At 49.5% G+C, this 143,824-nt stretch overlaps 4 protein-coding genes and 1 pseudogene across 5 annotated transcripts; 4 read left to right on the forward strand and 1 right to left on the reverse strand.

The window, feature by feature from the left end:
• Window positions 1-3,932: 3,932 nt before the first annotated feature.
• LOC122385964 lies at window positions 3,933-16,822 on the forward strand. The gene is made up of 5 exons (XM_043374695.1): window positions 3,933-4,004; window positions 9,289-9,406; window positions 10,494-10,595; window positions 14,476-14,684; window positions 16,051-16,822. Exons 2-4 carry the CDS (start codon window positions 9,291-9,293, stop codon window positions 14,639-14,641), a joined length of 384 nt encoding a protein of 127 aa, XP_043230630.1. The 5' UTR covers window positions 3,933-4,004; window positions 9,289-9,290; the 3' UTR covers window positions 14,642-14,684; window positions 16,051-16,822.
• Window positions 16,823-23,076: 6,254 nt separating this feature from the next.
• LOC122385994 (heavy metal-associated isoprenylated plant protein 7-like) lies at window positions 23,077-24,210 on the forward strand. The gene is made up of 3 exons (XM_043374754.1): window positions 23,077-23,209; window positions 23,318-23,502; window positions 23,808-24,210. The coding sequence occupies exons 1-3, from the start codon at window positions 23,187-23,189 to the stop codon at window positions 23,927-23,929; spliced, it is 330 nt and encodes a 109-aa protein (XP_043230689.1). The 5' UTR covers window positions 23,077-23,186; the 3' UTR covers window positions 23,930-24,210.
• A 7,681-nt stretch (window positions 24,211-31,891) lies between these two features.
• On the forward strand, window positions 31,892-59,506 carry LOC122385971 (lysosomal aspartic protease-like). The gene is made up of 9 exons (XM_043374727.1): window positions 31,892-32,205; window positions 33,239-33,365; window positions 33,510-33,633; window positions 34,218-34,336; window positions 34,756-34,955; window positions 35,741-35,863; window positions 55,638-55,785; window positions 56,494-56,586; window positions 58,681-59,506. The coding sequence occupies exons 1-9, from the start codon at window positions 32,135-32,137 to the stop codon at window positions 58,840-58,842; spliced, it is 1,167 nt and encodes a 388-aa protein (XP_043230662.1). The 5' UTR covers window positions 31,892-32,134; the 3' UTR covers window positions 58,843-59,506.
• On the reverse strand, window positions 40,189-71,471 carry LOC122385970. Of its 2 annotated transcripts, XM_043374725.1 has the most exons (11): window positions 71,456-71,471; window positions 47,908-47,984; window positions 47,190-47,270; window positions 46,676-46,822; window positions 46,007-46,128; window positions 45,003-45,275; window positions 43,981-44,330; window positions 43,677-43,855; window positions 42,839-43,095; window positions 41,992-42,145; window positions 40,189-41,373 (listed from the first exon to the last, which is right to left on the reverse strand). In XM_043374725.1, exons 2-11 carry the CDS (start codon window positions 47,917-47,919, stop codon window positions 40,561-40,563), a joined length of 2,388 nt encoding a protein of 795 aa, XP_043230660.1. In that variant the 5' UTR covers window positions 47,920-47,984; window positions 71,456-71,471; the 3' UTR covers window positions 40,189-40,560. The 2 variants fall into 2 exon arrangements, with proteins under 2 accessions (XP_043230660.1, XP_043230659.1); XM_043374724.1 differs by lacking the exon at window positions 71,456-71,471 and having other exon boundaries at window positions 47,908-48,114.
• A 21,332-nt stretch (window positions 71,472-92,803) lies between these two features.
• LOC122385987 lies at window positions 92,804-139,086 on the forward strand (annotated as a pseudogene).
• The last annotated feature ends 4,738 nt before the right edge of the window (window positions 139,087-143,824 follow it).

Consider the following 143,824-nt stretch of genomic DNA (forward strand, 5'->3'; position numbering starts at 1 on the left):
ATGATCGACATTAGAGCTACCAATTGGTCACATTAATGCCGTATCTGGGCACACTCCAGCGAGTGTAATGCACAAAACATGGCAATTATTTTTTCGCGGTTGTTGACTTCCTCGCTCAAGCCAGGTAAACACAATAAAACTGTTTCTCAGAAACATTACAGGGTTGAGCCGTGTCGCAGGTCGCGTGGGCTGAGCGCCGCTGCACCATTACACTCTGTACAAACTCGGCGTGTGTCATCCCGCCCACCGGGCCTGTGATTGTCGGTGCGTCCGGCGAAATCCTGCACCCTGCCGATGCCGCTATCACCCTCAGCCTCCCCGCTAATAGCGGCGGCCGGCTCAGCCCTGCACCGGCGCCATATTGGGCAGATAGCGGGATGCGGCGGCCTGGCAAAACACACACCCATCGCCGCTGATGCTGCGGCCATAAAATAGAAATCATAGCCGGCCGATCAAGTGCTAGGTCAACACGGCCGGCCACCTTATGTTCCGGTGACGTCACGCGCCAGGGACCGGTGGGCGGCGGTCCGGGCTGCTGGCGTCCCCCACTCCCCACCCCGAATATGGCCAAATGGGGGCGTCCTCGAACCGATATAGGAAAGGGATGTTGCGTAAGTGGTAAATAGGAACTGCGCAATGCGTATGGTTCATCTATTCGATTACTACCATTTGGCCGTTCCCTTCAGAGTTCAGATGGATACCGGAAGGAAGCAAGAGGGGCTTTCAGAGAAGGGAGAGTAGGGAATAGGAACACTTCGACCTTTTTAGAAGAATAGTGCAAGTGTAATAATTCATGTAGGCTGGTGCAAGAGAATCAACTCTCCAACGTTTCTCTGCGCGAAAGGAAATGACATCACGAACCGTTAGCTATCTATAGGAAGTAAGTGCTGACCTATAACCCATGATGTAATTTTCCAGGTCTGTTGCGATGTCGTGGACGGTTTGATGACGTATTTGGTTCGTTGAAGACCTGGCAGTTTGATTGAGGGCGGTCCGTTCGGTGCAGCATAGAGAGGAGGTAGCATCGTCATGTGCCATGTTGACTGTGTGGAGTGGCACTGTACGGACTATGGAGCCTCTCTCCGAGCCAGTGAGGAGCGTCTTCTGGCCGCGATACTCGTACATTCAGTAGCGGCAGAACACCTTCAATTAACCCTCGCCCATGTAGGGGGGGGTTGGTGCAACCCCCCCCCCTGAGGTTTTTCGGAAATAGTGTAAAAACGGCGGCGCGCAGCGCCGCCAAATTTTGGGTACCTTATGGGGCAAACCTTGCGCATCTTTTGATAAAAAAAATTTGACCGGGTCATGTCAGGTCACGGAGTTATGACGTCACAAAGGGAACAGCCTCCGGCCGGATTTTCACAAACTGAGCGCCAACGCCCGAGGTTTCCTGCCGGTGGTACGGACATCGGTTGATGGATCGTGATGAAACTTCCCATGCATATTGGGGCAAGTATTGGCTATCATATGGTATAAGAAACTTGACCGGGTCAGGTCAGGTCACGGAGCTATGACGTCACAAGAGGAACAGCGTCCGGTACTATTTTTGAAAAGCGCCCGAACCACTATTTTGCTAATTCTTGTCACCTCAATGGGAATATGCAGCAATATTAGCTTCTATAGGGAGCAAATGGACCTCCCAAATCAAAAAATAAAATCAGATTTCAAAAATTTAAATTTTGATTTTTCGAATTTCTGCCGCCGACTGTGACCTTGCCGACTTCCGGCGCTCCCAACGCGCCATTTTTAGAGCTAGGGAAACGAAATACATACCAAACGATAGAGAATTGATCAAGGAACACGATAGTGAAGGTTTCAAGTCGATATCTCCCACCGTTTTGCCGCAATCGCCGCCGAAAGTTGAAAAAAGTCTATTTTTCCGAAAATTTGACCTTTGACCGGTCAAAAGTAGGTCAAATGTTGACCTAGGACCAAAAAATATACCACCAATCGCGAGATCTCGGCGAGAGCAATCCGTTGGTCCTTTCCGCTAAGCTCTACGACGCTCCGTTTTCAAACGCCAAGGGGGGGGGGTCGCACCAACCCCCCCCCCCTGCATGGGCGAAGGTGGCAGATCGCCGTTTACGGGCGAGGGTTAAGAGGGGGGGGGGGGCACTGCCGGCTTTTGGTCCCATTCTTTCCATGCAACCCCATAGGGCTAATGTTAAAATGCCAAAATCAAAGGGGGCACGGTGCCCCGGTTCCCCCCCCCCCTCGTTCCACCGCCTATGCACTTGACTGTCCCTCTCAACATTTCCCCCGTATTTTAGTTAAATACCTGGCTACACTATGAGTTTGATACATTTGATGATTCGATTCATACCATCTTATCGTGTAAAATAATAACGGAGACGTTGCGGAGCAGAATTGTGACAGAACCTTCACGGGATTATCAGCTTGCAGGTTTCTCTAGTATGTACATTGTACATTCATATTTTCAGAGAACTTTCTAATGTAGCTATATTCTGACAACCATCATTTTCAGCATTTTGTCATTTAAAATTTATTTGACAAAATTACTTAACCCTCGCACGACCAGGCCATTTCTCATAACACGAACGACCAGGGGGGGGGGGGGTTGTTACGACCCCCCCCCTGGCGTTTCGAAACGGAAGGTCGTAGAGCTTAGCGAAAAAAAAACAACGGATTGCTCTCAACGAGATCTCGCGATTGGTGGTATATTTTTTGGTCCTAGGTCAACATTTGACCTACTTTTGACCGGTCAAAGGTCAAATTTTCGGAAAAATAGACTTTTTTCAACTTTCGGCGGCGATTGCGGCAAAACGGTGGGAGATATCGACTTGAAACCTTCACTATCGTGTTCCTTGATCAATTCTCTATCGTTTGGTATGTATTTCGTTTCCCTAGCTCTAAAAATGGCGCGTTGGGAGCGCCGGAAGTCGGCAAGGTCACAGTCGGCGGCAGAAATTCGAAAAATCAAAATTTAAATTTTTGAAATCTGATTGTATTTTTGGATTTGGGAGGTCCATTTGCTCCCTATAGAAGCTAATATTGCTGCATATTCCCATTGAGGTGACAAGAATTAGCAAAATAGTGGTTCGGGCGCTTTTCAAAAATAGTACCGGACGCTGTTCCTCTTGTGACGTCATAGCTCCGTGACCTGACCTGACCCGGTCAAATTTCTTATACCATATGATAGCCAATACTTGCCCCAACATGCATGGGAAGTTTCATCACGATCCATCAACCGATGTCCGTACCACCGGCAGGAAACCTCGGGCGTTGGCACTCAGTTTGTGAAAATCCGGCCGGAGGCTGTACCTCTTATGACGTCATAACTCCGTGACCTGACATGACCCGATCAATTTTTTTCGGCAAAAGATGCGCAAAGGTTGCCCCAGAGGGTATTGAAAATTTCAGCCCGCTACGACAAGCCGTTTAGCGTGCACTTCGAAAAAACCTCAGGGGGGGGGGTTGATACAACCCCCCCCCCCCTAGGCGTTCTAGGGTTAAGCAAATTACAAAATACGATATCTGAAACAACGCAGCAGCTCCTTTCAATTTAAAAAGAACGCCAAAAAATAGTAGTGTCGCGTCTCATTTGAAGTGGTAGGTCATGAAACCATGGCTTGAGCTATTGGTCAGGCAAATCCTGCCAACCAGGTAGACCTTTAGTCATTAAAGCAGCCTTTCAAATAGCTGAATTAGAAACTTCATCGTGCCTGCACGCAAGTTAATGTTGATTGACAATATCCGATGAACGGTTAACTGCCGGGGGAGTTGCTGTCACCGCTATGCAGTCTAATTGTCCCTGGTGCGTGCAGGGGTGTGTATCCTGTATCGTGTGTATCCCTGCACACCTGAGCCGCCCCGCGCAGACGCGCCCATATCCGACGCTCGGCCGGCCGGCAGCCTCGGTGGCCGCGCCACGATAACGGCCTGTATATAGTGGCGCGTGGCCGTCCGTCCGTCAGCAGTCAGCCTCGAGCGGCGCAGGTCACGGCCAGGTCAGCTCTCAGGTCACCCCGAGAGGATCACACCAGGTACGCAGCAGGTGGTGGTGGAGTGGCGCAGAGTGCGGGGACAGTGGCACAGACCGCGGCGGAAAGACATTTGCGGCATTGTATGGCAAAGTGTTACGGTTGGTAATGATGGAAAAGTGGCTCGTGTATTACTGTCACTGCATTGAGTCGTGCGTGTCTTATTTTTAAAGGACAAACAGGACAATTGCGTCAATACGCTCATTCAAAGGACGTAAAATGCCTAGTAATGAATCTGTAAAAAAATGTAACATTTACAACGGAAAACTGTGCTTCTGAGCTGATAGTTATAAGGTCATTTATGTCAAAGCATACTCATTGAACATTTTTGTAATCAACCAAAAATGATAGCAAACACTTTTTGCAAACACTGATATAACTAAGCAAATCAGTAAAGTGCAGTTCTCAAAGCTAATAAGTAACAGTTTTCCTGCAAAATGCTCACTATACTAGATGTCTTTAAGTTTTTTTTTTATTTCTTGACTGAAAACAAATCATGTTTTACATCACCGATCACATTTTTATCACACCACCGATCCGCGAAATTCATTTTAACTGCATTTGAATCACACCATCTTGCCGTAAATATTATCAACTCCATCACACCATCTTAACGTAAATATTATCAACTCCATCAAACGCTGTCCCCCAAAGAAACTTTACTCAATTCATTACGAGTACTCTGTCAAACATACAAGTCCAATTTTCATAAACGATGAATAGCATCAGCCACTCACTTATGATGCATTCAAGTCAGCTGCGTCCAATGAGCTACCAAAATCGAATTTATCTCAAGAGAGGGAGGTCTTCTGCGTAGTTAGAAGCCTGGCGTCCTCAGGGTGTCTGGTTTTTCTCATGGTGCATTATGGCCTGATAAAAGCATTGTTAGTTGTTAAACTGTCATGCTACAAAATAAACCAGAGCTAGCGTAACCTCTGTTAAATTTCGTGGACTAAAAATGTTGCTGGAAAGCGGAGGGAACGCTTAGTATCAACTCACTGAAAGCAGTAAAAAGACACATTTTGCATAACAATAAAAGTTAAAACGTTTGGCGTTGTCCAGTTGCGAAAAGAAGTGATAAATCTAAGCAAACTTTTGAGCCTATTTTTACTTTGCCTATTTTATACAATTCTGCATATTAAAAGAGTTCATTTTTATTGAAAATACCAATCTGAAGTTAATTATAGATCGAGTAAGAAGGAGCGTTGCGTCGAAGAACTCCTCGAAAGGCGGTTCCGTGCTTGCAATGGATTTTAGCATTGTCGGCAATTCTTAGCCACCTTTCACAAAATCCAACAGTGTATCACGTTATTTGGAATAATCTTATTCCGCTCCCCACCAGCAGTCTCCTTTTTTTGCCCGTCTAGCGCGTTGCCCGGCGCGGACAGCTGGGATCTCCCCTAGTTCAGACACCTGCCCCTAGATGGCTCTAGTGTCATCCGCCTGCCGTTATGCTGCACCGCAATGCACCGAAACTGAATGAGCGGCCGGCGCAGCTGGCGCCGGCGGCTCGCGTGGCGGCTGACTACATGAGCTGGTCAATGGTCACCGCTGAACTGACTGAAGGTTAGGGTGAACAAGGTATTAGTTTCACTTCTTGGTGTGCTTATTGGCCAAATTCGTAGAAGTCATGCTTACCATTTTCTCTTGAACAGTTTGTGTTCAATGCGCTTTGGCTAGCTTCTGGTCAGAAGTTTGACGATAAGGGCATGTGACGGTAAAGGCGATTTTCATGTCTTAGGCTTTACAAGTGCAAAAACAATAGAGACATCGACATGTTGGTATTCAGTGAAGCCGGAACTGAGAAAATTTAACTATCATTGCTGAATCAGTGTCCTTATTATCAGTATAATTCATTTATTAATTTCTTTTCTTTTTTGCAAGTGCGTAAGCTGATTAGAATTACTTCTAAAAGCCTTCGGTATCCACCTTATAGTAAGTTCAGTTACATGCTTTATAATTACTAAGTGCGACATTGTCCTTGTTGCTTTAGTCCTGAAATTCGTAGTTGAACACTATGTTTTAACCCACCTTGTCACTTTTAAAGAATCTCACGGCCACATTCGACACTCTTCCATTTACGTACAATTCTTATTACGTTTCTGGCGTCATGCCAATCTACTCTAACATTATGGAAGATTCGGCATCATGCAATTCTTCTCAAGTTCTCAGAGCCATATAATGTGATGGAGGATTGGTGTGCCAAAGACGTTCCAGACCTTTGAATTTTGTTCTGTCACCTTTCAGCCACACATCATGCCTGCTTATTGGGTGCACAATGCCGTGAATCTTCAATAAATTGAAACAATGTCCCAGCTGGCTTCACTGACATTTGAGTCGTGTTTCGACATGGTGCAAACAGGTGTCAATTGGTTCATTTGTTCCTTGTTGTTTGGAACGAAAAATAAGATCATTTATGCATAGACCAATCACACACACCCGGTCGAACGGGCTCCGATGTCTTATGATGCTCATGAAGGTGGTGTTTTGAGCACTAAACATCTTCCTACAAATATGGGTTATTGAATTTACCAACATTCGTTGGGCATGAAGATTGCATATGGAACGTGTTAACATGCAAACGGTGACGTTTTTGTTTATTTGCGATATATATCACAGGTATAAAATCAGACGGCCGTAAGGCCTAAATCACAAGAGAATAAACAAGTCATATCAGAATTGAGGTTCGTTGTACCTTGACGTCAATGACCGGTTCAAGTGCACCCATATGCGTGTGCTACGCTAATGCTGGCTGTGACATTGGATAAGAAGGCACGTGGCGAGAAGTTGATCGGCTAGGTAGGGGTCATCAATATTCAATTATGGTAACGAAACTGTCCTAGGGGAGCCTGGGCCGCACGCACCTAAATACGGGCGCAGTCGGCGCGCCTCGGCAGGCGCCGCCCTGCTCTCCGAGCAAAATCGAACGCGTCCGCTTTCACCCACTTGCAATCGTCGGCAACATACTGACATGCTCCAATAATTACGTTCGTCATGCCGGTCTTGTGAACAGCTAAAATGTGCAATAGATATTAATCTTGAGGTGTATTATTAATCACTAGAATTCATTTCAAATAGAGCGGTTTTATTTGTATCATGTTTTAGTGTGAATATCTGGGTCCTAGCAAAAAACAATTCCAAAATCGTTTCCTCAAAGTAGTGTCTTCTTTATGATTTAATGAAATATGATCTACAATCAAGATTTGTGAGTCGTAACTCGTGAGCGATGCACGCGAAGCATGAATGAATCTTTTGCGAGGCTCATTTGATAAAAGGCAATATCACATGATAATGTCTCATTTGACAATGAGCTCTAATTAAATTCCGATAAGGAACGTTCTTTTCACTACGCTGACTATCGTACTAAGCCGCTCGTCTCTGTTACGCAATACACAGATACCATAAATCACGTGTCATTCATGCAAGGACATACGCATACGCATGCCTGCATGCATCACCTGAGCCCCGCCTATTACTCAACGCTCTATGCTGCAGTTCTAGGACAGTCTTAGCGTTCGCTGTGATGTCAGCGCGCGGGTCAGTCACCGGTACGACACTTCGCCTCCCTCCGCTGACCGCTCTGCGCCGCGTCGCGTATACCGTGTGATCCACGCTGACGAGCGGTGCCAATTTGCAGCGTCAATACATCGGAGCTGATTACATTGCGACACGATGGCCGTCCGACGCTGCAGAGCAATGGTCGATGCCACGTGCCAGCTTTGGCGTTGGACGGTCCTCGACCTAAAACAGTCTGCTAATATGGAAATAATGCGCGGTAGATTTGCGAAAGTAAGTGTGCAATTGTGCGAAGCAGTTTGAAGTAATACAGGGTTGGCTGTATAGGTACTACATGATGTTTTTTTTTTTTTTTTAATTGCCTCGTTCAGGTCACTTATAACTTCCTCACAACTTTGCCTGAAATGCCGTAGTGTCTATAGGTTGGTGGCAGACGCGCCTAGTTTGGCTACGTTTTCTCATAACTAGACGCACTGCTAATTGCCATCCATCTAGCTTGTCATCAAATGTGGCTTCCGCTAGAAAATTTTATAATTTAAATTTTTCCTAACCGGAAATTCCTCTGTACAGTCGATGGAAACTCCATCTGAGCGACAAGGTAATCGTCCGACCCGATACACCAGTGCCCTCCCTCATCAAAGCACAATGTGCAGTCACAGCCGCCTCTCCGGACCCGTTAAAGTCGGATTGATCCCGCGCCTGAGCTGATCTATGGTGAGCGGCGGCTGATCTCTCTGAATCCCCGCAGAGATGCGCAATCTTCAGCCGAGATGGCTCAGTAGCAGCACCGACTATAATGTCATTCAGGCGCCATTTTTAGCAATGGCGTCACATCTCGACTAGATGGTTACCATGACCGGTAGTCACAGTCCGGCCGGACAGTCATGTCTGCCCATTTCCCGACACTCTCGTAGACAAAGCCCTCGTCGACATCATGACTGAACCGCTGTCCGTAATGGCACCGCCGTTCAGCGGAGTTATACTGGTCCGCAGCGATGCGCACTTGCGCTCGTGCAGCCCCAAAGGCGCAGTTAGAGATGGCTAGCCTAATCTGGCTAACGTTTGACCACGTGCGTAGAAAACAAAGAAATAAATTCCGGACCAGTTGACTGGTAACCGACTCAGGTATTGCTTGGTCGATGCAAAGAGATCAGAATTCTCAGTACTCGTGTGTCTAGCGGTTGATCTGAGCTGCATATGATGCTATCAGCACATTCGTGGGCACTAGTGGTGATACGTTTGATGATATTGTGCAATGCATGGTTTGATGGAGGGAAAGAAGGGGAAGAAAAGAAGAGAAGTACATAAAAGGCATACATCGTGTTTCATGTCAATCCCTCGTCTGAAGGGTCTACCTTCACCGCCCCTACCTTCCTGACACCGTTCGTGTGTGACATCCTATCCCCTGACTTCGTTTCTGTTACAATGTTAGTGTTTGACACAGTCCCTATCGCACCTTGTCTATCTTACTATCAGTGCCCTACCCTGACCGGCCTCGTTGCTACATATGGGAGCCAGCTCGAGCCACCGTATCTACCATACTTTGTCTGACTTGGTCGTCTCCGTTAGCTATGGCAGGCTCGAGTTAGATACCATGTGTATTACACTGTCTGTGTCTGTGTCCTTGTCAGTCAGACAGACAGACAGACAGACAGACAGACAGACAGACAGACAGACAGACAGACAGACAGACAGACAGACAGACAGACAGACAGACAGACAGACAGACAGACAGACATACGTCTGACACTTCCCTGGTCTCCGCCGTCAGCAATGGCAGCCACCTCGAGTCACCGCGTGGCGATTCTCGCCGCCCTTCTGCTCACATTGTTAGCCATCCTGACCCAGGTGCGGTCAGCGCCACTCGACGGTGTCTACAGCCCCTACAGGTCAGTGAAATACCGCGTCTTCAGCCCGTACAGGTCAGTGAAATACCGTGTCTTCAGCCCCTATACATGTCAGTAAAATACGGCGTCTTCAGCCCCTTGAGGTCAGTAAAATACAGCGTCTTCAGCCCCTATACAGGTCAGTGAAATACGGCGTCTACAGATCCTATATGTCCGTTAAGTACTGCGTGTACCGCCTCTACAAGTCAGTGAAATATCGCTTCTATGTACTTCCAAGTTCCACAACACATATCAGTGACGTAGGTATGGGTACCAGCACACACGACCACTCCTCGGGAGGTTGACGGTATGCACAAAGGGCCCCGCTCCGTCGACCTGTGGGCTGTAAGTTGTAACAGATATGGACCAGAGTTAGCTGGATACAAAACAAAAAACTAAATTCTACGGACAATAAGAACTGGACTTCGGGGAGTAGGTACAGGCTGCTTCATGTAGGTGCTGATGAGGGCATGTCTGCCTGGATCTCCCAATTTACCTCAGAGAACTCACAAAAACGGCAGCACGCTAAAAACAAAAACAAAAACTATAATTGAAAAAGTATTCCTCTAGAGATGACCAATAGCGATGTTAGTGTCTATATCCCAATGCTCGTTTCCATGCATGGCTGCATTGCATAGAACGCGATACCTTTGTTTTCTTCTCTGTTATGCTATGCACGCAACTGCCTAATTGTCGCATAAGCAAACATCCCTGAACGAACGTTAGTTACATTCTTCTCTGTATTATGTACTCCAATATCTCTTGGCAATGTTGATCGAGCCCCTCCCTTGTGACCACTAAAGTGCTCATCACAGCGTAGCTCGGCGCTTCTCAGAACGCCACCTGGAAACTCCCTGTATTGGCTGAATGTAAATGCTATTTGACAATTGCTGAACGATTGTCACTTGATACTTGCGCTTTACAGCTGTCACTTGACACTCGGTCGTAGGAATTGTAATTTGACACCAAACTGTCATCCGACACTTCGTTAGTCATCATCAATGACTTAAAAGCTGCTTGTCATCTGAATCTGATCCGGCAGCTGTGTATGACTATCCCCTTTCACCCCGGTGTGGCTCGTTGTTCGCAGCGTGGCGGAGTCAGATGAGGCGCCCGAAGTGCGGAGCCCAAACGAAGCGCTGCTGCTCCGCCGGCTTCTGGAAGACATCCGCTCGGGACAGATCAAATACAGGTGCGCTCTTACATCCGTAGTACCCATCAGTGGAATTAACCCAGAGTAATTTTGAATTAATTGGTCATCTTCTCTTATTCACCAGCTTGACTCACCGTTAATCCTTACTGACGCTTGAGCAAAAACAATTATGAGAATAGGTAGGTATGCAAACATCCGTTACAGTGTCTCTTACTCGCTCGCAATTCGCATTTTTACACATCCGCCTCAGTTGATCAAATACCGTTGCGCTGAGACCAGTGACATTCCGAGTTCTCACTCATTCAAGCTCTTGTCTTTACTCGAAACATGATGAACAAAATGAACACTGACCAACTCGAATTTGAGTTCAGTCAATTCGACGATGCGATCGCTTCCAGGCACTCGAATACAGCATCAGCTAATGACACAATCACCAGTCGCTCCCAGTCTGCTGACAAGTAATCAACACCTGTAATCACAGGAGGCCAGTGTGCCAATTGGCGCATCGACCGATGCGCGTTGCATTTGCAGCGTGCACCACTGGGCCGGGGTGAAGCCCGCGTCTGGCGCTCCCTATGCAGTACGCTGGGGATGGATCGTTCCATAGACGTCTGCCAATCACCTGTGACCCGTATAGCGGAGCGATGCGCTGTGCCGTACCCGAGAGCCCCGCACCCTAAAACCTGCAGTCGATCGGGAGACCGGCTATTGACAATCGGCGACGGAAAAATACGCTCTGGCGAGCGAGGGAGTGCTCCTGCTATAGGCATTCCTCAGTTTATTTTTATTTTTGTCGATTTCATTAGCTATTAAATTACAGGACAGAAGTTATACGAGATAATTTAAATGCATTCACCATTGGGGTACACTGACGAATTCAAAAAAGATGGCAGGCGACTTCTAACGCCCACAATCGTTCGCTGGTGTTTCGTTCTCCGTCATCCCCACCTCCTTCCCCATCTCAACAATCCCGTATATATCCACCAATCTGGGAAAAAAGTGAGAGTCCGACCAGTTCCTATAGATACCAGCCAATGATCTACATATATCCCACCGCCGCGGCAACACGACGACAGTGCAGCAATGCATCGTTAGCCGTAAGCTCTAGGGTCAGCCGAGCTGGCGCAGCTTTTGGCCGGCAGCTGAGCCGCTGCTCTGAGCTGCGACAGCCGCCGACCGTGTGAGGCTAATAGCGCCCGCGGGCATCGGCGCGAGGCGTTATGAGAGCGCAGAGCGGCGCGGCCGAAAGGACAGGATACGCTATACGGTGGGGTAGGCTCACCAACTCGACGGTAATAATGAACGGAGCACTGAACCAGGCTTTACCAATCGCTATTGATTGCACAGATGGGGTCTGCTGCCTGGTACTTTTCCGAAAGGTCTATTGGGGTATAAAACTAAGCCGATAGAATTGTATCATTTAAGTGTTTGCTTTGATGATAATTTCTCATGAAAATTGGATTGCGTTGTACCCTGCTATTTACGGTATGCATCAAGGTACCCCAATTGAAGCATAGCAAATATGAAGCATGACCTGATCAAGCGGCGCTTACACGCTGCCTGCCGAAATTTTGAGTAATATCTCATATTAGAAGCTTGCCAACGCTAATTATTTTGTGGGCCTTTCTCTCTGTCCTATCCTTCTTCGCTCTCTCTCTCTCTCTCTCTCTCTCTCTCTCTCTCTCTCTCTCTCTCTCTCTCTCTCTCTCTCTCTCTCTCTCTCTCTCTCTCTCTCTCTCTCTCTCTCTCTCTCTCTCTCTCTATCCCATCTCCCTCTTTTTTCCACATTCCCACCTCACACCAGTAATAATGTTTAACATCAATACCTCCCCACGCACAAACACTACATCAACAATCCTATTACTGTTTGCCATTTCCCACAAAAACGTCCCCTTTCCTTTTGAGTGGCACACCTTGTGTACTTTGCCTCCCTGAAGCGCTGTTGGCGGACGAGTGGGCCCGACCTCCCACCACCCATTCTCAGGCAAGGTGGGACATCGCACACGCGGTGGTATTGAATTCTGTTTGTCACCGTCCGCCTACGACGCCTCATCTGCCGCTCTTGTCGGCCCTAATTTGGTGGTGACGACCACCGCTGACCGTCGAGACAGCGTCGCGTCGGTACCGTCGCGTCGCCGCTGCCGACGGAACCCGACTCCGCAGTGTCAACACAATAATGTCACGGCACGTTTGGCTGCAGCAGCCACTGTGTATCGTCGATCGCCGCCGCCGACACTAGACCAAATGGGATTGTCGTTCAACTAGTACCGGCGAGGCCAGTTGGTTTGGGTCAGCTTTGACGGAAACGAGACGTGATGCAGTAATGTGGGGCACTGCGTTTTTGGGGCCTCAAAAGCTTTAGTTGCAGCATACGCAGGGGGATAGCGTCATTTTATATGACAGCGCCTAGCAAGGCACAAGAGGCGACTAATAACTCCACATTTCGGCAATTTTATTTTAGTTACTTGGTCCATTGACCAGCGCTGAGCAATGGACGTATCCTCGGGTATAGGAGCTAAAATGCAAATTAGTTCATTTGCTTTTCCCAGACTAAAAACTAAAGTAAAATGATTCTGCTTGTTCCTGACTTTTATCTTCAATATCGATTCACATATTTTGACTTGACCACATATCATGATTTCGTTTTATGTATTTCACGTCTTACATTCCACTCCATTGAAAAATATAGCGCTTTGATAAGGTATACTATTTTAGTATGCAGTAATTCCTCCGCTTTCGCTTTCCCTCTGACATAGGAAAACTCGCGTAATTCCACTACGCAGATGACACGGCGTCTGGAAATAATGACAAGCGCCACCCTCGCATGCACGGCCTCCGAACATCACAGAGTCTCTCAGGAGGCAATGAGCATAGCCTGGCAGTTGGGGCCTCATTATTTACGCACTCACTCTTGCCTCGGCTGGCCTCAGTTGCTCGTTAGGTTGACTCAGGTCCGAGTCCGACCCCAGACCCGACCGTTTCAGATTGCTCACGACCGCCCTTACATAATGATTAAGTGCGTTTTTTTGCGTAAGAACTCCAAACGAACTAGTACTGAGAAGTGTGCGCTCCTGATTTGTTTTGTGCGATCTACTTCTGTACACGTAGAGTTTATGTTACGTGCATTGATCGCACTATCATTTTCAATTTGTTTTGCTCTTTCTCCCATTTACTTTCCTCTATAAAGTTATCTTGATTGATACTTGATACGCTATTGCATTGTCTGTTACTTGTCTATTTGGACCTATAAGATAAGTTTTCAGTGTTTTTTTTTCTACTCTTTCGGTGACGGTTGTGCTCATCAACTCAGCTGTTTTATCCCTTCCGTCTGGTGACCCCTCACTGACCTGCACCATCGCCGCAATGGCGGCAGGATGGCACGAAAGCGGGCCTGCCTGATCAACTCGCACTCCTGCGACTACAAGGACATGGTGGGCGCACGTGACGAGGCCAACTACTTTGTCTCGCGCGATTACCCCGGTAAACGGCGGAGACGCGCCGTCTGAACGACGCCGGACACGGTAGGTCGGCGACCCGCGCCGCGTCGGTCTCGACTGCACCCCGACCGCCGACCACGGCCCGACCCCCGAGACCCGAGATCGGCCTCAGGCACTGAGCTTTTGGTAACCTGATCGGCTTCTCCAGAGGCTCGTGATGTTTGTCTCTTTGGCTTACGCCTGCGAATACTGCCATTGATAACCGCCATTTTGTGTAACCTACTGAGCCAGAAGTCAGTAGCCTGAGGCGATTTTCGTGTCACGGGAAAAGAACCCTGGTCGGTGGTTTCGGAAAGCGGTCGGAGCCGTCACACTAACAGCTGAACGTTTTCTCGGTTTTCAGGTGCAGAGGCGGCGACCCTACAGCGGAGACTGCTAACACTGACGCATAACGTGTAACATGTAACGGTGTGTGTTGACAGGCCGCGCGAGCGGCGCGTGCCCTACCCTCTGGGTGTGCGACTGTACCGGCGCTCGCGCTCCTTCTGCCTCCACCTGGCGGACGCGTCCTGTAAGGACGAGCAGTTCATCAGCTCTATGGCGGACAACCTGCGATTCAGCGTTCCCGGCAGCTCGCCGGGGAAGTAGGCGGTCATGGAGGCCGCGCGGGATGACAGGGAGAGCTGCCCAGGTCAGACGACTCGGCGGCACACGGTGGAGTGACCTGCTCGACCCCGGCCGAGAGACTGGACACTTGGCACATTGCTAACGAGTAACGTAAGCTGACGATACACTCCAGCGAACAGGAGAGATTGCAAAACAATATAGTTCTTTTGCTTTTTCAAAAAAGTTTGCAAAGAAAATCATTTCATAACGAGCAATAAATTAAAAGCCTTTATTGTGCAAGCCTGTTACTTTTAATGGCACCGCACAGCGTTGCTCGAGATTGTGTCAGGTGTCCATCGTCTTCCCGGCGGGCGGGTCAGCTCTGAGCACCTCCACCGGTCTCTGAACCCCTCTCGGTGATGGAGAAGCTTCTCTCGGCCGCGACTCGAGACTCCACGCAGATCGCTTCTCACCTGAGGGCTTCTGACCAGGCTGTGGTTACTGAGACGTTCCACTTGCTGGTCGGGTGAGGTGAAGACCGTTTGTGACACGGTTCTCCTCCCTCTTTGACACGACGCTCCTCCGTCTGATCTGGTGATGGTGAAGGTCCTACGCTCCAACTCGGAGCGCTGCAGCTTCTGGTGAAAGTCTCACTTTTCAGCCTGAATCCAGCGTCCGGATTTCACGCCTCCAACGGGAGACGACACCGCTTTTAGCAAAGATGGGATTTTACTTCTGCTTACCACGCTTGGACTTTTTATGCTTTTCGGTGACGGCTTCACATTTCAACGGTGGCGGCGCAAACACTACAAACGCAAAGCCTTTTCGCACTCAAAGTGACATGATGGATTTCATGTTGCGCCGCTTTTTGTTTTCTTCACCTCTTGCTTTGTGATGTCTTTTATGTTTGGGTTTCGGTGGCGACGGTTCTTTCGGTTTCCATCACACCTAAAATGGAACCAATACTCACGTGGTGACAGGCCATCGGCTGTTGCGCTTACCGCTGCAACCCCCTAACCACGGAGGAAGCCAATTTACGACTTTGGCTGGCTTTTTATTAATCTCCTTTTCACAGAATAAGGTTTTTGTATTGCGTTGTATGCGTTACTAATGCCTTGTCTCCATTTTTCTCACAAATATCTTTTTAAAAGATGATGAATGGCGGTAGCGCCTTAAATTGTTGGTATGTGGGCACCAATTATTAAATCTGCTCAACTTCTTTCATGTTTTTTTTTAACATTAACGTTTTGCACCGTTAGCGTTTTTAACGTAAGCCTTTTTATATGTTTGCTAAGTTTAGTCCGTGACAAAAAAAGTACCTTATGATTTCATTGGTTTGTTCAGATTACTAACCCAGCATTTATTTCATGAGTTCTGTATCATATCCGTTCTCCGTACCAAACGTAGCATACGACTTTTAATTTAATGACGTCATTTTTATCGGGCGGCAGGTGGCAGCAAAGCAGGCAGTAACGGCTGATCGACATACGTCTGAACACGCTGGAGAGAACAGTGACTACCACCTCGACTGGATGAAGACGACCCGCTGACAGCGGTTCCACAGACAGCTCACGACCCCTCCCTCGGGCGACCTGACCTTTCCCAGACCCCCTTGGGTGACCTGACCCGCTCCAGACCCCCTCCTCAGAAAACCTGACCCTCCTAACCCCCCACCCCCACACCAGCGCAGCTATTCCCGACCCTTTTACCCGCCCCACTCTCCCATCAACCAGCCTGCAGTACGCTGGATGGCCCTGATCTCACGCTGATCTCATCTTATATCCCGATCTCATACTGAGCGATTCCCAGCGATAAATTATAGCGATCCACAACAATGCCGTCAACCCATGCCGCTTGTTCTATTGAAATACGACCCATAATTTGACGATCACGAACCACCCTTTCCGATTGCTGCTGATTTACAATCGCGGGATATGATCCTGCCCTCTCCGATCGCTGTATTCTGGGCTCGCCTCCCTGCGGTAGTGGACGGTGCAGCGAGCTGAGACGGTGGACGCAGGCAGTGCGCTCTCTGTACCTTCGCGTCGGTGGTTGTGTTTTGAGGTTCCGGCGGCGTTGCACGCCGTTGCATCGAACTCTGTTTTTCGATCCTCCGCGCCTGCCGATTGCCGAACGCTGGAGCGTCTATGATATATCTAAGTGACTGTTATCGATGTCAGCTACATTCGGCTATAATCAGTACACAATAAACACCATTTTTCAGCAGGCTTTCTGAGGAGTTGTTTTTGTCAATCACTTCCTGCAAGTTGCAACATCCATTCAAGACAATAGAAAAAAATTTAGCTGTGTCCTGCGACTTTTCCGGACAAAAGTCATGTTGAACACTATCAAACATCGTTGAAGAGGTTAAATGATACCGATTAAATGGTTAATGTATCGAAAAATGATACCGTAAACCTAACTTAGATTCATAATTTGGGTCATGCGGGGTCACTAGCAATTTTTCGACAGTAACTTCATGGTAGGGGTATACGAATATGATTGAGTGATAACTGCACCGTGAATGCGCTCAGTTCAACGGTACCTACGGATCAACTGATTTACAAGATGACCATTTCAAGACCTGAGCGGTATTGCATAATGACATAAGATTTACTCCACCGGAGTAGATCGTAACTTTTTTACGAAACGGCCATACTCTACGAAGCACCGTAAAACCTGTTGCATAAAGGACGTGACCTACTTCGTAAATATTTGGAAAATCTAGGTATGACGTCATACATGAATGAAAATAGTGCCGGATCTCAGCACGAAATGCAGAAGAATGGTGACAATAATGAAAGTGATTAAAGTCCCAGTGTACTGAAATGTATGAATCACGTTGTGTGGATAAGTGGTTCAAATCACCTTGAATTGATAGCGACTTTAGAAAACCTTTCGTACTTTTCAATATTCATGCGCCGTCCCACATCAAGCGGCGGTCGGCTTGGCAAACAACATCGATCGCGGCATCTTGGGAGTGTGGGATATTCTAAGATCATAAATAATTTGCCCTCGCTATGGGTTTCAGTCGATATTCTACATAAATTTGCATAGAACTGAGTGCACTGCATCCGTCTAGAACAGCGCCGTAGCTGCTACTGCCACCTTTCGCCAATTAAGTAAGCTGAGATTTGTACACTCGCCGTCCGGTGGTTGCCGGACGGCGGAACTAAACTCAGCCGTCCGGTGGACGGCTGAGGTCATGTTCGAGCAAAAATGAGCAAAAAACATGCAATCTTGAAACGCTCACCAAATGTACAGTTACCAAGTTATTTCAAAGTTATTTATATGGTCTAGTAGACAAAAAGCTGCGCTATAAAACTGTTATCTCGGATTTTCAAAATTTTGGGTTTTGACCCCCAAAAATTAAAAAAAGGAGATTTTTTAGAAAAACTCAAAAAATAAAAAAACGAATTTCGTAAAAACGGAATGCATGATAGTCTCTGCGCTCTTCTATATACATTATACATACCCAATTTCAGATCGATATCTCGTTTTTTGGTCAAGTTATAGCGAAAAAACCGTTCAAAAATGATGACGTCAACTTTTTGAACTCAATTTCTAGCAATTCTAGACCACGTAGGGCAAAACAAAGACCACCATTGAACTCCCCGTGACGAGCTGCATCGAATCAATACCCATTTTATGCAAAAATATCAACTTTGAAATTTGACCTAATTTGACCTTACCTTGACCTGACTTTGACCTGACCTTCACCAGAACATAATCTAAACTGACCCCAAATGCTGCCTGACCCACATAATCGTATTTGACATACAAAATGGACCATGATACATGCATCACATGATATTTTCTTATTGTGACCCTCAGTGACCTGACCTCTGTGACCTGACCTGGTATCAGTGACCTCAAATAGCAAAATATGTGTTTGAATAACATTTCCCCATCGATAATTTTCAATGAAATGCATTTTACTCGATTTTACAGCGCATTTCTTGAAATGCCAGTAAACAGTCCTCTCCGTGGCCGAGTGGATAAAAGCGCCGAAATTCGACGCTTAGCCGGAAGAGAGAGCCCGGTTCAAGCGTGCGGGCGGCCACATCTAGCTCCTACGTGTAATGGCGTGCGTGTCTGTGGCAGGGGCCGCACAGAAGCCAGGTAACGTGAAAGAGCGGAGGGGACCGTGTCCAGTCGTGAGGGTACGTTAAACGTTCGGACAAAATTCTGCCATACAACTGGAATTGCACGATCGGGTGGTGGGGTCAGGGTCAGCACAACAAGCTATGCTTAGTGCGGGCTCTGATTCCTCAAATCCGCCCATTCAGCCATTCGACCTTTGACCTGACCTGTGACGTTATCGGTTTGACCTAGGTCAATAAAATTGGGTCACAAGGTAGTTCCCTGATAGGTCTATCCAACACCGTTTGCCGCTTGTTGCTAGGTTGCGTGTTCTCGAGATCTTAGGGGGGAGGACGTCACGTGAGATAGAATCGCTGACCTGACGGGATGCAAGGAAGAATCAGCAGCAAGGGGGTGCGGGGAATAGGTAAGCTTGGAGAGTAAGGACATTAGTGGATAGGAGGGAACTTAAGTGGATACTATTTGAATTGTACATTGTGCTGATTGTGATACGATCTCAGCAAAATAGGCACACACATGACACAATCTGAATAAACATAATATGTTGATTTCTAAAGGCGTTGTGGCTCATGCAATATGCAGGCACTCCACACTCCCTCACTTATCCCTCATTGGGGGCTCTCAGACCTGAGGGCCTATTGCCTATCTCTAAGGAGCCCTAGACGGACTCCTTTGGGTCCTTTCAGTTCAGGGCCTCGGCTAACATGTTAACTGGTGGGCCAAATGGCCCACCAGTGACCCGAAATGGCCCACCAGCCTCAAAGATTTGGCCCACCAGTAATTTTCCGAAACATCTAAGTTTTCACATTTTTCACATTTCAAATTGAATTAGCAGATCTTATCGTACAGTTTCAGGCTGTAAAATACACATCGGTGAAACATATTCTTGTGAAAAAACTTCAACCTATTGTTTGCAATATCCTTGGGGTAAAAAGTGGACTATAGTACCCGCAACTTAAAAAAGAATGATCGTCGTTGCCCGCCTAATACCATCACCATTCCCGGTTTCTTGAGACAGCCGTAGCGTAGAATAAGCCTCAGTCACACTTCACCGGATGGCGGATTGGACCAACGAGTGGTTGCAGTCACATAAGCATCTGCCGCAGACCAGTCGGTTACAAGAAAAACTATGAATAAAGAACAGACCAGTTCAGACGGTCGGGGATAAGCCTGCGAGCGATCTCAGACGGCTCGCCGATAGACACGATACAAGCCAGAGTCAAACTAGAGGTAGTGTCGGCGACTTCCAGCCGATTGAAGTCTGCAAGCGATAATATACGTCTTCACGACCGGTATGATGCTTGCAGTCACACATCTGACCAGTCGGATGAATTTCGAACCGTTCACAGTCAGCGTTCCAAAAATTTCTCATTTGGGCTGAAGATGATACTCAAGAATAAGAATGGATAATTTTCCACTCTCACATTTTGGGTTGCTAGAATTTTCCACTCAGACACCCAAGGGAAATCTGAAGCTTGGGACACTGTTCACCAGAAGTGTACATAACTTTTTTATAGAAAATATTAGGGTTGCGCAGTGCGCTTGGGCTAATTGAGTAAATTATTTTCCATGCGACACCAATAGGCCTAATGATCATTTTCAGAGATGTTGGGGTTGCTGCTACAACCCCCCGGGGGTTCCTGCCACAACCCACTTTATATAGGTATAAAGTTGCATTCGTGCTGTTCACAATTCCTCCACAATTCCTCCCGATCCACTCGACAACGCCCGATCCCGTCCGACCGCTTTCGATTCTCCGACTCTTCGACTCTTCGACTAGTCGGCGTGCGATCCACTCAGGGCTCGATGATTTTAACATCCGATCGGCCGTAAGTTATATCCTCCAAAGTTTTATAATCTGCGTCAATATTTTGTGTATACTTGTGCGATTTTATGTGCACCCCGCTGGAGTATCACCACTGAGAGGGTTGTGGGTCCCTACTCTCTCCTCTCTCTGAAGAGTCGGGTGGGGGGGGGGGGTCGAGCCCCGTTTTTTTTTACATTTTTTGAATGCCATCCTGACGTTTTTTTGCAGGATAAAGTGGCCGAAATCTGGGGAGAAATCGAAAATTGGGGGGGGGAGGGCTATGGCTACGAAGGTCAGTCCATGTCGCTGCCCAAGTGGCCCACCAGTCAAAATTCCTTAGCCGAGGCCCTGTAATTCAGTTCACTATAGCATAAGAGGTCTCCACGCGCGAGTCCTATACATCTGAGGGCGTAGTGCGTACCCTGACGTCTGAGGTTCCCAACTGCAGCTCCAATGGTTTCTTACACTGGCGGTTAGTCCAGGGGAAAGGGGGCATTTGAGGCAATGCCCCCCCCCCCCCCCCAGGCATAAAGTGGCCCATTTGTCCCCCAAACGATAATGAAATATAATTCAATCAGTGTGTGGCCCAGGAGCCGAGTTAGACAGGGGCTGTGTTACCACCTCCCGGCCCGCAAAAGTTGCGCCAAGCACCGACCCGGAGCGGGTTAACTGGTCGACAAAAGCAATGTGAAGTGTTTGCAAAGTAATATAAAGGTATGGATCACCATATCTATTTTTATTTCTAGTTAAGAGAAAATATTCATTGTGTCAGGGCTGTGACGAAAAATAAATGGCCTAAATCCGATGAGAAAACAAGATTCGGGGGTACCCTACAGGTTTGGTCCCTGCATGAGTACCCCCCCCCCCCTCCGCCCCCCCCCGAAAACGCAAGTCTGGATAAGCCAGTGCATGGTACACGATGCAGCCAAGAAAAAAAGGACTTAGGCATAGATGAGAAACGAACCATTAATGTACATTGCAATTTTTACATGGGTACCTACTACCTAATTCACAAACCGAAGTTTCGTTTCTCATTACAATCTTAAAAGGTAAGATCGCCTATGGGTTCATTCCTCAACTTCAGAACGCTGTTGCAATTTTTTAGGAACGAACTGTGCCAACCAGTGAACCAATAGGTGATAAAAGAATTGTAGTTCCCATACCTCCCCCATCCCCCTAAAAAAAGTTGTGAGTTGATCCAATGCACTGCAGCCTGCAAGTGTAACTGTAGACCCAAACACTCATACACGGCAATCGGCTAGAGGTGGCGTCTATTGCTTCATATTATAGATGTCGCTGCATATTTTAGCGATGCACCAAGGCTACCGAAAGGTCTAAGAACCTCAGCATTGGTGGTCATCGATGTCTAGGAGACACCACAGAGCACAAACCCAGATATTACCTACAAACATCTAAGAGTTGATTTCTTCTTGGTCTGCGCGCCCATTAGGTACCATTTGCACTTTGCAGGCCTATAGGTACTTATTGAAATGGAGAATGGGAAGAGCATAGTCAGTCCAGAGTCCTGAAACTAATAAAATGCAGTCTGATCTTGCTAATCTAACCATACCTGACCCAGAAATTTTCATTATTTTTCGCTAGACCGTGCTCTTTTTATCCTCCTGGATATCAGTACCTATACACTCGGGACAAGGAGCATCGGTCGCAAAAAAATGCGGTCGCTGCTCTTTCCATCTCTTCAGACTTCAGTGTATGTATGTATCTACCACACCTATCGTTTGATTGAATAAAATGAAAGGTTAAGCCCAGTTAAGCAGCTAGGCCGTCAATATTCAGGCTAGGCTCGGAGAATGCTAACAGTAGACAAGTGATGTAGGCTATAGGCTATGGTTATAGCATAGATAAGTCATAAAATTACTATTATCAGTTATCTCACGGTATAAAGAGAATTAGTTATCTCATCCATAATAACAGGCAAGGTAACAGGCTAGTACACACTATATATGGCCTTGGGCTACACCAGCACCAAATGCATTGGACATAAAAGCTGCAGCTCTAATATCAAATAATGGAAGCTGAGGAAACTGACCAGTCACAAAAGCACATTCTGAAAAGCATTGCTCAAGGATTTTATGAAAGGAAATTAAACAACAATAGTAAAAAACACACTTAGATGTACACAAAAACCTCAATTATTTGAATCCGTTTATTTCAGCAGCGGGGTCGGTGAATATCGATAGAAAATCAAATAACAAATCTTGAATATCCGATCATTTTTCATTTATGTTTAAAGTTATAATAATTTTTATAGGCTATCCTTTTTAGACTCGTGTAATTTAAATGTAAAAGTCAAACAAAAGCAGTTTTTTCGAAATGTAACAGCCTGACATTTACAGCATCAAACAAAAACCAGAATGTGAGCAGTCAAAGTTTTTTTTAAAAGATTCCCATCTCTATCTGTTTGTCATTTTTCTCCATATTACTTTCTATCAACAGACATTATTCAACAGATTTGACCTGAATAAAGAGCAATCGCACTTATAGTAGCTATGACTGTTGTTTCGTAATTGCTAGATGACTCAGTCGATAGTATGCGCATGCGCGAACAGTCGAATTGTCACGTGATTCACTGACGACGAGCGGGAAATTCGCAGTCGACTCTCAGGTGTTCGCGCGTGTGGTTGCGTGGTCTTTGCTCTCAAAGAAACTAACAAAATGGCTGATACCACTGAGGCTAAGTGAGTACAAAAATCGAAAACCGTATGCCTTGTAGCGGATATGAATGAGTGTTTTGAGTGGATAGTGTCAGACTCGACGAGATTATCACACTGTTTCTTCGCCTCCAGGACCGTCGAGGAGACCACCAAGGTCGCGGAAGAGACCAAGCCCGAGGAGACTCCCAAGGAGGCAGAAGTGGAAGAGAAGAAGGAGGAGACCAAGGAGGGAGAGGAGGAGAAGACCGAGGAAGCTGAGAAAGTGGAGAACGGTGATGCTGTCACCGAGTCCAATGGAAAGACCGAGGAGCAGGGAGGTAGGTAAAATGTCTTGTGCCATTGCGCTTCCTGTTTTCGCTAGGTGGACTAGGAATTGCAATCTCAGGAGTTTGCTTGCCATTGTGCAATTTGGTGCCGAGTTTTCGTGTCTATGCTAAGGGTACAATTATTTGAGAAGTGGTTTCGTGAAGGTGCAAGGTGGGCTGGATTTCACATTGCTTGTGTGATATTTTCTTGACTAAAGGAAATGTAACAGCATTTGATCTTTCCAGCATTGTATAGTAGCTAGGCTGCAGTAGTTTGCAATTTGCATGAGTTCTAAATGCTTTGTTTTATTCTGCAGAGAAAAGGAAGTCAACTGGTGGAGATGGGGACACTAAGAAGGAAGACAGCCCAGTCAAAAAGCCCAAGCTTGATGAGGTGGCAACAGAAGAAAGTGAGAAGGTGGCAGAGGCGGCTGCCTAAGTTTTTTGTATCATAGGGAACATGTGTGCGATTTATTCTGGAAGGCCATTGGAAGCACCAGGAAGCTAGATGTGTAAGCACCCAATTAGAGCTGTGCAATCTGGGTGAACCGAGCTAAGTACCATCCATGATGAGTATTTATTTTGTACATTGTCATTGTTCCAGTTGTATGTTCATCCTACATGTCTTGTCATCCTGGTCCATCTGCATCTAACACACAGCTTTCATGTGGAGACTGTCATCAAGCATTCCTAACAATGAATAAAACTTGTTAAAATTTGTCCAAGTCTTGTTTGAAGGGGCGCTGGGGTGACCCATATCTGAAGTGTTCAATGTTTTCTAATCTATAGGTACTTGATTACATGGTTGAGAACCATAGGTGGTGGAATGGGGGGGGGGGGGGGGGGGCGCACCGTTTCTCGCTTTGATTTTGGCATTTTAACGTCAGCGCTTTGGACGTTGCATAGAAAGAATTAAGCCAAAAGTCGGCAGTGCTCCATCCCCCCTTTATCATTGTTATTGGAAGGTGTTACGCCGTCACTGTTTGAAACTAGGAATGAGTTAAATTGAAATACGGACATCAGCGTGCGGCACTGGGGTAAAGATACCTACTCTTTAGAAGTCGGCGTTGAAGGTACCAGGCAATTGACTGCGCTCAGCTACGGGGATTTATTCAGCGGCTCAGCCGCTACAGCTAGGGACGAGAGCACAATCTTCCCATCTGCGGGGACGTGCAATAGCTATGTCGCGGAGAATAGCATCTGGGCGAAGGGAAACCTGAACGATAATCCAAACGACGGGAGGGGCAAATATTTTAACCCTCGCCGGCCGAGGGGGGGGGGCGGGTGCCGCCCCCCCCATAGGGTTTTTTCGCGATAGCTCCCGAACACGCTGGCGATAGAGAGCTGAAACTTGGCATACCTGACCTTTGATCCAAGCCGCATCTTTTGACACCAACCGCATTTTTGGGTCAGGTCAGGTCACTGACCTATGACGTCATAAGTGAACCTCTGCACGGTCTTCAGATGTCGCAACTTTGCAACGCCCTCACTGCCAGAGGAGATGTCACAGGGAAATGAAACTTGCAGGATCTAGTATCCATTATGAGTCCCACAACTTGTATATCTCGGATTTTTCCTAAAGGTCATATGAGGTCAGGTCATTTTCGTGACCTCACCATTATAAGTCAATGGGGAAAAATGAAAACTGCTATTCTGGCGCCGGGAACGATCTCCAACTATCTCAAGCACACAGAATCGTGGTTTGATGCACTCCTTGCAAGGTTAGATGCGTCACTTTTGCAATGTTGACCTTGCGTGACGTCATTTATGACGTCATCAAGGTCATATTAGTTTTTCGTCAATAACTCTTGATCAAATTGAGCTAGCGAGTCGAGAAAGCCACCAATGGACTCAGGAAGACCTGCCGAATCGAATGATATGCGACATGACCCCTTTCGACCAACTTCGTGACCTGGGGGTGCTGACCTGACCTTGACCTGAGGTCAACACCCCAAGTTGACCTGACCCGGACAAAAAGTATACCATTCGACGCGCCTGAGCGAGGCGAACACGATGCTGCCAAAATAGCGGCTCTGCGGCCGTTTTTTGCGAAGTTATTCACCAAAAACTGAACCGTACCCTGGGGCACTTGACCTGACCTCAGAGGTCACCGGTTGACCTAGGACCTTAAAATCGGGTACCAATCTCTGCGTCTCGTAACGGCGCACACGCTCGTTTTTTCCGCGACGCGCTAGCTCCACCAGGGGCGAAACGGCGAGGGGGTCGTACCCGCCCGGCCGCCCCCCCCCCCCCTCGGCCGGCGCGTATGTAGAAAACCAATAGGTCCGGCGAGGGTTAAATCGTCGCAGTAGTTATGGAATTCAATAAACGACAAGTATTAGCTCACGCCGCGCGATATCAAATCTTGACCTTGAATCGTGCCCTGGTGGGGTCTCGTTTATATCGCGACCTGGTAGGGGGGGGGGCTATTTTTTGCCCCCCCCCCCTCGGTATCTCCGAAACTACTAAACGTATCCTCAAAATTCAAACGGTGTTCGAAATTTCTAAGACCGTTTGACTTAATTGAAGGTGTTCCGCCGCTACTGGCGGCAGGTCTAGAATTGCTAAAAATTGAGTTTGAAAATTTGACATCAGTTTTAAACAGTAGTTTCGCTTTGAAAATTTTCTCGGCGCTTCGCGCCGCCGATTCATACTGGATACACTAGTACCTAACTTTTTGACCCGCGCCGGACCGGTGCACAGTGTGGCCAAACACCAGTTTAGCGCGAATTAAACCCCAGCGCTGCTCGGATCCGTTGAAAATGGTTCCCTGGTTTCAAAATTGACACTTAAAGGGACCCTCCCACCTTCAAAAAAGTTTATGAATTGGCATGAAAGTGATGTCGCTCGGTTCAGAAAGAGCGAAAACGAATATCTACCAAATTTCACCGAAATATATTCACCAGTTTTCAAGATATTAGTCTTTTACTTTTGTTTACTTTTTTGGGATCTCCGCTGTTTCTAGCGACTTTATTTTAGAAGTGCGGCGTTTGCGGCAGATGTTGCGCGCAAATAGCATATACCACCGCATGCTACAAAACGTTTTAGTCAAACATTTAAAAATCGTTAGATAATTGCGCTGACGTCACACATTCAGAGGGGTATTCCTAAGCATTAGCCCCTCTGAATCAAAATGCTGCAATTTTAAAAATTCAATATTTCCGATTTAAGGCATTTCTCGATGTTGTGAGTGCCGAAACCGGTAATTGTGAGCCAGGGACCCCATTTTGGCTATCTCAACTCAAATCTAATGTTAAGGTGGGAGGGTCCCTTTAAACGTATGTGAGACCTTTTACGATGCATTATAAATGCTTGCTGACATATAATGGCAAAGTTCCGCCTCTAAAAGTAAGGAGAACTAGCTTACGACGGGTGATGTGCTTACCAGGCCAGGCAGGGGCGGCGCCACGAAATTTTGCTAGGGGTGGCAAGCCGAAGTAGGGGGCCTCTTCATAAGAGGGCCTCCTCTTCGCCTCTGGGGCCTCCTCAAAAGTGAAATTGTGGTCGTTTGTCAAAAACAGTACCTATATCTATTATCTGCAGTTTAGAACGTCTTCGCTTTACCAATACCAATGCCGTTTATTCGGGCAACTCCACGCAGAAGTTGGTTTTTTCTTGCCTAGAGTCAATGGAAAACAAATGATACAATGATGGGACTGCTTCACACGTTACAGACGCGGTACGAACTAACCTTGATAAAAACGATAAAAATAAACAAGAATATGATAAAAGTGACCATGGCAGTGCATTACACCTTTTTGCATTTGAATTCAACCATTCGCCATAACTGTTTGGGGAGCCATTTCGACAATCGACATTGAGCACAACTATTCCGGCATTGTGTGTCTCATTTTAGCCATTCAGCAAAACAGATTGAACACTGAAATGAGCGATGTGCAAAACAGTTTGACACTTCCCCACACTTCGGCATTGAGTGAGCCAGCTTGGCATATGACGAATATTTTCGACAATTGACGATTTGTTTTCCACAATGTTGAGCCATTCACTCAACGCCGAATTGTAGAGGAGGACCGCCGAATAGTTTTGCTCAATGGTGATTCTTTGTGACCAACCGCCCATTTGTAGCGCCACCTATATGGCGAATGTGTACAAATGTTTTGTCCAATGGTCAAAAGCTAACGCAAAAAGGTGTACTACTGCGTATTTATCACTTGCCTGATAGCATAATAAAAATGACCGATTGACATCGTACGCATTTCAGCTGGCAGTTGGTTGTATTATAGCATCGGGCCACAGTACAGAAATCGGCGCCTCCCAGTCTCCGTCCTGACAGGTGGCAATCACAGGTCGTCACCCTGGCGAGTGCTCCCAACTCGTGTCTCACGGTTTGTTTGGATAAAGGATGAAAGTGACACTGGTGTATGGTATTTGATAATTTTGTGGAGTAATGCGGGCGTATAATATTTGATTAGATCCTCTGCATCCAGCCATCCCAGCGCCCTCCGAACGTCTGCAGAATGGCTGAACTTCCTTCTATCTGAGACGACACGCGCGGCAAAGTTGATCAATGATCACCTTTTAAATCTTAGCAGCATTCTTCCCGATGCCGCTGCCGTACATAGGGAGGCAAAAGCGGACGCTTGAGAGCACCAGGGCGGTTGCGATGGCGGGCAAGATCTCGGCCGGAAGGTAATGACTATGTGCGACAGGCCAATGAGGATCCCGAAGCATTTGACGGTCACGTAGCTCAGTTGGTAGAGCATTGGACTCCGCGTGGTGAGAGTTTGTTTGTTAGTTTTGTTGGGTTAGACCCTTTCGGTCTGACGAGACCATTTCAGAGCCGGAAAGATGATAGGAATTAGGGGGAGACATTGGTCTGGGCAGACACCCTAGTGAGTCACCGGGGCTGAGCCCGTCCCGAAAGACAGGCCGACCAGCCCCAAGGTACTCATTGCACCAGGCTACGGAATGAGCTCCCTAGGGAGCAGCGGTGCCGCTCCAAGGGAGCAGCCCGCATGAGATAAAGTTGCCTATGTCCAGCCCGGAGGGGGTTGCGGCGTGGAGGATTTCAGCATCCTGAGGATAGAAGCACGGAACGGTGTGTGGTGAGAGCACGCGTTCCCGGTTATAACAGCCCGGGTTCGACGGGCGCTTGACATTTATGGGCCTCCTGACAGGTGTGGTTTCGGTTGGTGGCAGGCCGTAGCCAGGCGAAGTCAGTGAGGGAACCGGCCGTGCGCAGCTATGTGCGCACGTTAAACTTTGGACTCTAAATTCTGCCATAGAACTGGAATTGCGCGATCGGAGGGACGAGGGCAGGGTCACCGCAGCAAGCTTCGCCTAGCGGCGGCTCTGTCCTTGTGAATCCTTCCTATCAAAAGGTTCGGACTAAATTTATATATAAAAAATGCGCGTAATTTCTTGTACATGCATAGGCGTCCCAGGAAAGGTGGTGATCAAAGATCATCCCCATATTTTTTTTTTTTTAATAAATTTAGTCCGAACCTTTTTGATAGGAAGCATTCACAAGGACAAGAGCCACTGCTAAGCGAAGCTTGTTGCGGTGACCCTGCCCTCTACCCTCCGATCGCGCAATTCCAGTTCTATGGCAGAATTTAGAGTCCAAAATTTAACTTGCGCACATAGCCGCGCACGGCCGGTCCCCTCACTGACTTCGCCTGGCTACGGGCTGCCACCAACCGCAACCATACCCGTCAGGATGCCCATAAATGTCAAGCGCCCGTCGCGCTTCGAACCCGGACTGTTATAACCAGGAACGCGTGCTCTCACCACGCGGAGTCCAACGCTCTACATACCAACTGAGCTACGGGACCGGCAAATATAGTATATTTTTTATTAGAAGTAATATTTTTGATTACCCGTATTAATTATAACCCGTACCCGTTGGTTACAACCCGTATTAGAAGCAAATATTCTTGCTTATAATACGGGTTATGTTGTACGCTCGGGGAATTTCACGCCGAGAGGTGTAACCTTCCGCAATTTTTGTCTATATGTACTGCCAAGAACAATCAGGTGAGTTTTGTCGAATTTGCGCGGAACCAAAGGTCGAGAGAAAAGAGTGCCTGCTCCATGCGCTCAGTCAGATCTGACAGGGTTGTCTTGTTGCCGCAAACCATGACCTGGGTGTCGTCCGGCACCAACGGTCGCACACGAACAAGCTGAGGTCGTTTGAAAAGATAGTGTATAAGAGGGGACCTAGTGCCGAACTTTGGAAAACGCCCATGTTATTCGGAAACGCGGTTGAAATTTGCCTGTTACCAGAGACGTCAGTGAAGCTGACGCTCTGTGTGTGGTTCTGCAGAATGAAGGGATGCGGTTGCTGAAGCGCCAGGTACCCCAGATTAATGATGCAAACACCCACGTGCCACTACGCTACACCTATGAATAGGACAATACAGGCAATACATATAGTATAAGCCCCCCCCCCCTCCACATTTTTTTATCTGAACTCTCATATTATGCCGTTGCAATGAATGAAAACGGCCTGGAAAATTCGGAGCACACTCCCTTCCTTCCGCTCAACAACTTTTTAACCATACATTGGGCGGTATATGGAAAAATAGGGGTTGAAAATTGCGGAGTGCACCCCGTCCCCTCAACAACTTTTTGCCTACAGAAAGCGGCCTTGTACCAACGTTTAGCCCCCCCCCCCCTAAAAAAACGGAGTTCCGGATCCGCCAGTGGCACAGGGGCGTCCTTTATGGCCGCACAGTTGCCCCCTATTTGGGCATAGACGGACAAAGAGACCTCCTGAGCGGGCACAGGGGCCTTCTGTGCGGGCAGAGGGGCCTCCTGTGTGAGCGCAGGGGCCTTCTGTGTGGGCACAGGGGCCTCCTTTGCGCGCACAGGGGTCTCCTGTGGGCAAAGGGGCCTACTATTTGGGCAAAGGTGCCTCCTATTTGGGCAGAGGGGTCTCCTGTGGGCAAGGGGCCTCCTATTTGGGCGGAGGGGCCTCCTGTGTGGGCACAGGGGCCTCCTGAGCGGGCACAGAGGCCTCCTGTGCGGGCACAGGGGCCTCCTGTGTGGGCATAGGGGCCTCCTGAGCGGGCACAGGGGCCTCCTTACGGGCACAGGGGCCTCCTTACGGGCACAGGGGCCTCCTGTGTGGGCACAGGGGCTTTCTGTGCGGTCGTAGGGAAAGGGGTCTCCTGTGGGCAAGGGGCCTCCTATTTGGGCGGAGTCCCTGTGCGGGCACAGGGACCTCCTGAGCGGGCACAGGGGCCTCCTGTATGGACACAGGGGTATCCTGTGGGCAAAGGGGCCTCCTACTGGGGCAGAGGCGTCTCCTGTGCGAGCACAGGGGTCTCCTTTTAGGCACAGGGGCCTCCTGTGCGGGCACAGGGACCTCCTGAGCGGGCACAGGGGCCTTCTGTACGGGCATAGGGTCCTCCTGTGCGGGCAGAGGGGCCTCCTGTCCGGGCACAGGGGCCTCCTGTGTGGGCACAGGGAGTTCCTATGCGGGTACAGGGACTTCCTATGCGAGCACAGTGGTCTCCTATGGGCAAAGGGGCCTTCTATTTGGGCAGAGGGGCCTCCTGTGCGGGCCCAGGGCCCTCTGTGAGGGCGCGGGCACAGGGGCCTCCTATGCTGGCACAGGGCCTCCTGTGTAACGATAAATACCTCTTAGAAAACTTCCCACGTGTAAAAGGGCCTCCTGTATGTTGTGTAGGCTTAGAGGTCATAGGGGCCTCGAACAGTTAAGACTATGCAGTATGCGAGTCTTTTACATCGGTGACGTTTCAAATTTGTCCCATATTTCAGGGGTGGCAATGCCACCCCTGCCTCGCGGCAGGGGTGGCAGGCTGCCACCCCTGCCCCTATGGTGGCGCCGCCACTGAGGCCAGGGCTGTGAAGTCGATGGAGTTACTCCGACTCCGACTACGGCTAAAGACAGACATTTTCAGAGGTCTTCATTCCCCGCCAAAAGGGCTCCAGACGGCATTAGGTATGTACATACTCCCAAAGGGGGCATGTCCATAGGTGGAGATCCGGGGGGGGTCAGGACCCCCCCCCCCCTGAAAACGAATTACTGCTATCAGCTATGTAAGTCAATGGTACTGCATCCAGCCCGCCTCCATCTGCCCGGCCTGGACCCCCCCTGAAATTTTGACAGATCTCCACCCCTGGGCATGTCCCATCATTTGCCGATCCCTTGTACGCACTGGCCTCTACACTGCTGTGCAAGCGCAATAAAAGTTGTTTAGGCCATTTTCTAGAAAAAAACCGATTTTTATCTTTTTCGGGCGCTGTGCCCCGCCAATTCCCCTGGATTCGCTAGTGGTAGGTACCAACTACCAGCTTGTCTCTGAAATACCTACATTCAAAATAAAATAAGCGCAAAAATATGGTTGGGGAGCGAAAACCGCTGCAGTTCATTGACCTCGAGAGGACAAGCTTCCTCGCGCATGCGCATATTGAGGCTCGACAGTATCGTCAAGACTCGCGCAGCGTCCGTCGCGCGCCCAGTGACGTCATGTCATGTGACCTCTGACTCGGCGAAGCGCACTGACGAATGTAAACAAAGGAGAGAGGCGGACAGCCGAGAGGGGAGGGCGCCGATTCTCTGTATTCTTGTGATTGTGGGGCCGGAGCTAGGGCTATCCTTAACTTCTGTGGATTTGTTGTGAGTGAATCGAGCGGTCTAATCGTTAATTTCAGAATGAGAGCCATGTTGGCCCTGCAAGTCTGTTTATGCCTGGGAGTTATTCAGAGCATCAATGGATTCACAAGGTTTGTATTTCACAATTGTCACCAATTATCTCTTTCAAACTGTCCCCAAAAGATGGAATATATTTCAGCCTAGGTTGCATTCATGATTCATGTCATTAAAGTGCTCTTAACTATACTCAATTGGATGGGAAGAGGTCGTAAGCTGGAAGCGCAATTGCAATGCCTTTCATTTTCCTGTGATACTGCACATTTTATTTAATTATGCTTTTATTTGTTTGACGCCATTTATATTAAAAACAATCCACCTTGCCTTTGTACATGTCAGGCATAAAAGAGCTCAGGTTGCAATGTTGCATATTTGTTATGTTCATGAGTATTTTTGTAGGTATTTATTGGTAAATGCAAATTTGTTGAATTATGACACTACACTTAACATTCAGAACTCTGTACATGCTTTTGACATTATTGCGAGTGTTGGCAGCTTGGGGTGATATTGCTGGTGTCATTTAAAAAAAATCTTTCACATTTTTTTTTTGCTTAGGAAATGCACCAATGACAAGAAGTAGTCTATTTGTAGGCAACGATGTTGTTCATGGCCTGGAGCTGCTGTATATTGATAATATTCAGCATAGAATCAGTCATTGAAAGTGATTATGAAGAGGCACTCAACATCACTTTCAATCTGAAGTCTCAGTTTTCAGTGTTTTGAAAGAATATATGAGGAAAAATTATTTGTGAATCAATGTCTCTTTGTAACAATCATGTTTAAAAAGATTGATATTCAAGAAATTCCAGGGCTTTAGAATATGTCAATGAACAAAGCTAAGAAATTAATATGCGGAGTTTTAAGCTTGGTTTAGTGGTAACAAAAGTGGTGAATTCATTGAAGGCTCAAAGCTGTCACTCATAATCATATGCTGTTATTGTTTGAACTTGGATTACATTGTCCTGTAATGGGTTTTATTTGATGCATTCAAAGATAAGAGGAATTTTTCAGGCTCATCACTGGCTAGTAAGCAACAGGCATAACCACTCTGACTTTCTGATGCACACCTGTAACTGGTTTGTTACTTGTGTAACATTTATGTGATAGGGTACCTCTTCATCGCTTCACCTCGGCTCGCCGCTCCCTTCAAGAGGTGGGGACCTCTGTGGAAGTGATCCGCCGCCGCTGGGCGACCGCTGGACCGCACCCGGAGCCACTCTCCAATTACCTGGATGTAAGTACTTCCATTACAGATGCCATGCCTACTATTCCCTCCGATAAATTCTCTTACAGTCGTATGTTGATGAACTGGTGTGGCTAGCTCTACATAAGTGTTTGCACTTCCAAGCGGCATCACTCGGTCAAATTTGATTTGCAGGCTCAGTACTACGGACCGATCAGCATCGGCACGCCGCCGCAGAAGTTCCGCGTTGTCTTTGACACGGGCTCCTCCAACCTCTGGGTGCCGTCCAAGAAGTGCCACCTCACCAATATTGCGTGCTGTAAGTACCTGTTCGTTCCCTATTGGATCCATACTGAAATAGTGGAGTCGGAGTGTGACTTGATGAGTCGTGGCTCGGCTTCGACGCTTCGTATTGAGGGAACTCTGGCCTTGGGGTGGGGTGGGGTGCGAGTTGGATAATGTTTGGCTAATCTATCGGTTTCAGTTGTACTGTGTTTTTCGAAAAACCATACCTGCTTTCCGGACACTGGGGATACGTGTCTCACGGGAGGGGCCAGGCTCGGTATCGACGAAGAAGCCTGACAAGCGACAACTGCATCTGAGGATGGCCTCCCGGACGTTGGACCTCCATGATTGAAAAAAAAAACTACGAACTGCGCAGTGGTCACTGTTGCGGGGCGGGCGGGGTGTGTCCTTGTTTGCCCGCGATCCGTATTGGTCTGACCCCTGGGGGGCACGTTTTATGCCGGAAAAAGCTCCGTGTCGACAGCGCCAGCGGACGTGCGAGATCCTCAGTTGTGCTGATTAGCGCACTGTTTTTGCCCCCGTTTTTTTGGTGTCGGTGACCCGATTTCGAGGTCACGTGACTGGCAGACTGACGCCGGGCGTTGCTTTTGTCGGCAGTGCTCCACAACAAGTATGACAGCTCTAAGTCGAGCACATACAAGAAGAATGACACCAAGTTTGCCATCCAGTATGGCAGCGGCAGCCTCTCCGGCTTCCTCTCCGAAGATACCGTCTTTGTAAGGAGAATCAACAGTCTTTGAGCAATGAATGCAGCAATGAATGTATCAATTATCAACTACGGGTTATAGCTTCGCTAGGCTTTCAAAGGGGTAACATCAAGGGCTGAATGCTGATGCATTATTTGAGTCGTAGCTTACTCACACGTTTCGGATGGGTTAGGCTGGATATGTGGATGCTCTAACATAACGCATCAAAATTCAAGTTCAGCTTCCCGGCATCATGCCGTGTCCCGAACGGCGTCAAATGCGATGAGTGAGATTATAATTAAATCGTCAACTTTGTTTAGAACACTGGAGATGTCCGACAATTTTTACCGTTATTTTTGGAACTCTTGTGATCATTTGCTGATGTGTTCAGTGCACTTTCTTGCACGCTTTTTCCGCCAGTCACTATACGGGCGCTATTGTCTACGCAGGTCGGTGACGTGCAGGTCAAGGGCCAGACTTTCGCTGAGGCGCTGAGCGAGCCCGGCCTCGCCTTCGTAGCGGCCAAATTTGACGGCATTCTGGGCATGGCCTTCCCGCAAATCTCCGTCGACGGCGTGGTGCCCGTTTTCAACAACATGGTCACTCAACAGGCGGTCGGCGACGCCGTCTTCTCCTTCTACCTCAACAGGTGAGTCTGCGAAACTGACTGATGAATGGGGAACTGATGTTTGGTGCAGATATTCAGTTTTATTTGTAACGACTTCATATTTTGCTCGGTCGCACAACATGCATCATTTATATCGTTTGATACATTCTGTACCGTTGTTTTTATGTATAATTTGTTCTGTTAACGAGATTCGGTTGCTTTTATTCAGATTTTATTTCGTGATAAATATTCTCACATTACATCTGCTCTTTCTCACTTTCCTTGAAATTTCGAGCTATATTTTCCAAAGAAAAAGTGTAATTGTCGAAAAATGTCTGATGAGAAGCTAGCTCTCGTACCGAACATTCGACGCTGCCGCCGCTGTTTTTTGTCTAATGGATCACTGCATAGTGCATACTGAGTGCATAGGTCAGAGATCAGAGTCAATCCGTCCCGGATCTTTTCTGTCACAGCAAAAACTGGGGTCAGCACTCAGCAGCTGAATGTCATGACGCTGTGTTGCTATGGCTGGCCGCATCGACGCGTCGTCTGTGAAGGAATGCATATCTATGTTTACCAAACCACCGACATTTACATAGAGACTGCAAGCAAACCACGTCTTGCAGTTCTTTTAATGGCTGGTGATTTGAGACTAAGCTAACAAACTAATGTGAATTATGTTTCTGAGAAAATTTATCTTGACAAAAACGACAAGACGATGAAGATGATCAGCAAGACGATGTTGTTGTCCTAAGGATGAGAAGGACACTGAAGATTTCAGCATGTGCCTCAGACCTCCTAACCGAACTTGTCGCTCGTGTCCTCAGGGACCCGCACGCGGCCGAGGGAGGTGAGCTGATCCTGGGTGGCTCTGACCCGGCCAAGTACTCTGGTGACTTCACCTACATCGGCGTCGACAAGCCCGGCTACTGGCAGTTCAAGATGGATGGGTAAGTACTGACAAAGGATGCACGAACGGCATCCCTAGCCGTGATGTTACTCTGACGTGATCCGATTATGTGTGTAACTATCTCGGTGATCGTTACCTCGGGATCGTGTACGATATCTCAAGCACCAACCATGAACGGCACATCTCGTGGCGATGCTATGCTATGACCTACGGAATCCGGGAGTTACTTGGATCGTTCGTAACCGAGTTTTGAGGCCAACGGGTGATGGGTAAGCCGTCGTGAGCTGTCAGCAGTTTGGACTTTACGATTGTGACAGCATGTGTCTGAAGCATAGTTATAAACTACGTGCTGCCGCAAAATCGATCAACGACGATGGGCACACGATGGCTATGCTGTTAAAGGGACCCTCCCACCTTCAAAAAAGTTTATGAATTGGCATGAAAGTGATGTCGCTCGATTCAGAAAGAGCGAAAACGAATGTCTACCAAATTTCATCGAAAAATATTCATCGGTTTTCAAGATATTAGACTTTTACTTTTGTTTACCTTTTGGGATCTCCACTGTTCCTAGCGACTTTATTTAAAAGTGCGGCATTTGTTGCGCGCAACGCAGCATATACCACCGCGTGCTACAAAACGTTTTAGTCAAACATTTAAAAATCGTTAGATATCGGCGCTGACGTCACACATTCAGAGGGGTATTCCTAAGCATTAGCCCCTCTGAATCAAAATGCTGCAATTTTGAAATTCAATATTTCCGATTTAAGGCATTTCTCGATGTTGTGAGTGCCGAAACCGGTAATTGTGAGCCAGGGACCCCATTTTGGCTATCTCAACTCAAATCTAATGTTAAGGTGGGAGGGTCCCTTTAATGCGGACGTTCTGTTACCTTTTAATCAACCAATCGAACGCAATCGATGAATCGATCAACGGCCGACGCGCATCGCACAGTTATCAGCATTGACTTCAGTGTCGACGGTAGAATCCAAGGGCGGACTGGTTGGGACCTACCCAGTACCCATCGCAGCGGTCCAACGGTTGCGGCCGGGCTGGGTCTGTTTTTGCGGCGGTCCAGGGTCGGCGCGGACCGGCTCTGGCGCCCGGCCGGTCTCCGGGCGCATTCGCTGGGCCGGTGGGCTCTGGAATGTTAATGGAACTCCCACCAACCCTTTAGCGGATCCCAAACAGTGGTCAACGGATGGCCTTGCCGCCTTTTGAGTGGTTTGGTATTCGCTATGTTGTTGAGTGTTCTTGTGTTTCTTTCACTTTCTTTGTCGTTTTTAAAATGCATGCGAATTTTAGTTATTGTACTCTAAGCTCATCATAACTGATGTGTTTCTAGTTACTTACGTGTGAGCTTTGTCGTTCCCCGTTTCATTCCCCGTAACCAGTCTCATCTGTTGTTGTTACTGTCGGCGTCTGTGGTGGCTCTGGACCGCCGCTGTGGCCGAGGCGGGACAGAATTCCGACAGCCGCCTGTTTTACTGGGTCCCGTCCCGGCTCTCCCCACGTGGGCAGCTTTCCCCGGGTGCCCAGAGAGGCGGCTGGGGATGAGAGGGCGCTGGAAGTGCTTGGGCCCTCACAGGGTTTACACATGGCTCTTGTCACCTTTCTAGAACTCATATTGATGTGAGTTTAGGCGTCGTCCCAGCCAGCGGTAGCCCGTCTTTTCCAGAACATTCTATTCTGTCCTGTCCCCATTTGCGGTTACCCCTGCCTCCCCCTGTGGCCGCCGATATCCATTAAAGGAAATAGTTCACTTTTAACATGGGATTTTGAACTGGAATAGCAGTTTCGTAGCTTGAGCTGAGACTAGCACAAATCAGGAGCTTTTACGGCTCAACGATCACCCTAGACGAAGATATTCCATTTCTCGTTCCGAAAAGAGTGCCTTGCAGAGGAATGTGTGCCTTGCACAGGAATGCAGCCACGTCATCGTCAGCCAATCAGCATGCTGCTTACAGCTAATGCAGCATGCGTAGGTTTGAACTACGCAATATGATTGGTCAACGCGTAATAAGCTTCCGCGTCAAACATTATTTTACATAGAATATAGTTCGTCCTATATTAAAATATAGAAAATAATTGTTTTTACAAAAAGGTTTTATTTTATTTTCTGATCATTTTGAGCATAAAGAATCGTAAACTCATAGCAAAATACTAATTTCAGGAAAGTGAGCTGTTTCCTTTAACGATTGACCGCCGGGTGTGCGGTGGTCGGCTGTTGTCGGGCGCCGCTGAGCGTCCCTCGCCCCGTCCCTCCGCGCGCCCGGCCAGCCGTATTGAGCGCCGGTCGCCGCCGCCCACGTGGGTAGAGGACACGCAGCGCCGAACACGCGGCCGCGCACCGGGTCGGCCGGCAGGGGCTGCGCGGTTAGCGCTGTAAGCGGCGGTAACGGGGTAAATAGTTTCCTACTTGTTGTGGCTTGCCACAGGTGTAGCGAGTTGGCCCCATTTGGGAAGTTTCCGCTGGTAATTACCCGCCTGTTGCCCGTCCGTGGCCGCAGTCTCGGGGAAATCGATAAACACTGAGCCATCCGCTCAGGAGTTTACGCTACAATGAAGACACATTAACAGACACGACACTCGTGTGTTTGCTTGATTGTGGAAAAGTGGACGGTTGGGCTGCAAACGATATTTGTATTGCAAAAGGGGCTTCTTGAACAGTTGAGTTGCTGCAGAGGTTTAGTCTGAACCAGCGTTTGCCGTCGCACCGGCGCCTTCTCGCGACTGCCTACTCGGGTCGGTGGAGGAGAGCACGCATTGATCGCCTCAGCGTCTGCGGCAGCTGGCATGGCGGCCGTCGGCTGTGCGCTCTGGGCCGGCTCTCAGGCCTCAGCCCTTAGGTGAAGGGACGGAATCGGAAAGTGGCCGCCTACTCTGCTGCATGAAAACTCAGTCACTCCACGGCCCACGTGGAGGGGTACGTTGTCTTTTTATCCGATTTGAAACGTATCTCTCGTTCTGCAGGTGTATTGACCCCTTGGAAACCTCATGTGGAAAGGTATGCTCTCTTCACCCCATGTGGTACGAAATTCTCACTAAAATCAGGGTCCGGCTGCGGCTACGAACTCAGCGCTCCGACTACGGCTTTTACCATGACATGACTGCGGTTATGGCTGTAGCTTCACCACCAGTCGTGGTTTCAGCGCTAGTCGTGATCCTGATTACAGTTCCCGCTACGTCTGTGGCGGCGGCTTATGACCTGCCAGCGTCCCGCCCCGTTCCCAGCCGCCTTCCACCCGTTATCTGCACTCCACTCTGCCGTGCGGCGCTCCCAGCGGGCCGGTAGAACGACGGCGTGTGTGGCGCACTGTCGACGATCCCGCCGCGGCGCGGTCGATACGACCAGAGCGGTGCCGACGTCACACTGCGGGCTGACGGCGCTTCGCTTATCGTATTCTGCTTAAAAATTTTATGAGCTATAGAATGTGGTTAACGGTACACTACTCCTTCCAAGTTTTAGGATAGCCTCTTACGTGCTTCACGCCATAGTTCCGGCTGAAACGACGCCATAGCCCATAGTTGTACATTTGTATTTTCCGAGTAGTGACGTGCGAGTCGTATAAAAACATGGGCAGTTTATTTGCACTTTGCAGAGTACAGTAAAGCTTGCTCAATGAGGGGCACTCTTGAATGAGTAGCCGTAGCCGTACGCGAAATGAACTGCCAAAATGGCGGCAGGATGTGCTATTCCCCTTCTGCCGGTCCCAAAATAGCACGGGAAGGTGACCGTCAGTGGCTCCGCAGTTGGCCGGGGGGGGGGGGAGGGGGAGCGGTGGGCGCTCGCGGACGCGTATTTTGAATTCACCATAGGGCTCAGCCACTCCTAGCGGAAAATTCTGGGGAATTCTCCCCCTGGCGACAAATGTGGGGAAATGAGCATAAATGTGTAAGTCCCTAGAAACTAATTCTTCCCAAGAAGTCCCCCACTACATTAGTGATGCAAGTTTGACTGGGGTATATTAGAGATGCAAATTACATGAAAAGATGTTATATTTTATGTTAAGATTGAGAAACCGTGCTTATAGTGGAAGGTATGTTAATGATGCAAACATATTAGCGAACTGGGAGTGGTCACTGGTCACCTGCTAATTTTGCGTCATTCCGCTAACGCTAGTTGAGCCAGTTATTGCTTGAAGCGTCATAACTTCGGTATAACTATACATCATTATTTGTTGGCTATTAACTGAGATCTGATTTCTTTATCTTTTAAAGAAGACTTAATATAAGAGAGATGGTAGCATCGTCTTGGTGTCATATCTGATCAAAGCGGCCATCCTCCAATGTCCCAACTTACCCCGCGGCGGGGGGTCAGTTGGGCCAAGGCCTAAGGCAAGTTGGTACACTAGGAAAAACAGTTTATCTAAACACATTTTTATTCATGTTTCACATGAACAATCATCGCTAATCCATGCGGGCATTAACGACAAAACACAAACGTTTGCAGTACTCCTGCGGCAAACAAAAAGGCACACACAACGACACTAGAAGAGAATATTTTCACAGCAAGAAAATCACTTTTGGTACCTGAAACACATTTGTAGCGATTATTAACAGCACTTACCTCAGCACGCGCCGACACCACGTTGACAAACAGACGGCGTTACTGTTCATGTACAAAATAAGTTTGAACGCCAACTGTCGAGAAGTATTGGAAATATCCCTTCCGTCCCAACTTACCCCCCCCCCCCTGGCACCAACTTGCCCCGGTCACCCCCACTTCACCTCTATCACTCAGCGCCCCAGGGGGCGGTTCTGGTCAACACAGGTGGCCAGGCTGTGGGGCGCCGCCGACCGCCTGGCGGAGGCTGCCACGTAGCCGTGCTCCCCGGTGCGCGCGGAGCGGCACGGCCGTCCAGCGGGCCAGCGAGCGCGCCCCCGCACGTTGGTGCTGGTGCGACGGGCAGTGCTGGTCGGCTGGACCGGAATCTGGGTGGCGTTCCGCCGGCAGCCCTGCGCGCCTCCAAACTGGTGCAGAGCGGACTGGCGGCCAGCAGTGGGCAGCTGGCCCCACCTCTGCTGAAAGGCAGCGGCAGCCCTCTCCCAGGTGTCGTCCTGGACGACTGCCTCGCACATGAAGGCTGCCCACTCCTGGATGAACGCCACGGTTTGGCGTGTCCGGTCATCTGAGCGTCGCTGCTCAGCTCCACTGACAGCCGCCGCCGCAGCGGCGGGGTCCTCGAAGTCCATTGCGTCGTCGTCGTACTCCTCGGGACTCGGCGACGGCTGGGGCTGCGCGACTCCGGGGGCGCTGGCGGGCGTGGGGACAGGAGGTGACGAGGTGGACGGCTCGGCGACCAGAGGGTCGAACCAGTTGCCTGGCAGCTGCTGGCTGGTCCCCATGGCGATGTCCATCAAGGCCCTCCGCGTCTCCTTTGTCGCCGTCGCCTCCGGCACAGCGCCAGTCTGCTGCCGCACGGCTCGGAGGTGTTTGCAGCCGCCAGTCCGCCGGTTCATCCTGCAGGTGCAGGCGCCGACGTTCAGGTCCACCAGGTAGGTGATGCCGACCGACGTCAGCGACTTCACCTGATAGGTGAACTCCGTCACCTGTGGGAGGGGCAACACATAAAATCCTGTAAAATTCGTATGTACAGTCTGTCTTAAAAGTACCGCGCAAAGTGACGGTGGATCCATCAAGCCTTACTGAAGAAAGGCCTGCTTTACTTTGAAAGTCACCGAACCAATTGACCTGGGGAATGGACGAGAATATCAATTGCTTTGATGACTCAAATTGAGCAGGCCCTTCCTCGGTCAGGCTTGATGGATCCACCGTTGCTTTTTCGCGGACTTTTAAGACAGACTGTACAACATAAACTGACGGACGGTTACTTGTACGAAAATCCGAACCTGTTCATTCGCCCCAGTACTGTCAGCTTGGCCTTTTAAAACAGACCCCCAAAGGGAAAAAAGAAGAAACAAGAAAAAACGCGAAACGAGTCACGAGATGTGGCACACAGCGCCAACACCACGCGGCCCTACAGTGGCACAGCGGTACAGTGACAGACTCTTGTGTGTGAATGCACAGCAATGTGGTTTATTGGTGCTTAGGGGTGCGCCGATTGCATTGGTCACTTTGCACAGCCATGTGGCAGTACGGGTGGGACCAGCATTGGAAAACGAGCTGTCTTATGTGACCTCAATCAGTTCTCGTGTCATGCAAAATACCTGCGTCACAGTGCCCGTTTCTTGGCTGGTGCCGCCGCGGACCGGTGCCGCCCGCTGCCGGCCGTTGGCCACGTCGCACGCCCTCCTGGCGTAGTGCTTGCTGAGCTGGACCGTGACGAAATCAAACAGCTGCAGCAGGTTGAACGCCCGAGTCCTGGAAAAACAGCGCGTGTCAAGCGAATATTTCAACAATTTCTTTGCAGCTATAATTAACGGTAGACTGCCATCGTATGGACACAATAAGGCTTTCAGAAGAGCAGCCAAAAGCACAACTAACAATTTCACAACCTACCCGAAATGCGAAAGTTTGTTTTTCTTCCACATGTAGGGTTAACAGAAATGTAAAACCGTGATATTCACAAGTTAATCCGTGTTAATCCATGAAAGTCACAAGTTAGTAATTAACGTCTTTGACGAAGGGATGTATGGTCCAATTCCGTTTCGGGGGCTTCAGGCTCTGAACTTTGGCAGACACTGGGGAGAATTGCACAGTCCTAGGGATTTTGATGGTGTTTTCGAGAACATTTTACCGGCTAACTCTCAGCCCTCCGACCTATATTGAAAGGAAAACTACTCCCCTGCTTTGGCTTTTTTTCCAATTATTTGTCTTTATTAATTGGAATTTGTCTGTAACTGCAACTTTGACATTTCTTCAACATTTGCCACTTTTGGGCAACCTTACAACTTGAAATATTTTAAAATAGTAATGAATCTATCGCAATACCTCCGGTCACCGAAACAGTTTTACAATCAACTTTAGTTAAAAGACAGGTTTGTCTATGAACGCCAGGTTAACTGTTTTATTTATTGAACCGCAATTAGGTGAAACATATGAATAAAGACTGACCTGTAGAGGACAGAGTCTTTGAGGACTCTGAAGGCGGACTCTACGATGTTGTTCGTGTTGTGTCCCCGGGTGGGGACATCCGTGCGGAGACACAGCGCCCACTCTTGACGGCGGGCAGCGAAACCCTGCAGGTACTGGTCCAGCAGTGGGTAGCGCTCGCCCCACTCGGTAGCCACCAGCTCCATCGTCGTCGCTATCTCCGCCTCATTGTTGGCGTACACGAGCTGTTTGGCTAGTGCCATGATAGCCTGCCTGTGCTGGAAGAAAATGCACAATTTAACTGGTATCCGAGTGTGGGAGGCGGGAGGGGTGAAGGGTGAAGGGTGAAGGTAAATGTAAATATAGGGGGTGTTTGAGATGAAATTAATCAAACTCATTTACGTTCTTTTACAGCTTTTAGACCAGTATCACTGCATGTCTATTCCTGACTGCCAGCCTATGCCTGTCTAGTCTATGCCTGACTGCCTGCCTATGCCTGCCTCTGCCCAGCTGTCTGCCTGCCTCTCTCTCTCTCTCTCTCTCTCTCTCTCTCTCTCTCTCTCTCTCTCTCTCTCTCTCTCTCTCTCTCTCTCTCTCTCTCTCTCTCTCTCTCTCTCTCTCTCTCTCTCTCTCTCTCTCTCTCTCTCTCTCTCTCTCTCTCTCTCTCTCTCTCTCTCTCTCTCTCTCTCTCCCTCCCTCTCTCTATGTCTCTGTCTCTTTCTCTGCCTCCCTCTCTCTCCCTCTCTCTCTCTCTCTCTCTCTCTCTCTCTCTCTCTCTCTCTCTCTCTCTCTGTGTTTCTCAAAAAGGGGTAATTAGACAAAAATGAACGGAAATTCATTCCCAGTAGAAACTACTCACTTGCTTGTCGATGCCATGTTTGCCGTTGTGAAGCCATCGCCAGACGGCCTGCAGCACGTGAAACGTGCACAGCAGGAGCCGCGCCTCAGGCCACACCGCCGACAGCGCGTTCCGCTCGGCCTGACAGTCGTCCGTCATGAAGCACAGAGGGCCGCGCCTTCCACGCCCGCCAAAGGCGCCTGTCAAAGAAGCATTCTCGGTCAAACACGATATTGGATTTTATACACCAATGCACAACTGACTGGACAATTCAGAGTTTAGCCGCCAGATATGGGAATTCATGGCAAATGTAGGTATATCGTACCGTCTGGTAAAATCCCGACGAGCAGCCGGAAGGCTTTGTCCACCACGGCCTCGGTCTCCGAGGTGGAGACGATGACACCGAGAGGCAGACCACCGGCCGGGCTCCAGCACATCAGCAGGAAGACGCGCTGGCCGTGCCGGTCCATCCCTCCTGAGGCGTCGACGAAGACCACCTCTCCCGCGTCGGGGAGCGTGTGGACGCGCTCAATCAGCGGCGTCACCGCCGCGATCACCGTCTCGCCGTCCTCGACTGAGACCGCCGTGCGGACGTCCTTCATGTGGCGGATGAGGTCCATGGTCTCCTCCTGGGTCGAGGCTGGGTAACGCTCCCGACAGTGCTTGTAGTACAGGCTGAAAACACATTGCATTGTCAATTGACTTCCAGCTGCAAGTGGTGGTCAGTTTCATTTTGTGATAAAATACCGATTGCATAACAGTGTACTTATGGTTAAGCTTCAGCTGTCCCACTTGTTCCTGATTCGTCCTAATCAAAATATAGCTTACCCCTCAGCGCATTGAATTACACAAATCCAAGGTGAAAATAATGTTAACCTGCGCTGGGCCGGAAGGGGGGCGTCTAGACGCCATTCCCCTTCAGGTTTTTCACGAAAAGCAGGAAAACGGAAATGACCCTGACACATAGGCGTACGTAATATGATTATCGATAGCTTTTACTAAACCAGAGTGCATTTATCGCAGCGTAAAATGTTGCGAGTTTTTAGCACAACACAATTCATAGATAACAGTAGAACTGGATGTGACACGAAAACAGGCAGATTGCAATAGGGGACCCAAAAATTGTCAATGGCCAGATCAGTCTCGGATCGCAACCACATATCCCAGACATGCGGCCTTCTTTTCTGAGTAGCCCTATCATCTCTGCTCCGTGTAACGATCAATTGCATCTCATATATGAGAATCATGTGTAACTTTATAGGGAAAGTCTTATTATTTCAGATACTGTCCCTACAGACTTGCTAACTTGTGGCAGTGTGGCTTTGCATCAAGCTGCTAAAAACTTACTAGTAGACGGCCATCCGATCTGGGACAATGGCTCGGTCTGCGGCCACCGACGGGTAGGCGCTCCCATGCTCCTCCTGAAGCTGTAGTTTCAGGGTCTCCAGCGCCGTGGAGGGCGAGTGGTGGTGCTGGAACAGCTCCATCAGCCGGGCCTTCGTCAGCTCAGAGACGCGTCGATGTCTCAGAGCGGCAGCGTTGTCCACGGCGTGGTTGTGGGGCTTCTTGTTACATGTCACCCGTAGCTCGTAAGCCGCGCATGGGTCTGTAGACCTATTCCTGGAAAGGGAGGATTCGTCAACAAATATAAAAAAACACGAGACGATGGTGTTATTCAGAAGAAATTCCGCTCCTTCCACGCACTTTTATAGGGTACCAGCAAGAAACCTTTTGAGGCAAGGAACGAGCGAGGTGAAATGTTTCGGATTATCACCGTTTTTAGTTTTCTGAGCCAAGATTGGCACAACTAAGAAAGATAGCGACTTGAAATCTTTTCGGCAGCGAACTCCTTCATCAAATATGTAGTTTTTTTTTCAATTGCGGTTGATCGTTTGATCAACTAAGGCGTTTGTAAAAAGCAGGGCTGCGGAGTCGGAGTCGGAGTCGGTCGGAGTCAACAGTTTTGGTCGGAGTCGGAGTCGATCTTTTTTCTTGGCCAGAGTCGATAAGATTTTACCGACTCCGGCCATGTAGTCCGAAAATCGCCTTTCATCAAGTGAAATTGTTGTCTGGTGAAAGCAAAATGGCAATTATCCCGATGATCCAAAGTGGTCAGACAACAAAATCGACCTACGATTTTGATCAGCCTTTTCTTTTCTCCCGAAGTTCACGTCTCTGCACTGGTTCGGTGAACCAAAGGACCAAATAAATGCTTTCCAGAACTAATAGGTCGGAGTCGGAGTCAGAGTCGATTTTGTGAGGCCGGAGTCGGAGTCGGAGTTGGCTAAAGTTGGGTCGACTCCGCAGCCCTGGTAAAAGGTGCCAATGACAAAAGACGGTGAGAAACTTGCCGTTTTGGAATGTTGGCGACAGTCACTTTCAGGCGCAGGGGGCACCCGGTGTCCTTGGCGGATTGGTTTTTCCTCGGACGACTCGGCTTTTCTGGGACGTCGTGGTGACAACGAAGCCTGGCCTGAAAAAAAAAAATTGACAACATTAACAAAAGTGATGAAATCAATTGCCACTCATTAGTCCGTCATTTAAATGAGGATGAAAGTTTCTCGATTTAAAAACGTTACCTTTTTAACTGACCCTGATCATGGTGTTTCATTAACCCGCACCTTCCTGCGATATAAAAGAGTAAAAGTTACTGGGTGCAGTGGCGCACCCAGGGAGGAGTCAGGGGGACAAAGGGGTCAGCTGACCCTCCCGAAATCTAGCGGGCCCGCTGGTAGGTGCCCGTCCAGTCCTCCGAGACACCCGGTATGACGGCTGGATGACTGGTCCTCAGTACGCGGCATCAAGCTGGGGATTCATGCAGCCAGCCCAGGCCGCCGGGCCCTCTGTCAGTAGACCCCGACAGGCTTTCATACGGCGGGTCTTTGCTGAACCCTCAGGAGGCTCTGCACCAGCAGAATTTTCCATTGGCGGGCCCAGGTCGAGTGCTCGGGCAAAAGTACCCCCCTGCCGAGCTTTACACGGCGAGCCCAAACTGGTATTTCATAAACTAAAGCTCTCACCCAGTACACCACCCTTTGGCCATTCGACATGGAGTCGTACGTCGTCAGGGTGATGTTGGCGGCCTCTTGGTACAGCTGAATCCACTGCAGGGCCGATTCCTTTGACGCCGGACATCGGTAGGCCACAGTGGTGCCCTCCATCAACTCCTGAAACGAAATAATGCAAGGTCTCACTGGGGTATTCTTGTCTGGGACCAATGCACGATCGTATTACCGTAATAGTCAGCTATAATGCAGATGACAAATACTTAGTGACAAGACGCGTTATATTCAAATACAGATCACCGCACACACCACTCATACCAATAATATTGTCATTCACAATTGATAAAACTTTGTTACCGAAGCCTGTGGGGAAAGTTGATAGTTCCATTTTAAAAATGGAAGTTTTCATTCATGAAATGATTGCAACATGGCTCAAACCAATTACATATAATATGTGTTACTGCAAATTGAAATTGCCATCATCGGCAATTGCTATTGCTTTAAGCAAATTGCTATATTTGATGCTCACCGGTTCCAGGTCAGGAATCATATCAAGCTTCTCGCACAAGATGTACTTGGCATCAGCCTTCCAGATTACTTGGAAGTGATCCTGTTGGAAGAAGGAATGTTCCATAAAGTTAGTGGCGGACTTGTACCTATTCAATATTTAATATCAATATAGTAACAATGGTTACACGACTCATAATCTTCACTTACAGCATTTCTTAAAAATTACCTATGTAAAGATTATAATTCTGCTGGTGATACCTATAGCCATGTGGGTAAATGTCAAGTTTAAGTCCTAAGCAGATTTCATGGATAATTTTTTCATATTCTTACATTATTTGGCCGGTACACATGGAGGTCCCCGCTTCAAAATTAGTTAATTTTGAATTTAGTGTTTCCGACCATTATTTGACATCCTGAATCCAAAAATGATACTTATATGTCTCGTAACTAAAAGAAAAACATAATCAAACCTGAACTAACCTTACCTTTTCACCTATAACCTACCAATCTACTACCTACAAACCTACAATGCAACCTAAAACTTACAGCCTAACGTAACCTAAAACATAATTTTTTTGCTGTTACAGATTTGTATCAACAGCGTCACAGTTATAGTTAGGACCTAAACTTGACATATACCTGTATTTCTTGCGCCCTAACCCACAACAACAGCAACAACAACTGTATTTCTTGCAAAGAACATGCACCTAAAATGGAAATACTTATTAATCACCAACCTTTTCCAGCATCTTGAAGCATATATAGGCCTCCGCAATAAACGAGCAAACATGAGACACGAAAAAGGCGCTTTGGATTAAAAGGCGCGCCAGTGGCATCGGAAGAGCTGCCAGATCGGCTGAAATCCCTAGCGCGATTTCGCTTTTTTCCAAGGTGCCTAGAATTCCTCTAGGAATGGCTGAGCCCTATGGTGAATTCAAAATACGCCTCGCGGACGGGGAGGGGGCCGCGCGGCGCTGGCGGCGGCGCCCGGGTCCGTCAGCGCGGCGCCCATGGTCGGCGGCCGGCCGGTTCATCGCCCTCCGTCCCTGGGCGGCCGCCGACCGTAAAGACGGCCTCCCGGCCGGCGACCCGGCTCGGTTCGCGCGGCCCGGCGTGCAGGGGTCGGCTCGGGGTCGCGACCTGCGCCGCGGGGCTGACCTCGGTCCGCCAGCGCCCTCTGCTGGCCGGACAGAGGGACAGATAGGCGTGCTGCGGATGTGGCCCTCCGGAAATGGAGCTGATAAAGCTGGCTGCTGACAGGTTCGAGTGTCACGCTGTCCTTTTGAGGAATCGTTGAATGAAGAGGCTGGCTTCTTTCACGCCAGGAAAACTTGACAAACAATTTCGCTGTTCCGGCGGGGTGTCAAAGATAAGTCGGGATCAATCAGTGGGTTATAAGCTGGCGTTTCGAGTCCCGCGCGATTATGGTAATGCGGCAATGCCACCTGACGGACTCGGTGAATCCAGTGATTGCGGCTTGCATAACGGGGGGCGAACGAGCTGTCAGCTCATTGGGAAAATGCGTATGATTTTCAGCCTTGATTTCAACATACACTTATTAAAACGGAAACAAACTGGCTATTTGATTTTCATACCTCTCCGGCTCCAGTCTCCATGTTTTGTGTGATAACGGACATCGTAATTTTCTCCCCATACTCAAAACATGATCCAAAGCGTGGCAGCTTGCCACTGGCTGTCACGGTGACCGTCCGATGTTGTCTTTGCTTGTTTCGTTTCCATGGCAGTGACCCGCCGATTCTCCCGCCTTCTGGTTTTGTTACCAAGCGCCGAGCGCGCCCCCGCATGCCTTCACACGCCTTGGACTAGTGGTGTCAATCGGAACTTGAATCTTCGGAATTCCGATTTTGTCCAATGTCCAATCCGGAATTCTGTTGGACAATGACAGCAGGCTTTGGACAAATTTGGACAATCGCTTGCTATACCTCAACATTTTTATCAAGTAATCGTGTTTAACATTGATTGCCTATTAGAAAGCTCAGCCTTCGATATGATTACCACTTTTGAGCTGGTAACGATACATTAAAACCAAATTAAATAACGGTGTTGAGTGTAAACTATTGCGTAGATGTCGGATATCTTTGGACAAATGGCTGGCTTGGACATTTTGGACGGAGAGTTGACGTAAGTATTAGACATTGGACGAACATTGGACATATGTTTTCTGAAATTGACATCACTACCTTGGACGCATCTGGGGCGGATGTTAGGCGAGTCACCTCGAACCGGGAGGGAGAGGAAGAGAGAGAGGGGAGGGAGTGGGGAGAGGCGGCGGGCGCGCTCTCCCGACAGGCAGGCGGGAGAGGCCGGCTGTCAACCGTCAGCCATCTGCTCGCCGGGTGGCAGGTGGTGGCGGAACCGGCCCCCACCTGCCCCTTCCCCGCCCTCCCGGCATGTCCCCGGCCCGTGCCGTCCCGCAGCTGCCGCCCCTCCCCCTGGAGCCCGGGGGGAGGGGGTGCCGCACGAGCTGACAAGCACCAGAGCATGAGCGTGGCGGATGTCCGTTACAGGCGACCTATCAGACTGAAATCACGGTACTGGAACACTTGACTTTGGGCTTGTGAGAGACGGTATTATGGTATTGTTTGGTTTTATGCTGATTTTAGATTTTGAATAAGCTGAGTAAGAATTTCATCACATAGGGAAAAGCGCATTGGATTGACTGCTTTTGAAGCACGGTCGCAAATGAAGCTCGTTTGACAGTGGGTAGCTTTGCGGTATCAAAACTGCATGGAAGAAAAGTTTGTGTCATGTGTGGGTATCGGCATTTCTGAACGACCTTTATGACCATGACCGGGCGTTATCGCCGTCATTCTGTGAGCCTATCTAGAAACGATTTATGATTGGCTTGGCATTCATTCGTCAGGATTCACGACAAGTCACCAAGCCAGACGTTCAAACGTCCATTGGTGGATGTCACATTAGCGCTAAATTGACCTATCCAAGCGTAAAATAAGCAAACTGATTGAATAATAGATTATAGCTGATGTCGACACCTCACGATTAGTATCAGACTTCGATTGAAAAACAACACCGGTTACACAATAGGTTCTTTACGTTCAATCCTTGCATTCTTCGTAATCGTGCTTTAGCGAATGTGGAATGTAATGCAGAGATGCACCCCCCTCCCCCCACACACACGCACACACACTCACCCACGTTGAGTGTGCTCAGTGCTGTGCTCACTCGGCGACATGAAGTTGGAGACCGGCGCCACCTCACCTGTCTCCCATGTGGGCGGCACAGGCGCCGCTGGCACCGGCACCGCCGCGCCGAGACCGGTGCCAAGTGCGCTAGCGGGGAATTTTCCAGTGCACCGTCCGCCTGCGTGATCCTCGCCAGTTCCCGGATCAACTCAAATGGGACGGGCTGGCGCTATTTGGAATTTTCGTTACTCCTGTTGCAACCGACAAGGAAAATTCAGTGTTTCAATGTTATGTTTAAAGAAGCAAAGCATGACTTTTGAACACATGCAGAGTTGGCTTTCGACAACGATTCACTGTGGCAGAACCTCGACCATAGTTGAATCGCAGTTGTCGCCGCTAACAACCCGCCGTAATGGGACGTTATTTGTGTGTGAAGGCGGAAGCGTTCCATCTGCAACGGAGCGGCTCGTTTCCGGCTGCGGCGTTTCGCCGTGTGCCGGCGCACGGCTGGAGCTCGGGCTCGTCGCCGCTCGGTCCGCCGTGGTCCGCCGTGGTCCGCTCACCGCCGCGCTGGGGCGCACCCCCACGGCCGGTGAACTCACCGACTGGGGCTCAGCTCAGCGCCGTGACGTCACCATACGGGCGCGCCGTGATTCCCAGAACTGGGTGCGTGTCCGGTCACGTCTGCTCTCGGTGTGGGAGTAGATAAAAATGATGGGGTTTCGTGTATTTTTAAGGAAATTCGCTCGTTCGTAGCCATGATGTATACCATTTCTCCTATAATTTTACTTCATATGCTACGTCCATGTTCTGAAATATTTTTATTGCACACGCATGATGGAATGACTTACATAACGCAGCGCCACTAACGACCGTTTCTGCGCGGCGAGTCGGAGCCTGCCGCCCGCCGCCCCGGTTCAGTGCAGCGCAGGCGGTCGATGGCCGGCTCCCGCCATGGCGCGGAACGGCGCCGGGCGCGCGCGCGCCGGCCGGCGCCAACCACGTGGGTCGGGCCGGCCGGCCGGCGCGGCGCGCCACGCGCAATGGCCGCGCTCAAGGCTGTCGGGCCGTGCAGGTGCGAGCGGCGGCCCTCGGCCGGGGTGATGGCCGGTCCCCTCCCTCCCCCACCGGACCTGAGCCCTGTTCAAGTGCTCTGCGGCCGCCGCGGCTCCCGCGGCCGGGAGGCGGAGCCTAATTTCGGTTAGGTTGAACACCCTCGCGGCTGCGGCCGGCGACGAGAATGGCACGGTTGTTTTGAAAGGAGATGCTGATCAAAATTGTGTGCATAATTGCTTTATAATGGCTTTATTACTTCAATTAGTACCCTTTTGAAGCAATTATTCCTTAACAACATAATAAATTCAACCGAAACAAAGAGCGAAATCCGTAATGTTTTGTCTCACGCGCGCAGTTTATGTCGAAGTTTCCCTGCGGTCGCTCCCGAGCGACCGCGGGAGCCGCAGGAAGAGCTACGCATTACCCAGAATGCTGCTCTCGCCTGATTGGCCGCCAGCTAAGCTCCGCCTTTTTGGCCGCGGGAGCCGCGGCGGCCGCAGACACTTGAACAGGGCCCGGCACAGAGCGGCGCCGAAAAGCGCGCGAAGCGCAGAGCGGCCCCGAAAAGCGCGCGAAGCGTGGACGGGGCGAGAAGGGGAGGGGAAGCAGATGGCGCCACCATACAGGGCTCGCAAGTCGCAGGCGTGTTTTGCCGGGTGCTCGATAAGCTAGTGCGGCACCACGGCACTGCTGTCGATTGTTCTGGGTTTGGAGACAGCGACGACAAACCCATTTGACGTCGCTTGGACGTGGCTATCAGTTGAGGATGATTTATGGTATAAAGCTGTCCGGTATTGAGTGAAGAACTGAAAGATTGCAGATTTCAATGACGGATCACAAGAATCCGGAGGTTTGCGGGTCGCGTTCTTCGCCTCGAAATTCGTGCATTTCACCGATGATTGCAAGTTCAAGGGTTAACTAAATAATGTTTGGTGTGTCACCTTGGATCATTTCAGTTGATAAGTCATAAAGATTTTTCAAAATAAACGCATTATATTGAAGCAAACTGAATCTGCAGAGCTGTGTAGAAACCGTGCTGGTTTTACTAGGGTGACTGGTGAGCAGTCTCCACTTTCACGTGTTATTGTAAACGGCATACCGACAACCGACTGCTGCCGGCGGGCCGGCCCCTGCTTCCCCGTCCCTCCCTCACCGGCCGGCCCCACGGCGCGCACGGATCCGGTGCAGGGAGAGAGGAGAGAGCGCGGGAGGAGGAGCGGGCAGTCGCCGGCCGGCGCTGCCGCGCCGTGATTCACGACCGCGGCGCGGCGCGGCCCGCCGAGGCTCTGGCCTCTGCCGGCGGACAGTGCGCCGCGCGGGCCGCGAAATAGCAACTGCGAGCGAAATGGATTATTCTGGAGCTCGGCCCTACGGTAGACACCGGAAGCTGGGCGTGCGTAGAACACTCTTCCGTGTGGCATGATTGCTACAAAAGTCATCCGAATGTTTGAATTGCTGCGGGCACCAGTATGTTGTGAAGAATGTGAATTTTAGTTTCGTATTTAGACCGAGATGGCTAGTATCTTCTCACCATAATTTTTGAGGCAATTGTTTTCTTTGTGTTAAGTGTGAGCTCAAAAAATGAAGCAACCAGCATCAGCAGTCTGAAGAAATTGAAGTGATCCCACAATTTTTGGTTCAAGGTGTCCATAATCTTTCAGCACAAATAACGGCTATTTGCGCTCACTTTCTTTGCGAAAGTGAAACCAGAGCCTTTTTAGTGCCGATTATCTAGAACGGTGTGTATAATTTTAGTGTTCGCCCTTGGGGGCAGAGTGGGCGGTTCAGCCGGTATGTTGTTGGCCTCCCGCTGCACCGGGCCGGGCCGGGCCGATCTCTCGGCCGGCCGGTCCCCCCCTCCCGGTCGCTGGCCTTGACAGTGCAGTGCACGGCCGTCTCTGCACGGTGTGCACACTGCACGTGGGAACTCCCGCGGTTAGGCCCGGCGCCGGACTACGTCAGCTCCGCGCCCGTATCAGAGACTGTATCATAGAGCCTGGTATAAAGCCTGCCATAGGCCCGGCATGGGCTGGGCATCATACAAACACATGGCCATAGCCCTCCGCGAACCGTTCTTGCACTCAACTTGCGGTTTTGAACGCAGCTTGTTTATTTTTGTACAACGTCGAACGCAGATGCACTCGGGCTGTACGAGACATTTACGACAACATCGTACCTTATGTTCGCGTTGCACTATGTTGACCGTTAATTTGACATGCAACCACCGTACGCTCAAGGCTTTGTCCGTGGATCTGTTGAGGGCACAGATATGCAAAGTTGCGGCTTTGCACTCGGTTGGGTTAGTGCTTACCACTACCCTACGAACGGCCATGACGCTGGCGCTGGGAGTCCCACTGACGCCGCTGATTCTTTCGAGATTCGAGTCACTGGCTGTTATATTTTTAGTAGCAACTAAAGCTCAATGCCGATGTTGCCTGGTGCAGTGGTTGAGTGGTGACTAACCCTGGTTGTCACCACTCCCACCGGTCTGTGGTGCGACCGGTCTGGTCCAGTGGAGTGGTGACACGACACGGTGCTGTAGCGTCACGTGAGGCCAGAGTGTGGGCGAGTGGTGTTTGTTTGGTCGCCGCAGATGGATGAGGTGCTTATGGTGTGGCCGGGTGTGTGCTGTGCCCGGCTGTGACCGCCTTTTGGTGTCGCGGTCTGTGGATGAAATTATTTTGAACGTGGAATCAGGATGTAGTCCTCACAAAGGCGGCGCTTTTTTGCTGGTGGAGAAACGACTTCTGTGTAATTTTTGTAAGGAAGAGACTGACATTCTCCTCCGCGACGCAATCCTGTACTGTCGAGCATTGCGCTGAGATGTTAGCAACCGTCGTTGCCGCTGGCTAGTTCCCACGGCAGAAACGATATTGAGATTTCGCACAGGCGCCCGCGTAAGAGCACTTCAATATTACTCTTACTCGAACTTCATTTTTATTTAATGCAAGTAATACATGCACAGGACACGCAAACATGGTGTCATGGTACACCTATCGTCCTATGACATCGATGCATTTTCGATCCATGATTTATTTATTTATGATTCGTCGTGAATCATTAGTGGAAGCGGCAGGAAAGAACCTGTAAACGTCACGCGTTCTAACTCGAATCTACAATGATTCATGTTTAATGTGTGAATCACCCAAGGTCGAAATTATTCATGATGAACTCATAATTCATCGTGAATCACGGCGAACTGGCAACAAAAGACGTGTAGGCGCCGCTTGTTCTAACTTGAGTCTGCAATGATTCATAACTTGAATCTGCACTGATTCATCTTTGATTTTTATGAATCACTCCTAGGAAATCACTGTTTGGAAACCCCCTGAATTGATGTCACTCCCCTAGTTGAATCGTTTACCATAGCATTATACCGAGTCCTGTTTGTTGGTGTGACTCACCTAGCGGATTCACTCGCTGGTGGTGATTCATCTGACCTTTGTCAGTCGCTGACTGGCACTCGCCGTCCCCAGTCCGTCAGTGTTTGTGACGGACATCGACGGGGCCGGACTTTCATGGTATTTGATAATGAGGATAGCGGACGAACTGAGCTGCCTGCCTGAGAGCCTCCTCGGGTGTATACCTGGCTGGTATAAAGAGTCGATCTCTGCGGTTAGAATGCCCCACTCAAGCCCCACTAAAGTGACGATTAGCTGCTCCGACAAGGACGATTGATGTCGAAAAGAGTTGAAGAATCATGCCGCTCGGAGCTTGCGTTTGATGTTGAAGTTCCTTTTCCTCTAAGAAACGTGACAGGGTATTGATAAATATTTAACTTCCACACATACTTGGCATTTACATCTTCAGCTTTTTATAGGAGACACACTATTTTCACTTGCCATTCTGTTTCTTAGCCGAAAGTGCAGCGTGTGGAGATTCGATGCGCTTCGTTTCATTTCCTTCACTGTCAGGCCATAACCGGAACTTCCTGTGTTTGTCACTGTTATATAACATTTCCCCCTCCCCATCCCACCGATTTGGTGCGCTAATTAGCCGTGTGGATACTAGATAGTGTTCGTGGATTTTCCTGCCCGTGCGCATTGTGCACAGTGCAGGTTTTCGTTGTGCGGGCTCCCAGGGCGCTGTCACAGTCGTGGCGGGTATAATGATAATGGATATTACTCGACCATAATGCCGAGCCCATTATGCCCCGGTTGTGTCCGGCTCGCAGCATTGACGTCATGTCGTGCTGGATGCCCAATACTTACCTGATGCTGACATCCATTTGCGCCGGTCCGTTGCAGCCTGGAGATTGGCGGCTCCAAGTTCTGCGCCGGCGGCTGCCAGGCGATCGCCGACACGGGCACTTCGCTGATCGCCGCACCCACCAAGGAGGCCGACGCCATCAACAAGGCCATCGGAGGAGTGCTCATCGTCGGTGGGGAGTACAAGGTATGATAGGAACTTTTAATGTCACAAATTGAAAATTTTCATTGATATCAATCTAGATGCATATCCGTAAATACGTTCGGGGGCGAGGAGGGCAGGTTTCTTAGACGGAAAGCTACAATGCAGTTGGCATCTGTTTGTGCTGCAAGCGAAGGTCATTTCCCCCAATTTTAGCGCCAGTCTGGCGCCCCGCAGGTGATTATCTTCGCATCGTCAGGGCTGGCTGCACATGATAATCACCAGCTCTGTCTTCCCTGTCACGCTGCATGCTCATCCACCACCACCAAAAGCCCGGACGACTCAGTCCACAACAGCAGACTCTCCCCAGTCCTGCGATCGGCGCGATAGAGGACCGCTTACCGTCACGTCCGATTTCAGTCCGCTCTGGTGGACGGAAAACCCGTTCCGCTCCGGTCTGAAGTATGTGCTGGTCTGCTGTACTGGTCTGGCGGGACGGGGAGGAATACAGTCAATGGCCGCGGCGGAAACCAAGGGCAGCCGGTCTAGGACTCTCCCACGCCCCGCGCCCGTCTCACACGGCTCCCGACACTCTGGGAGAGGCTCAATTTATAGAGATTGATTGTACCAGCAAGACTTGTTAGTTTGTCGCTAAGGAAACATACAGTTGTGGATGCAGAAAAGAGCTGTGATCGTTTGACTCACTGTGCAAGTGATGCAGTGTGCTGTAATTTTCTCTTGTTTGTTCTTCAGGTGGACTGCAACCTGATCCCGAACCTGCCCACCATCGACTTCATCTTGGGCGGCCGCAACTTCACGCTCGAGGGCAAGGACTACATCCTCCGGGTAAGCATCCTGGTTTGCAACCATCCAAACTCCAAAGGCACAAACTTGAAGACGTTGATTCGGAACGTGAAACTTTGTAGATGCGCTGGCTTTTTATTTTTCACTGATCCCAACTTACATGTCGGTATGATTATCCTATGAAGGTATGAAAGCTGTGATTGCCAGCGCTGCCTCTCATCTTGCGGAGACGGGCGGGTGGGATCAGTTGCGCTTAGTCTCTGTTTTATCAAAAGACCGCATACTGGTGGGTTGCGGTTCCAACTTCCAGGAACCCACCTACGTCAATGAACTCTTTCACAGGCCGCTCTGGGCTTATGTCGAGGAAAATCTGCCGCGGTCTGCAAGTTTTCAGTTGTATGTGGAAGGATTGTTTTTAAAGTTTGGAAGCCATTGCCAATGCTTTCCGGCTTAGTTACTCTGAAGTCTAAAGTATTTTAGCCCGTGGCCCCAGCGTTGCTTTTCAACTCACGATTGATATGCTGGGATTTACAATTCTTTGCGCAAGTTTTAATTCCATTTAGTTTGTTAGCTTTATCCCGATGTGCTTCATATTTTTGTTTATCAGTTTGATAGCATGTGTTCGCTTCATTTCTTTTGATCCCTCTTTGTCCGGCGCCGAGTCAAAGGCGATGCGCTAGGCATACAAGATTGAATCTGTTATCTTGTCACACCGGGGACATTTTTGTCTGATTCAGTTGCTGTTTCAAATCCTTCATTTTTGCCATTTCCCCTAAACCAACGATTACTAAGTACTGACCCGCCTGCCGCTGTCATACCGTTAGTCGTGCTAGCAGTGCCCGTACCGCATTGCATGATGACCGCACAAACAACCTTTGATTGCGCAACACCGGTCGTGCGCTGACTAGCGCGCCGCAGTTGTCGCCCGTCGATCAAACTCGCCGTGCAGGATGTTTTGTATTTCTCCTTGCATTCCTGCAATGCATTGTTCGTTACGCGCGTCCGCAGTAGAATCGTCCGGTTATCGGGTGGAAAAAGTGCAGCGCTAACCGCATCAAACAATTTTTATTATGTGGATAAAGTTCAATGGATTTTTAGAAACCTTTCCGATGGACCGCCTGAGGAAGCTAGTGAGAAGGCTGGTGCAGAATGCATGACCCGGTGGGAAAAGGACCGTTTTTTAGATTTGGTCTTCACTGAATCATTCATCCACACTCAAAAAATAATCTCGAAAAATAAGGGCCTCTAGCCGCGGATGGACGTCTAGGTTACGGGGCTCCCTCTCCCTCTCTCTGTCGCTCTCTCTCTCTCTCTCTCTCTCTCTCTCTCTCTCTCTCTCTCTCTCTCTCTCTCTCTCTCTCTCTCTCTCTCTCTCTCTCTCTCTCTCTCTCTCTCTCTCTCTCTCTCTCTCTCTCTCTCGCTTTTGTTTTCTCTTACGAAAAACATTTCATGGAAATCGCGAGCAGGAGCAGAAGCCTAATAAAGCTATCCACTGTAAAGAACACATGTCGCCAGTGCTTTAAAATCTGTGTCCTTCTGGCCTACTACACAATTCCCAGCAAATCACTCTCCGTGTCGGCTCCTTTCCTCAGCTGGCCCTGTCCGTTTCCCGCCGTTTCCCCGCCGCATGGACCCACGTGGCACGCCGACCGCCGAAAGCGCGGGATCAGCGGACGCGGCTCACTCCCGTCACTTCCCCCGCGAGCCCGCCGCCACACCGCTGCCTTTGTCGGCAACCGGCCGACCCCTCTCCCCCTCCCCCTCCCCTCTCCGCCCCGCGCGCCATGCCGCGGACGGAGCGCCAGGGGCGGCGTCAGCCGCGCGGCGCGGGGAGGACAGGTCGACGACTTCACAATGGGAGATTGGCGGATATTTGTGCGGTGATTGATACGATGCGGTTTTGATATGAACCGTATATGGTTCCGAGTTGGTGGTCTGACGTCAACTACCCGGGTAGCTTATATTTAGGCATAGTTTAGTCCCATCGCGTTCGCCATTGGCCTTCCGTGGCGACTTTTGCTGTTGCAGGCTGCAGCAGGGATTTGAAACTTTCTCATGTAAGCAGCAGTTGACCTCTTGCCTTCCCCTTGTCGCAACGTATTTTATACGCTCTGACTCAAACACCGTCCGCCGCAGGTCTCGCAAGCTGGCCAGACCATGTGCCTGTCGGGCTTCATCGGTCTGGACGTGCCGGCGCCGATGGGACCCATCTGGATCCTGGGCGACGTCTTCATCGGCAAGTACTACACCGAGTTCGACATGACTCGCCAGCGCGTCGGCTTCGCGGTGGCCAAGTAGATCCGCTTACCGCCAGACTCCTCCCGCGCGAAGTGCTGCGTTGAGGCTAGCGCGCGCCGCGGCCCGCTCAGAGGCTGGCCGGCGGAGCGCGCGGCAAAAACCGCGCGAACAATGCGGCCTGGCGGGAGAGGGGGCGCCACCGCGCGGCGCGGCGCGATCCCGTCGCGCCAGCCGGTACCCACGTGGCCGCCAGTATCAGGGCATGGCCAGAGGGCTGTAATCTGTATCGATAGAGATTTATTGGCGACTATCTCAGTGATTTCACGCATGGGCGTGGTGCTGTCTCCCCGGCATGGATCGTCGCTGTGGCTGTTATCGTCTTCTTATTAGAGATCCTCGCCGCGACGAGATGTGATCCCCGCGGGCGCGCGCCGTTCAAATTTGGCGCGCCGGGCCGGTTTGAAAGGGCACCTTGTTGACGTGAGGACGCAGTAGGGGACGAGCGACCGTTATGAGCCTGGGGTCCGTGTCAATGGGGTGCCGTAGAGGGGAGAGGTAAACCCGAGGGGCCAGTTGGCGGGAGGGGAGGGACGGAAGTGGGGGAGTACTGACCCCAATCTGTGCCTATCTTGTGCTCGAACCGGTGTGATATTTAGCGAATAGCGGTGATGTAATGTTTATGACCCATGCTATCGTACGATACGCAATAAAAGAGCAGAGCTATTGTTGTTAGTTGATCGCGCTATGGCGGACAAGTGACTTGGATATTCATTACTGAATCGTTAGCACGTTCCAAAATTGTCTACAGCGCGGCGAATATCCTTCCCTTGGTAAGGTCGACCGTCAACCCTCTCATCAAAAAGGCACTTGTTAGCATCTACCTACCGTGACAGCGTGATTTATCCGCGTGCCACTAAACAGTCTACGCGAGAACCGATATTCAGTTGGCAGCTATGGTCTATGGAAGCGCCATCGCCCGTCGGACAAAAACCCGAGGTTATTCCTGAACCTCCCAAACAGGTTTTTCACCCGCACACATTGACCTCATTGGCTGCAGGCCAATGCAAACTCAGTTATGATCGAGCCTCGGCTGTGTATTCAGCGTGGGTGCTTTGCTTGCCACACGCCAATGGCCGGAGGCAGTACCCGTAGAGATACTGTGTGGCCTTGAACAGACGACACTGCACCTGGAGACGCGGGCGACTGAAGGCTGAAGGGGCTGTGGGAGGGAAAGGCGGGGGGGGGGGAGGGTGGACGACCCCTGTCGGCTCCCTGTCGGCGGTACGGTGTTCGGTACGGTGTTCCAAGAGACGCTGACTCTATCAATCAACACAGTCGCCTACGGCCGCCAAAACAAGCGGCAACAAAGATACGGGGCCGGGACTGATCCCACCGACCTAGCCACTGTCGCGCCACAGCTGATACCGGGTTTCGGAGGAATTTCTGCTAGCTGGGCAGTCTCAGGGGATGGACGGGGGTGCAGCACAGACAGGATCCAGGAATCCTGGACACAGGCATGGTAGTCGCGTGGTCTGTGGAGGATTCCCCGAAACGCTGGTAGCAAAAACAGCTCCGTGGAGGTCATTGACACCAGTGACATGAACTCGCACCGTGATTTTATAGCCTGAAAAGCCGACTTGATATAGCCCGAAGGCCGAATCGAAAAATCCCAAGTCGACCTAGAGCCGTTTTAATTCCTTGATTTACGTATTCGTCCTTTGAATCGTCAGTCTTGCGCAAATCGCAATGCAGTTGGGTATTGGCGCATGACGGCTCTCTACATAGGTGTAGCAACGTATCTCTTTGGTGAAGGATACCTTTCACCAAAGTTTTAGATTGGTGAAGGATCCTTCAACAATCTTGAGCAATGCATGTGAGGGTCTTCACCAATGCTTAGAACGACTGGGTTCGACGGTTGATCTAATGTTTAAAAAAAAAAAGAATAGTAATGCCAAATGGGATGAACAAAAAGGCTAAGACGGCAACAGGCGCCCAATTATCCCGACCTTTCAAGCGTTATGCACAACTTCTTCACAATTCACGCTACTTAATAAATAATAGGTAAAGCCGAAAACTATATTGAAGTTGGTAAACGTGTAAATGTATCTCAGTCAATGCCGTGAATACCAAAATAAATTGGCTTGTTTTAACTCGTGGGAAATTTGTAGGACTTTGGTCACGAAAAAAAGAGCAGTGGAGCATAACTTTAGGCATAAGAGCACCCGTGTGCAGCATCTAGGTCCCTCAATGGTCCAAAAAGCGGCCCCGTTTACATGACCGGTTTACGTCAATCGCGAATTAGTTCATGTTCGTAAGATAGGATTTATGCTGGTCTCTCAAGTAACTATCATACATCAAGGATTAAGCATTTCATTTTCATTGGCTCCGGCCCTCAGGCTCAGGCCACTGGGTGAGTGTGAGAGGCCCACGTGAGACAGATGGCTGAACCTGCACACATATCAGCATAAACCCTTTCAGACAATTATGTAAGCCTTGGCACCAATTCAAAGGACAATCCAGGGCCCATAGATTCCGGTGAGAACCTTCAGAGGTTTTTGTCAGCATTGCCAGCCTTTAAATGTCAGTATGGGCCTCCAGGAGAGTACAAGCACGGGGTCATCAGAGACCAGAACGAGCCCTCAGAGACCCCAGGAGTCTGGGGTCGCGGGAGCCCCTTTGGACTCGCATGGGGCCCTCACTAAGGCCAACATATTTCCGGAATCCGACCTGCGATTCTGAGCAGGCGTGAGGCTCTCAGGCTGACGTAGGCCCCAAGAGGTTGCAGACCGACGCACTGGCTGATCTAGGGGAGGGGGGGGGGCAGCATTCGGAACAAATGACCCCTTATACAGAGGGGTTTTAGATTTTCTTCAAACATTTTAGGTTTCGTATTTCTTCTGTGAAATACAAAATAGCATTCGAAGTCCGATGGGAAACAGTTTCGGGTGGGTAGGTTTAACATGCGCAGTGGAAGGGTTCCGAGAACTATGCCCAGTGGAAAGGGGTGGCGAATGTCGCCACCCCAAGATCTCAGCTCCTACGGAAGTCAAAAAGACGAAATTCGGAGGGTGGTTGGGGACGGTGTGGAATAGTGTTGCCAGTTGCAGAAAATGTATGTCCAATGTCCGTCCAACGTCCGGCAGTTAAGTCGACTCTCCTTCCAAAGATGTTCAAGCCAGCCATTTGTCCGAAAGATGTCCGAAAACTACGCAATAATTAACACTGAGCCCTGTCATTTAATTTGGTTTTAATGAACTGACTATTACATACCTTACCAGCCGAAAAGTGTTTATCATATCGAGAGCTAAGCTGAACCTTCTATTCGTCAATCAATGCTATGCACGATTACTTAACAGAAGTGCTGAGGTGTACCAAGTGATTATCCAATGTTGTCCAAAGCGTGCTGCCTTTGTCCAATCAAATTCCGAATTGGACATTGGAGGACAAAATCGGAATTCCGAAGGTCCAAGTTCCGATTGGCACCACTAGTGTGGAACTCTATTGTGTGTTAATTTCATGGCACTAGGTCAATATCCTTAGGTCAAATGAGGTCAACCGTAGTTAAATTTTCCAGATAAGCGCTTATTTTGTGTTTACACCACGTACCTCAAAAAGTTATCAGCAGATTTTCATATTTCTCTCACTAAAAGATTGCACATACCTTTTTGAGTATGCATTGAGAATCTATAGTTAATCCAGTCATAAAATGACGGCACTTAGAAGTTAAAACTCTTCTAAGAGTAAGATGTCTTCGGGCTGAGACGGGAACAGCCGACGCGGGAAGCGTTTCAGTCACAGTTTTGTGTTTGATTTGCACACACGAGACTCAAAATGATACCAGCTGATTTTCGTATTTCTTTTACTATAAAATTGCTTGTAGTCCGTACATCTTTAAGTTTGCAATGATACATTGACGCAAATCGAGCATTGGCAGCGGTAAGCAGAGCAACGCAAAGACTTAACCGTCCGGCGCCGGCAGTGAAAATCGGCCGGCACCGCCCGCGTCGCCACTCCGCAGGGATTTTTGACTTTACAACCGTTACTGAAAAAAGTTGCAGACCGATTTACTCATTGCTTTCATGGCAAGATGCACAATTCAATTTTAGACATGTACTAAAAATTTGACGTTAATTAGATGATAATGGCGCGAGATATTTGCGAGAAAAAAAAACGGGAGGGGTTGACGAAATTCGCCCCCCCCCCCCCTGCGGCAAGGTCCTGTACCTTCTCAAAAGGTTCAGGTGACATCCTTCACCAATATTTTTGGCGCTCCTACACCCATGGCTCTCTACTCGCATGCGCCGATCAATATCACCATTCTAAATTATCCAATGATAGGATAAATAATAAGTCTGCCCAGTCCGTACACGGACGTACAGTACACGGACGTACAATTGTAAATTATTCATCCAGCCTTTACCATTGCCGATTATCGCAATCCCGAGTCACACTCTTCATTTCGTCATCGGGCTGCAAACGTTTGGCGGCTTATTTGTCAGAGATCATGCCTGAATCCCGATGGCGTCGTTATCACTATCCCCTGGAGCATGGCCCCAGTTGGTCGATACGTGTCGGCATCCGGCACCGTCGCGCCGGCAAGCTGTGTGCGTTTCGTCTTGAGCTGCAAGTACAGGGTGTCTCAATAGTTCGTTTACAGGTACCAGCCATGCTTTTTTGTCAATAATTCTGAATCAACAAGAAATTAACAGTCGAAATTTTGCATGGGCATTGGTAACAACCTTCCTCAAGCAGCTTCATTGTTTTCAAGCGCATTCGACCCTTCATGAGCTCACAAAAAGGGTTCACCTCTGACCATGGATCAGGCATGAAAATGGAGGTCGCATACTCGGGTCGGCTGAGAAACTCTCTGCTTCACGAGTAATGGGAATGGTTAGGTCGGAAATGACACATGGCAAAGTGTCGGCGAGGATGAGTACAACATGATGGTCATCTAATAAAAACGGTGGCTAAAATTTTTGAAGGACAAAACCAGGGGGTACGCTCCGGCTGTTTAGCATTACAAAAAATGGTGACAGACGTTTGTGGAGGATTGTCGACGAACTCTTGTTCCGCGAGCAGTACTTACACGCTAGCGGAAAATTCACCAATCAGCGCTCGGCAGTACTCGACGCTGATTGGTCCGACGCTCGTGACGAAATTGCGGGGGACCGCAGTTATTCTCTATGGACCCGAATAGGCTTTTGGATTTCGGAGGAGTTTCTTTAAAATTATATGCTGTTTGGAGCTGTTTTCGAGTTGAAATATATTTCTTATGACTGTTAGCTATATAATGACACCATAAAATCATGATTTTAATAAATATTACCGATGTAATATCGGCCGAAAAGACATGCTGTCATGGCACGGACTGCCGTGCGGCTGATGTGGGGCCCCTAGTGCCAGCGTATGGTAATAATGGGTTGACGAAGGGTTATTGGAGAAACTTAGAGCCCCATCAGCATTCAGTATAGGGTCATCAGAGGCCGGGAATGTCCATCAGGGGTCTGAGTAGGCCTGTCATAGGGGCATACATGACACATCATGGCCCATGGGTCAATGTAGATCCATTAGGGGCCGTTGAAGGGCCATCATTGTTCAGCGTGGGCTCGCAATTACCTCTGATGGGCATATGCCGTGCCCCGATGGACTAACGCTGGCCCCTGATGAACCATCACCAGCCCCTGATAGGTCTACAAAGTCCCCTGCTGGGTCCAAATTGGTCACTGATATGCCCAAATGGGCCACTGAGAAACCCGTACAACATCCCCTGACTGCACCTGCTGGACCAATGCCGTCCCCTCATGGGCCCACCACAGCTCTTGAATGACCTTTTCAAGTCCCCTGAAGTGCCTTTATTGGCCTAAATGGCCCCTGACTGACTTATGTGGTCCCTATTGGTCCTATATGGCCTCCATGAGCCCTCAACGTCCGTAGACAGCCTTACATTATATTCCACTGGGCCCTGTTGGGTCAGCACCGGCCCCTGATAGGCTTGCACTGGACCCACCGGTCCTATACCGACCCATGAAGGGCCTATGTCGAGCCCTCATGGACCTCCGATGATCACACGCCGACATGTGTGGCCCCATCAGCAGTGGTCCGTCTATCCCATGTACTTACGGTCTTTTTGGCCGATGTGACACCGGTAGTATATAGAAATGTTATGATTAAATGTCGTTATTACACAGTCAAAGGTCACAGAAAGAATATCCAAGCTCAAAAATGGCCTCAAACCCAACAAAAACTGGTATAAATCCCCTTCAAAAGCCGTAAGTCTATTAAACGCCATAGGGGAATAGCTACAGTCCCCCGCAATTTCGTCACGAGCATCGGGCCAATCAGCGTCGAGTATTGCCGAACGCCGATTGGTCGATTTCCGCTAGCCTGTAAATGCTGCTTGCGGATATAGTTTTGAACAAGTGAGGGACGCGGCTACTAATTATCGCTTGTCACCACTTTTTCGTCGGGAACGTTCTACCTGGTTTATATAGCCTTGGACAAAACCATGCGAGACTAACAGCGCTTTGAACGACCCTTGTACCGCAGCAGACTCGTGCTCCGGAAAGCAGCTGAAAATGCAGTCCTAACTATTGAAAACTGACTAGAAGCTCACAGACAGAGGTTACCCAGTTTCAAAAATTGCAGGTCATCATAAAATAAAGACAAAATATCATTTAAAATTGTTTATAATATCTATAACGCTAAATTTTGAGGGAAAATAATGCGAAAATCGTCAATGCCGAGGACAAATGACCCTCCAAAAGTGTCAATTAATGTAAAGTTTTATCTAACGAATTTTCAAGAGGCAGATCTGGAGTAAATAGCTTTCTTTTACACACAAAATCCGGACAAAACCGCACGATGGACAGGTTTTGGCCGTTTACAAAGCAGAACCTCTCCTGAGGAAAACACTCCGGAACCCAGCGAAGGTCTTGGCATTGGGAATGACGAGCGTTCGGGATTTGCAAAAAAATTTGCAAAATGTGTCTAAGAAACAGATGGCCGACACATTCTGCTACGATATGCTGCGAAAAATTTGCCCCTGGCACTTCCCATTTGTTCAGGAATGGGGTTGTTTTGAAAAGGAAAATGGTGCTTGGGAAGTCGGCGCCAGTCATTCATGAAGGAGTTAGCGCCAGAGAAGACCTACAAAATACTCACGGATGGTGTCGATGCAAGCTGTCGGCTTTCAGGGAGAAGCGGATGTTGCCGGGGAGCTCGTCAAACCTAAATCCGACGCAGAAACTGCAGGGGATTCCCCTACAAGAGCTTGAAAACTGGTAACCTTTTATCAGCCTCCGGCAGCTGACGGAGTGACGAAAATCGGTATGGGCAAATATTTTTGGAGATACAGCAAAGGGCATAAGCGTAGGAACCATGGGTGCAAGGGTGCAGCTGCACCCACAATATTTATCCAGTGGGTGCAGACAATGTATTCTGCACCCACACTAATCTGAACCAAAAACCCCTTTTTCATCAACACTACTTCCCATTCAGCACGGCAAATTCAGGATAAGTTGCCTACTATCCATCTTTCGAAGCATTTGCTACTGTGATCAGTGATGGTCTTCAAAACTTACATTTGTGCTGAAAAAAGGGAAATGGAGCATGTGATTGAACACATACCGAACCGATGACCCACTGTCAAAAATTTTAGCCCGATATCTTCGAAAATGGCTAAGTTGGCCGCTTTTACTTTTTGCGGTAGTCAATATTGACAATATTAGCCCTCGAATGTGTGCAGCGTTTTCCAGCTTCTAATGTGTATAGGGGGAGGGGGAGGGGGGTCGGTCGGACCCCTGCCGTTCGGCCCTTGATGGAGCTAGAGCTTCGGGGAAAAAACGAGGGTGTTGCCCGTGACGAGAGGAAGCCGATGATACCCAATTTTAAGGTCCTACTTCATTGGTTGACCTTCCAGGTCAGGTCAATATTCCAAAAGTCGGGAAAATCGGGACCTGCTAGAACTGCGTAAAGTGAAGCTGTTATCGGGTTTTTCGGGGTGCTGATCACAAATATCTGATGTTAGTTTTGATCACAGATGATTTCTTCAAGCATTTAGGCCAGATCGGGTCAGGTCAGGTCAGGTCAACCATTAGGCGTCCTACCGGCTATCCATAGTAGGTGTCGTGTCAACTACCACTGACGGCGTCGTAGCATGTCACGAAAGCACTAAAACTACTTCGTAAACGTTCAAATGGATGCTAAATTCGAAATCAGCCCTATAAACTACCCTAGAAACATGTAAAACTCGAAAAAGTGAACCGAGGTCATCAAAGGTCAATGACCTGACCTGACCTTCAGGTTATCTTCACACCCACCGTGATGCATGGGAAGAACATCATTTCACATGGTTGGACGTCTACAATCACAAAAAGACTGGAAACGCGCGGATAATGTGAGCTGACATACGCCAAATCGCGATTCCGGCCGAACATGGTCTCGAGAATCAGGTCACAGGTCAAAGGTCTTTTGGGTCAGGGTCATGAAATTTTTAGAGTAGGTGTAATACTGATCAACTCGAGGGTAATAAAAGTTTCGTCGCGATCGGCCGCTCTTTTGCGCGAGTTATTTGCGAACAACCATGGGGAGGGGGGTTCATCCGACCCCCCTACACATGCGAGGGTCAATGCTTCCAAATGCACTTATCGGTTGGTACCTTTTCGACATGGTACTTACACCCTCAAAGCTCGTAACGAGCCTTCGCTCGGGTGTCGCCCCCCCCCCCCCCCGCTTCACCGGCCATGGCTGGATTTCTGCACCCATGCACCCACAATGCTCCAGCCGTTCCTACGCCCATGGCAAAGGGTTTGGTTTCCAACCTTCCGAATCAGTTGTCAAAGCATGCATATTTGTCTAGTGTACACACGGACACCAAAACCTTAGATTTTTGGCAGGTTCTTATATGCTTTATTGACATGGGAAATGTGTAAACGAACTTTTGAGACACCCTGTAGGTAATCGTCGAGGGTGGAACGATTTAACGAACATTTACGGGCAACAGGCGCGGCCATGGCCCCCCCCCCTTGGCCGATTTTTTTCAAAAATAAAATAAAAAGTTAAAAAGTTAAAAAGCTGAAAAGGGGGCCTCCTGAAAATAAAGTGGCCGAAATCCGATGAGTTTTTTTTTAACCTATCCACTTAGTTATTTCTTAGAAGACTAGCTGAGAAGACTTCTTTGTTAGAAGATTGGTAAAGCTTTTCATAACTTGGAGGTCTCTTATACTCACAGAGATGACCACTTTTCCAGGGCCTCCTAACCTGCACAGAGGGCCTCCAAGCCTGCACAGATGTTGAGATGTTGCCTGAACAGCTAGATAAGCTCAATAGACGCAGTTTTTTTTGGGGGGGGGGGGGGGCCAACAAGTGGGAAGATGGGGCCTCCAACAGGTGGGATTATGGGGGGGGGGCCTCCTGGTTTCTAATGGCCCCTCCCTTGGAGATTTTCTGGATCCGCCCCTGACGGGCAACCTAATTCGTAATAAAATATAAACAAAATATTACTCTGTGCCAATGTATTCTCTTATCTCGGATCACCGGCACGGATATGCTTGCCAGCCGTGAGCCTGCTAAAGTTGACGTCACATCCGGTTTGGGTAAATGCTGGCCGCGTGGCCGCGTTTGGTGTATGTGCTGCCACCTATGGGGAATGCTTTTCACGTCTAGTTCACGCTACGTGCCATGTGGCGCAGTGGCGCAGGGAATTAGAGCTGACGGTTTACGACATTCGTCCAGCATTACGTTTTGTTGAAATATTTTTGTTGCAGGTGCGTTGTCTTGATTGCATAGTACTGGTGATTTGAATGTTTACTGTTTAGCAAGGTGAATCTGATTACAGAGCTATAGAAACTTCAATTAACTTGCGCTCACTGCTCAGTGCGAAGATTTCGAAGTGATTGTGCCCTTGATTGTGCCTACATCGATAGTTAATTTTTGTGCCCTGATCGATAGCTGAATATCATTACAAATTCAAGTTTCTTTTACTGGCTTAAATGAAGGTGTTTCTGAGTGGGAGCTGATTTCTTATATTATGAGTAAAATTTATTCCATTAAAATCATATTCACAAATAAACTCGAGATAATTTCCTTGCGTGGATGAAAAAGCCTGAATGGTAGCGACACCTTACAGATATATTTAGTACTAACAGTTCTTCTGCCCAACTGTAAGAGTGCGGTGCGGTCGGATTGGACGGCAGGCTCTGTTCAGGCTTGGTTCAGGCTTCTTCGACCCATGTGTGATTGGGATGACCAATTTTGTTTGCCCTAAGACCAAGGTTAAACCACTACATGTATCAAATGAAAGCGCTTCTCGCATACATGTCCATTTGTGCTAACCAGTCGACTATCGTGCCGTGCCACCTTCCTTGAACGTCACAAGTCCCGTCATCCGGCGGCTGGCACCATGGGTGTTAGCCAAGGGTTCAACGCATTTTGAATGCATTCTGCTGTATTAATTGAAGGAAGCATGTGTCATGGTCGTTTATAGTTCTCTTATAACGATGCCTAAAAACTGCGTCACAAAAAGTGAAAAATATTAATCCTGGCACCGATGGCAGCCGGCAGGTGCGGGTGGTGTGATATTTTCATCAGATGGTGACGGGTGGACGGCCGGGTGGAAACGACTTTATAAAGCGATGACAGCAGGACAACCGCCCTGCCGACCCTCACCTGCGGCACCCCAGCCCCACACCACCCCTTTGGGAACCGAGAGCGTCCCCGTCCGTCTATACCCCGTTTCCACTAACCTATAGAGATAACACTGATGACCGTTTGGCACAGGTCCCTTCATGCTTGAACCCAGTCGTTCTAAGCGAATGGAATGCGGAAGCGTGTAAGTCAATGGTCAGGATTTTGTTTTGCGCACCATTCTTTGAATGTCAATAATGTCATTGACGGTAACCTTAGTAGGTGACCCTCTCTTCATGTGCATTGCAAAACATTACCTATTTTTATGATCCCAAAATAACTTGCTCGGAAGTCGGAAACGCTCCGAGGGGAGCGCTAAGTAGACGTGAATGAATGATAAATGCACATTATAAGTCACTGACGATTTAAACTAAGGCAGATCCTCGGTTCCTTTAGTTGAGCTTGTATGCTCATCGACTAATTTCACGCTTTGCAGCATGTGAATCGGCAAAGCTCGCATAATGGTCAACAAGGGAAGCATTTAGTTAGATAACATGTCACATGTGTACCGTCATAGCAGTAGCTGCTATGCACACGGCACTTTAGGCTTAGTGACTGACTTATCACATACACATTACACATACCTACGTAACGCAGACAGAAAAGGTAGACATTGTGAATACGAGTAGATGGTCGGCGTTGTGGTGTGCCTTCATCATCATAGGCGGCGGAACGGGGAGGGCACCGGGGCACCGTGCCCCCTTTGATTTTGGCATTCATTTATTTTTAACATTAGCCCTATGGGCGTTGCATGGAAAGAATGGGACCAAAAGTCGGCAGTGCCCCCTTAATTGAAGGTGTTCCGCCGCTAGTGTTCATCATGAAACAGTATAACCCTTTGCCATAGATAACATTAATCGTGTCAACTGTCATCTATGCCTTTGCTGAACGCTCATTGAGAAGAACTCGAGACCACTGAACGCTTGAGGACTGATTAGCAAAATAATAGTTTTATGTAACGCTGCCTGTCGAAAAAAAAATACTGGGTGGTGCTGCATTGTAAAATGACAGAAGCTGTATTTGTGTGAAAGATGGATTAACATCAAGAAAGAGACAGGGAGAATGTAGGTAGCAATCGTTTTGTAGTCGTTATATTCATGTGCACGTATTATTCAATTATTCCAACACCAAATTCGTGATCGACATGGAGCCTTATCGACACATCCTTGATTGCCTTGATCGACATATCACTTGGCTTCTATATATGGCCTTGCTTGGCTTCCTCGCCGCTCACCGCTCCCTCACATTGACCTAGAAAAATATTCGTTCATATTTTTAACATCACGCGCACATTTTCACGCGCCGACAAATTAATCACACTTCTATTGCGATGTAGGTATCGGTGCACGCAAGGCCCTAGGTGCATCCCATAAGATAACTTTACTTATACTTTTAGGGTGCATCCTATCTATGCGTTATCTCCTGTCTTTGGAATGGTTTATAACGATGATTACCTAAAAATAAGTATACCTACACCACCTATAATAGATAACCATGATATAGTTTATGCCTGGTGAAAAAAGCTGTGTGACGCCATACTCATCCCAACGACCATGACTCGTGGTTTTCCATCCTCTGTCCACCGGATTCTTGGCATCTGGCGTGCTCTCAGCCCGTCCCGGTTCTCACGGGCGGCAGAGCTGACGCAGCGGCGACGGTCGTGCCGCAGCACACTGACTCTGGCTGCCTGCTGCTAATTACCAAACGCAGGGGAGCGGAGAGCCGCGGCAGTTCCGGCGCACCGCCATCGTCGCCAGAGCGTCAAATCTGTCGCCGGTGGAGAGCGGCGTTAGCGCGATTTCGGCACGGTCTGGGATCACCTGCGGCCAGCCGTGCAAAGACCGACGATTGAACGGTCCAGCTTGGTTCACTAGGCGAATTCGCCTGTTTCGTTTCTTTTCTCTCTCTTTGGCTGCTGCCTGAAGGTGTAAATGAGTTGCTTATATTGCTAAAAATGTGGTTTCCAAGAAGCAAGTTAAAGTCATGAAACTTAAAGGGACCCTCCCACCTTCAAAAAAGTTTATGATATTCTTGATGGGCTTTCAAATCATTTTGAAAATTTATTCAAAAAACATGATTGTTTCTCGGAATCAGAGGTGATACATTAGGTACCTCCACAAAATTGAATGTCCAAAACTGACAAAAAATGAGGCTGAATTACTAGATAAAGATATAACGGTCGAAGAATTAGGGGAAACGCTGAAAAAACTTCAAAATAATAGAAGTCCTGGCTCTGATGGATTTCCGTATGAATTTTACAAAGTATTTTGGGGAGAAATAAAGTACTTTGTTTACAAATCGCTAAGATATGGATTATCTAAAGGATCTCTTTCAGTCAGTCAACGGGAAGGCCTAATTACTTTAGTTCCAAAACCATCAAAACCACGAAATTTAATTAGTAGTTGGCGTCCGATTACGCTCCTAAACTCAACGTACAAGATTCTCTCCGCAACCATAGCAAACCGCCTCAAACAAGTTCTAAATTCTATTATTCATGAGGATCAAGTGGCGTTCTTAAAGAAACGATTTATTGGTGAGAACACCCGAGTTGTATATGATGTATTATGGGAAAGCCAGAAAAACAATCAGGATGGCATGCTTTTGTCTGTAGACTTCAAGTCCGCTTTTGACGTAATGAGCTGGAAGTTCTTGGAATTATGTTTGTTAAAGTTTAACTTTAGTTCTACTTTTATCCAAATTTTCCAATGTCTGCACAAAGATAACATATCGCGCATAACTTACAATGGACACGCTTCAACGCGGCAGATAAATCTTGAAAGAGGTTGTCGACAGGGCGACCCAGTGTCATGCTACTTTTTTATCATAGGCGCTGAGATACTTGCAAATATAATAAGACATAGCAATATGATCAGAGGAATGAAAATACGTAATACAACAGTAAAAATAATTCAATATGCAGACGACACAACATTTTTCCTTGATGGATCTGAAGAAAGTTTGAGGAACGTTTTCAACGAGCTGGGCTGGTTCGCCAAATTCTCAGGTTTAAAGCCAAATGTAACAAAATGTCACGCAATGTGGATTGGAAAAAAGGCACTTGAAGAAAACATTATTTGCCCTGATATTGAATTAAGATGGGTAACAAAACTGAAGTTACTCGGTATTGTTTTTAACCCGTTGTGTTCAAATATCACGGAAGAAAATATACAGCTAAAAAAAGACGCGATGTTAAGAATAATCAGAACATGGCAAAGCCGCAACCTAACACTGGTTGGAAAAATTGTCATAGTTAAATCTCTTTTGCTATCACAAATAACTCATATTCTTGCCTCCCTACCAAATCCTTGTCAAAAAACAATGAAGGAAATAAATAACATCTTATTTAACTTTGTGTGGGGCTCGCAAAGAAATCCGATAAAAAGAGCACGCCTTTGTCAAACAGTAACCGAAAACGGTCTTGGAATGATTGACATTGAATCGTTTGTGAATTCACTGAAAATCAAGTGGATAAAAAGGCACATTGCTGGAAACAAAGCTACGTGGCATGAGCTTGTACCAAATAAAATAAATGACGATTTTATTTGGAATTACGGTGTCGTGGCACTGAACAAAAAACTTGAATATATCTTAAATCCTTTCTGGAAGGATGTTATAAACGCATGGATATCTTTTTCTATGAGGTTCTGCTCAGAAGACAGTCTTCTTTGCTACGAAAATATTTTCAACTCAGACCTAACAAAATTTAAAAAGAAGAGGTATGCAGGATGGGAAAGAAAGGGCGTTAAATTTATTGGTGATTTGTACGAAAATAATAGGCTGATGACATGGCACCAATTTAAAGAAAAGTTTAATATAAACTGTGTCCCATTAGAGTACCAAGGACTCTTGCATAGTTTGCCTGCCCCCTTGAAAAAACAACAGTCACCAGGATGGTACATGCAACCAGCGCTTCCAGCACGTATTCAGTGCCTATTAACCCGCGCCGTGCTGGTGGCCTGAACTTTCCGCCGAGTGCTGGGGGGGGGGGGGCGTTTTCACGCCCCCCCGTCTAACTCGGCTCCTGGGCCACGTAGCGACACGCGGTAAGCGGCAATCGAAAGAGCGTCAAAAATAAGGACGAAAACACTTCGGTCATTTTTTGGGTCAGGTCAAAGGTCAGGTCACCAGAGGTCACCAAAGGTAAAATGTTGACTATTTCAACATTTTGGAAACTGCCAACGGCTATCTCGGGAACCGATAGAGCTACAGCGCCGCGGAAAAGCGCATTCGATAGCCCTTTTACAGACCTTTCTGAGTAATGTTCTCAGATTTGACCTCAGGTCAACGGTTTAGCCTCCAGAGGGCAAAAACTCCAAAAATAGCCGTTTTTACGAAAAACGTTTTTTCGTCAATAACTTTTGACTCATAAGCGCCATGATATTACTTTTGCCAGCATCGTGTTCCTCTCGTCGAGACGCGTCGAATGAACTATTCGTTGACCTTGAAAGGTCATTTTGAAAATTTGACCTCAGGTCAAGGTCATGACCTGACCGAAAAGGGTCATGTTGCATATCAGTCGATCCGTATCGTCGAGCTGAACACATCTGACGTGTTTTCACCGCTCTAGCACGTCTCTATCAAAAGTTATAGCCAAAAAACTGCTGGCGACCGTTCATGACCTGAGATGACCTCAGGGGCACACAGAGGGGTCACAGGTGCATTTTTCCTATTCAGTGTGTCATGTTTACCTATGAACCGATGTTTGAGAGCGTTTTGAACGATATTCGTCCAAAAGAGGCGCATTTCAATTTTCTCCCATTGACTTATAATGGAGAGGTCGCAAAATTGACCTGACCTTAGGTCACAGATATCAAAAATCCGAGATATACATTTTATACATACTGTTACTCATATCAATCGCTGAAAGTTTCAAAGTGATCGTTCAGTCGGTGTAGCTATAGCGAGCCTTTGAACTTTTTCTGAGGTAAGGTCACTTGACGTGACCTGGTGACCTGACCTTGAACGGCCTAGGTCTGAAATTTTCACAACATGTGCGGAAATGATGTAGGAACACGTGTACCAAAAACGGCGGCGCTGCGCGCCGCCGTTTTTGAGATATTCGCGAAAAACCTGAGGGGGGGGGGGGGCGTAAAAACGCCCCCCCCCAGCACGGCGCGGGTTAAACAATAAAACATTTACGAGATATTTCACAAAAATTGCTGGAAGTGACACCAGAGCACAGGAAGACATCGCGAGAATAGAAAGGAAATGGATTTCTGATGTTGGCAATTTTGAAAAGTTATCAGTTTATAATATCGAAAAAGGTGTAAACGTGAGCAAATATATATCATTCCATTTTAAACTGATTATGCGTATCCTGACAACTAATGTTTTCTTAAGTATAATTAATGTTCAGGAAAATAACAAATGCACCTTTTGTGAGTCGGAACCAGAGACATTGAAACATTTATTCGTAATGTGTCCAGTAGTGGACAGGTTTTGGGATGAGGTTTCCAATTTTATGTCGAGCAACAGGTTAGGTCACCTTTCAAATAAAACTAAACTATTTGGGCACAATGAAATACCAATTATAACACACTGCGTGACGGTGGCGAAATATGTGATATACGAGGCAAGACGTGCACAGAAGTTGCCTTATTTCATTCATTTCAAGATATGCCTTTCAAGAGATTTTATTTCTGAAGAATATATAGCACGTAAAAATGGACAAACTGAGAAGTTCAGGGAAAAATGGAAATCCCTGGACACATGCTTACGCACAGATAACGAAAGAAGAATTACAGCATAGATTAATATTGTACACCCTTTTGTTCTGAGAACGAGGGGATTGTACATTGAACAAAAAAGTAAAATATCACAATAGTAAGTAAAATAATTTACACAAACATGTACGAGCATATGCAACTGGTATGCAGCATATACATATGATATATGTATATATGTTTTATGTACATGTATATGCACGCGTGAATATACATGTATATACGGGCTGTCACACGTTCGGTAGCTGACCGTGAGGTCTACAAGCGGCTTCGAAACCGAGCGAAGCTTTTACTATCACGAGCGCGCAGGTCTTACCTAACGGAGTCGTTGCACAGTGACACGGGGAGGCGCTTCTGGAGCCGCCTTAAGCAGTATGGCGCTGACTTGTCTGCGCGAGGCTCCGGAGGCGCTCAGCCACCAGATCATGGACATGACGCACTGAGCGCTGACCGGCTTAATCAGCCGGTCAGCGCTGATTAAGCCGCATGATTAAGCCGCTTAATCAGCATTTTGCCGGTGTCGGCGCGCGTGTGGCTGCAGAGGCCATGCTGGCCGCGCAGGGGGCCGTCCCCCCTGCTGCTGGCCCTCGTCCTCCCCGTGTGTGTGCGAGTGCCTTCGCCCCTGAATGTGTAACGCTGCCTGACCTGATTTTGACTGTGGGTCGGCTGAGTGCGTCGGGGGCCGTCGGGGTCGATGGCATCCCGATCACTGCGATCAGGAGCTGTCTCCCTGCAGTCGGTCCACTCATCCTTCATCTAATCAACACATCCATCTCCACCCATACCTTTCCTGACGCATGGAAAGTTGCCCATGTGACACCCATTCACAAATCTGGAGACCCTAACCAACCTGGCAACTATCGTCCTATTTCTATCCTTCCAGCTCTCTCTAAAATCCTTGAAAAGGTTGTGTGCTCTCAGCTCACCTCCTACCTCATCACTAACCACATCCTCTCCCCATCCCAGTATGCCTATCGCCCATCCCACTCCACTGAAGATGCCATACTCGACATTGTCGAATGGGCGGCTCGCAGGGTCGATGGCGGCCACGTTGCGGCGGTGACGTCAGTAGACCTGAGCAAGGCATTCGACAGTGTCGATCACTCGTTGCTTCTGAACAAGCTCGAGTGGTATGGCATCTCATCCCGCTGGTTCAGCAGCTACCTCTCTGGCCGTTCCCAACTTGTCCGCTCCTCGACGGCACTCCCACTCTCCCACGGCGTCCCCCAGGGGTCCATAGTGGGCCCCATCCTCTTCCTCACCTTCGTCAACGACCTAACCTCTTTCCTCCCCCATGGCCGCCTCATATCCTACGCGGATGACACCCAAATCCTGGACTCAGCACCCTCCAAGCCCGATGACATCCAAGTGCTGAAGTCCCGGGCTGAGGAGAACATCCAACACCTTCATAACTGGTTTAGCTTGAACAGTTTGAAAATGAATGGAGAAAAAACATGTTTCACTCTTCTTGGGACGCAAAATTCTGTTGATAAAGTGAAGGACTTTGTCCTCACAGTAAACGACGTAGATATTCGGCCAGCGAAAAATATCAAAGTGCTGGGTGTTCTCCTTGACCAAACCCTGAGCTGGGAGCCACACATATCCTCCATCATTCGGCGAACCAATGCAATCCTCGTGTCACTCTTCAAAATTCGTCACCACCTCTCTCCTGACATCCTCAAAATCCTTGTCCAAGCCCACGTCCTTCCCCACCTCCAGTACTGTTCATCAGTCTGGGGTGGTGCATCCAAAACCTGCCTGGATCGACTGCAGAAGGTGGTGCATTTTGCGGCACGGTTGGTCTCCGGCCTCCGCAAATATGACCACGTGACCCCTGCTCTCGCCGCGCTCGGCTGGCCCAGCGTGCGGGAGATGATCGCGCGTCGTGATGCGCTCAATGTGCACCGTGCTCTGTTCGCCGCCGCTGCCCCCGAGTCGTTGCGAGCTATGTTTCCCTCACGCGCTTCCGTCTCCGAGAGGGCAACGCGCGCCGTCGCCGCGGGCCCGGCGGTGATCGAGTTGCCCCGAGTTCGCCTGGCGGTGGCCAGGCGGCAGTTTCCCTACCGAGCTGCCGCAGCTTGGAACGGCTTGCCGCGGGAGGTGGCGGCGACCGCCTCAAGGCGACAGCTGATGGAGCATTTTAAAGTGCAGCATTGATTGACTTATACTCTTTTATTCTTTGCATGTTTGTGCCGATATATGTGTGTACCTATGTGTTTTTTTTAGCATAGTTTTTTTAGCAATGTGATATTTACATGTACTGACTGGGCCGTAATAGCCACTCTGTTGGAAAAGCCCTAATAAACGAATACGAATACGAATACGTCATATGCGTACATTTACAATGCTTCATAAGGACATACGTATACACTATACATGCCCACATAAAATATACCTACGTACTAATATATAAAGTAAAACATAATTCACCATAATGCAGCTTGGGGACGTCAAAGTTATTATACCCCTCTTCCCCCACCCCCCAACCACGCACCGTCGTATGCCCTTCACGTACGGTTCGTCGCTGCGCTGCGCCGGCCCGGCCGGTGGCTGCTGCCTAATGTACACGTGCAGTATAACCCGGCGGCCTCTGCCCGCGCCGCCGCTGCCGCCGCTGCTGCCTGTGCTGTCGCCGCCGCCTTGCAGCTACTGTATCGAGTGTTTGATCACTGAACGCCGGCCTGTGGCGGAGTCCTGAGTTTGCCGAGCACTGGGCCCCCGCCCCTATGACCCATCCGGGCCAACCTGGGTACCGGTCCCAATTGATAGGGACCGGTCGGCCGCCCGGGCGGGCGGGGCGCCGGCCTGTCGGGTCGGGTCGGCGCTCCCCTCGCCCGGGCGGTGGTTAGGGGGCACCCCCGGAAAAGATGATTTTCCGGGGGTGCGGGCGGGGGCCCGCGGCCCGCTAAAAAAAAAGACATTGACCTGACGGACATGTCGGTGACCTGTGAGGAGGACGAGGTGTTCCGTAGCGCCGTGCTGACGGCCGTCACAAAGCTGTATCAGTCGCTGTCGCCGGCCACGCTCAGCAGAAATGACTGAGCCGCGCTAGGGTAAAGTGGCTGGTGTGAGAGGTATTAGTGAACTGTGAGACTGAACTGAGCTGGTGAGAAGTGTGACCATGTGAATACCTAGGGAGGGAGGGGAGGGTTAAAGCTGACTGTGTTGTAGACGTGATGCGGAATGTCATGTGTCTTGTTCGGAATGTCAGGTGTCTACACGGGCTGTTGTCTATCATTGTGCGTATTTTTTCGGGTCGTTTGAGACCAGTCAAAAGCTCATCTGAAGCATCGTTCATCTGATGCATCCCCACTATATCGTCATGCAGTTCATTTGTTTTGTGAGAATATCACTGTTGTTCGTAATAAATGCCGGACTATCAAAAAAAAAAAAAAAAGTTTATGAATTGGCATGAAAGTGATGTCGCTCGGCTCAGAAAGAGCGAAAACGAATATCTACCAAATTTCACCGAAAAATATTCACCGGTTTTCAAGATATTAGACTTTTACTTTTGTTTACTTTTTTGGGATCTCCGCTGTTTCTAGCGACTTTATTTTAGAAGTGCGGCGTTTGCGGCAGATGTTGCGCGCAAATAGCATATACCACCGCGTGCTACAAAACGTTTTAGTCAAACATTTAAAAATCGTTAGATATTTGCGCTGACGTCACACATTCAGAGGGGTATTCCTTAGCATTAGCCCCTCTGAATCAAAATGCTGCAATTTTGAAATTCAATATTTCCGATTTAAGGCATTTCTCGATGTTGTGAGTGCCGAAACCGGTAATTGCGAGCCAGGGACCCCATTTTGGCTATCTCAACTCAGATCTAATGCTAAGGTGGGAGGGTCCCTTTAATCGTATACCTGTCTCAACCATGCAGATCCGCACTGCAGTCTGAATTTCGGCCCTGACTGCCAACGTCAATGTCTATACCAACCGGCTCGATTGAACCCGCTTCAAGGCGTGCAAGCCAGCTAATGGACTTCCTCAACCAACTGGTTGTAAGCTTATGCAAAGCAAATGCGTTCCCGCTAAGCCACTCCGGTACACGCATGGTGGTCTCAGTAAGGTCTGGTGACTAAGCTGGCTGAATGGCCCGTATAGTTCTCAGGGTCCTAAAGCTCTCCAAGCTCGGAGAGTTCAGGCTGTCAGGTTTTCTCCAAGGCTAGGACTGTCACTTGACATGCAGACACGACTTGTCTGTCTGTCTGTCGGCAGGGCACTGCGGCAGGGATGCGGATATATAGGTAAAACGTCTATCTATGTTCCGGCGCTTCTTGCCCCCATCAGAAGATGCTGAATGAAATAAAATCAAAGAATGCTTCATTCAGTTTTAACTTCATTCTGTTCATTCATTATTTATCCATTCATCCATTCAGCCAGTCATTCAGTCTTCATTTATTCAGTTAACGGATTTTTAGATAAAAGTACCTTTGTGCCATAGCGTTTGACGCTACCATTTGCTTGGCAGGCTCCTAAGCATACCTACTGTTACGTACGAGTATGATGCCAAAAGCCACTGGTGGGAACTTTTTGACGATTTTTCCGGACTACGCATCACGGTGGCTCGTAAACGAAGATGATGATTATTTTTCCAACCATCAGCAGGGCTTGTATTTTTTTTTTACACGGATGGCGGGCGTCTTGACAAAAGTACTGTGCATGCTGTGCAGGGAAGACCACATGTGAATGCATGCGAGGACCGTTAACCCGCGCGGGGCTGGGGGGTAAATTTTACCCCCCCCCCTCGCGAATTTTTGCAATATCTCAAAAACGGCAGCGCGTAGCGCCGCCAAACTTTCAGTACCTTTTCTTACATCAATTTGACACGTTCCCTGAAAATTTGAGCGAAATCCGTCGGAAATTTTTTGAGAAATTGACGTTTTAGTGACGTCATGTTCGCCATTTTCGCCTCAAAAACGGCAAAAGTTCAAACGCCGCTAACATCTTCATTTTTAAAGGAATCAAGACGTAACAAAAAAGGATATACGTAATTTTACTTTGTCTATCAAATGGCTATCTCGGTTTTTTGAAAATGTTGGATTTTGGCCCAAAGTTTTTCAAAAAACTGACTTTTTTGGGAAAATAGCTATAAAATCCAAAATTTTGAGTGTATCGAAAAAAACGGAATATATGTCAGAGAAGTGGTCTATGTGCACCTACATACCAAGTTTTAGAAGAATCGGTTTAAAAATGTGGGAGTTATTCAAAATTGTATGACGTCACGACACACAAAAATTTTGAAAAATGACTTTTTTGGAAGTTCTAGACCTCATACGGAAACAGAAGTAGCACCATTCGATTCTCCGTGAAAAACTGCATCAGATAGACACCTTTTTAGGCCTTAACCCTAGAACGCCTAGGGGGGGTTGTATCAACCCCCCCTGAGGTTTTTTCGAAGTGCACGCTAAACGGCTTGTCGTAGCGGGCTGAAATTTTCAATACCCTCTGGGGCAACCTTTGCGCATCTTTTGCCGAAAAAAATTGATCGGGTCATGTCAGGTCACGGAGTTATGACGTCATAAGAGGTACAGCCTCCGGCCGGATTTTCACAAACTGAGTGCCAACGCCCGAGGTTTCCTGCCGGTGGTACGGACATCGGTTGATGGATCGTGATGAAACTTCCCATGCATGTTGGGGCAAGTATTGGCTATCATATGGTATAAGAAATTTGACCGGGTCAGGTCAGGTCACGGAGCTATGACGTCACAAGAGGAACAGCGTCCGGTACTATTTTTGAAAAGCGCCCGAACCACTATTTTGCTAATTCTTGTCACCTCAATGGGAATATGCAGCAATAAGCTTCTATAGGGAGCAAATGGACCTCCCAAATCCAAAAATACAATCAGATTTCAAAAATTTGAATTTTGATTTTTCGAATTTCTGCCGCCGACTGTGACCTTGCCGACTTCCGGCGCTCCCAACGCGCCATTTTTAGAGCTAGGGAAACGAAATACATACCAAACGATAGAGAATTGATCAAGGAACACGATAGTGAAGGTTTCAAGTCGATATCTTCCACCGTTTTGCCGCAATCGCCGCCGAAAGTTGAAAAAAGTCTATTTTTCCGAAAATTTGACCTTTGACCGGTCAAAAGTAGGTCAAATGCTGACCTAGGACCAAAAAATATACCACCAATCGCGAGATCTCGTTGAGGGCAATCCGTTGGTTTTTTCCGCTAAGCTCTACGACCTTCCGTTTCGAAACGCCAGGGGGGGGTCGTAACAACCCCCCCCCCCTGGTCGTTCGTGTTATGAGAAATGGCCTGGTCGTGCGAGGGTTAATAACCAACTTCAAAATTTGACCTCACTTGACCTGACCTTGATCTGACCTTGACCTAAAATTCATCCAGAGGTTGTCCATATCACTTATTGAGTGTGCCTATTGAATTCTATGAGTAAAATGACCCATAAAACATGTGTCGCACATGCCCTTTTCTATATTTTGTTTTTGGTGACCTGACCTGACCTGATCTGACCTTGACCTTGAGCTCTGAATGATATTGTATGCAACGAATATTGTCTTGGTAGCCTAAGAACACGTTTTGGGCGATCAGTCTCAGTCCATGACTCCATTCTTCGGCAACTACGGTGCAAGGCCGATACTGTAGGAACTCGCAATTTGTACCCTTGACCTGACCTTGACCTTGACCTCAAACTTAAAATTAAGTACATGTTTTTGGTTGTTCGTGATGAGATCTTTCGATTGGCGTTTGAATTTTCCAAATCGGACCATTAGTTCGGGAGATAACAGGGGGGGGGGGGTAAAATTTACCCCCCCCCCCAGTCCCCGCGCGTTCGGCTGGAGACCCCAGCCCCGCGCGGGTTAAAGTTATACTGTATCTGCTATACATGGATTAAATATCTGGCAAAATGGAAAAAAATATATACCTAATTTTAATGTCTGAAGCAGCCAACAGATAAAATGGGCGTCTAATAGATGTCAAGATATGTTAAGTTACAGATACTCAGCATGTCAGGAATGTGTCGTTTTATCTGGTTTAGTTTTATCTGGCCATCACTCTTCCATCGTGTCCGCATATTCTGCACACATTTGACCATAGTACCTATGATTCATTTGACAAGAAGCCGGCGATTTAGTAAGGTTTAATCAAATGCCAGGCAACGATGATTTCACTGAGCCTAAAACATTCAATATTACTTACACTTATCAGATTCTGTGACACTAACTGGTGTTTGAGTGCTTGACAGTTATGTGAAACGTTGTGTCACTTGGTTATTTGCGGCTAAATAGAGAACCATTTGCTGATGCTTTCAAACTTATCAAAATCTAAAGCCGACACATGTACATACGTACCTGAAAGGTAAGGCGCTGATTTCGACCAAACAAGTTTCTAGCTCTAAAGATCGATATGCAAAATAGAAACAGGCTTTGATATTACCGTTAACTAATTGCACCTACTTAATGCAATTATCCGTAAGTACCTATACCTGCACTTTTACAGACAGATAACACATGACCTTGAAGTTTGTGCTTGTTAATCACGAATTTATCGTTTGCAAGTGTGATTTGCCATATATGTACACAATCTCATAGGAGGCAAGGTAAGCGAAAAGCCAACAAAGAGTCAAGGGTATTTTGCAAGCGAGGTTACGGTCGATTCTTAATGCAAACTTCGTTTGTAATGTTTACCAACTTGACCATGGTTCATGGATCGGCGCAACATTTCTCTGTTTTAGATAATCTTAAAGTGTTCGTTTAAAACTGAAAGTTTGTATGGCTATACATAAAGGTTTCTCACAGTAAACGCTGTGCCAAGTGCTTAGCTGTAATCACTCTTCGCCAGTATCAAGCTAGCATAACCGTATAGGCAAAACAGTGGGCACAATTGGCTCAAAATAGCTGACCCAGATGTGATCCAATTGCGAAACAATTATTTAAAGCTTCTAAATTTTCGCTGCTGGAGCGTGACCCAACCATGAAAAGAGGTCAAGTTGCGCTGTCAAACGTTAACCTCACATATCCCACCTGCTGAGAAAATGACAATGAACTGATGTGAAACAGCCAACAACATAATGACGTTCTTTGATTGCCAATGGAGCCCAGTTTTGCGAACCATTTGGAACTATGAAATGTTTGGGCTTAATTACAGTGCATTGTCGCTGAACAATAAGCCAATGTTGTATGGTATCTCTGCCCCTCCACTCCGCACGAAATAACCTCAAGCTTGTTTCAGATTGTTGAACGCTCGTGCACCTACAGAGCTGTGCGTCTCAGTCACAAGTATATAGCTCTGAGAACCAGGGACAATATCATGGGTAGACAATAACCAACTGCTAGTCATATTGAGAAAATTTGGTTGCTAATCTGGTTACCAACCATGACACCAATGTAGTTGATACATAGCTACAACTGCGCCGTAGCAAACAGAGAGACTCAGAAATAGGGCAGAACATGTGCCGCCGCCTGCTCCGTGTAACGGTGTGTCGGCTCCGGCCGCATTCCTCTGACGGGAATCACGTTACGCCTGTCCGGCAAAATCAGCTCTCACGGCTCAGGCGTTTATGAGTTGAATCCTACCAAAAAATAGCCTCTAAGACGGCTGACACCGGGTCGGTGCAGCTCGCAGTAAGCAGTGTGACCTCTGAGTGACCTCTCTGTGTAGATCAGCCACCGTGTCGTCATGCGGCTTCGCCATGGAACTGCCGGCGAGTGGGCAGATGAGCTTCACGGCATTCCTGTCGTGAAGGAATCCGCTGCTCAGACCTCAGAGGGACGCCGCCTTTCTGACCAGCCGACTCGGCCAGAAGCTGCTCGGCGGCCCACCGGAGTCGGGGGTCTGGTCGGGAGGGATAGCAGCGGCTCAGCTGTTTTTTTTTTTTGGCTCCACCACCCAGAAAATTATTCGTCCGTTTTTACCCATCCCACTGTCGGTCCGTCCGTCTGTCCATCCGTCTGTCATCTGCACTCCTATATCCCTCTTATATAGCACCTTACTACCATCAACATCGAGCATCAATGCATCGCTCATACTCACCCTCACAGTCAATCTCACACCAACCGCCGAATGCCAATGCTTGGCCGATGCTCACCCATCTCGCCTCACCGCGGTTGATAACCTCTTCTCGCTCTCTATCTCGACGTTGAACTAAATGCTATCTCCAGGGAGAAATGTTACAGACCAGTGAGTACCATTTTTCTGTCCTAAAGACAAACGTTGACTCTATGTCACAACCATAGACAGATAAATGATGACCAAGGAGTCGGGCTCAATAGCTAAAATGGAGTGACTCATGGTCGAGTCTGATGGTAACGGGTAACCCTCATGTTGCTTCAGCATGGCTCTTGCTCTAGTGCCTGCTGCCTACCATATCTGTGATAATTGATCCGTGGGCGGCGAATTTCGCTCGGTCGTTGACCCTTTAGCCTGGCACTGTCGCTGCGATCGTGGCTCCTGATGCTGCGGAGGCCGAGACCTTATCGTGCATCATGCCGTGCGGAGGTGTGCGCCAGTTAAAGCGTCCCGTAGCGCCGCTCCTCCGCAGGTGTCCGGCGGGCGTGCAGTGAGGCGGGCGCACATGGACCGTCAAACTGCTCTGCCGCGGGTGAGCTGAGTCCAAATCCAACTCTTTTGGCTGTGAGGATAATTTGGACGAACTGAGGCTGTCCCGACTTCGTATTAATCACACTGAGTGTACATAGTGTGTAAGGAAGCAGGCTGTCTGGATTCTTGGCCAGCAAACTGTACCAATCCAAGAATGACGGCGGGTTTCTAGTCATATGAAGTTATGATGCCATAGTATGGCCAACTGACTCCTGCATCAGCAGTATCGGCCCTTCTCGCTCGTCAGCAGCTGACAGTGGCTAAATGTGGATTCCGCCCGCGGCACAGCACCTATCATTTGATCGGCCGCGGCTGTGCAGCGACCCGGCTCGAGGGCGCACCACCGCTACCATACGAGGACCGATAGACAACCGTGCAGGGCAGTGCGGTGCCGTCCCTTGACCTTCCGAGCTGGGCCTTCATGAAGAAACACCGGCGTTAAGCTATAAGGATTGAACATACCGAATGCGCGCCCGCGAGGAATGGAAGTGTAGAAAACTATGTATTCAGGGCATTCCAATCAGCCATGAAAGGAGCATGGTATTTTAATGACAAATTCAACCGTAGTCTGGTTATTTTAACCCTCGCCCGTAAACGGCGATCTGCCACCTTCGCCCATGCAGGGGGGGGGGGGGTTGGTGCGACCCCCCTTGGCGTTTGAAAACGGAGCGTCGTAGAGCTTAGCGGAAAACACCAACGGATTGCTCTCGCCGAGATCTCGCGATTGGTGGTATATTTTTTGGTCCTAGGTCAACATTTGACCTACTTTTGACCGGTCAAAGGTCAAATTTTCGGAAAAATAGACTTTTTTCAACTTTCGGCGGCGATTGCGGCAAAACGGGAGATATCGACTTGAAACCTTCACTATCGTGTTCCTTGATCAATTCTCTATCGTTTGGTATGTATTTCGTTTCCCTAGCTCTAAAAATGGCGCGTTGGGAGCGCCGGAAGTCGGCAAGGTCACAGTCGGCGGCAGAAATTCGAAAAATCAAAATTTAAATTTTTGAAATCTGATTGTATTTTTGGATTTGGGAGGTCCATTTGCTCCCTATAGAAGCTAATATTGCTGCATATTCCCATTGAGGTGACAAGAATTAGCAAAATAGTGGTTCGGGCGCTTTTCAAAAATAGTACCGGACGCTGTTCCTCTTGTGACGTCATAGCTCCGTGACCTGACCTGACCCGGTCAAGTTTCTTATACCATATGATAGCCAATACTTGCCCCAACATGCATGGGAAGTTTCATCACGATCCATCAACCGATGTCCGTACCACCGGCAGGAAACCTCGGGCGTTGGCACTCAGTTTGTGAAAATCCGGCCGGAGGCTGTTCCCTTTGTGACGTCATAACTCCGTGACCTGACATGACCCGGTCAATTTTTTTATCAAAAGATGCGCAAGGTTTGCCCCATAAGGTACCCAAAATTTGGCGTTTTGCACTATTTCCGAAAAGCCTCAGGGGGAGGGGTTGCACCAACCCCCCCCCCCCCCCTACATGGGCGAGGGTTAAGCCATGGTTGGTCGTTCGATATAAATTGAGATGCCACAATTACATGTCTAGCATTGCTGTTGAAAAATGTCATTAGCGTATAATCGCAATCGTCTAGAATGATTGAATGATTATGCTGCCCCATTAGATACAGCATGCAGCCTATCAAATTAATAGATTCCGTAACGTGTATTCCAGGCAATTGATGCACAACAATCGGCATTTACCCAACCATTTGGTGCAGTACCACCAGCCGTCAGGCCTGTATTTCTTTTCAGTCAATGTGTGCATCACGCTCCAGCTCAGAAGTACGGCAGTGGCATTCGCTCCATCAGATAGCTGGAGACGCCGCGGCTGCAGCCGGCACTCAGTCCAGTACCATCGGAGGTGAGTCGTTCAGACTCAATGGCTCTGCTCGAGTGGGATGATTAATGACTCGCAGCTGCGACTACAATGCACCGATCGGCCGAGCCTAACAAACACCAGTGACGGCCGCTGCCGCCGCGAGAAGTGCACGTCACTCTGCCGGCTCCCGTGCAAGCTGCTACAATTGCTTGATTAATTTTCCCGAGGAGTCACGGTGGTTTGGTCATTTAATTTTAATTCACGCCACCCGATCGCCCCATCCGTGGCAGCCTTTGATCTTGGTGTCACGTGAATCATCCATTTATCACGGGGATGTGAAGTTGTTCAGGAGACCGGTGAGCACACAGACGCCAACACTGTGCTGTCCTGGGGACTCGGGTTTCGCTCGACGGAAGCGCAGCTGATGATGCCATGAGGTTGCAATCCGTCTCTATCAATCTTACCTGAAGAGTCGGGGAACATCATATAACCGGATGGTCGGCTGCGGTTTGACAAACTGCCAGACATGTTCCGCTGGGCTGAGAGACATGCTTGGCATGAAGCACGCGCTGCTGGTGCATCTCGAAATATGTCGGTGGGGACTGGGGACTTCGGAAGTCTCCAAACAAGCCACGAACTCTGGCGGGACGTCGCCCTCACCACTTTTTGCTGTTTCCGAGAAAGCATGGATCAGGCTTATTGCTCCGTAGAATACCTTTTGTCAAGCTTTTAGAAAAGTCAGTGGATATCACCCGTTAACCCACCATTGACCGGGGGGGGGGGGGGTAGCACCCCTGATCCCCTGCGGGCTTTCCGCGAAAACTCGAGAACTAATCATGCGATCGTCCTGAAATTTACTTTAGACTCTCTGCATGAATTTTAAATCGGCTGTTCAAGTTCTCTTTGTATTCGTCGATTTTTTTTGTTACGACGATTTTGTGGCGTCACTATACGCCATTTTCAACCGAAAAGTGGCATAACTTATCAGCTCTCGTATTTTCCAGCTCAATGCGTATCTTTTGACCGATTCGCAAATTAAACCAGTAAATGCGTTATTCATAACGCTTTACAAAATGGTTTTCTCAGATCATCGAGAACCCTTTTTTGCTAAAAGAGTTTGCGAAAACTATAACCATTTATTTTCTTGTCGGTTAAAAGACGCTCAATACAGCATGGTGTGCCTTACTTCACAGCACTTAATTCCCGTTATTTATCAGCTCCAAACAATCAAACATTTGTCTTTGAAAACCTAAATGGAAAGGTATTAAAACCGATTGTTATGGCAATTCAGCTGCATCAACCACTGCATTAGGTGCCTTTGCATCTGACATTCTTTTGAGTTTCGATTATTGTTTACGTCATGCCTACATAATACATTTTACATAGATCTATGTAGCAATGTTTTTGTACATATTTTGCTACCTTAGTATGCCATTTATGTAATGAACACCACAGGCAGAAGATTCCTCGGCCCTAGCCGGTGCCCCTCCCCCTCCCCTTAAATGCAGCGTGGCTCGCGCGGACGCTGTAGCAGCTTAGTCAGTGGGCTCCGAAGGTACCGGACAGGCGCCATTCCTGTGCAATTAGCTAATCCTACTCGCCGAGAACGGTCGGCTCGCGACGCTGTTGTGCAACATCGACTGTACGGCGACCACCGCGACGGCCGCTGGGGGGGGGGGGGGGGCGTGGGCAGAGGCACCGATTTTGGTGACGTCAGCGTCGGAGTCGTGATACAGGCTGTATGCTACTGGGTGGTCGTAAATTGTCGGTGCTGGTCCTTGAGGAGTGCTGAGAGTGGGAGGTGGGGGAGATGTTCTAGTTACGGCCACCATCACTTGACGCTATACGAACGGAATGCTCACGTATCGTATTACTTTACTTCAATTCAACCCTTCTGAGTACGTCATTTTACTTTTTCTTTTGAGCCTTGACATTGCCTTTTTAAGTACCGGTTAGTTTAGATAGTGCCGACAACATTCATGACTAAATAATGTTAGCATTTCTGCGAAACATTGAACATGATTGATGTGGCTGTTTTTGCATTCTTGTAACGCCGATTAGCGTGTCACAAGGTTCACCCAAATTCCCTATGGTAGCACTGCCCATCAAAAGTATTCCCAATTGTTTGTATTCAATGTCTTTAAATCATAAGCTGCTTGTTGAGGTCCGCCCGTGATGACAAAAACAGTGCGCACTTTCCAGGTGCCAATACACAGTCATTGACCGGAAACTCACGCTGCATGACCAGGTGGTGGTGTGCCAATGTCACCACTGAGGTCAGTCTGCGGAGTCCGGTCACTGGGGTAGGTCACTCTGTTGTCTCTGGTAACCGTGCCAGATAAGTGCTGATTTCAGTGACCGCAACAGTGCTGCTTCTGATCACTACATCGGGGCCGTCAATCTGCTGATTTCGGTCGCCAGGGTAAGGACAGTTTATTGGAGCTGGTGGCTGAGGCAGATCATGTCACCGCTATCGCTTGCGTACCTACTGGGCTGTGCTACTCTAACGACAGCCACTGTGTTCAGACGTCAGAACAGTTCGGAGCCAGTCAAAGGGACAGAGCTCTCCCAGTCCCGGCTGACGACTCAGTCCAACGTGCACTGCGGCGCAGCCTGCCAGCGTGCTGGCACCTCCTGCCAGGCGTTCCGCTTCTCCAATTCCTCCTGCACTCTGCTGTCTGAACCCTCCTCCGGCTACGAGGGCACCTTTGAACGCCTGCCGTCACCTCCACCGACCGGCTACACAGCCTGTGGGACCACCGCCTACCGTGTTCTCCCTCCTATGCTGCGGGTGTTGGCTGTAGCTGCGTGCGACGAGGACGGTGGTCGGATGGCCGTACCACTAGCGCTTCAACAGCGCCAGTGCATCCAGGATCTCCTACTGGCAGCCAGCATGGAGCCAGGGCTCGACCCCGCCACACTCACCCTCACCGACACAGCGTATGTGGGGATGACGGTCACCGGTTCTGGAGCTGACAGCGAGGTGACGGACCTGACCGGGGCGCCACTGGAGGTGCCCGCGGCCGCCTGGGCGCCGGGAGAGCCGGATGGAGCTCTGCTGTCGTCGCTTCCCATGTCGGTGGTGCTTTCCGACACCCTGTTCCGCGACTGGGCCATCGACTCGGACCTGCTGATGAACGTCTGTGAAGTCAGTCTGCTGGAGGAGCCCTGAACAAACCATCGACCAATATGGAGGCTGCACAATGCACATAGGTACCTATACCCATGGAGGTGGGGAGAACACATGTAATATCATTATCAAACGTTTTCAATTATTGCTATTTGGAGGTATTTTTAAGCGCACCTCTAACTATTTTACGCGAAGTAGCTTGTATTCGTCTGAGTAGTCATGCGGTCGAGTTTGTTTGTTTGTTTGTTTATTCAGTATATTGCCAACGGGATAAGGTCTCCCACTAATAGGCAAAGTCATCCGTATAAAACAATAAATACAAGTCGTAAACAGGATATAACACCACACGCATGATCACACTTTTCATCACCACGGACCTACTGTCATGAAAAAGGTCAACATGGGGACATCGAGCTATAAAATCATTGGCAAGTCGGGGCAGTCGGCAAAACATCCCGTTCTTGACCGAATTTACCCTGGCGACAGGTTCGAAGAAGCTGGCCCGGTAGCGAGTAGTTCTTGATGGCACACGAATGGAAAAACAACTTAAAAGGTACATGGAGTCACATCTACTTCTAATAATACTATACAGGGTGATCCAAAAAATTTGGAACCCCTAACTTAAAATGTCTATAAGTCCGAAAGTATTCACTTTATTGGCAAATTGCGATCTCCATTAGAAAGAGCATTAAATTCTCTATTAAATCACGTCAAATTAGTGCATGTTTGTTGTAAAGCATTGGCACACTATTAGTTTTTGGAATGAGCGTCAGAAAACTCAGTGAAACGAAATCGCCAAATTTAACAAGGCGCTGAAATCCGTTAGCACTCTATCTGTTGTCTTTTTGCGAATAACACCACTTCCAAATTCAATTTTATTTCATAAAAGTTAACACAGAAGCACACAGTAGAACAGATACACGCGTCCTAACTTCCGCTGTTCATCACAGCATGTGCTCAACGCGAGCTCCGGGGGCCGTCACGCAGGCCTGCAGTTGCTTGGGGACAGCTCCGACTGCGCGGGCCAGCAGTCTCTGGGACAACTGGTTTCAGCAGGCCGTCAGCCTTTCCTTTCCTTACAATAGCACGTGAATGACCTATTTTTATTGATGAACCTCCAACAAGCGACATGGTCAGAACAGCAAACCGTCAATCACTGATTTGCGCATAATGTTCAAAACCGTTTCACTGAGTTTCGTGACACAAATTTTATAGGCATATGTCTAGGCAACATTTATAATAATAAGTTAGTACAATCAGCTTGGTTTTATAGAGAATTGAACGCTCTTTCTAATGGTGTTTGCAATTTATCAATCAAGTGAAAATTTCCTGACTTACAGACATTTTAAGTTAGGGGTTCCAATTTTTTTGGATCACCCTGTATAACAGAGTAATGTCATGCTGTAGCCTGCGAGATGTGAGTGATGGCAGCTTAAACAGCGCTAGCAGTCCGTCATATGAGAGGTCAGACGACATCCTCCTGTTCGCAGTGCGGTGAACAAGCCATAACAGGAACTTATGTTGTACACGCTCTATCCTGTCCAGATGTGTTTTTGCCGCGCCTGACCAGATCTGGGATCCAAATTCTAAGACAGAACGGACGTTAGCAAAGTATGCGGCCATGACGGCCCCTTCGTTCAACTGCCCATTCTTTCCATGACAAAACTGAAACGATCGCATGAGCACACCCAAAGCACGGCGAGCCTTAGAAACGATGAAATCGACGTGTGCGTTGAAGGTCAGTTTGCTGTCTAAAAGCACACCAAGGTCGCGCATGAAACGTCACAAGTTAACCAATATTGTGTGTTTCTCTCGTCAAAACGCATTTATTGTTAAAAGATTATACGTTTCAAGTGCAGTAAAAATGTTGATTTTCATTTGTCCAGGTCATAAAGTGGCTGGAAGGGGCTAGGTTGTGCAAAAAATTCGATGCACATTATTGAGACAAACTCATATAGCAGCCTTTCATTGCCTCAGCACGCTTGCTACAGCAATCGCAACCAAAGTTAATGTGCAACAATCATGTATGCCATTTGTTGGGGGAGGGGATAGTTTATAGGATATCACTGCTACGTATAAAATGTAATATCAGGTTACTGCGGGCTACGTCATTTCCCGAATATTGTTATGCTCCGATTTGCTACGAAAGTGAGTGTAACAGGTTTTTTTTTTTGAATGGATAAAATAACGGCAACTGTAGCTTTTGGCTTTTTTAGGCCATTTTGAGGGTCGTGAGATAAGAGAATAAAGGGAGGCATTTGCCTGATTCGAATATCGGGCTGCATCGTCCTGTGGGACGAGCGTGTCCCGGGCCCGGTGGGACAGGCCTCCTACAGTCGCTCAAACGGTCACCACGGCTGGACAAAGTGGACATGCTCCTAATCATGAGGCGAGATGCTCCGGTCGCCTGATTGCGATGATGGTCCGTCCAGGACAGAGACCGTGCGATCAAATGTGAGAGTGGGCTCGAACTAAAGGTTTAAAGCTATACATGACTGCATTTCAAATCAATTTTCTTCTTAGTACTTACTCCTGGATTAGACTCAAAAGCTTCCAAGCGTCTGCTGTAATATATTTGCTTGTTTTCACTTTGTGCCTGTTTGCTACGTAACGCTCAAGCACCCGATGGTACCTATCCGTTTATCCGATCTAACATCCTTCCCTCTTACCACCCCGATAACACCTACTCCCGGTAGTGCACCGATTCCCAGGGTAAATGAGCACTTCCCCACGCGCCAGGTGTTGGCAGGCCCCAATAGCGGGCTCCATCTCGCTCCAGTAGCGCCGCCCCGACCTAATTGTAGCCTATCGCCCACCTAATGACCAGTTGTGCCCGTGCCCCGTCCTCCCCCGCCGTCCTCCGCTGCCACCGCTAATTACTCTTGTCTTCCTATCCGTCGATAAATAAAATTTCCCACCTTCCGTCGATCAGATAATGGCGGTACCAGTTGTAAACAAATCATTGTTCATCGGTGGACATGGCCCACCGGTGCTGCCGCCTGGCGGCGGGGTGGTGAAGCTCGCGGGGCGGCCGGCGACGGGGCGGGCCGAGCGCGCCGCTGCAGTCGCCGAGAGTGGTGTGGGGAGGGCGATACGCCTCGCTCTTACGGACGCCGATACAGACACTGAGTGCAGTGCAGCACTGATTGCAGACAGACCTAGCTGAGACCAGTCTACCTGTGGGTTACACAGAGATCGAGGCAGAACTGCAGAAGAGAAGCGGTGAAGACACGTCTTGGCTGCCCCTGAAAGGTGAGTTTACGCGCCGTTTATACAGGCCCGGGTGTGTTGTATGACCCATGTCGGGATGTGGCACTGATGCATGTATTATGGAGACCTAGCAGCGTGTGTGATACATGTGAGGCATTACAGTGTGTGACAGCATTGTGCATTGTGCCTGAGCGCTGCGATTTGTTTCCGAGGTGGCGGTTCAGCTGTGAGCGGCACTGAATCAGTGGGATGTTCAGTGATGGTCCAACCCAGTTCTGTGGCTTTCCTCTTTCGTTGTCAGTGAAGATGCATCCCTTTGTTTTCTCTCGCTCCCTTTATCGTTGAACAGACGTGAAACACCTCTGGCATATATTTTATTCCTGAAACTCCGGCCTCCCGTTTCAAATACCGCAATGCCGGGATTACCGACTCTCCAGACATTGGCAAAGTTACAGAACGAAGATGTTACGCGACCTATGTCTCCCAAATGGTGCCCTGGCTATGGGCTGCAATTGTGACATTCTAACACATCCAACCGAGCTTTGAGCTGTGTATATGTATAACCTTGACGAGCTCCCTAACGGGACACCGTCTCGTCTCTGGCGAACTGTGATAGAGCCCCGCTCGGATGCCGGAGGAATATCTCTGCACCGGCTCCATAATCTCATAGCCAGAACCCACCTCCACCGTAATCTCATAGGCGGAACACCTCCACTCCGGGTTGTAATCCCATAGCCTGAAAGTTACCAACTGGTTCGTCCTGTAACGCGATACCCTGCGTTTGTCCGGCCAGCCCGCAAAAGTGGACATTCCAGTACCGTGTAAGCCGCACGGGCCGACCGCGTCCGCTCTGCCGAGCGGAGGGCCTTCTCCCGTCCCGATGATGCATTGATATGTTTGGGCGGTCAGGGCGGGCTAGCCGCCTGTCGAACGGACCCATTACTAGCCGCGGGCTGTTTTGATCGACTGCATTGGGTGGTGATATGATGATTGTATTGTGCTGTTTGTGAGCACAGCTGGGATCGTGCACTCCGTGGCACGCTATGTGAAGATGTGGTTGATGCCCTCTTAGTTGTCGGATCGGTGCAACAATCTCAGCGGTACTAGACGGATCTTTGAGATAGGAAGATCTTGGTGTTGCTTGGAGGAAACACGCGTTGATGTGAAGGATGAGTGCGCTTGGAGATCTCGAATATTTAGCAAAGCAAAATGATTTAGCCGAGCCTTTGCAGCACTTGTTGCAGCATGCTGGCTATGCGCCATCAGACCAATGATTGGGTATTGGTTTTTGGGTCGGCTGTCTGATAAATTATTTCAGTTGTCTGCGTATTACATTTATTAATTTTGATAATTACGTAGTTATCCAGGGGCTAGTCCTGTTCATGTTCTTCCGGGTAGGAGTAGCTGCTTGAAATACCCGTTATTACGGTGCAGAAGTTGTGTAAGGCGCAGTTTTAGTTGGGTAATTAGGCACAGCAAGCTTCTTCAAGTGGAAATCATCGCCTTTTCCTGACCCAACTGTTAGACCTTTTGATCGCTATTTATATTATAAATATTTCATATAAAAGTGTATGCTTTGGCTTGCAGCAACATTAATAAAAACGACTTAGACGGTAACGAAATGACGAAAAAAACGAAAAAAACTTCTAGTGGATAGCTTACTTGTCTTACTATGATTATCTCTTGCATTGTTAATCCCTTTTAAATTCATCATGAACTTTTTTGTTCCAGTATCTAAACGACAAATAAGTGCTCTGTCCTGTGGTCTTATACCACCCCATCACCGCTGTCCATTCCTTCCAGTGGCGAATTCCACGTCCAACCCAGCACAATGCCGCTGTTCTTGCAGTGCGCGGGGGAAGGTCAGGGCCATGTCCACTGTCGGCTCCTGCCCTTATTGTCCTGTCCATCTGCGACTGTTTTTGTCCCTAGTTACCCTCACTCAGCTGCTTCTGGTCCCAATATACCTTCTGTTCAGCTCGCAGCCTTGACCGGCCGTACCAGTGTGGTGTTTTTACAGAGCCTAGAACTACCGTCAATGGCGTTGTTGTGACATTCTCTGAGACCGTCATTGATTAACAAACGAAAGTGTTCGGAGCTACCTTTTGCAATGACATAGTCACATAGATAACATGAATCATGTTATCTAAGGTTCATGTTGTTGATTCTATGATCCATGCCTGATTCATGTCATCTATGGCAATGACAATAAATGACACACATATCTTCAAATGAAACATACTGCAACAGCAGCAATTGACAGTAACTCGCAACGACGCACCATTCTGCTGCTCACATTCAGGCACGGGGTGGCCAACATTGCTAATGGAGACACCGAAGCCGCCCTCGCCCGCCACCTGACATATCGGGTGGTCGGGACAGACCTGAGCCATGTTTACAATCGTGGAGCGATGAGTGTCCGGCCGGGTCGCGTGTCACAAATGGCGTGCACCTCTCTGCGCTTGGTGTACCTACAGCGACTGCTAAGCGCTGGTCTGTTAGAGCGCCAGGGGTGACTGGGGACATGCTCTCAGTAACGCGAGTCCAGGAAGGGCGGCCAGCGAGCCTCGACCTGCATAGGCAGCGGAACGGCGGGGGGAACGGCGGGGCGGGGGGGGGGGGCACTGGGGCACCGTGCCTTCCTTGATTTTGCCATTTTAACAAAAGTCCTATGGGCGTTGCATGAAAAGAATGGGACCAAAAGTCGGCGGTCCCCCCTTAATTGAAGGTGTTTCGCCACTACTGTCGACCTGTCCTGAGAGCCTTGGCCTGGCCTGAAAGCACATACCTAGCCTGATGAGCCATCCTACAACCTTGAGCCACCCCGAACCGTTGCGCGTTGTGAACTAGCGGCACCGGCTGTGGGCATGGATCAAACGCGGAAGCCATAGGACTTATTATGAATTGAGTAGAGGTTTCTCACAGTCATGGGCTATCAGTCGGAACCGTTCGTATCTTGATATCTTATCTGATGCAACTGTTTGCGCCTTCGCATCCTAACGGATAGAATGGTGGGATCTGGGTGGGATGATTTTTTTGAAGAACAATGTTTCGATTCTGATGCAACAATACAAGATTCATGCGTGTGAGTAGGTAGGCCTGCTAGGGTCTCATTTCGTCAAACGTTGGTTTAAAGCACGTATGCCTGCAGAAAGACAAGAAACGAATGAATTCTCGAAGGTATGTGCACACTGTTACACAGAGTTAAGGTCTTCTTAGGCTATAGAGTCAGCCTTTGCCAGTTACATAATATGACATATACGCGGTTGGCGTGGTGTCAACAGGTAAAAAAGTAAGCCTCATACGTCAAGCGGCGCGAAGCTAAATAGTTATTGTGACTGCCATCTTTTGTGCCGAGGGGGCGTGCCTACTATCAATCACGTATAGGTACGATACCATGTCCGTTTTTATTCCGGCTCACACTAATCTCATTATGACGACAATGTGGTAAAATGAAGGTGAAAATACTTTGGCGATGAATAATACTTTGTGCCATAACACGTTTGACAGCTAGTAAAATTAATTGAAGTGATGTTGAAATAATTGATCATGGGGTGCTGTGATGAGAATTTGATGTGGTGAGAACCGCCGCGATTTCCTCAGTGCTCTACCGAATATCGCCAATATCTAGATTCACCATCCAGTGGTCAGACTAACGAGCACTCTGCCCCAGACACCAGAGAAGATCCCGCCACATGTTTTTTTTTCGAAAATCCGATTAGTAAATTATCAGAATGATTTTTAGCATTTATTACGGTGTGAAAGTATTCTTCATGGCCATATGGCCTGGTTAAATGCATGAAAGTTATAAAAATATGGTCTTTAACCATGAATGATTTCTTATCTAAATACAGCATGCAAGATTGGTATTGACAATTAAAATGTACCTATGCAATGAAATGATATAATCAAAAGGCAACATGTTATGTGTGTTTGGAAGCGTTTTCAAGCCGTAAACTAACTCACGTTACCTATCCGTGCACGCATGTGAACGTGGCTCAGCTCCTGTCCGTAGTTTTGTCTCTCCTGTTCTATGAGCCAGGCCCTTGGCCGGCTAATTGGGGTGGAAAATGGCCGTTTGATGTCTAGCGGCGGAGCCCATCGCCCATAATGTCTGATCATTAGCGGCTAGCGGCGGCCGGCGACCGCCAATTGCCGAACAGAACGCCGCATTTGAATACAGCTGGAGAACGCTAGCGACGTAACGCGCCGGCCGTCAAAAGTCATTAACGTTCCACAACTGCCGCCGAGAACCGATCCAATCAACGTGCTGAGGACCGATCGAGCGGGTCAGACGCCAGAGAGACGCACAAGAGACCAATCAGAGATATTGGAGACCAAAGGACTGGGGCAAGACTGAGCGACCGGACAGACCCATCATGACCTGACGGCCAGATCGTCTTGAGGCAACGTCAAGACTGAACGAACCGCCCTCCCTCTTGTGTGAGCTCGACAGACTGTTTGCCGAAGCGGTCACGGAGTTCGCTCGGCGATTTGATTCGTGCTCGTGGTGCCGCACGTCCGCCTATGCCGCCTCATGACGGAGCGTGTTTATCTAATAGTTGAATCCGCCCGTCGGGCGCTCCCACTGGGGAGATTTTATCGTCGGACGGCTGCATCGAGCAGTCTTTTGTGTCGTTATGTGCATGGGCAGCAGGCTGAGCAGCCTTTATCGCAGAGACGCGGACCCTTAATGAAGTGTACACATCTGGCCGGTGGGTGATGTGGTGGAGTGGCCACCAGATTGGTCCGTCTGCTGTCAAATAGGCTACAGATGCACTTCTTCGGCTCACAGGATACTTGCAGACAAGTTCTGGCTGAGAAGCTATATAGTGCAAACGCATCCCCTTCTCTGTCCTTAGAGCCACAAACGCGTGAGATTAAATATACGAAAGGGTTGCATGGCATCCGTCATTGGCTGTCCTTCGATCTACAAACGCACCCCTTCGCCTTTCCTTGGGGCTACAAACGCAAACTGTCAGTTGTCCCCCAAGAGGCACAAACAGGCCCTATCGACCATCCTTGGAGCTACAAATGCAACCTCTCACCTATCATAGAGCTACAAACGCACTCATCTGTCTCTAGCGCCACAGACGCACCCGGCACCACCCGAGCCCTGCACTGCGGCAGGTCACAGACCTCAGCGGCGTGGGGTGCCGTCTGCCGCCGCCTCGTGGCCTCGTTAACTGCCCACCGGCAGGGTGGAGAGAGGGCCGGCCAGCGGGGGTCCGACAGGACGTGGGCTCGGGAGAGGGCAGAGGACAGACTGGGAGAGGAGGGGAGTAGGCTGGGACTTGTGTGTAGAGCTGTTGGGTTCGTCTTTCGAACACTAGTGCAGAGCTGCTGGGTCGTCTCTAAGGCTTGTTGCTTTATCGTTGAATAGCGTGCTCGCTGATGCTATATCATCAACGCAAGTCATCGACTTTCACATTCGTCTAAGCATTTTCTCTGTGACCTCTGCCTTCCCAAGGAAGCGAACCAGGTCAATTGATATGATTGATTCTCGGGTCTTGCAACAGTGAATGCCTCCACTGTGATCATTCTACAGAACATCAATAATGTGTCGAGAAAGGGCATTGTTTTCTGGCCGCTATGCTGGTCGCCTGCTGGGTACCCGATGATTCAAACGTGGGAGCAGATGTGTACGATTGTTTTGAACATCAATGAGAGTTTTTCTCCATTTGAAACAGGTACAATATGCTTTGAAGAAGTTTCATGGCATAGGCACTTCATTCATAATGCTTGCGATGTCCAAAAAGTGCAGAGTAACTGGAAGATTGGTCATTTTTATTTCCTTTAATTACCATGAGAGCGGTGTTATTTAACCCGCGCCCCGTTGGGCTCTGCCGAGCAACGCGCCCGGTTGGGGGGGGGGGGGGGCATTTTGGCCCCCCTAAGATCTCGAGAACCACGCAACATAGCGACAAGCGGTAAACGGCGTTGGATAGCCCCAACGGGGAACTACCTTGTGACCCAATTTTATTGACCTAGGTCAAACCGATGACGTCACAGGTCAGGTCAAAGGTCCAATTTTCACCGTTTACAGGCACTTCAAGAAATGCGTTGTAAAATCGTGTAAAATGCATTTCATTGAAAATCATCGATGGTGAAATGTTCTTCAAACACATATTTTGCTATTTGAGGTCACTGATACCAGGTCAGGTCACAGAGGTCAGGTCACGGGGGGTCACAATATGAAAGTGTCGTGTGATACATGTTTTATGGTCCATTTTACATGACAAATGCGATTATATGGGTCAGGCAGCCTTTGGGGCCAGCTTAGATCACGTTTTGGTCAAGGTCAGGTCAAGGTCAGGTCAAGGTCAGGTCAAATTAGGTCAAATTTCAAAGTTAATATTTTTGCATAAAATGGGTATCGAATCGATGCAGCTCGTCACGGGGAGTTCAATGGTGGTCTTTGTTTTGCCGTACGTGGTCTAGAATTGCTAAAAATTGAGTTCAAAAATTTGACGTCATCATTTTTGAACAGTTTTTTCGCTATAACTTGGCCAAAAAACGAGATATCGATCTGAAATTTGGTATGTATATAGAAGAGCGCTGGGACTATCACATATATTCCGGTTTTTTCGAAATTCGGAAAATTTTTGGATTTTTTCAAAGTTTTTCTAAAAAAATCAATTTTTTGAATTTTTTTTTTGGTCAAAAACCAAAAATTTTGAAAATCCGAGATAGCAGTTTTGTAGCGCCGCTTTTTGTCTACTAGACCATATAAAGAACTTTGAAATTGCTTGATAACTGTAGATTTGGTGAGCGTTTCAAGATTGCATGTTTTTTGCTCACTTTTGCTCGAACATGACCTCAGTTTGACCTCAATAACTCCTGACCTAAGGTGACCTAAGACTTGAAATTTGGTGTGAAGGTGTCAAATTGATGCCCGGGAAGGTACTGAAAATTTGGCGGCGCTGCGCGCCGCCGTTTTCTTACTATTCAGGAAAAACCACAGGGGGGGCCAAAATGGCCCCCCCCAACGGGGCGAGGGTTAAAAGATAAGTTTCTCTTTTGGTAGCATTAGAGAATAATCACTAAGTACTGAACGAAGAATAAAATACAGAAAGGGCGGCTTGGCTCAGATACAGTGACTGAGCTGTAAATCGTGTGTAGGGCATGTATGAAAGGTTCCATCGAACCCGATTAGAAATCAAGTGCTCTTCACCTTTCAGACTGGACTTTTTCTTTATGCTTCCTCTTTACACATAACAAAGAGGTAAAGAGGGAAGTTCAAGAAAAACAAAGTCGGGCAAGATGATAGAAGAACAGAGTGACAGTGACGAGAGAGAGAGAGAGAGAGAGAGAGAGAGAGAGAGAGAGAGAGAGAGAGAGAGAGAGAGAGAGAGAGAGAGAGAGAGAGAGAGAGAGAGAGGGAGAGAGAAGACAAGAAGAGAGAAAGAGAAAGAGTTTATCCAGAAAGAAAAAAAAACAAAAAGGGAACCACACAGACGCAGATATGCCAGCGGGGAGAGACGGCGGGCCGGTGGGCTCCCCGCAGCGCCGAGGGACGGTATGTTGCACCGCAGGCCGTTTTTGTGGTGTCGGGTGCGCGCAGGAACGCCAAGAGGAGTCTTTACCGCGCGTCGGGCGGCAGAGGGGCGGGTATGGGGCGGGTGCGGGGCGGGGAGGGTCAGCGGCCGCGCCCTCAGCCACTTGGCCTCCGCCGCCGCCGCCGCGCTGCTCAGTCCAAACACGACTCGACTGTTTGCTCAATCAGGGGCGGGAAGGAGATACGATGAGTGGCCGACGCGGCGAGCATGACGCGGCCGATTTCCATCACGACTGGACGCCGGCTCGGAGCGCCATTTGCATAGCGCGCCGCTGGTGGCGGCCGCCGCCGACCGCTCGAGAGCCGCTCAAGAGCCCGGACGAACCGGCGGGTGGAGGTGCCGGCCGACGTCCGCTGACACCGGCACCAGAGGCATGAGGCACCAGCGGCGCTAATCGTTCACCATCCACCTTCCACCATCTGAGTTCAGCCACCTACCGTCCACCGTCTACTGTTCACCGTCCACCGTCTACTGTTCACCGTCCACCGTCCACCATCTACCGTCCACCGTCTACGGACCACCGTCCACAGGAAATCCCGCCTACTGTTCACCCCCCCCCCCCCCCTCACCTACCACACAGCCTTCGAACGCCACTCGCAACTTTCGATGAGTCGGCTATTCCCTGACATCCCACCAAAAACACGCAGCGTGTATCACGCTTCTACTCAGCCCACGGATTCAAACCACCACCCACCCTCGCTGTGCCTGGCCGCGGCTCGAGAAAGTAGCTCGCGTCTAACTCATACCAGTCCGCGTCGCTCTCTCCAGACGCCGAAATGCTTCTAGCTACCATAAAACACTGACGCCAGACATAGTTGGGCTGATATATTTGTTCATAGAGGCATGCAGACAATCGTGAATACAAATGAAGGTCGTCACCGTGTCCCCGCTCGGTGGAAGAGACAGGGCCGCTTTGTGCGTCAGCGGGGAGCCAGTACCGGCCGCGTGAGCTCGCGCGTGGGAGGGGGCGTCCCGGACTCGGCTCTGCGCTCACCACTCTGCCCGTCATGATGAGGTCAAATTTGAGGAGTGGGAGCCAGGCATGCGCTGAGCTGAGATCTTAATGAGGCTAATGAAGTGTGGTCTGCGGGTAGTGCAGCGTTCGCTGCAGTGTGACCGGCGACCGGCGCTGTGGGCCGTGAAAGGAGCCAGTTGGACCGGGCGCGGGCGGCGGAGACTGCAGCTACCCACAGAACAATAACTGGCGACTGCAGCGAACCGCGCTGCCTAGCACCAAACCGGAGAGCGTGCATCCGCCCGATGCGCTCCCTTCCGATGCTGATTGGTCCACGGCCGACGTCGATTGCACGGCAATGCAAGTCAGCATGTGAAATAGACGGGCGAATTCCTGTCCCGATGTGGTGGGAGGCTGTCCCGTGCACAGCGACAGGCTCTGAGACTCGGGCGGGTCGATCGTTCACCCGGGGCAGTGGTATGCCGGATGGAAATGATTGTGAAGAGCTATCTAAATATAGACCAAGTCCTGGATTATATATTTGTCACCTCGTACACTGGCCCAGATGGAGCATAGTGGTGCGATTATGCTTTATCATTTAGCCAACTAACTAATGCTTGAACTTCCTGAAAGTTTCAGTGAGCCTTCCGATGAATAGTAACAAAGGCAGGCAAGGCAGCGCCGTGAGGGCAGCTGTGCAGCAATATTTATGTTTCCGTGTGCAGTAAATGAGCCCGGCAACATCCCCTCCGACACATTTTTGTGACGTCAATATCATCATTTAGATGCACTTCTCGTGAATCAGCGGCCGAATCGTGTTTTAATTACTCGCCCTCTCGAGGGCTGGTCAAGCGATCCCCAGATGGTGGATCGTAGTTATCTTTTGATTGGTCAAGTCCTGTTCTGATGACTGCTGCTACCCTATCTATGTAATTATGCCCATTTACCTGTGTAATTAATGACGTATTTATGATTAGGCTACTGCAAATACAATAGTTCCGCGATTCATCACTTGTGGGCCGAAGTCAAACCTGCAAAGCGAAGGTATAACCGTGTTATCAGGACAGTCGACCTGAACTAGAACTGGATGCCCTTGGGACTTCTCCATGGAGTTTTAGACATTGCCAAATATGTCTGATATTAATGCATTCAGACATTCCTGAGGGCGATTCATCAATGGAGTCTGCCTCATCCGCGACATTCTTCAGAAGCCATCCGCTTGGAAGGACTAGCTTTGTGGTTGAATGGCAATGGGATTAATGTATGCATCACTCGTCACTGCATTATATTGCTCAATGTACTAAATATCTTACATAGCAGGCGATATTACCAATGTAGCAAATCGATTGCCGGCTGCGTCGGTCACTTCAAAGCGAGAGTCGTTTGCAAATATGGTTTGTACCCGTTCTGCGAGTATTCACGTCATAGCGGAGATGCACGAGATATGATTCAGTGGTCAGACGGGCTAAATGTATGCGAGTTATGCCTCTGCACCAGGGGACCACTCGACCCCGAGAGCAAGTAGCCTCGTAAGTACAATGTGGCTCTAATGTCTATTGAACATATCAATGCGCCTATCATTTTGCTTACTTCCTTTACTCCCGACACATGTTCTTAGCGTCTCTAAAAATGCGGAACTTAACATTTAACCATTCAGCCTGGCTATACAACTTCTCCATTATAAGCAGCTAAATGGCGCTAAAAGACTCTCCCAGTGGCAGCTCTGTGAAAGGAATCGACTGATCCACTGACAGGATATTATTTGTGCCTCCATATGTCCACATCGACGTCTGCATAATGATTGCAATGAGTCCTCTCATTCTCCCAATAAACATGAAAGAGCCGATAGCAGCCGGCGCGATAAATTCCGATAGGTTTGTTTATGATGACTGTGTGGCGCTCAGCGATACATACGTTTATACCCGGGCCGTGTATGAGTGTGGAGTGGCCACTGACCTTAGAGAAGGGGCCGAGTTGTGTTCCAAATGGGATTTGGTACTACGAAACCAGTCAGCGGAAGCTGCGGTGTGTTCTAAGGCTGTAAAAGTAGTCCTCGCAAATTTTAAGATGTCTCTATAGCCACCAACAAAGGAGAAGGAATACTGTTAATACGCGAGATCAACATAAAAATGAATACAATGCAAAATTGAATCAAACAAACTTGAACTTATATTATTTGCTCACCCACACCCGCGGTCTCCTCTGTGCACCTTACTGACCGTGACAGCGCACCCACTTCAGTGTCACGCACAGATCTGTCATCGTGTCAGCTCTGTCTGTCACCATTTCAGCCCTGTCTGTCAACATGTCAGTCCTGTCTGTCACCATGTCAGCCCTGTCTGTCACGCCAATACCGCGATCGCCGCTGTCCGTCGGCCGCACGTGGAGCCGTCAGAGCGGCGCGCGACCCTCGGCGGCCGGCCGACCGCACTCGGCGGTGACGCCGCCCGAACACGGCGCGCGTCCCATTACAGGTCGCTCACACGCTCCGTGTCAGATGGTTGGGCCGATACGACCCTCCGTCACCGGCTGCCAATGATGGCATGTGTCACAGGGCGGCACCGGACGGCCCCCAGTCGCGCCGCCGCCCTGCAATCTATGGAAATGGCCGCTGCCGCCGTGTGAACCGCCCCGGCTCCGACCACACACGGAAGCGCGTGTTTGGTCAGCGGGCTGGCGCAACACAGCAAACCATGCTGACGAAACGGTAATTAAAAATGGCAAGGGCCGGTGAGCATATTCAAAAACATGCTCGGTGGACAAAGCGAGAGCATGCATTAAACATGTGACTAAGCCACGCGGAGTGCGGCGGGGTTGATCTCGCGCCGGTGCGGGCGAGCCCGGTCTGAGGCGGCGCCACTGAGCGGAGTTCCATGTACCGGCACTGACACCATCGGTCTCAGTTTGCCGCCGAGGGGTGTGACATGGAACCACTACCTGTAGCGGTCTGAGGCGGGGCGACACCGTTTGGTAGATCTGTGGAATGTCAGGTCGAGCCCAAAGTAGTTGTAGTACTGACACGTGCGCCCGTTCTGCATGAACTTAACCCTCGCATGTGTGCGGCGTTTGCCAGCTTCGTAGGGGGGGGGGGGTCGGTTGGACCCCCCCACTTGCCGTTTGGCCCCTGATCGAGCTAGAGCTTCGCGGAAAAAACGAGCGTGTTGCCCGTGACGAGAGGAAGCCGATGATACCCAATTTTAAGGTCCTAGGTCATTGGTTGACCTTCCAGGTCAGGTCAATGACCCAAAGTCGGGAAAATCGGGACCTGTTAGAAAGTCGTAAAGTGTGGCTGCTAAGGGGTTTTTCGGGGTGCTGATCACGAATATCGTGTTAGTTTTGATCACAGATGATGTCTTGAAGCATTTAGACCAGGTCGGGTCAGGTCAGGTCAGGTCAACCAGTAGGCGTCGTGACGGGTATTCGTAGTACGTGTCAACCGCCTCTGACAGCTTCGTAACATGTTACGAAGTCACCAAAACTACTTCGTAAATGTTCAAATGGTTGCTAAATTCGAATTCAGCTCCAAAAACTAGCCTAGAAACATGTAAAACTCGAAAAAGTGACCCGAGGTCACCCGAGGTCACCAAAGGTCAATGACCTGACCTGACCTTCAGGTGACCTTGACACACACGGGAGTAACATCAAATCACATGTTTGAACGTTTGAAACCACGAAAAGCTTGCAAACACGCGGCTAGTGCGAGCCGACATACGCGAAATCGCGATTCCGGCCAAACATGGTCTCGGAAAAGAGGTCACAGGTCAAAGGTCATTTGGGTCAGGGTCATGAAATTTTCAGGGTAGGTGTAAAATTGATCAATGCGAGGGTACTGAAAGTTTCGTCGCGATCGGCCGCTTTTTACGCGAGTTATTCGCGAAAAACCATGGGGGGGGGTCCATCCGACCCCCCCTACACATGCGAGGGTTAATTTGCCAGTGTATTTTTGGGTGACTGGGTATTTATTCTGTTCTTTTTTTGCACCAACAAATTATCCCTAAAATGTTTTTTTTTTTAAACAGCTCTAAAAGAAAAAACGCTTCACAACAACGTGCTTTAGCATGTGTCTTTAAACCTACTTTATGGTACGTGAGCGAGTGAGAATTGAAATGTATAGCATGTGTGCAGTATGTCCATGTCCTTCTATGTAGTCTGTTCAATTATGGATGATCTGCATAATGTCGACCTGTGAACCGGCATACCTAACAAAGGTCAAATTAGCATGATAAAATGGGATACCGGAAACAGAGACATGGTATAGTAGCCAAAGTGATTTATGGTTCTGAAACGGGACAGCACACGCATTGCCATAACGAGGTAATCAAATGATCCTCTTTAAATTAAAACGCATGACAAACGATTAAAAAAAATTGCAATTGCTCTATTATCTTACATTTGAATATCTAAAATGGTTTGTTGGGCATAGTAGCACGCTATTCACATTTCACATGATTGTGCAATATAAGGCTATAAAAAAGGTTGTGACGTCATTTAGGTACTTACCTAACATTCATCACTAGCTTAGATGCTGTCATATTCTCAAACCACATCCTCGCCCCTTCTCCACCGCTTTATTACATCCCCATAACATCGTACGTTACATCGAACACTCATCACTCGCCGTACCCCGCACGTCAACTCATCAGCAGACGGAGCGGTTCCCGGCCTGTTGGCCTGGTTTCCAGCCACCCTCAGCCGGCGGCGGCGACCACTCTGACCACTCGGAGAACGCCCGACGGGCGGCAAACGGCCGGCCTGTCACAGCCTCGGCCGTAAATCAGAGCTGTGACGAGCTGACCGGTGACCGGTCGGAGCCGCCTCTGTCAGCCACCAGCCGCCGACGGAGCAAAAAACACGACCGCCTCGCTGACGATTGTCAACCACATTAAAAACTAATAACGAATATTAGTCCCTTTAATTAGAGGGAGTTTTTCACAAAGGGGAACAAATTCCTGTTGTATCTGATCGACCGTCCGCACATTGTTAATTCTGAGCTCTTTAAATTAATGTCAATCTCCGGCGACGGATAGCAAATGACCGGGCATGTGCAGTCGGCGTACCACAGCGAGGACAAATGGCCAAACTGGCCAGACGGACAGTCCAATTTGCGGAGTTCGCATCACCATCACGTTACCTTATTCTGAAGCTGCTCAGTGCAAGCGTTACCTGAAACGGATGCTAAACAATAATCGCCTACAGAATGGCTTACAAGCTTGGCGGGGACAGGCGGCATCCACTGGGCTCTACGGCCGGGGACAGCCGGACGCGGCGTCTGTCGGGTCTGCCGGCGGTCGGCCCGGCCGTGCCGGTCTGCAGGCCGCCGTCCGCTGCAGCCGCCGCACCTTGCTCCGCAGAGTGACACCATCCCCAGCGCGCTGTCATAGCTCTTCGGCGTCCGAGAGCGCCGCCATTGCAGTCGCATTCCAGGCCGGTGAAATATGAACCATTTTCATGCAAATTCGGCTCGTTTATTTTTGGCGCGCCAATCAGCGTCGGCCGGGTTTTATGATGCAGATCGGCCACATTTCATGGTGCAGAGCGGCGCGGCGGCGGCGGCGGCAGCGGGCGCCGGCGCGGGCATACAGATGGTACGCTTACGCTGCAGCCGCCGACGATTTACGCCGGCCGCTCGGATGTGAACGCAGAGGGGGTCCAATGGCGGCCGAGGCGGCCGAGGAGGCGCGACGCACGGCCTGGAATGGCCCGGCGGCGCCGTGGTGAGCGCGGTCTGCCTGGGGCGGCCGCAGCCACCGACTGGGCCGGGCCGGGCGGGACGGGGGTGGCGGGGCGAGCGGATGATGCCCACTCGCTGAGCGGTGCGGCCTGTGTGAGGACTGAGGATGCGTCAGAGGGAGACGGAACGGGGACGGGAGGGGACGAGATTAATCAGATGATTAAGGAAGACCGGGGGACGGGGTAGGAGAGGGTTGATTGTAGATGTACACAGAGATACAGAGTGTAGTCTGGATGGGATTCGCTATCTTGTTAACGCCAAATGCATAAGTGGTCGTTTCAACACACAGTAAGAGACTGCATCTGCACACAAGAACATAACCGGAGACTGCAACAGCTCATGCTGCGTAGCACCGGTATGAAAGGAAACGACTTCAATTTTGAAACCAAGCACAAAACCTTCAAAATAGGCTTACTTTGTGAATATTGGTGGCGGGCGCAGTGTTGAGATCATGACACAAACTCTGCTGCATAGTATCAAGGCAGCACTTGGCACTTGACCGGGTGTCAAATCTCACCATACAGGGTCCAGAGCCATCCGCACAGCCCAGCCAGCATTCCACAGACGAGTAAAGAAGCCTGCCCGTCCGGTTTCCTAGGATTAAGCGTCACCGAAGCACGCGCTGGGCTGGGGAGAGTCCCACCTCTGGCTCGGCCCGGGGACAGGGCCCAACTGACCTGTTCTTGCTTGTGAGCAGACAGCTTGATAAACTCAGCGTGACCTGACCACCAGTGACTAATTCGACGTGACACTCGCATCGCACTTTCCAACACTTGAAGGTGTTTGTGCTTCCAATGCAAACATTTTCTCCTGTCTATCTTTCAGCGGTCGCAGGTGTCTCTATGACTCACCTCTGTGTATTGAGGTCACTGCTTGGCTGTCTCCGCCGCCTGGCTCGCTCTTCTGCCGGTGCAGAGCCAGTGTTTGGGTGCCTACATACTGGCGTCCGCCGGTCGTCTTTCTCGCCGGCTGTCCGGCCGGTGTTTGCGGCCAAATACAGGGTGACACAAAAAAACGGTCATCACCAAATTTCGAATAACTTCGGAAGTTTTATTCAGATCATCACCAAACTTCGGCAATTAAGGTCACACCTATGTAGCATACATCCACCAAGTTTCAAGTCTTCACTACGAATACTTTTAGTACAGTGTGTGTTTTACTGACGCTCCACAATGTGCTCCAGGTGAGCGCCACGGCGCTGCAGGGCGTAGGCACACTTGCGTCCGGTGGGCAAAGTTGTCGATAACCCGATGGCTGTGCACTTTACAGAGTGCAATGGCCTCTGGAGACAGTGCTCAGGGGGTGTGCTACCCCTGAAACGTTATTCTTATCGGGTTATCGGCAACTTTGCCCGCCGGATGCATGTGTAGAGAGGTGTCAATTTCAGAAAACGTTTGTCCAAAGTCCGTCCAATGTCCAATGCTTACGTCGATTGTCCGTCCAAAAATGTCCAAGCCAGCCATTTGTCCAAAGATGTCCGACACCTACGCAATAGTTTACACTCAACACTGTTATTTAATTTGCTTTTCATGTACCGTTACAAGCTCAAAAGTGTTAATCATATCGAAAGCTGAGCTTTCTCATAGCCAATCAATGTTAAACACGACTACTTTTTAAAAATGTTGAGGTGTAGCAAGCGATTGTCCAAAGTTGTCCAAAGCCTGCTGCCATTGTCCAACCGAATTCCGAATGGGACATTGGACAAAATCGGAATTCCGAAGTTTCAAGTTCCGATTGACACCACTAGTGCCTACGCCCTGCAGCGCCGGGGCGCTCACCTAGAGCACATTGTGGAGCGTCCGTAAAACACACACTGTACTAAAAGTATTCGTAGTGAAGACTTAAAACTTGGTGGATGTCTGCTACATAGATGTGACCTAAAGTGGCCGAAGTTTGGTGATGATCTGAATAAAACTTCCGAAGTTATTCGAATTTTGGTGATGACCGCTTTTTTTGTGTCACCCTGTATCTCTGCTGTCTGACAGTGTCCGCGGTGGCAGCGGTTCTAACCGCCCCCGCTCGCGGTGGCTGAGGCGTTAACCACATCTGTCCGTGGTGGGAGTGATCAGAAGACATTGACAAACCACACGGGACAGGCTGGACCAGAGAGATCAGACAGAGCAGATGAAATTACGAAATGACGAAAACCTCGAACGATTGCTCAATCCGAGCAAGTACTCGTCTGTCATATGAATGTGTCACGGTCCCTCTAGGCTCTAACTCATGCTAAGGTGTATTAGAAGAGTCATAGGGGGAGGGAGGGGTACCTACCTTCGGCGTCTGACCGCAGCCGGCGTCGCGTCACCGTCCCACCATCCCACTCGGCTGATCTCAGGGAGGATCGTCTGTCGAGGTCTGTCAGACGGGCCATTGTCCGCCCGACTGGATGGACACTTATATTGCCACTTCCTCTCATGCTGATCAATCGGGGCTTAGCGATTTATCTTTTCTGGAGACATTTACTGGTTCTGCAAGGCCACTGGCGATATCTTGCACGTCAGGCAGTGCCAATTAGGATTGGTGAGAGTTGCCATGCAGATGGCACATACGATTGGATTGAACGGATGTGGTTTTACCGCAAAAATGCTCAAGCGATAAAATTAGTTTTTCTCCCACCTAAGATCGATCTGTTTGATTGGTCGGTTTTCTTCACCATATGTTACCACGTAACACTGTTGCACAGATTCTATCCGTCAATTCACTTATTTTCATGGCCAGCAAGCCTCATTATTGTTTGATTATTTGCCGTGATAAAGCCCGTCTAATTGGTTGACGCTGGAGTTTTCCATATTTCACTCATATCGTTTGTGGTTGAGAAGCTGTGAGCGATGATATATTCTGGATTATTCTGGACGCCATTATTTCGTCGCAATGACCGGCCGCTGTATCAGCTTGCTCCAACCCTTCAGCCCTTCTTCCTCTAATTCAGTCTTTCTTTACATTGAATCAAATCATCTCAATCACTCAGCCACCTGCAAATCAACCTTTCTCCCCAGTGCAATAGTCAATTTCTCCCGCTGAATGAGACCATCTTCCCGCCGAATCCACTCCCCCGCCACTGCATCCTGTGTTCCAGTAACCTTGTCTGCAGCCATCTGTCAGTCTCGGTGACACCCCGTCGCCCTCATTGAATCAACTCGTGATCCGGCCGCGCCGACCGAACCTGGCAGCCGCAGCCTTCTGTGACATGACCGGCGCCCTGACATGACGCGCTCCACCCACGCGAGACGCTCGCACACGCGAGCCACGACAGGGCTGCGCGACCAGCTGCGGCGCGCCGGGTCTGCCGCGCCCGCGCCGACACCGCCGCGGTCCTGTACCGATTCCCGATTGTCGCGGCGTGTTTGGACTTTGAAGTTGTCCGCCTGACGGCGGCGGCTACACGAGTTTTTGCTCGGCCGATGAGCTCGCTTTTTGCAGCCGGTCTGTGACGGGCGCACACGTGCTGGATTGAAGATGACCAGAGGACGTCTCACCTCGCTTGGCCGTCATCGAAGTGTCTGTCGCGTCTGGTGACCTGGTGACCTCCTCAGCACTCTCAGCTGAGCCGGCAGAGTGCTCTGGGAGTGCCGAGCTGCGGGAGTGCCTGCCGAGCCTGCAGCAGCGGCCGCGCGCCGGTCGCCACTCGGGCGGAGCGCCGCCGTGCCGACTGGGCGGGACCGAGAGGTACCCGTTCGATCGATCGCTTCATTTGCTCGGCGCGCACCGGCAGGAGCCGTCCGACAGGCGAACGGGCCGTGTGCAGCTGATAAGGAGCGACTAGTCAGGGCTGGCGAACGCTGACCGGTGTCAGGAGGCGCCCCGGCAGACGCCAAATATGTGCTCGGCGCGCTAATGGACCTCTTCTGCCCGTCACCTCACACACCTCCGCCGCTGACGGTGCAGACCGGCAGATGAGCGGGAAAATGCACGCCTTTTTCACACATAAATAAATGCATTTGAGTGCCTATAATGCAGCTTACCAAACTAACCAAATAATGGTAGAAAATGCTTAGGGGTAGAATCATACTCAGAATATTTTGATGAATTTTATCCACCATTCGTGAGCATATTTTCAGTCATTTTTTTAGGTTCTGGCTAGTGAATCAGTCTACCTTCCTCAGGTCTATGGCTCGGTGTGTTCGTCCGTCGCTCGGCCTGTCCGTCCACCGCTCGGCGCGTCGGTCCGTGTCTCTCGGGCGCCGCGCCCCTGTGTACACGGCCCGTGTCGGAGGCGGCACCGTGGGCGCTGCACAACGCTGTTCAAACAGGACCCGTGCGCCGTCACGCCGCCCGCCGAGGCACCGTTTTAGCACCCGCACGCCACCGCGCACCCGCCGCGCCGTGCCGGCCTCGCGGACCACCGCGCCGAGCCGGCTGACCTGTGTCCACAGAGCACGCAGCAGGCTAACCCGGCGGCGGCTGGTCACACACCGACGGCCTCGAACGGAGCCAGGCTACCTGTCAGTCTCCGGCTGCTTCTCCTCACTGTGTTTATCTTGCTGGATGCGTCGTCCGCTGTCAGTTTTCTCACAGCGATTGAAGTGGTCTTTTCACCTCCAATCTCGTCTCTTCGTTTCTTTCTATATTTTTCCGCTCTCTTTCTTTCTTTCTTTCTCTCTCTCTCTCTCTCTCTCTCTCTCTCTCTCTCTCTCTCTCTCTCTCTCTCTCTCTCTCTCTCTCTCTCTCTCTCTCTCTCTCTCTCTCTCTCCCTCTCTCTCCTCCGTATGCGCAGTCTGTTCTCAGAGATCCACTTCTCCGGTCCCTGGCTCGGAGCAGTGATCGCTTCTCCTAGTCCTCAACAAGTGCCTAGCCCTGAGGCGATCAGCAACGCTCACCAACGCTCACCGCCATTCACCAACGCTCACCAACGCTCACCGGCTCTCACCAACGCTCACCGGCAGGCCGACCACCAAGGTGACGGGGCGGTTTTCAATGCCGCACGTAAGATTCGAAGTCGGCATTATCACGGTCGAACGTGTCTTTGAGACGGGTGTCTTTTCATCCGCATCTATTCACCCAAACGACGCTATTCACACGGCCTGCGCGGATGCCAACTCTCCAGTCAATGACCGCGGGCGATGGCGGACCTCTGAGGCGACCGGCCGGTCCGCGGACCCTCCGCTGGTCCCGCCGCCGATCCCACTGGACACCGCGCTCCATTGAGTGCCGTGAGAGGCTGACTGATCGACAGAGGGTTGGCCGGGACGGCGGGGTGTCATTGTTGGTGGCGGCGTCCCCAGCCACTCCTTCGTCCTTATACAACACAGACGCTAGTGTCCCAGAGCGACCTTGGCCCCGGGCTGAGCGAGTGAGAGAAATGCGCCAGTCGACTGAACTCAGGACCACAGGGGTCCGTTGTTCGACGCGCGTGGGTTTGACAGGCACCAGAGTTAGTTCGACCCTCGAGTCGGGCGCGTCTAGCCGCATACTGATGCCGTCCCATGACGGTATTCTGCACGCGTTGAGGCGCGCTTTGTCCTGTCAAAGCGCGGCGTAACACGTTCGGCACACAGCCCTCTCAATTCCGATGAGGGAGCGTCGCTCAGCAGCCGTATCACATTAGCTGTTCAAACCGTCTCTGTCGGGTTCGTTCGGTCACCCCAGCAGCGCTGTGCGCTCCAGCAGACGGTGACGTCACGGTGGAGGATTGCTGAGCGCACCATTCACGTGCGGCTTTGACGACCATAACTTGGAATGAGCTTATAGCGCGTCAGGGGGCACCCTGAGCAGTGGAGGCGACCGCGGGGCGAACTCGGCTGAAGCACGATTATGTGGTACCGCAATCAACTGCAGTGGTGAAGCTGAGGGTTGTGGCAACCCACAGCGGATCAACGTCTGTCTGAAGTTCAGCATGACTCTGAGTTTGGGCCCTGAAGTCGGTATGACGCCCCTAACTATGAGACCACATTCGGCCCCGCCCTTGTAACAGAATTCCTATCCGGCTAGAGTCCAAACAGGAATGCCAATGCCTGTCTTTGTGGCGTGGACGAGGCACTGACCACAGCCTCAGTATGTCATGTCTGAGAATGTCGTAACAACAGTGACTGTCTGTTGAAGATGGCTGGTTTGGGGGCGTGATGTGTTGTTTCTGGGCGTGGTTTGGTGTGTGGGTGCGGTTTCGTTGTGCGGTGGGCGGACGGTCAGAATGGTCAGAGATGACTGGCAGACGTGGGTGGCTGGTGGCAGCAGATTACGTCATCATGACAGTTTCATAGACAGCTCAAATACTGTTGGTGGCTCGTGAGAGCAGTGACATCATGATACAATAATGCGATGCTTTTTCTGTTCAATGTGAAGTGATTCAATCAACTAAATCAACTAAAGTATGTAATGGGACGCCGAATATCATACATGTCCCTGTAGTGTAGCTCATACCCATTGTTCCTCAATACCCTCATACCTTGCTCATACCTTTATCATGTCCCCTGCTTTTCCTTCTTGTGCAAGCTGGTGCAAGCATGGGAAGTTTTTCCTCAAGCTCCATCCACCTGAGTCTCGTGACACACTTCACACCTGATCCACACATCCGTCCGAGTCAAACGGCCGAGGAGGCATCTCCGGCCCGCGACCGGAGAATTCTCGCCTTACGATGATGCTGAGGATCTCAACACGCCGCCGGAGACGTTTATTAGCTGTGCTCCGGTGGTCCCTGGCCCTCGCTGGCTCACGGGTGGGCACGTAACGGTGGAAGCTGAGCTAATTAAGCTCACCGGCGCGGCCTCTATGGACAAATAACGGCTGTAAAGCGATAAAAGGCGGCGGCTCAGCACCTGGTGTTGGTCTCTCCCACCATCAATTGTAAATCTGTCACCTCGAGTCGAACTGGCCCGCGGTGTTCCGTGTGGAGCGACGCAGCTATCGACGAAAATGTTACCGCTCTATGTGGGAAGCGGCAGACTTGGTATTTCTTAATCCGCATCTTGTGAGGTGAGGCACGCATATTGACACTTTCTTTAGAGGCGTTTAAAGCTGCTTTTGTTCCTGCCTCATGTTCAGCATTGGTGTTTGCCACGGACATCGTTCACAAAATGAATTCTGAAGTCATAGCCCAGAACACAAGTGGAAGTGATATGCTGAAGATGTTTTCTGTATATTTAATCCCGTCTGTAAATGTCTACTGCCTAATCCCATCAATCTTAGAAGGTTGCTTCCTTTGTGCGAATCTTTGCAAAGTGCACCCATGAATCTTTCCCGATAAGCTTCGTTTTTTCGTTTGTAAATTTCACTACAAAACACAAAGGTCCGATAAAACTATATCTTCGGCGATTTCCAAACCAATCTGCTCCTCTCCCCACCAACCACCTGAAATCTGCCCACCCCTTCCGCCCCCACAATCATCCACCGTGACCCTGTCCAGTCACGTGGACCGTCTCGGTCTCCGGCGGAGCTCGGCGGGTCGGCTGGGGCCGATGGCCCGCGTGCACAGGTCCGGTCAGCGCACCTGGGACTGGGGCGTGACAGGGCCGCCGCCGACCGCCCCCGACTCGGCTCCGACAATGAGTCACGGACGTTGTCAGTTTCACACCTCGATTTGCTCCGTCAGGCCTTAATTGCAGGCAGTGACGGTGGCGGGCCGCGGGCTGCTGCTCGATTGCCGCCGCCCACCGCCCTCCGCCGGCTCCCTGTCGCTGCCCGCTGGGGCGGCGCCGGGCGCAGCACGACATACCAGCGCAAAAAGGACGCGGCTATAGCGGCGCGGTCGGCCAGAGCAGAGCGGCAATAGCGGCGCCATGCGGCGTGCGCAGCGCGGCATTCACTGGCGCGTCGCGCCGCTCGGCTGCGCTCCTCCGCCAGCGCCCGGGAAACCCGACTGCACATCTCTTGAGAGGGATTGCACGGCGCAGAGCCGCGGCTAGATTCCCATCCATGGGTGGTGGCCCGATTAGGGAGCCGTAAATAACGCTAGCTCAAAACGAGAAGACAATCAAAAGCGTGGCAGATCGATTATACAAATCAGGAGCTCAGGTGGCATTTACGAGATGAGCTTGAGCTCCAGCGATTTGTTGTATCCTGTATCGCATCCGTTATCGAGTCAGGTATCGTACGGTCGTCCTTGTCGATGGAAATCAGGATGATCAGCCGCTGTCACAAGATGAAAGATCTTGCTGTCGGTCAGCTGAGGACACTTTTACTGGCCAGCCACCACCAGAAGACACTTGCAATGCAGCGCTGACTGGACTAGGTTTCTCCGACTCGTTACCGCGTTTAGTGTTATACCATGAGCCGCATTTACCGGCGGCGCTGCTGATCTGTTCTTGTTATTGGCCAGCCAGCTGCGCTGACTCCCTCTTTCTCTCTCTCTCTCTCTCTCTCTCTCTCTCTCTCTCTCTCTCTCTCTCTCTCTCTCTCTCTCTCTCTCTCTCTCTCTCTCTCTCTCTCCCCCCTCTCTCTCTCTCGGCAGCGCACTGCCCCGTCGCTCTGTAATGCCCCGACAAATGGAGGCGCATTAATCGGCTCGACCGCTCAGCACTGGGCCGGTCCGTGCGCGCCTCTGCTCACCTCCTGTCGTCCCTGCCCATCGGAGGTGCCTCGCTCACCGGGCGGCAGCCGCCCGCTCCTGGCAGCCCCAGCAGCGAGCCGCGGGCCGACGCTGAGCCTCGCCTCGGCTAAATAAATCAGACACTTTACGCAACAAGAAAACCAATTGAAATGCATCTCACAGCGGCGGTACAGTAGCTGACAGAGGCGCTCCGGCGGCCGGCCGCGGTGACAGAGAGTGTACCGGTGAGCAGGCGGCCGGTCGGACGGCGCGCGCGTCTCCGGCGCTGCTCTAACGGATCTGTATGCCCGTGTGGACCCAGATAGTGCGATAGACGGTTCGTGACACGGCGGCGCGCTCTGGCCGGGCCCAGACACGCCCGGCACGCGCGGCGATCGCTCTCAGAATGCAGAACGCCGCAGACGGCCGGCCGCTGCCGCTCTCCGAATGCCGTTCAGTTCGCCGCGGCCCGGGAGAACTCCGGTATGGATCGGAACGCGCTCTACGGGGCTCACGCTCACTGAGTGATGTGGAAGAGCCATGCGACTGTGCCTTTCACCGCGGCTTTCTCAGCCTCGAATGTGGATGTCGACTGTCGAGGAGGCAACAGGTTTCCCTTACCTTCCTTACTCAATGAACTTCACTGCGATAAATCTCACAAACACGCAGCGGCTCGAAATTCTACATTCAATCAGCGTCGGTGCTGTTGTATGGATAGCATTTACCATCCGTGTTACGTATATTTGACTTATAATGAGAATGTCCAAGCCTCTGCTCTACATGATACAAGATTAGAGTGTGGCCAAACTGGTTTCTCTAATCGCTCCACCATGCTCACTCTGCACTGCGCAGTGCTGCTCTCTTCTCCAACCGGCTAGCGCATCTCCACTCACACCTGAGTTACCAGCTCACTCCCCACGCCCCTCCGCGTGCTATACCTCCTCCTCCAGCCGCCCAGCCGCGCCTCTTTCGAGCAGCCGGTGAGCTCCCCGCCGCGGCACCGCCTGATAAATAAACATGCTCCCTGCTCACTAACGAATAGCGACCGTCGGCCCGGCGTGCAACACTGGCCGGTCGGGGTGCCGGGGAGCCGGCCGCCGGGCGGGACGGACGCGCCGGTCGTTAGGGGCGGGAGAGGGCGGGCGCCGGCAGCCGCTCCGTGGAGAGGGGAGGAGCGCAGGGTGAGTCATTGAGGAGTCAGAGGGCGGGAGACTCGGTAATAACCCTTAGCAGCGTGGTAGCCCCGGGAAGTGAGGGGAATTGCAGGAAGGCTGGAGCTAAGAGATTCATTAGGACGTGGGAAAAACGGGCTACAATTGGGCTTAGAACAAGCTATGGAGTGGGCGAAATTGTAATGTATTACGAGGCATCGCAATTTGATTCTTCATTCAGCTGCTGATGAACATGTTGTCAATCAACCAGCATTGATTTGACCTTGTGTAATTCGCTTGTTCTGCATATGCTAGTTAATGCCAAGCAGTTTGGTTGAATTTCATCCCATCCTGGCAAGGAAGTTGACCTTCCTCCCGGATTTCGAAGCTGGAAGCCTACTCCTCGTAATTCGTATCTTCTGCTCTTCTTTTCCTCTTTTGATATGCCTTATTTTTCTACTGATGCTTCTTTTTTCTGTTCGGTTCACTCTTATCTCTGCACGGTCCCGTCCATACGAACGGACAGGACTCATCAACCACACCTCGTCATTTTTCACACCACATGGTATGTCCAACATCCAGTAAATGCAGTCAATCGTCTTTAAATGACATGTGTATTGTGTACTAATTAGCCCGGCTAGAGCCCAACATCAAACAATCTTTCCGGTCCACAGGATATTCCTGTGCAGATCCCAAACCTTACCCACTCTCCTTGTGGTCCGTTCGGACACCACGTGGTCCGTTTGGACACCACGTGGTCCGCGGACCGGCGGGACCACCGGCAGTGACGGTGCACATTGGCCGCCGCCGCGCCGCAGCTCGCCACTCAATGGCCAACGGAAATGGCACTGCGGGCTGACCTGCAATGAACACTTCATTAATCAATCGGCATCGTGGCTGGCCGGCCGCGCGCCGCGTAATGGCTGCCGAGCCGGTGATAGCCGGGCCGGCCCACCAAATTAAAGACCGTTTCAATTTATGTGTCAGAGCCGGGCGCGTAGGCTGTTGGGGTGGGGCGGAACGGAGGCGGGGCGGGGAGGGCGTCAGTGTTGTTGGGAAGGTGTGTGAGGAAGTTTACGGAATGGGACATTAATGATGGAGACAATGCATCGGTAAACAGAAACTGAACGATTTACATATGTTTGAGCTGCAAGTAATTTGATCTGTGAAAACACTCACTTTTGCCTAATGCTCAATATTTTGGTTTACTGGAGCAGACGACCCAATGTGGCATAAGAAAATCGCATTCATTAGGTAATGGAGGGGAGTCTGAGTACGGATTGCCGTGCTATACGATTAGTTTATATATGTCATTTAGCATCATTAAAATTTTATTTCAACGAAATTTTCATTTCAAAGTTTGGAAAGTGGTTTCCTGTGAAAGTCAAACGCCTGAGAATTCCGTCACTCATTTTTCAAGTCTGGCTCAGCCATTCAAGCCAACGTATTCATTATTCCACCGAAAGTGACGAAAGGTGCCACCCCGCAGCTTCCGTCATCAATCTCCTGTGAAGTTGGACAGGCGGCGGTACCGCCTCCGACACTCTCCCGCCCGCCTTCTCCCGGCTGCGTCGCCGACCAGACAGTAAAGAGCCTCATCCCTCACTCCTCCGCGTGGCGGCCAGCACCACTCGGCAAATTACAGTTCCTTTGTTCTTGGTGCCGCCCCTGCGGTCAGCGCCGGCCGGCCGGCTGGGCCGCTGCCGTCCGCGCGGCCTCGGCAGACGAGCCGGCAGCAGCAGCGCGCCCGCTGTGGTATTTGGGGTTAATGCGTGCACTACCGTGCACGAGTTGCACGTCTCGGGTACGGCCCGGGTACGCCCCTACCTGCCGTGCTCGGCCGTGGCCGGGCGGCGGAGGGTGGCACTGGCGGTGCCCGCGGTCGGCTATGTAAGCTGTCATGTAGCCCACGCCCCTGCCCGCCCACCAGGCAATTAGGGCCGCTCCGGCCGGCCGGCCAGCTCCATAATATCCTGGCTCAGGCCCGCAGCGACCGGCCCGGACGCAGCACAGTGAGAGCGGGAGTGTGGGCAGGGGCGGGACGGGGCGGGCAGGGGCGGGCCACAGCTCATCGGCAGGTGAGACGACTCCAACAAGCAGCGATACATGCTCAGAAAGGTTGATATCTTAGAACGTCCGAAAACCAGTCTCGGCGAATGGTTACTTCACTTCTTTGATTTCACTCTAACCTGTGACTGAAAGTGACACCGTACACGTACACCTCTCCAAATATCTGGTGATAATCGATGACAATTAGCGGGCTCCTGTGGTATCTTGTAACCCAGCTGATTATCAGTACCACGCCTGATGCCATCTGATGACACATCGTGACATCAGATACAGGTCGATGTCAGATGACAACATCCGCTCTCAGTCAGTGTGACATCCGGCGCCGCCCGCTGTTTGTCCGAGCCTTCCGTAACGCTCGGCGACTGTCCGTGACATCTGGTAATGAATGTGACGCACTGCCGCTCATCGTCTCGCGCTCCTCTCAGATCTGATGGTCCTCTCAGCTCCCTGGCGCCGGCTCAGCGGCGAAAAACAAGACACCCGGTCGCCTCATGCGCGCGCCGATAACTTGCTATCGCGCCTGTCATCGGGCCGTTTTTCCTAGCTTTGTCGCCCGGTTCGGTTTCATCTGTCCAATTATAACACGTGTATTACATGTGTTTTCATTAGCCGTCGATTTTGTAGCGGCGGCAGTCCGCGTGTGTCGGTGCCCAGATCCGCGAGGCGATTGCTGTTGCACGCTTTAAAAATCGCCAGGACGCGAGCGGTTGCAATAATAGATTGTGAAGCGGCTGCAAAACAATGAGGTAGTTGCACGGTCCAGTTTTTACAGTATTCTTGGCATGTTTGTAATGATAGATTGCATGCCGCGAAAGGATTCACTGCTGTCTACCTTGATGTAGGTTAGGTTTCTGTGCCATTTTAGTGCAAACGATAGCTGATTTAACAGCTGAATTTGACATCGTGACCATGCCATGCTGACGTTAGACATTGTGCGGCGGCATCATCAAGTCGATACAGGTGTACTTTGCACTGGTTCGCAACCATTTTTATTGGTACTGCGTTTTTCTGCGGTTCAGAGGCATGCAAATTGCAACTATTTTATGCACACAACAGCTAAATACCTTTCAATCATCCATCCTGATTAGCTGCAAACCACCGTAAGACGCTGTGACACCTGTTATTGCATGATCCACCAAACAACGCTCGCCTGCTATCGTTTCCCAGGCTGGCAGCGTACGTGAAAAACGTCTGAGAAATTCCGTCCCGTCATCGACATCGAGTCCCGGACCGGCCGTCGGACCAGCCGGGCCGGACCGGACCGGGCCAGGCCGGGCCGGGCCGATCCGGGGGATTACTGGGATGCCGGTGTGTCGACGGGCGTCCGACTGCCTTCCCGGGAGCGGCCAGCGGCCTCCACATGCCGCCAGCGTCCCCCTGTCCTGATCGATCGGCGTATTTGTGCCGGCCACTCGCAGCGAGAGAAAAACGTCCGCAGCCGGCATCATCATGCATTGTTTGTTCTGTTCGCCAACTTAGTCACTCTAATGCCACTGTTTGTCGAAAACACGTGTCACCGACGATTGGATTAGACTCCGAATTAGTATTTTAAGCCTCCGTGGGAAGGCTATCGCTGGCTGTTTGCGGGTTATAAGACTCGGAACTGACGTACGCGTCGACTCATTCAAGGACAAGTGTCTCCGGCGAGCCGGCGAGGGGAGGGGAGGGGCTGGGGCAGGTCGCCCTGCCCGCATCTCCCGCCCCGGTTGTGCAGTGGTGCACGCCCTCTTTTACAGTCGCTGAAGCTGAATGAGTTCATTTGGTCCTATCTGATGTCTGTCCTTGACTCCTTGGTCATTAACTAAGGCGGGCACACACTACTAACCGCTCAGTTTACGATGTTGTTGCCATAATAAAAGCTGTGCAGCAGCTTTCTTCGAGTACTTTATGTTGTATTAAAAAAACCGCCTTGTTGCTGTTAAGATATGGGATGAAACTATATACGGGCACCAGTGATAATTAAATGGTTTAACTGCGCCGTAAATGATATTATGGGAAGTAATTCAATATTGGAGATGTACTGCTCCGACATTTAATTTAAATACTTTTATCTGTCTGAAATTTAGCTCAACATGGAGGCTGAAGTCAGTGCTGCGCAACATCTCAATAACAATAAAAGCAAGGGTATTGTGCTTAACTCTGAAACAGCCCATTGTAAACAATAAAGAGCAAAAAGAAAAAATATAAAAATCAAAAAATAAATAAGTTGAAAGGAGCATTTCTGGCAACAGATCATTATGCAATAAGCTCATGCTCCGTTGTATGGAACGGAAAAAAGGTGCCGATGAAAGTTCGCATAAGCACTGAAAGCCAAATCAAGTGACTCAGTCCATTATTTTGTAGAAGCTCAATTTACAGCTGGCGAACTCCATAAATACCTCATGATGTTCAAATTAGGCGTCAACTTTCACCACTCGCCCGCGTCTGGGCCGGCTCAGAGCGCAGCCAGCTTTATTTCTATGCCAGCCGGTACCAGCTGCACGGTCGCCGGTTCGCCACACTAAAACACAGCCCGCTCTGCCAGGTGCCGCAGACTTGCCCTCGTAGTTCGCCAGACTAAAACACAGCCAGGCCAGACTAAAACAGCCGACCAGACTAAAACACAGCCGACCAGACTAAAACACAGCCGGCCGGACTAAAACACAGCCGGCCAGACTAAAACACAGCCCGCTCTGCCAGGTGCCGCAGCCGTGTCTCCGCAGTCTCCACGGTAGCTGGGTGGTCGCAGTCCAACAATGGCCGCAGGAATACATCAAGATCGGCAGATAAAGCGAATGGCCAGACCCGTGTCCATAAAAGTAAACTGTCCGCTGAGCGTTGAGAATGGCTTGTGTTTAAAATGCTGGGAATGTCAAAGCCGGTGCTTGAAAACAGTGAAGTGTACACAGCAGTAAAAGAGGAATAGGCTTAGGTTGGCATTTAACTGCAAAGGACACGGAGTGTATGCCTGTGCACACTGCACACGGCTGACGACGGTACACAAGACCCTTACCTCGTCAATTTATTCCTTGCTCATTTACGACGGCCCAGTCGCGCTGAGATCTGGCCAAAGGAGTCGACATTGCTTACAGTATACCGTCGCTCTGCTTTGACCTGGGCCCTTATCAGCGGTAGTTAGGACTATAAATAAAAGTAAACGTTGACTGGACTGCAGGGTAGGAAAAAAATCACATTTACTATGTAGGTACACCTCTTCTGTGGTACAGGGACCCGCAGTTGCTTCTGTACACACTAGTATTTCAACGTATTCTTTGCCTGTGACACCGTTGGAGGCGAATTGGGAAATGATCGTGTGCTTATTAAAACCACCATCTGAAGGGCTTCAAACTGATGTGCTGCTCTCCTAATTCAGTGAACTTTTTATGGCTATATCAGCAAAACATTGTTTTCAGCGCTTTTTCCTGCCCCATTCCTTCTGAAACCTGGAACCGCTTATTCCATTTACTCCTGCCATCTGACGATGGTCGTGCTGACTATTAGTTCCGGCGCTAGTTACTGCTCCAGTTTTGCACCCGGCACAAACTCAGACGGCACCGGGCCGTGGCTCGACCATGGGGAGGGTCGGACCGAGCCGACTGCCTGGGGCGCGGTTAGATCGGACGCCCTGCTGGGGAAGGGGACGGGAGTGAGGGGGAGTGGAGGAGGTGGTCACGTGGTCCGTCCAAGCTCGCAGACGACCTGACCTGTCCGGCGCCCAGCCATGTTCCGTGATCCAAAATGGCACGAGAGCTGTGGAATGTCTGGAGGAGACGCTTCGAAAGCGAACTTCAGCAGCACTAATTTACCATATTCTGTGGAGATAAATTAATATTATCTTAATGCAGAAAAAAGTTGTATGCCCAAGCTGTATAAGCTGTATCTTTTTAAAAGTTGTAAATAAAATTATTTTAGGGACTTATAGGTTTCGTATACACAGTGAATTGTGTTACAATAAGCCGTTTCGCTGTTATGGTTACTAACTGAAGAGTTATCCTTTTTTCTCACAGGGAATGACAATACAATAACAATATAACAATACGAATAAAACCAGACGTTTCGCACAAAAAAGTGCCTCCGTCAGTGGCAAGAAATGAGTAATTAGGCATACATGTTTTCTTTCGATAACATCGATGAAGTAGTTATCTTTATTTTTAAAGATATGTTTTCAGCAGTTTTTTAAGCACATCATGGAAGCTTATAAACATTTGTGTATTTTAAATGATAACAATAACACGTCAAATGTATATTTAAACACACACAAAGCTTTCGGTATGAAAATACCTTGATCACTGTGTTAACAGAAATGAGGACAGAAATTTCTGTCCTCAAAGTGACCTGGTGACATCAATTTCTGTCCTCATTTCTGTTAACACAGTGATCAAGGTATTTTCATACCGAAAGCTTTGTGTGTGTTTAAATATACATTTGACGTGTTATTGTTATCATTTATCCTAACTGTCTTGGATATTCTACATTTGTGTATTTTATCGGCAACCCGGCTGGCCAGACCGAGACGGTGCCGCATTTAGTTCTCATCGATGTTAAACCTATACACTCATTTTTCTCCACTGACGACGGCACGTTGTTGTCCGAAACGTTTGGTTTTATTCGCATTGTTTTTATATTGTCATTGTCCGTGAGAAAAACATACTCATATGGACTGGTCTCAGTTCATATAGAAATTGTTGCACATTCATCAACACAGATAAAATGAATATTAGCCCTCACCACACATAAAAGTAGAGGTAAGTAGACCGCGCCCCTGTTTTTCACCAATAAATCGCGGCAAAGCGAAGGATTGCGACGATTCTTTGGTGCCCTGGAGTTAATCAATTTTACAACTTCCCGGAAAGTTAAATAGTCCTTATCATTTTTGCATCTTGTCCGAGAATTTTAAATCCCTGAACCAAATTACTTTTAACCTGTGATTATTTTTCTCAAGATCATGTCGGGCCAGAATAGCAATCGAAAGTCAGCGCACATCTTCTGTGTGTTTCCATAGTCGTTTCGTGATTAGCAACGTGGCAACATGTGAAATATACTGTCTAATGTTTGTCTCATTAACCCGCGCACCGACGGGGGGGGCGGATATCCGCCCCCCCCCTGAGGTTTTTCGCGAATAGCGGGAAAACCGCGGCGCGTAGCGCCGCGAAATTGGGTATGACTATTCCCTTATCAATTTTACACATGGTGTGCAAGTTTGAACCTCCTACCTTTCAAGGTCAGGTCACCAGGTCACTTTGAATGACCCAACCTCAAGTCACTTTTTTGCAACTTTGTCACCGTGCCAGAGCTACAGTAGATGTCGGAGGCCTTTGAAAGTCGCAGGATGTTATTAGGTCATTAGTAGCTACAATTTGTATATCTCGGAATTTTGATATCGGTGACCTAAGGTCAGGTCAATTTCGCGACCTCCCCATTATAAGTCAATGGGGGAAAAATCAACTCCCTGTTTTTACCACTAAAACGGGTCGGAATGGCCCCATATACCATACATGACTTCATATACGATCAACCTTCACTACCTTGAGGTCTGTTTTGCTGTTGGGCAGCTGTGAGGTCATGTGACGTCATCAAAGGTCACCAAAGGTTTTTGGCCAATAACTCCGTACAGGAACAAGATACAGACGCGTGGATGGTCTCATTGTGTTCAGCTCGTCAAGACGCATCGAATGATATACATGATGACCTCGAGGTCACGTGACCTGAGGTCAACCTTTGACCTTGACCTTTCGAGGTCAACATATATATATCATTCGATGCGGATTGACGAGAGGATCACGATGATGCCATTAGTTTGTTCCTATCTTGACTAATTCGAAAGTTATTCGAGAAAAACTCTCTCCATATTTAGCGCCGCCATTTTGACTTTTTCGACCCCTGTGACGTCATCTTTGACCTGACCTGAAAATGACCTTAGTAAAAATTGTAGATCTTGACCGTGCGTATCCGATGCCGTTTACCGCTTGTCGCTATCTTGCTTCCTTCTCGAGATCTCAGGGGGGGGGGGGCGGTCATCCGCCCCCCCCCCCCGTCGGTACTAAGTTGGCGCAGACCCCCGTCGGTGCGCGGGTTAATTGTTGTGGGTGCCAAGGTCACGTGAAACTCAGGTTTAGGTCATTTACTTGAAATGATCTCGATTAACTTCCTTAAATTTACACCTTTTTACTGTGGTTTTTAGGAAGTGTTGGTTTGAAATTTAGCACCCATTTTAGCATTTGAAAACTAGGCATACTTAGGTATCAGTTATAGTGCCTATGCAATATGTTGCAAGGCTGTAAGTGCTGGTTAACATTCTATATAGCCAGCAGAACGCCTAATGGGTGATCTGGCGTGACCCGTCCTACCCCAAATGCTTTGATACATCATCTTTGATCAAAGCAAGTGCAAATTCGGAGTCAGAAGCAAGCAAGTCCCAGCAAACTTCACTTGTAGAAATTCTAGCAGGACCCAATTTTCCGTGCTTTTGGGTTATTAACCTGATCTGGGAGGTCAACCAGTGACCTAGGATCTCAGCATTGACCAGGACATAAAAATAATTGGCTTTTTCTCGTCAGCGATGACCAGGACCCTCAAATCATCGGATTTCTCTCGTCACGAGCAGCACGCTCTTTTTATTTTTCAGCGAAGCTCTGGCTCTTTTTATCAAAGGCCGAATGGCTGTGGGTTTCTACGCCCCTCCGCTACATGTAAGACGCTGAAAAGAAATGCCTAAATAGGTGAGGGTTAAATATCGATTGCTTTTTAAGTGCGGAAGCCCGAAACACTTTAATTTACTTCGATAGCAGTTTTTAAGACCAACGAGCTCGAATAAAATAACTTCTTGAACAAAGTAAGCAACACATAAAATGAATCGTGAGAGAAGCGGCTCAAGATTAAGGAACTATGAGACACTTAATAAAAACGGCATAGATTAGAAACTGCACCTAACTTGCACTGGTTTTTAAACCTTTTCGTTGCAGACTGGTAGATTAAATTTTAGGATTAATTTCAGCTGATGCTCAAATGGAGCTATTCATTCGTTCATTCATGCGACCATCCAATTCCATTCATAAAAGAAGCCAGTGACAAAATTGTTCATTTTAGATAAGTGTGAAATACAAACTCAATAAAAGTTTAATGATACGGCAAATTTGACAGCTTTTATAATGAACAGACAAATAACTTTAACGAATCAAGGTTGCGAGCCCCAAATAGGGAAGAGTGAGGTATAGATGAGCCAAGGGGCAAGTTTAGCCACCCCATGTTTCTCAGCTCCTATGGCGCTGATTGACTTGAGCTTCCATGTGCCGTTCGCTGACGATGCTGCAGTCTTTCACGTGAGACGGCAACGTTCTCACGCTCAGCACCCGGTAACATGTGGTATCGCCCCTGATAACTAAGACATGTTTTGCCTTTAAAATGAGATGGTTGTTATCTGCGGTGCATGGTTATTTTCCTTAGCGGGTGTCATTAATCGAAAATGGCCACGGGTGGGGCAAGGTGAGCCATTTTCACCTGGGGGAAGATGAGCCGGATAAGCCATTGTTGTCTCCGCTGTCGAAAACCAAACTGAGATGCGCTTGTATCTGCTGAATAAAAATGGTAGGAAATTGTTTTTCTTTGTTGATTACACAAGTTGTAAGTGATTTGCAGATTATCTGAAGGATAAAATGATTTCTTTCGTGATAGAAAACTTGACGGGTTATTGGAAGGCTTAAAACAGTCACTTTTTGATGGAGGAAAAAAACTTTGCCATAAGTATTTTTGCCATGGAGTAAATAAAAGAGCCCAGTTTTCGCCGCGCCCGGGAAAAGAAGAGGTTCGCTTTTTCTATCCATGCTCAACTTTCCCCCACGACGTGTCTCGACTTACCCCGCCCATGGGGTAAGATGAGCAACGTGCAAGATGATTTTTGACGTAGCCTTTCAGTACAAAAATAAGCGGTATGAAACATTTCTGGCCACCATTACATGCGCAATGACCACTCTGTCCGTCCAACTCGTAAGCGCAGAAAAATGATCAGTAAGTTAGCCTGTAGCTTACGAAAAACAAAAGCGGCTCAACTTACCTCATTCTTCCCTACGTTACACAATTGAGGGCATTTTTTAGGGAATCACAGTATTTGTCAACAATGGTTGTTTGAGGGGGCTGGGGAAGGTGGTTACTGGCTCATAAACTGCCCCCCCCCCCAAATAAAAGAAAACGAAACCGATCATCCGCGAAAAGAACTATTGAGCTCGAACCAAGGTGACGAATCGATTTATAGGTATGCAGGATGACTAACGATGCCACTTTTTGACTTCTTGTGTCAAATAAATTCCATCATCTGGATAGCACGTCAACATTCTATTTGACATTTTACAACAAACGTATACTATTTGGCGCGACTAGCCTCATAAATGTTCTGAAACTAAAACCGTTTCTTCGCAATTAACTTGGACCACGTCATCCCAGCTTATGCACGACAAAAATAAAATAATGCTTCAGGATCACTGGCCTGAATTCGAATGCTTAAAGTTTACTCAAAACCGGTGTGGCTGAGGCACTCTTCGCTACATCTCGTGACGGCCACCATTGTGTTGCATTTTTCGGTAAGCTATAAGTTAATAAGGAAAGGATTGGTGAGTGGGTTGAAAATAGCCCCCTCTCCACCCCCCCCCCCTCCTTCTTCTTGAAACATAAGTAATCGAAAGATCTGGCGATGGTTTATCCACCTCCTCTGCCGCCGCGCTGCGAGGCCTCGATTCGTTCGGTATGTGGCTTCCTGAGCGGTCCTCCCCGGAGGCAAGGTGAAAGGTCATGGCCTGTATCAGAAATTTATACGTTGCTGAATATGTTTTATAGTTCTTCCAAGGCCTTGCGCACCGTTTTATTATATCGGATAAACGTTGCACTTTCTTGTCAATCAATACATTTAAAGAAAACTCGATCATAATCTTACACTGCAGCAATTGTAGTTCTGCTTACGGTTGCCTCTTTATGATACGGGCCACCACCACCTCCACTGCGCTGGAGCTCAGGCGTTCTACCCCTCCCCGCTACGGACCGGCCCTCGGGCTAGGTGTGTTAGTACTGAGCGCAAACCTGTAGTAGTCACGTGACTTTCATTCACGTAGCGGGAACGGAAGCTATAGGCGATACCAAGGACGGGCTCTGGGGAGGCAACCGGCGCGGAAAAATAGCACGATTGTAGTTTTGGAAGAATATCTGTTGCGGTAAGAGGAATTATACAAAACATACGTGCTAGGAGCAAACATGTGTTATTCCTCCATACTTTGCGCTACATTTCCTTTCTCCAATGGCCAGCACTTAGCAAATAATAGCGCAATTCTAAATTGGTAATATATGTGTACAGTAGCAACTGCGGGTCCCTGTACCTACATCACTTCCACGGGCTCAAGGAAAAAAAATCCTCACTCTAAGCTGGCGAAAATCCCTATCATGGTTCCTTCAGCTGCTTGCAAGTGAAGTTAGCTTCAGATCAGCCCCAACGGAACGATCCTTGGCCCTCATCGTTACCTCCGCTCCCCTGAGCGTTCCGCGCGCCTGACATAGCTCGCGGCAGCCTCCAGGACCCCTGCCAGTCGGCGGAGCCGCGCGGCCGGCCGTTTCGAATTCGCGTCGGCGGCGGCGATGGTCTCAGCTGCCGGCGCAGTCGGCGGTCGGGCCGCACGGACCGCCCGGGCCGCGCCGAGTCGCTGACCCCGCAGGTGGCGCCTCTGGCGGCGGCGGCGCGCACTAGCGCCGGCGGAGCGGCCGCCGGCTCGAGATGGCCGCCCGCCGCTGAGCCGCCGCCCGCGCCCCGGCCGGCACCAAATTGGCGGCTCATTTGCATGAGCGATGCGCGCCCGGGCGGGCTGTCACTCGCGACAAACGCGGTCGTTTAGCGTCGAGCTGCCGGTCGGGCTGGGGTGCTCGGCTGTCCGTGCGGCGCTCTGCGGCTTGGCTCGTGGGAGGACAGGCCGCCGGACGCCGAGCGCCGGTGCCAAGTGGCGCGTCTGATTCGGTATTCACGCGCCGTGTTGGCCGCGGCAGCTGTCGCGCTCGAGCTCCCAGCTGATCAGTGATGAGGGTCGCGCCAGGGTGTCGGATCCCGGCGGATCCCGGCATACCTCACCGCATCATAACGGACACAGCATGCACCGCGAATCCTGCGTGCCATATGCCACCTGGACTTCCAATTATGTCGCGACTAGCGTATCTACGATTACTAACACCTCGACGGGGACATCTCCGAGGAAACCGCGAGCCGGCGATCGGCAGATAGTCTGCGGACTGGTTTCTGCAGATCCGTTAGTGGTAAGCCCTGCAGCTGCTGCTGCGGGCAGCGGCGGCGGCGGCGCTCTCGGCTAATGATACGACCCATGATGGAGACTGTCATGTGTTGCCTCGCCCGCTAACCCGGGTACAGGTGCAGTTAGTTATTATTTGTAGGTCAATTAGACTATGAATGGTAAGCGGCGCGACCATCAGTCGATTTCTGATTGCAGATCGACTTAAGTATGCCATTTGATATCATAATGTGCATTAGAAGCATCGTTATGTGAACGCTCATTAAAAATATCAATACGTTGAGTTATAAATATTTCTAGTAGGAGCACTGCTAAACTGGCGCTTTCAACCGTTATTGGTGTGAAGTTATTGCTAAGCTAAGACCATTATAACATGATTGTCTATTGGTTGGCACAAATTAATTGCCATTCCGCCGTTATTCCTGACGGAATAATGGTGAAGATTATGAACCCGAAAAAACATTGGATCAAAGACGGTGTAGGCATAATTGTAGATACCTACATATAACTGAAAATAGCGATTAATTGATTTCAGTTTTTTTTCTTCTAAGCTGAGTGCTGTGAGCGATGCATCATTCATTTCGTTAACTATCAAGTGTAATTAAAACTAATAAGTAAGGACATGACACAATGTATTGCATGTGAATGAGAGTGCTTAGAGACATAAAAATAGCCAGCTAAGCACAATATGCCTCCATCATTTACAGCAGACAAGACCCCATCTCCTTCTTCCCTCACTGTCACTTGTCACTCCTCTGTTTTCCCGGCGTGTTGTTTATTCTTGTCGCACTTATCTCTTACACAGACTGATCCCCAGCCTTGACCGCTGCCAGCGTCTTTCCTACAGGGACATACGGCACCTCGCCGAGTTTGTCCTCGGCGCGCCATCACTGTCACAGCTGACAGCCAGCTGACGATCGACCTCGAGTTGTGTCGGGTGTTAGTCGCTGGAGAGAGTCTCCGCCCCGACACGCCTGTTATTGGTGTCACAAGTGTCACGGGTGTCAAGGGTGTCACAGAGGCCAAACTTAGCCCGCCACGGGAGACGGCCCTTTATACGGGGGTGCTGCTCCGTGTCAGAGTAACCCTCGCCTGCCAGGGCGAGGGTTAAGCGTGCACGAGTCAATGGATAATCATAAACCAGCAACCGTGATTGTCTCGTGGTTGCACTGAAAAACGAAAAAAAATGTTGAAAGCGTACCGTTAGGTATACGCTTTTATATACGCTTAGCTATTAAACGTTTAGCTTTTTGAGAAAATATGCTAAAATCGCTATAAAATTAAAGCCGTTTGATATGTTGTTGTCATTTTTGCTTAGGTTTGGGCGGAATCGAGCGGTGAATTGCCTGAGCAAAAATGACAACAAAAATATCAAACGGTTTTCATTTTAAAGCGGTTTTAACATACTGCCTCAAATAGCCTCACGGTGGTCTCCAATAGCCCCACCTACGGTACCTTAGTACTCAGCGATGTCTCTACCTAGTGATGTAGATGATGAGTCGTTTGTGTCTATCTTTATTAGTGGTGTCAATCGGTTACCGAAAATTTCGGTTACCGAAAAGATATGCTGACCGATTTGGTAATCGGTCGGTCAGGCCCCCCAAAAATCGGACACTTTCGGTCACCCTGCCAGTGAAACCATTTTCAAAAAGAGAAAGTATTCCATTTTTGCCTAGTTAAAATGAAATTTATTGGGATGTTAATGATAGAGTTGCAAAATTTCCCCCAAATGCCAAATGCCACATTTTGGCAACCTCATTAGCCAACCCACCCAGCAGGCAGCAGCCACCCATTGTCCAACCACAACGACAAGCAGGCTGATTTTGACTCAGTTGGCCCCACAAGTACACACAATTTTGAAACTCTATTCCAGTCTAACTGTTAAAATTTCACCTGTAATCAAAGAAGTATTGCCTACAAAAATCATTATACAGTCATCAAAAATGCAAGGACAAAAATACCTTGAATTGGAATTACTGAAATGTGTTTCTGAAAACTGGACAGTTAGCACTTAGCACTTAGCAGTGATCACATTTACATTTCACAGGTGTTCTACTATCCCACATTCTCCTTAAATATTGCAGGTACCAACCAAATGTTTGAAATCTAGATGACCACAACATAAAAACATAGGAATCTTGACAAAAACTACATCGGCCCATGTCCGATTTCTGGAATCTTCCACATTCCAAACACAAGGAAGGATTTCGAAACAGATGCGCCATAACAGAGACTTTAAACCAGCTGATAAAGTTGCTGCAAAAAAAAAGTTTTGGATTGTTACATGCTGCCTCGTGAATTATTTTATTGATGTAAATGATCCAACACGATATTGAATTCTAATGAAATCAACATTTTGAGTGTAATTCACTACAAAAAAATTAATTTCCCTTCAATAATTCGACCAAAAGGGCATATAAATAAATATTACGTCATCAACATACATCCTTTCGTTACAGAAGAGAGGATCTTAAAAATCAATCCTTGGTTCTTCTATTACTTTTTGCGCCACTTTGGCGCCACCAGGGGGGTACGCTCCGGCTGTTAAGCATTATGAAAAATGGTGACAGACGTTTGTGGAGGATTGTCGACGAACTCTTGTTCCGTGAGCAGTACTTACACGCTAGCGGAAAATTCACCAATCAGCGCTCGGCGGTACTCGACGCTGATTGGTCCGACGCTCGTGACGAAATTGCGGGGGACCGCAGTTATTCTCTATGGACCCGAATAGGCTTTTGGATTTCGGAGGGGTTTCTTTAAAATTATATGCTGTTTCGAGCTGTTTTCGAGTTGAAATATATTTCTTATGACTGTTACCTATATAATGGCACCATAAAATCATGATTTTGATAAATATTACCGATGAAATATCGGCCGAAAAGACATGCTGTCATGGTACGGACTGCCCTGCGGCTGATGTGGGGTCCCTAATGCCAGCGTATGGTAATAATGGGGTGACGAAGGGTTATTGGAGACTCTTAGAGCCCCATCAGCATTCAGCATAGGGTCATCAGAGGCCGGGAACGTCCATCAGGGGTCTGAGTAGGCCTGTCATAGGGGCATACATGACACATCATGGCCCATGGGTCAATGTAGATCCATGGGGCCGTTGAAGGGCCAGCATTGTTCAGCGTGGGCTCGCAATTACCTCTGATGGGCATATGCCGTGCCCCGATGGACTAACGCTGGCCCCTGATGAACCATCACCAGCCCCTGATAGGTCTACAAAGCCCACTGCTGGGTCTAAATTGGTCACTGATATGCCCAAATGGGCCACTGAGAAACCCGTACAACATCCCCTGACTGCACCTGCTGGACCGGTGTCGTCCTCTCATGGGCCCACCACAGCTCTTGAATGACCTTTTCAAGTCCCTTGAAGTGCCTTTATTGGCCTAAATGGCCCCTGATTGGCTTATGTGGTCCCTATTGGTCCTATATGGCCCCCATGAGCCCTCAACGTCCCTAGACGGCCTTACATTATATGTCACTGGGCCCTGTTGGGTCAGCACCGGCCCCTGATAGGCTTGCACTGGACCCACCGGGCCTATACCGACCCATGAAGGGCCTATGTCGAGCCCTCATGGGCCTCCGATGACCACACGCCGGCATGTGTGGCCCCATCAGCAGTGGTCCGTCTATCCCATGTACTTACGGTCTTTTTGGTCGATGTGACACCGGTAGTATATAGAAATGTTATGATTAAATGTCGTTATTACACAGTCAAAAGTCACAGAAAGAATATCCAAGCTCAAAAATGGCCTCAAACCCAACAAAAACTGGTACAAATCCCCTTCAAAAGCCGTAAGTCTATTAAACGCCATAGGGGAATAGCTGCAGTCCCCCGCAATTTCGTCACGAGCATCGGGCCAATCAGCGTTGAGTATTGCCGAACGCCGATTGGTCGATTTCCGCTAGCCTGTAAATGCTGCTTGCGGATATAGTTTTGAACAAAAGAGGGTCGCGGCTACTAATTATCGCTTGTCACCACTTTTTCGTCGGGAGCGTTCTACCTGGTTTATATAGCCTTGGGCGCCACTTTGTAGGTATTAATTTTGTCTGCATATTTTGTTTTCTTGTAAAGATAAGACAAACAAGAGATAAGACAAAGTGCCTGTGTAATGAATTTTCATTTCATTTTTGGGACAAAATTCAAGCTCAGAGCTTCCTAATAGCTGCCTTTTCAGCTGGATTTTCAGTGTCAAATCATTTGTAGAGTATCTCAGACCACATCTCAAGACTCAAGGCAAGTTTCCAAGCAGTTTTGATGTGTTTCGTGGTGTTTTGATTCCGCCTTTTCTCCTAGGGAATGTTGTCATGAACATGCCTATTACCAACCATTTGACTATACTAATTGATCGTGCTTTTGCAACATGAATGAGCATTCTTCCTTACATAGACCACAGTAGATTCTTGACAATTCTTATCAACTAAATCTGTGAAATGCTGAGGTCCATGTGTTGCTATACCCTCAGCAATGTAACTTCTATCACAATATGTATTTTGCAGTGGCTAAGAATTGACTGAACTTGAATTGAAATGCCATTTCCCATTATTTTCCATCAGAATTTACCAAATATTTTAATTTTGGGGTAAAGTAATAGCAAATAGAAGTTCCGTCAAATTTCGGTCAAATTTTGGCTTGGGATGTAATCGGTCGGTATTCGGTCGGAAATTTTTCCCAAATTTTGGTTTCGGTCGGTATCGGTCAGACATTTTTTGGAAAATGACATCACTAATCTTTATTATCTTATTTACGTATCTATTCAGATGCCACTTTTTGGAGGAGTAAACAAAAGTAAGTTTGGTATACGCTTTCCGGGAGGCCGACACAGTGGCCTAAAGATATCGACACCGGGAAATTACATCCTTGGACTGTTTGCGTCTGTTTACCGTAAACGATGCTCCATATCCATGGGAGAAGACATATTTTCGCACTTAGTTCGAAACAAGGGACTATAGAAATTTAGTCCTTATGGAGCCATAAGCCCCCTGATTGTTCGAGAAATCCTCACCTGTCAGGGCCCAGGTGAAGCCATCCCAGTCGCCTGTCTCCACTAATGTCAAAGACGGACGCGGCGTCTATCGGAGCGGCCGAGCGGGACCCTCCTTCAGGCGAGCCCCCCGCGGGGAGCAGTGCTGACCCCCGCTGGCCGGACGGTCACACGGGGCCACACACGTCGCGTCCCGGCGCCGCCAGGTATTTAACCGGGCGCAGGCATGCGGCCGGCGCGGCGCCCAGTCCCCATTCCGGCGGTACAATCACAATGGTAAGCCGCAGGTGCCGAGGTGTTGTCGGCGGCGCCGAGCGGCGCTCATAGAGGAGCCGCGCGCCGGAAGACGCTTAGCTGATCCCCTGCACCCCTCCGCCGTCCCTCGATTTAACCAGGACCGGGGTCCGGTCGGGCGCGGAGGCGGCAAATTCCATCGACCCGTCCCTCCCACGGACTAGCCGGGTTAAGACGCTGCCGGCTGGAAACCCACGCTGTCTCGGTGATTGCGAGGGTCCGGGCCCGTTTTATGGACCTCGTTGGTTAGCACCGCCCGTTCTGTTCGGGATGGAATGGGATATACTATGTATAAATAGCGCTCCCGTGTGAACGGTGAGCACTGCGGAGGAGGGCACACCTGTGACATTGGGATAATCTTCGACCATTCTGTCAATTTTGCACGCTTTAGACGTCATGCTGTAGCTTCCGTCCAATAGACCGCTTTCCGTATGTCTTGAGTGACGTTTATGTAATACAGAAGCAGCATTTTTTTATATGTACATTCCTTGCTTGAAAGAAGGGCTGCCCTGCCATACCGTTTTAATAAGTACATATGCTGAATACGGAATGAATATTGAATGTTGTGGACGAGGTGCTGTGACCCTCATTAACAAACCCCAATTTATACACAATTTACCAAAACCCAATTTATTTCATGCACACTAGGGAATCATGAGTTGCGTATTTTCTCCCGCACGGTAGTCATAAAACTGCTATGTGCTTCTGTATTCCGCCGGGCTGTCTTCATTCGCAGCTTCTAAACTTTATATCGACACTGCTCTGCTCTTAGCCCTTCACCAGTGCTATTGGTGTCCGTGTTGACAGGACAACGTTCACTAAGTGCACTGCCAGTGAAATGTCAATAATTAGGAGCCTCGTGATCGGATCTCTGGGCAATAGATCATGCACCCATATTCGGTACTGAACAATAGCTCAATACGCTGAATCCTTGTGTTTGTAAGCTGCAGTCGGCTGATGCCCTCTGTGCCTAATCCTAGTTCCCTTTTTATTTCATTTGGAATATCGTTACTTCATTTGGAATGTTTAGGTACCAAAATGTAAATATATGAAGCAATTACAATTAGATCTATGTTAAAAACAAAATGCTACCTACATCTCACATTCCATACATCGAGCCTGCAGACATGATTCTTCCCTCGTTGTGTTTGTTTACTTGTTTGTTGTGATGTAATCTGTTTGGTTGTATCTGCGGTCAGTGAGAACACCTACACCAGTACATCCTCTGTTAAACTGGTCGTGCAGTAGGCATGTCTGTTTGCTCTGGTCCGGGTACCGCTCGCCCGCCTTGTCTGTATGTGTCAGTGCCTGTGTGTTCTGTCCTCATCGTCAGCGGTTATCGCGCGCTGCTGTGACTGGGTGTCGTGTCGATGCCGCGTTCGGCGGCCGGCCGAACCGTCGCCTCTCGGTCTGCCGTCTCCGGCCGGCCGGTCGTCACCACTGACGTCACTCTGACGTAATCAATTAGCCACCAATGGGACGGCTCGCCGGCGCGGTAATTCACCCGTCGGCCGCCACTGATTGAGCGCTGTGTGATGTTTTGCAGGTGCATGGGCGAGGAGTCTCCGCCCCGCGCCGCCGGCAGCCGCCCGCCCAGCCGCCCGGCCGCTGCCGCCGCCGCCGCCGCCGCCGCCGCCGCCGTCGGGACAGTCGGGCCGCAGCCGCCGCGCCGCGAGGAGGCGCGCACAGACGCGCCGCGCCGCGCCCATGCCTGTGTGACGGCCGCCATGCACAAGCTGGAGGTGCTCGGAGTGCGCGTGGCGCCGACGCGCACGGCGCAGGCGCTCTGTGTGATCGCCGCCGGAGTGGCGTTCGTGCTGGGCACCGTGTTGGGAGTGCTGATCCCACTGTACGTGTTGCCACCGCTCTACTCCGAGACGGACGCGGGGGTGACGCCTCCGACAGCGGCTCCCTCAGCCGCTGGACTTTTGACAGCGCTCGGCCGACGGCCGCCGCTGGTCACCCCGAGACCCACCGAGCTACCGGTGGAGCTTGTGGACTCCATCAGCTACCTGGGAGCTGCTGTGAGTGAGGACAGTGAGAGTGTGTTGTCGAGTTTGGTGAGCACAGAGAGCTCACCTGCGGCGGGCCTTCAGAGGACCTCTGCCCGGCCAGCGGTGGTAGTCAACGCTAGTGTCGAAGATGAGGAGTCCGACGTTGCTGAGCTCACGGACGGCATCTTCTGGAGCGATGCCGTGGAGGCGGCGCTGCCGCGAGGAGTGGCCAGTGAGGAGGTCTCCGAGTGGAGGGCGTTCTGCCGGAGAGCTGCTCTCATCAAAGTGGAGGAGGGCTGCGGTCGCATGCAGAACCGTCTGCTGACGTTCGAGAACGGCACTCAATCCTGCTGCCGCTACCGGCAGAACTTCGACCAGATCCAGGGCGAGATCTTCAGCTTCCTGCTGAGTCGTGAGCTCGGGATCCGGAACCTGCCGCCGACTCTCTGCTGCTGGTGCAGCCGGCCGAGCGGCAGTGGTCGGCGGTGCGCGCCCAGCTCAGCCTGGCCCAGTGGGCCGAGCAGCGGCCCGTGGTGCTCACGCGGTTCAGGGAGAACCTGACACCAGCGTTCATCCCAGAGCAGCTGCGGGGCACCGACCGGCGCCTGCACCCGGCCGACCTGCGGCTCTCCGCGCTGAATATGGAGCAGAACCGCGACACGGTGCTGGAGCTGGCGCAGTGGTCCGACCTGATCCTCTTCGACTACCTCACCGCCAACCTGGACCGCATCGTCAACAACCTCTACAACCAGCAGTGGAACCCTTCCATGATGGACTCGCCCGCGCACAACCTGGCGCGCGACCCGTCCACCGGACTGCTCATGTTCCTCGACAACGAGTCGGGTCTGCTTCACGGCTACCGCCTACTGGACAAATACGAGCCGTATCATCGCACCATGCTCGACGCTACGTGCGTGTTCCGGCGAGACACTGTAGAGGCCATAAGGCGACTCCACCGCGCAGGCGACGTGGGCACCGCACTGCGGCGTATCTTCCGCGAGACGCATCCGGAGCTCGTCGACTTTCTGCCGACGCTGCCGGAGAAAAGCATCAAGATCCTCAAGAAGCGAATAGACAATGTTCACGAGGTGATTGAGCGCTGCGAACGGACGTACGCCAGTTAGTGCGCCGGGCGGACACGTGCACTGGGTGTGCGCTACGGACACGCAGTGCCGGTGTGCCAGTCATTGTTATTATCTCATCGGTCGCGGCGCGCGAGGGGACAGTGCTTTAACACCGACCAAGTCCGAGCGCGACCGCCACCATCGGGTGGGACTGCCGGTTCGCCGCGATCGGCTCAGCAGTCAGCGGCGGCCGGCTAAACCATTTTGTCCCACCCTCCTCATCTTGTGATAATTGAGCGCCGCGAGGAGACCTGTGATTACGACGGCTGGCGCCGCCCTCGCGGCAGTGGCGGCGCTCCCGCGGCCATCGCCGCGCGGCAGCCAGGTGCGCCGCGCGCCGCGCGCTGCAGAGGCGCACTACGCAGGCGCGGACAGCCGGGCGCCGGTGACTTACGGGCCGCCGCCGCATTCCAGTGCCCGTGGAAAGAATGCGTGCCCACGGAGGGCGGTGCAGGGGCCACACGGTGGGTGTGCGGCCAGGGCGGAACCGCCGCCACCGGCCGCCGCGCGCGCTCAGTAAAACGACCCGCCGGTCGCCTTTATGGACCATCGACGCACCTAGCCAGCCAGTGAACGGGCCTCCATAATTGAACGGGTCCGCCCGACAGAGTAAACAAAGCACTAAGCGCCGCGCTCCCAGCTGTTAAGATAGGATCGGTGCTCTCAACAGCGACCTGTCCGGACGCGACCTGTGACTCTAGTGGGACCGGGAGGTGCGCTGTTCTGGGACCAAGGATGTGTGGGACGGAGAATAGTGCCGATAGGAGAACTGCCGCACATTGTAACCGGGCGGGGATTGGCCGCACTAGTGAATGTGTGAACTGTTGTATTTCTCCCCCGTTTTACGCTCCGTGGTTACAATCCAAGACGTTTTCTTTCCCAGCCAGACGCTTAGCAGCCCCGTTGTATCCATTCGGATTCGTTCACCTATTGTCATTTTCGTTTCTGCCTGCCTGCTTTCGGCCACACTGTTCCATTCCATCGCTCCGTCTGCCTTTCTTCGCGGCCTTTCCCCGCCTGGGTCCGTCCCAATCCGTGTTCGGCACCTGGCCGCGCGCTGGTCCCCTGCCCTCTCTGGCGACCCATCTCCCTCCGTGGGCCCGTGCGCCGCTCGCTGTGGCCTCCATCCTGAGCGGCGGCCACTCGCAGGCACGTAGGGAGAGTCGGCGGCTGACCCGTCTCGGCGGGCCGGCAGCGGCGCTCAGCGGGGACGCCGCGCGCTGCGCCGGCCCGGCCGCAGGAGGCCTGTTTTTCTGGCGATCCGCGCCGCGATGGCCGCTGGCGCGCCGCGGCGAGCCTGGCGCACATGGCAGCGCGCCGCCGACCGACGCCGTGCGCCGTCACTCGCAGCCGCGCGGCTGATCGCACGCGTACTTTTACTTTTGTTAAACGAGATGGTTTATCGTGTGTTTGGGGCGGACGCCGCGTCTGGAGATGTGCGCTCCGTCCGTCCGCCCGCCTTTCCGGCGCAACGTCGGTGAGATGCTGTGATACATGGTATTTGGATAGAATAGCATGCCTTTTTGTATGTATATGTGTCGACTGTTTGTTACATGAATATATATTAGGGATGGAACGAATGAGTTTGGTTGATATGAGGGAGATAACAGGTCACATCAGATACCAGTTGTCGATCATGAAACGATCGGCCAAGGGAATACAAAACGATAATTAGTGCTGAGATCAAATATCACTTGATATCTTTTCATAATCTTTAGTAATTTCTGGAACTTATAAATACAAATAAAAAGGAACACATTTATGTCTTCAACATCAGGGACAGGGATCATAGTAGTAGCACGGAATATATAGTCGCCTTGATATAGTCTACGACAGAAATTCTTGGGTGTTGTTTTTATCCGCTGGGACTGAGAGCGTGAGATGATGTTTTTCGTACTCCAGCGTAGATGGGTAGCCATACGGCTGCCACGGTTGACAGTGGTGACATCAGTCATCTTTTGCAAGCTCGTTAAAGATTTGGGCTATACAGGGATTGCTATACGGGGATACAGGTTGTTGTTTCATTAGACAAACACTATTCGTTAGAATTGTGTTTTTCTATTGAAAAACAACCGGAGCGGTCCTTCTCCGGGCTATCTTTTGCATGTCTGTCAGTGAATTGGGGCAACTTGATTGGCCCAATCCCCGTATAGCCCAAATGTTTAAACGAGCTTGCAAAAGATGACTGATGTCATCACTGTCAACCGTGGCAGCCGTATGGCTACCCATCTACGCTGGAGTACGAAAAACATCATCTACGACAGAAAGTGTAGTAGGTGAGAATACCCAAGCCTTGTCTCGAAAAGGCACTCTGAACAGACAAGTACAGAGCTGAAGATACACATCACAGGGACTTCAGAAGAGAGATTCAGAAGGCGCCAAAAACAGCCATATTGAGTGACTGGTCTGCCACCGGCCACGTAATCGTCGTCTCTTCTGTATTTAGCAACTTTTCGATGGAAACACGTCTGCAATGACAGGTTGTAGGGTGACATGGATAGAATAGCTTACACCACCATGTATGGTAACAAAGTGATTGAACTCGAAAATGTTTGCTGTTTTGTAAGAAAGTACTCTCCTAAACCAAAGAAGGAATGCGATGCCTGGAGCTTCCCTTTATTGTATGTACTTAGCCAGTGCATACAAAGAAATGAAACGTTGTGTAATCTCGTCTTGCATATCTACTAGAATAAACATGCATCTGTTTTGGAGAGGTCCACATTTTGCCAGGTGCTACACCTCTTAGCTCCATTGGAGCTGAGGGAGGAAGGGGATGCAATTGGCGTCCTTATGAGACTGATGTCCATAGCCAGCCCTATCGAGCACGCCCTCACGACACATAGAACGACCAGCTGCCCGAGGTATGCTTGGAGCATATCTATGATGATCCATTTTTCGCTGAAGACGTAAGATGACCCGTGTGTTTATCGGTATCCGGTATAGTCCTTGTGCATTACGAAATTTTAAAGTAAATAAATTCAGTTTCCAAAGATTGAGATTTCTTTGATGAATCTATGAAGAAACTAATCTAGCTATGAATTACACATCACATAAGTTTTTCCACAGGTGGTTTTCAGCCATGCGAGTACCACTATCCTAGTGTCCATCGTAGGTGGTGTTACATACGAGCTACCACAGTCCTCGTGTCCATTGAGACTCAGTGTTACTTGAGTACTGACCTTTGCCGCCATCGAGTTCAGTGGAATGGTGTTAGTGTTGTGTGAGCTATTGCAGTCTCCAATTCTAGTGGGATACGGTGCTTCTTTTCTCCCTGTCTTTATGAAGTTCTAGTGCTGCTGGTGTGTTAGTCGCTGCAGTCTCAGCGCCCATTTGGATGTGGTGTTACCTAAAAGACCAGTGTTACATGTAGTTAGTCACCCAAGGCTGTTACAATTACTGTTGTGAGAGTCAGTGCATGGTTGCCAGTCGCTTTACTCGGTTTATCTGGTACTACTGTTGTGTGAGTCGATGCAGTCACCGTATTGAGTAAGGTATATCTGGTGCTACCCTTTTGTGAGTCCATGCAGTCACCGTATAAAGTAAGGTATATCTGGTGCTACTGTTGTGTGAGTCGATGCAGTCACCGTATTCAGTTGGTTAGCTGGTTAGGTTATATCTGCGTGCTACTGTTGTGTGAGTCGATGCAGTCACCGTATTCAGCTTTATTTGGTGCTACTCTTGTGTGAGTCGATGCAGTCACCGTATTCAGTTAGGTATATTTGGTGTTACTGTTGTGTGAGTCGATGCAGTCACCGTATTCAGTCATATCTGGTGCTACTGTTGTGTGAATCGATGCAGTCACCGTATTCAGTTAGGTATATTTGGTGTTGCTGTTGTGTGAGTCGATGCAGTCACCGTATTCAGTTAGGTATATTTGGTGTTACTGTTGTGTGAGTCGATGCAGTCACCGTATACAGTTGGTCATATCTGGTGCTACTGTTGTGTGAGTCGATGCAGTCACCGTATTCAGTCATATCTGGTGCTACTGTTGTGTGAATCGATGCAGTCACCGTATTCAGTTAGGCATATTTGGTGTTACTGTTGTGTGGGTCGATGCAGTCACCGTATTCAGTTGGTATATCTGGTGCTACTGTTGTGTGAGTCGATGCAGTTACCGCATTCAGTTGGTATATCTGGTGCTACTGTTGTGTGAGTCGATGCAGTCGATGCAGTCACCGTATGTAAAAGCATCTGGTGCCATTGTTGGGTATGTCGTTGCAGTCACCGTTTCCCGGGATAAGCATGTGTTGCTGCTGTTGTGTGAGCTCAAATCTGTAGTCTTCATGTTTGACGTGCACTTGTGTGCTACTGGTGTAATGTGTAAGCCTGTTCGGTCTCCGCATTCATTGATATGTGGTTTTAGTTGAGGTTTACATAAGTGCGTTTTAGGTAAGTTACTGCCATTTTATTTTGTATCTGACCAAAGTGCTAGACTTTTTCTCGGTTTGATGTGATACGGTACCGCAGACTTGAGGGGTCGCCGAATACAGTGCAAGCACATATCCGGGTGCTGCTGTCGTTAAAGTTGTTTTAATCGGAACGGCCTGTTATTATGCTAGGGTTGCTTTGGTTTCCATAACACAGTCGAACTCTGTCACAATGTTCTTTTTATGACATATACTAGATAAGCCATCGCTTAACATGAACGCAGAACGATACAAGTAGCTCAGGGACATCCGATAGAAACGAGAAAATCGATAGGTATTGAGTTTCCGCGATTTACATGGATTTAAAATTCTGCTCCGGTATAAGAGAAGCGGGGGAGTGGAAAGCTCTTTCTTTTACGAAAGTGGATATCCTATCTAATGTAAATGTCCAAATTTCTCCACTCTCGGTAATTTGCAACCCTCTGTCGCCAGATGTCGGCCATGGGCGTCTCCCCGCTCAGAGCCTAGCTAAGCGCTGCGGTGGCCGTCCAGCCCGGTTTGTCTCAAATGGGTTTTCGCTGTCATCGGCCGCGGATCTGGCCAATGTCACCGGTGGTCGATTGATATCCTCAGTCACGTCCTCTCGAAACATACCAGCGCGCCCGCCAGTCGCAGAGTTGAAACAGCGCCGACCCGCGCCGCTATAACATTCCTCTGCAAATGCTGGCCGAATGAACGCTCCGAGCTCATATTCTGCATACATTACGCTACCCGGAAGGCAGGCATGTGGAACCGAGCTATGAGCACAGAGCTTGTAGAGGTGACCCAAGACGGAATGATGGCTAGGTGGATGAAATGTTTTGATGCTCACACAAAATAACTGGCATGCTATCATTTCTGGCATGAAAAGCAGCGCAAGTTTGCCTTTGTCGCCATTGTTACCTATATCAGATCACAGACATAAAAGTAAAACATAAATCACTTTATAGCTTGAAATAGTGAGCGTGTTTTTCCACATTTGACTTGGCCTATCAAACCCAATAAAATCTCATTGTTTGTTCAATGGCTGCACTCAACTATAAAAGTAATGATAAAAATATGGATATTTTCCATACTGTTGCCCTAACCCCATATTTCACCAAAGTTTGGAGCACTTTGGCAAATCATCTAGCCCTTGGAAACCACCACGCCGGAACCCACACTTCGTTCACTGTCATCACTCACTCTCTCGTCACTTGAAGACGCACATCAGTAGCAGATGCGACAGAAGAGCCACGGGCTGCGGCTGTCAACAGACTTCGCGTAGTACATAGACTCTCACATACAGTGTCAATTATTCTCAGCCTCTGTATGCGAATAGTAGTTGTGTTGGTCGACTGGTCGCGGTCCGTGCCGAGTCGTCCCGCGCCGTCTCGGGCGGGTGACCCTCGGGCGGCGGCGCCGCGGCGGTCCGTCGTTCATAGCGTCACGCTCATCAGCGGTTTACTGCCGGAGTCGTAAACCGGCACTCTGCCGCGGTCCAATTACCTCGGCCGTGCGCCACACTGTGCCACTGATGCCGCACGGTCAGACCAAGATGGCCGCTGCCGGAGACGCCGCTGGGGACCGACGCTGCTGATGACACCCGACGGAAGAGATGACGCTGATACACCACGCCCCGGATGTGACGTCAGCTGTGAGACTGCTGGGAGCTTCCGGTCATTCGGAGCTGAGTCAGCTGCTGCGAGGGAAATGTTGACCGCCTATTTCTCTGGTTAGCACAAGAAGGCCTACATTACCTACCGTTCAAGCTAGGCTAGGAATTGAAGATTTGTCCAATCTAAACGGTGATGTAGAAGAATTTTGAGCTTTTTTCATAAGTTGTATTAACCCATTTATGCCCAGGAATATTGACCATCATGAAAATCGACGAAATCAAAATATGTTATGCTCCTACCAGGGCCTTGT

Source organism: Amphibalanus amphitrite, unplaced genomic scaffold, assembly GCF_019059575.1.
Source record: "Amphibalanus amphitrite isolate SeventyFive unplaced genomic scaffold, NRLGWU_Aamphi_draft 000236F_arrow, whole genome shotgun sequence".
NCBI classification, from domain to species: Eukaryota; Metazoa; Arthropoda; class Thecostraca; order Balanomorpha; family Balanidae; genus Amphibalanus; species Amphibalanus amphitrite.

Bases quoted from the DNA above. Each gene is read 5' to 3' on its own strand.
- LOC122385971 (XM_043374727.1), top strand. From the start codon at position 32,135: ATGAGAGCCATGTTGGCCCTGCAAGTCTGTTTATGCCTGGGAGTTATT. The intron at 34,956-35,740 runs GTGAGTCTGCGA...TCGTGTCCTCAG, and splicing joins TTCTCCTTCTACCTCAACAG to GGACCCGCACGCGGCCGAGG. The intron at 55,786-56,493 runs GTATGATAGGAA...TTTGTTCTTCAG, and splicing joins TCGTCGGTGGGGAGTACAAG to GTGGACTGCAACCTGATCCC.
- LOC122385970 (XM_043374724.1), bottom strand. From the start codon at position 48,006: ATGCCACTGGCGCGCCTTTTAATCCAAAGCGCCTTTTTCGTGTCTCAT. The intron at 46,823-47,189 runs GTGAGCATCAAA...ATTTCGTTTCAG, and splicing joins TGATTCCTGACCTGGAACCG to GAGTTGATGGAGGGCACCAC. The intron at 46,129-46,675 runs GTGAGAGCTTTA...TTTTTTTTTCAG, and splicing joins GCCAAAGGGTGGTGTACTGG to GCCAGGCTTCGTTGTCACCA.
- LOC122385994 (XM_043374754.1), top strand. From the start codon at position 23,187: ATGGCTGATACCACTGAGGCTAA. The intron at 23,210-23,317 runs GTGAGTACAAAA...CTTCGCCTCCAG, and splicing joins GCTGATACCACTGAGGCTAA to GACCGTCGAGGAGACCACCA. The intron at 23,503-23,807 runs GTAGGTAAAATG...TTTATTCTGCAG, and splicing joins AAAGACCGAGGAGCAGGGAG to AGAAAAGGAAGTCAACTGGT.
- LOC122385964 (XM_043374695.1), top strand. From the start codon at position 9,291: ATGGCAGCCACCTCGAGTCACCGCGTGGCGATTCTCGCCGCCCTTCTG. The intron at 9,407-10,493 runs GTCAGTGAAATA...CGTTGTTCGCAG, and splicing joins GGTGTCTACAGCCCCTACAG to CGTGGCGGAGTCAGATGAGG. The intron at 10,596-14,475 runs GTGCGCTCTTAC...GTGTGTTGACAG, and splicing joins TCGGGACAGATCAAATACAG to GCCGCGCGAGCGGCGCGTGC.